Source organism: Poeciliopsis prolifica, unplaced genomic scaffold (assembly GCF_027474105.1).
Source record: "Poeciliopsis prolifica strain line A6 unplaced genomic scaffold, Auburn_PproV2 SCAFFOLD068, whole genome shotgun sequence".
NCBI lineage: Eukaryota > Metazoa > Chordata > Actinopteri > Cyprinodontiformes > Poeciliidae > Poeciliopsis > Poeciliopsis prolifica.
Window position 1 is genome coordinate 87,218 of NW_026562443.1, and position 127,925 is coordinate 215,142.

The 127,925-nt window shown below is 37.8% G+C and overlaps 4 protein-coding genes, 1 long non-coding RNA gene and 1 pseudogene across 8 annotated transcripts; 4 read left to right on the top strand and 2 right to left on the bottom strand.

Annotated features, from left to right (window-relative positions):
* The first annotated feature begins 5,561 nt into the window (after positions 1-5,561).
* ppm1f (protein phosphatase, Mg2+/Mn2+ dependent, 1F) lies at positions 5,562-23,174 on the top strand. Of its 2 annotated transcripts, XM_055020552.1 has the most exons (9): positions 5,562-5,814; positions 6,943-7,152; positions 10,976-11,106; positions 11,855-12,051; positions 12,129-12,317; positions 12,409-12,552; positions 13,036-13,129; positions 13,879-14,117; positions 22,798-23,174. In XM_055020552.1, exons 2-9 carry the CDS (start codon positions 6,986-6,988, stop codon positions 22,840-22,842), a joined length of 1,206 nt encoding a protein of 401 aa, XP_054876527.1. In that variant the 5' UTR covers positions 5,562-5,814; positions 6,943-6,985; the 3' UTR covers positions 22,843-23,174. The 2 variants fall into 2 exon arrangements, with proteins under 2 accessions (XP_054876527.1, XP_054876526.1); XM_055020551.1 differs by lacking the exon at positions 22,798-23,174 and having other exon boundaries at positions 13,879-16,955.
* LOC129351611 (C-X-C motif chemokine 11-like) lies at positions 18,481-19,938 on the bottom strand. Its single transcript, XM_055020553.1, has 4 exons — positions 19,754-19,938; positions 19,487-19,616; positions 19,307-19,384; positions 18,481-19,197 (listed from the first exon to the last, which is right to left on the bottom strand). Exons 1-4 carry the CDS (start codon positions 19,806-19,808, stop codon positions 19,140-19,142), a joined length of 321 nt encoding a protein of 106 aa, XP_054876528.1. The 5' UTR covers positions 19,809-19,938; the 3' UTR covers positions 18,481-19,139.
* A 10,378-nt stretch (positions 23,175-33,552) lies between the features above and the next one.
* Positions 33,553-35,810, top strand: LOC129351581 (phosphatidylinositol 4-phosphate 5-kinase-like protein 1; annotated as a pseudogene).
* Positions 35,811-37,475: 1,665 nt separating this feature from the next.
* Positions 37,476-77,586, bottom strand: niban2b (niban apoptosis regulator 2b). 3 transcript variants are annotated; one of them, XM_055020500.1, is made up of 14 exons: positions 77,386-77,586; positions 57,757-57,887; positions 56,398-56,526; positions 56,205-56,310; positions 55,877-56,044; positions 49,170-49,285; positions 48,287-48,391; positions 46,024-46,186; positions 44,110-44,297; positions 43,835-43,990; positions 42,795-42,908; positions 41,801-41,908; positions 41,069-41,180; positions 37,476-39,448 (listed from the first exon to the last, which is right to left on the bottom strand). In XM_055020500.1, the coding sequence occupies exons 1-14, from the start codon at positions 77,438-77,440 to the stop codon at positions 38,283-38,285; spliced, it is 2,817 nt and encodes a 938-aa protein (XP_054876475.1). In that variant the 5' UTR covers positions 77,441-77,586; the 3' UTR covers positions 37,476-38,282. The 3 variants fall into 3 exon arrangements, with proteins under 3 accessions (XP_054876475.1, XP_054876476.1, XP_054876473.1); XM_055020501.1 differs by lacking the exon at positions 77,386-77,586 and adding an exon at positions 60,700-60,946; XM_055020498.1 differs by lacking the exon at positions 77,386-77,586 and adding an exon at positions 60,468-60,673.
* A 9,905-nt stretch (positions 77,587-87,491) lies between these two features.
* stxbp1b (syntaxin binding protein 1b) lies at positions 87,492-120,103 on the top strand. The gene is made up of 20 exons (XM_055020545.1): positions 87,492-87,591; positions 98,308-98,357; positions 98,462-98,543; positions 99,023-99,099; positions 99,305-99,383; positions 102,115-102,218; positions 105,394-105,542; positions 106,400-106,484; positions 107,706-107,836; positions 109,293-109,400; positions 109,483-109,543; positions 110,681-110,746; positions 111,479-111,559; positions 111,944-112,082; positions 112,351-112,460; positions 113,677-113,778; positions 114,983-115,068; positions 115,239-115,393; positions 116,608-116,722; positions 119,392-120,103. Exons 1-19 carry the CDS (start codon positions 87,555-87,557, stop codon positions 116,706-116,708), a joined length of 1,803 nt encoding a protein of 600 aa, XP_054876520.1. The 5' UTR covers positions 87,492-87,554; the 3' UTR covers positions 116,709-116,722; positions 119,392-120,103.
* A 2,472-nt stretch (positions 120,104-122,575) lies between these two features.
* LOC129351564 (uncharacterized) lies at positions 122,576-125,137 on the top strand. Its single transcript, XR_008604750.1, has 4 exons — positions 122,576-122,686; positions 123,653-123,736; positions 124,296-124,386; positions 124,549-125,137. It is a non-coding gene; the product is annotated as an uncharacterized LOC129351564 (long non-coding RNA).
* Positions 125,138-127,925: the final 2,788 nt, after the last annotated feature.

The window sequence follows — 127,925 nt, forward strand, 5'->3', positions numbered from 1 at the left end:
CTCCATCACAGGGGAACACATGCAGGTCAGGCAACTATAAACCCTCACACCTAACGACAATTAAGGACAACCAATAAACCAAATATAATTAGCCTGGACTATGGGAGAAAGCTACAGTACCAAGAAAGAACTCTTGCAAAAGGTAAGATACAAACTCCATACAAAACGACAAACTGCTCCACTGTGCAACATCTTTCAAACTTTCAAAATAATACTATTCAGCAGGACACCATTCAAACTTGTACCCAAACATCAGTTAAACCCTCAAAAGTAATATTTCTATCATATTTTTGGGCATGACTGTAGAGTTTGTGTGTGTTTATGTGTGAATGTGTACATGTCCATTATAAATTAAATTTGAAGCTATATAGAACGGAACAATCTGATGACACATATGAACTCTTAGTAGGAGGTTGAAATACTGTATGAAGGGGACTCCACTCAATTACATGGCCTCATCAGCATATGCTGCCATAATTTTTTATTATCATAAAAGAACACCATCAAGGCTAAATGCTAATAACAGAAAAAGCACAACGATGGTGACTCATATGTCCTCACATCTTGCCCTAAGATTTGGGACACGTAAAGTCCAGCCAACTCGTTCTCATCAATACCTCGACCAACATGATCAGATTTGGAGCAATAATGACAAGACTATGGCATATAAATAGAGGAAGGTCCAGGCACAGGTTCCAAGCTGGTGCCAGGCATAAGGACAAAGCCAACAACTGATAAAGATCTGAAAGAAACAGAAGTCGGGCTTACATCATGGAAAAATTTCAGGTGAGAAATTTATCTCAGAATTGTAATTATAATGACTTCACATTAGTATCCAAAAAATAGATAAGTAAATTAAATAACATGAATTCAACTGTTCTGACTTTTAAGACAAATTGTAATTGTGACATGCGGAGGAACCTCACAGCAAATCATTCCTGTTTCATGGGTTCTGTAGCATAGAGCTGTTTTATTTCAAAAATTCTTAGTAAAATGTTCTTGGAAAACATGATGAGGAGTTGCAGCAATTACCTCTGGTTAAGAGGTATCCTCCAGAGCCTGATTGGCCCTCTCTGCCAGTCGTTTAATTAGAGCATGGAACTATCTTGGCAGCATGACATATTATAAATGAGTTTAAAATAAAACCAGCGTGATCAACTGTAAAGTAAAACATGATCTTTTGCCACAGATCAAATACTGGGGTGGTTTGCTGCTTGTTAATAGGCCATTTTGCTGATGCTGCAGGGTTACTATAGCCTAATTCAATTGTCACACGTTGAAATTTGATGTGGTTACTGTTTTCTTCCTTTGGAATTCATGCAGTCATACAGTCTTGATTGTTTTGTGTATGCAACAGCTGTGTATCTTCCTGCTGATCCTCCACCAGTGTGTGGCAATGCCACTGAACAATCAGTGTGTTGGAGAAACATTGTGCACCTACACCTTGAAAGACTACTACAACCAGATGACTAACCTTCCTGGTGATATCAATACACGCAGCCTTGCAACCTGGGTTTACCAGTGAGTGTGTTTTCATAGTGTATTGTATTTTTCTGAGTTGTGGAAGAAGTTGTAGTCCCCAGAAATTTAAAGATATTTACTGAAGCCTGAAGAATCTGAGTCCACTTGGCAACTGTTTTTTTCTGCCTCTGAAACAATAGTTTGGAACCCTTCCCAATTTGTCAGGCATTAAATATTGCTTCTGTCTTCACTAAAAGCCACAGATGACTTGATTTTACGTGAGAAATTATGATATTGCATAATTTTTAGAATTTTGCTGAGCACCTTTCACTCTAAGAAATAAAATGTTGAATTTCCTTAACCAAGTTATGTGAACTGGTTTCACTAAACCTAATTCATTCAATTTAAAGAGTATTGCAAATTTACTTTCAACATAATCATTAAATCAGAAGTGAAAAAAATTTGTTAAAAATTTGTTTAGATTCTGGTAACATTTTATGCTCCACAGTACACAGTTATTTTTTCTGAGAGAAGTGGAGCAGATAATTACTTTTGTGTTTATGTCATGTGACATCACTTTAGAATATAATGTCAACATTATAATGCATGTAAAATGTTATGAATTATCTTAATTTGACCCATAATTTTCAATTTCTCAAGCCTTAAACTATGACAATGACAGATAAGAGATAAGAGCTGATCACATCTGACACTGCCTTTATGCAAATTGAAGTTAACGAGCAAAGAGCTTTCATAGAATGAAAAAATATTTTATGCTCTCTTTGTTCTTATTCTACCAACAGGAAGAAAATTGACTTAAACCGAGAACCTCAAGTAATCTATGAGGCCAGGTGCCAGGACAGCCACTCTGGCGGGAGCTGCAACAGTGCCTTGGGACTAGAGACCATCCCCGTTACCCTTAGGATGCCTGTTCTCAGGAAAAACTCAGCTTGCTTCCCCCTACCCAGCTACTCTGTAGAATTTGAGAACATTACTGTTGCATGCATATGTGCCTTAGCCCGCACACAGGAAGAAATAGTACAGGGTTGAAGTCAGAGATCTGGAAATATTTGTTTAGTCAAAGAAGATGTGGCATCTGTGATTAGTGAGAACTATCTCTTCTAAAACATTGTGTTCATCAGTAAGACAGTAAACATTCAGTAGATATCAGCAAAGTAATTAGCTCAGTAAATGAAGTCATATTCGATTCATCTGTATCATTGTTGTATTGAACTACTTGTTTTAAAGACAGTTAGATCACAGCATAAATATACATAAAAACAACAGTATGCTCGTTAATAAAATGCTAAACAGTTGATGTGGAGTGAAATTCATATTTATTTGACAGAATTATATAGGCTATTTCAAGTGTTTGTTTTTGTTCATTTTGATTATGATGCATTAGACCTGGTGATAAGACTTGATGAAGATTCTTTATAGAGTTAATTGCGGGGTCTGTAAATGACTAATCACATTTTGGTTAAAAACAACTGTACATAAAGCATCATTTTAAATTAAAACTTTTGTTGATAAGTTCATGAATAAATAGCAATTTATTCAGAAATAAATGAGCTGGATAATGATCTCAACAATATAATTGATGTTTTGAATCTGTTATTCAGGTTATTTAATAATCAGACATGGTGCACAGTGTTATTCTCCTCACTCATCTTTGAAGTGTTTCAGAAATCCCTCCTCAATAATGTAACTTCTTTGAACAAAGAGATTATATTGAGATAATGTTTTAGATTTGAATAGCTTAAGTGATTGGGCAGCAATCTGTCTTAATTAAAGCTACTGAAAACCTAAAATTTAATGTCTGGAAAACTGCATTATTACATTATTATTACATTATAAATAACACATTTTTAAGACATGCACTAATATCTCATTCTACTACACAGTATTGGCATTCAGGACCCTTTCAGGTTTTCTTTTATATTAATAATTTTCTTATTCTTTTATTTAGAAATACAGACTTCCATCACATTTATTTATCCATGTGTCCAATATATTAATCATTTTATCAATGCACAGAGCATGTGGCTCTAAAACAAATTGGACTTACAGCAACATATAAAATCATCACTGACTTTGAAACTTTATGCTGAAACTCATGCAGCTTGAATTTGCTGCCTTTCTCCCTTTTGCTTTCTGACTCCAGAACTGTGGAGAAAGAACGGCCCGGTCGTCTTCTCCTTTACACAGGTTAAGTGTGCGAAATTCGGTTCCCCTGTGAAAATCTGTTCCCCCTGCGTCGGGAGCGCGCATTACAGCCAGAGAGGCGAAAGAGGCGGATCTGATCATTTTCACGTCGCTTCTGATCGATTTCTCGGTAAAAAACAACTAATACAACCCTGTCAATGTTGTAACACTCAGTTTAATTTGCAGCTGTTGTTTAAAAAAATTGTAAAATAAATAAATAAACGAGGTCTTCTGACGCTGTTTTGTGTTATTGTAAACACCAAGAGAATCGCTCTTTTCTCACGTAAGTCTGGCAGAAATAAAAGTCAGTCACCAAACACAGTTTTCCCAACACGTAGTGTGTATGTAAAGGTTTTTGTGAATTTGGAAACAGTTGTTCTTTATTCCCCAAGGTTATGGAGTAAGGAGAGGAAATAATGGATGATTCAGCAGCCTGAAATATTCTGTTCCCCTCCATAAAATGGGAACAAATTATTTTACCTGCAAATGCTTAACTTTGCCTATTCCTCTCATCATCAACAATAAATACTGTAATTTTGGTATCATTTGCTCTTATTTTGCCAGAGTTATGAGGGGGAACCATATATTTCTGCTGGCTAAAATATTCTGTTCCCCCTCCATAAAATGGGAACAACTGCACTTACCAGCAAGATTTTTTCTCTGCTTATTCCTCTCATCATCAACAATAAATACTGTGAATTTGGTAGAATTTGCTCCTTTTTTGCCAGAGTTATGAGGGGGGAACCATATATTTCTGCTGGCTAAAATATTCCGTTCCCCCTTCATAAAATGGGAACAAATTATTTTACCTGCAAATGCTTAACTGTGCTTATTCTTCTCATCAACAATAAATCCTGTGATTTTGGTAGCATTTGCTCCTTTTTTGCCAGAATTATGGGGGGGAACCAAATATTTTAGCTGTTTTACCTGACTGAAATTATCCGTTCCCCCTCAAAAACATGGAAACAAATGTATTTATCAACAGTAATCATCAACAGCAAACTGGCTGTTGGCAAACAGCAAGTTTGAAAACATTTCATCACTATTTGCTCCATCACCATCTCCACCTGCTGCAGCACCTCCCCCTGCTCCAGTCCCTCCGACTCCATCCCCACCTCCTGCTCCATCACCGTCTTCCTCTTATTTTAATAAAAGGAATAATTTCAGTATCATTTTGTTTTAATAATATACTGAAATTATTCCTTTTATTAAAATAAGATGAAAGCATATCAGTACAAAGACATAAAGTCTTTGTGAGACATATATGTATGATAATAAAAACTGAAATGCATGTGCATTGATATATATTTATAAGAATTGGAAATCAAATTTACATTTCTCAGCTTGAGTTTTTTTCTGGACTGGACAGGAGTCAATGGCAGAGCACTGGCACTGTCTAACTCAAAAACAGGTTACCACAAGCAACATGACAATTCTTTGTGTGCCGCAAATGTTGTCATGTAGTTTTGCTAATGTTTCTACATCATAAATTATATCATAATGGTGCTCTTAGTTGCAAGAAAGACAGAATAACCCCTTCCTGAGCTCAGAGGTTCAAACTCATGAAAAAAGGATGGATTATATCTGCTACAAAATTCCTTGCGGTCTTTCACTCTTTCAGCAAACAGTTGAAAGAATTGTTTTTGGTTTCACCTCCCAGCTATTTTACCCTGCCACTGAAAGTATTTTTTAAAAGTTTGTCTATTTGTCTTTTGCTCATGTATCCACACCAACCGCGGAGCTGGAAAAAAGTGGTACAAGACTCAACAATTGTCTTGTACCACTTCCTATAGGTAAAAATATCACAAATTTCAAAAGACAATTAAATCGAGAGGCAGTGGATAATATAGAAAATAGCGCCCCCTTCACTTCCGGAGTGCAATGGCCCCATTTCATGTGGTCTGTCCTCACCCCTTACTGTTTCCTGCAACGAAGTCCTTTTCAGACGAAGGGTCCAATGTAAAGCGGAGCTTTTCAGTTGATATGTAAACACCATGGATAGTACTTGCTCAGTTCAGATGTTGTTTTCATCATCCCTGCAGATAGTGGAAGTAGGCAGCGTGATAAATAAATCTCCTCTCGTCTTTGTGTAGCTGAAGGGCGTGTTTCTGTGCCACTATTCTACAAAGGAACTGTTTCTATCTCAGGGTAAGACGAATACACAAGTTTTTGTTTGGGTTAAAATGAGTATTTCTGCACCCATTAGCTTCTGACGACACAATTGTGGGTGAACATGATCATATGTTTAAAGAAGCATTTTAAGGTGTCCGTATCCGCTCATCGAGTTCCTCCAGCTTTCTTCTTCTCTTCAGATTCAACTATACCGTTACTTATCCATCTTTAGTTGTTCGCTTTTTGAGCCAGGCTCACCTGATAACTTCAGGACGCCCTTTGTTGTTTTCTAAGGACACTTTAAGTTTTTACAAAACTGATTTCTGCTGGGCTATTTGCGGAAGTTTGTGTTTAAATGTTAAAAACAACAACAACAACAACAACAACAACAACAAAAAGCAGCAACACGACTTCCTGTTTCTGCATACCGACTTGGTTGCGATTTATTTTTGTTGAACAATATGAACCACTTCGGTAATTGATCTGCTCCACAAAACTGCTTGAAAGTTGTGAATCAAGATGTTGTCGTATCACAGAATCTTCCCAGGAAACGGGCATTCCAGAAGATTAAGCTCTAATGGAGAGACATCAAGCTGAAATTACTTGAGCTTAGCCCTGCCGCTCTAATGAACAATGCAGGAACAACCGTCTCCTCATCCCAACTTATTTCCCATCTTTAATTTAGGAAAACCTGGGTTGGACAATTATTGTTGGAGTGTGTAACATAGATTTATTTACCAGTTTAACTAACATATATGCTGTTAGGTCATTTTAGTGAAGTTATTCATTTGTAACATCACAGTAATAACCATGTTTTTTGCTACATTACACTAAATTGGTTTTAACACAGATATTATTTGTTTTATATTTATGTTTCAGTTTATACTTAATCTATAATTAAAGCCATGTTTCTACCTCTACTTGCTTATGTAATGGTGTAATTTACTTGTAAAATAATAATATATTTTAGTAATACACATGATTAATAAATCCTTACATTTGGAGTTACTATTATCACTGAACTGAAGTATACTTTTGGCTACTTGCTAGTTTACTATCATCATATATTTAGCAATGGAAATACAACTTTTTGTTTTAGTATATGATGAATGTCTACATGTCTTCGACCTAAACATGTTCAGTAAAGTTAGTTTTCTTTGTCAGCTGTTCATCAGATTGCGGTCTGCAGAGATCCCAGGTGGCTGGAATGGAGGAGGAAGAGGCCCAGTGCTTCCTGAAGAAGCTTGCAGAGGAATTCCCTGCTGCTATGGAAGAAGATACTCCTCTGCCGGTCAGCTCCCTGAGTCAGAGAGTCTCACTGGAGGAGCTGCAAGGAGAGAGTCTGGAGCTGGGCCAGAGGCTGCTGGCTGCTCGGTATGGATATACACTTCATTCATTCTTTTGGCTTGGACCTCAATACCGGCTGTTTGTTATGCATGGGGAACATACCAACTGGGGAATTTATCTTTGCTACCTTCAACATCATATATAAACAGTTAGATAACAGTTAGTTAGATAATAGTTAGATCTGGGGTGCTCAAACTTTTTGAGACCAAGATCTACTTTTTCTCTCACCACCCGGCTTAGATCTACCTCATGACACGAAGACATAAAAATTGTAAATTAAACCCTATTGACTAATTTTCTACACAAATAAACATCAGTTATATCAGAAATGATAAAGTGATAGAAAACCTAATGCAGTTTCTTCCTCAGTGAGATTCTCACACTGGGAGTGGGTTACTGGTTTCTCAGTCAGAAGCTGGTTGCAAACCTGAGGCCAGTAGGTGTCAGTCAGTTATGGTAGATCTGAAATTTGGTTTGATGATGTCAATATGAGAAACTACAGACTGATCAGAGGAACCAAAGAGCTCTGCAGAGGTAAAGGCAAATCCTCTGAATTTGGGATATAATTAATTTAATTTCAAATAATTATTGTGGTAGAAGCCATTTGTTTGTTAAAACTTAATCAAATATATTTGTCCTATTTGATGTTTCTTGTGACGTTTACTGCAAACGAACGAGGTAATTAGTCAAGTTCGACTAAATAGATCGACTCAAAACCTTCGCGATCGACTTATTGAGCACCCCTGAGTCAGATAAACTGATAGATAATAGTTTTGAAGAAAGCCCTTTCAAGGAAGGATCTATCCAGGGTGTACCACACATCCTACATACTCATTGTGGGTAATAGGCCTCATAACCCCTTCTACTCCTCTTGAAGGATGATTTCAAGAGGACTATCCAAGTTTTTTGAACAAACCTCCCATTTTCTGAAGTATTTATCAGCTTTCATATTTACAGTACTTTGATTTCCTGACTTTGCCTCATATATCAATACTAGAGAAATCACATCCAAATATACTCTTGCTTGTAACATTCATCCGTCATGCTTATGACATTATACCACACCAAGTTATGAAGACCCTTTAAAAAAAACTTTACCTCTTAAAACTTTTAGGATGACATTTTCCATCTCTTTAAAAGCTAGCTTTCATTTTAAAAGTTTGTTAAATACCCTTCCGACATGAAGCCTACACATCCACACCCAGTTAGACAGAGAATGTTTGATTCCCGGAGTTTTTTTTATTTACCTAACTCCTTTATCCACCAGTCCTGCACGTACATGTCTGGTTGGTTGCATTTTTCACGTTCTTTAGCAGGTCTCCCTTGCACTGATCATTAATGATCCGCTGTTAACTCTGTTGGGGGAAGCCACTACAGTTCTAAAAGAAAAGCTACTCATCCTATGTAAACAGTCTGAATATAAAGTGACGTGATGTATGCTTTTCCTTTTTGCGAAAGATTCAGACTTTTCAGCAGGTAACTGGAAGGCTGAACAGAATACAACAAAGCTGGTCTGTTCTGTCCTTTTTAACTTTTAACCTATGTCTGATATTGAAATGCTGGTGGCCTTTTTGGATATTTGGGGTTTAAGGTAAAGAGAGATTGATAGATTTATTAGAAATAATAAATACATCTTTATTGTCCCACAAAGGAAAAAGTCAGGTGTTAACTTCTCTAAACTTCAGAAACATTTGCCATCAGAAGAGCTGGCACGCTTTATGTTATCAGCTTGGACAGACGGTTTATCAGTTCCTCGACTGTTAAAGGGGTCAAAGATGGAAAATATCTGGTTGTTTTCAGTTTCACCATTCGATGAACCAAAAATATTCAGAGAGCTTGCATTGTTTTTTCCCAACCAGAAGGCCCGGATGAACAAAGAGGTCAAGGAACTGTTGAGGGAGAGACCTAGTGCTCTATCCCACCATGTTTAAAGTCTTCCATCATCCAGCTTCCAAAAATGAACATTGCTCATCATGCAGTGTTCTGAGAAACAGGTTCAGAGTCATATCACTTCACGTCTGCCATCCATACCAGACCCAGACCAGTTTACATACAAAACCAACTGCTCTACAGAGGATGCTCTGCTCACCATGTGGTACACGTGGAGCTGTGTGAGGTTTCTTTTCCTGGATTTTCTGACAGATGGCTTACTCCACATAGAGTTAGCTGAAGTTCTTTTTAAATTAGTTTCAATTTCTGAATTTTATCATGTTTCATTAATGCTTTCCTTTGATGTTCTATGGGTAACCTTGGATTATCTTGTGTATAGTGCTAAGACAGTCATGATAAATAACCGTCAACTGGTCAGCTGGAGTATACAAATTGCCTTTTAATTACTACTGAACTCAGAGCAATAATTAAACCAAAACTGTACAAAAATTTATATATTTTTCAATATGAAAAAAAAATTGCTTTGTTTTCATCCCAAAACTCTTTGTGACAAGTTTTATCTTCACCGAGTTCAGATACTTGAAAACAAAAACAAACAAACAAAAAAAAAAAAAACCCACTTATTATACACCTTTTACTATTCAATTATTACATGATTAATCTAAGAACTAGTCAATAGGTCAGCCGTACAATGTATTGCTATTCAGGCTACAGAAAGGCCTGGACACTTCACATATTGATGCTAAAAGTGTTCTTTTAGTTGTGCTCCAAATGATTAAGCGTTCACTAAAGGATTGCTGTTATTGCATTTTAGGTGAGAAAATGTCTATTTTATCTTAAAAAATAATTTATTTGTTTATTTGCATCTTTTAGTGTATTTCTAATATCGCATAGATAAGGCTGAAGTGGTTAATTGATAATTCTGCAGAATGTGCCAATTGTTTTTGGATTGATAGAATAATAATTGAGTAGCCCTACTTGTGTATAAATGGTACTTCATGAATAAAGTTACCTTGTCTTGATTGCTTATTGGCTGTCCTATAAATAACTAAAACTTGCTAAATAATATCATCACCTAATTTGCATAAATTTCCATATACATAGAACCTTTATTGAATGCTGACATGAATAACAATGTGGCAGAAACAAAGTGAATAAAAGAAACTAAATATGTTTAGGAATATTTGTGGAATTTAAATAATGGGTCCCAGTGAGTTTTAGGTTTTGTTTTTATTCCATCATTCTAACCTTGTATTTTTGTCTTTGGATTGGTGAATTGAAAAAGAAACTGTGGTTGAGTGCCTTAGTTTTCATTTATTTGGTTATTGAGGATAGTTTATGAAGCCAGGTGAGATTAGTAATGAGCGGAATGATCCAGCAGAACCACCTGAGCCTGAATGTTTTCTTTGCTGGTAGGGTCTCTCACTAATGAGAAAAAGATTGGCTAACACCGAACAAGATGGTGTCTTAATGCCATTTTGTGGTAGCAGTAGCATATGTTGCCTCCATTTGTGGAAGTGAAGCCAACTTTTAAGTCTTTTTTAAAGAATAACAATTTTTCAACTGATTAGTCCTTAGTTGGAAAACAATGAGTAAAATAATTCTATAAAATTTAGAAAATGTATCACAAGCTCATGTGCTTTCTGACATTCCCACATTTTCCACTTTACCCTGTCAGGAAGAGATCATATCCTGTCTACAGAAACATCATTGTTTCGCCAGCTTCCTGCTTCCTAAACTTGGTTTTCTTTTCAAAGATATGGCATTTTGTAAAAATGCAGGAGTGATAGTTGACTTATTTCACTTTTGACTTTACCTGCTATTGATGAAACTTCTTCAGGGTCTAGATCTTTCTGGAGCAAACCTATTTCTATTCTGGGCTTTATGTCCATCTATCTGCTCAGCTGTTTGTTGCTCACGTTCAGAACTTCATCTGAATATGCATGTCTGTGTGATTCAGGGGAGCTCCTTCAGGCCTCAGGGTTCTCCTCTGCCAAGCAGCGGTCACGCAGCTTCTGAAGGACGACCTTTCTCCATTTCACTGTCCACAGGAAGCTCAAGCAAACCTGAAAGATGAGGAAAAAGTTGTCTGTAAGTTGTTTTTTTAGTTGCCTGTTATATGTTGCAAAAATAAGAATGGGGTTTTATTTTAGGACTGAAGCAATAAGTCAGAATGATTGTTATCTGGCTGTAATATAAATACTCCAAAAAATTAATGCCATTTGGTGAAGGAACAACATACTCAGGGCAGTAAGTAAGTCAAAACTACACGAAAGGTATATATGTTTCGCTTTTAAGATGAAAAACCCTAATTGCAGGTAAATATGTTCTATCCAAAACCTACCAATTGGAATTGTTTGATTTACATCGTTCGAATTGTGTAAAAAACTATCTCCTATTAAGCATCTTTTACTTTCCAATTATGAACCAGTAATTAATGACCAGATCAGTATGGAAGTTGAGCTGAGTTGAGTTGATGTTAAGCTGAGCAGAAAGGCCTGAGCTTTCACATATCAATATTGGAATAATTTTTTTTAGCTGTAGGTGCATCCCTTGCTAGAAAAGGTGACGAATTCAGTTTTTTTTTTATTTTAAGTGGGAAAATGTTTATTGTCTTATTTAAAAAAATAATTCAATTATTTGTTTTTTTGCATTTCTAATGCTGTATGAAAAGACTTGATTGGGTAAAAAAAAATCTGCAGAATGTCAATTTTTTTTATCTGATTACTTGATTAATCTACATAATAATTGATGGATTCATCAATTACTAATATATTTGTTTGCTGCAGTTCTATGCTAGTTATTCAAATATGTATTTTTGGCACTGCTCTGCTTCCAGTACTCGAGTCGGAAGCAGTCCAGCGGCTCTTCCTTAGGCATCTGATAGGTGTAGCACTCAGATGGAACCAGGAGCTCCCCTTCCCCTTCCCTCCTCCGAGCTTTCAGTGTTCTGTTCATGCCATCAAGAACACAAGGAGGAAGATGGAGGACAAGCATGTGGCACTGGCTGAATTCAACCAGCTCTTCGGCATTCAGGTAAAAACCCTGAAAAGTAAACAATGCTTTGCCAGTGTTCTCCATTATCACCCAGCCTGGCTGTGATCCTGATCTAGGATGGAGTGGAGCGGGCCTACTACGCTGTGTTCGACGGTCACGGGGGAGTGGATGCAGCCATTTACGCTGCCACTCACCTCCATGTTGTTCTGAGCAAACAGGAGACGCTGCAGAGCAACACGGACATGGCTTTTAAAACTGCCTTCAAGAACACAGACAACATGTTCAGATGCAAAGCCAAGAGAGAGGTATAGTAATGTTCTACAAGCTGTTGTTTTCGCTTCATGAACCACACTGTATGCTTCAGATGAATCTATATGTGGAGTTTTGTGTTAACAGCGTCTGCGGAGTGGGAGCACAGGGGTGGCCGTGCTGATTCATGGTCAGCAGTTGACTGTGGCTTGGCTCGGAGACTCTCAGGCAATATTGGTTAGGAAGGGACAGGTTGTTACACTCATGGACCCACACAAACCAGAGAGAGAGGTACACATTCTACTAATTCTTCTTGCTTTGTTTTCTGCTATGCCAACAACAAATGACACTGGTATAATAGAATGGAATTGAATATGCGTTTTTGTCCCCTAGGAGAAATTTATAATGGACACATAGGTGTGCAATAAATAGTTGCTGCTGCCCAAACAAACAATAACAATAACATGCAATACATATAAACAGCTAAAAATGTAGACTACACACAGATTGAAAACAACAGATCACCCAGGTTATGGCACACCTTCCACACTATTTAAAATTTTGATTCAAAAAATTTATGTATGAAAGAAAATTAAAAAAAAAAATTGGGCGGTATTATGTACTTTATTCTCATTAAGTCTCATTGAATGGCCACATTTTCTCATTATTTTTTCTGACCTGTTTGGGATCAAAGGATTAACAGTTTAAACCAGCATACAGACACATTACTGCAGGAGTTAGATGTTTATGTTATTTCTGTTCCCTGTTTTACAGGATGAAAAACAGAGAATAGAAGATCTTGGGGGTTGTATCACCTTCATGGGTTGCTGGCGAGTTAATGGCACCTATGCGGTCTCGAGAGCCATTGGTAAGACATCCTCAACCAATCAGAACGGAGAACACAGGACTGTGCCACGCTGCACAATTCAAGAAAAAGCTTTTGCTTTTGATGTGACTATATTGTTGAAAACGTGGCCTTTGCCATATTTAATATTTTTATCTAGTTTCATATTTTTATTCCTCAGGAACCTTATAACTAAAATTAAATTTTTTTTTGAGGTGATAAAAAGAACAGACATTACTCGGCTTAACATGCAGCACCAACTGCTGCTCTGCTGTGAAACTGTAGATTGTTAATCTCTGTTAACATAGTGTTAAATCCCAATGATCTGAAATTTGTCAGCTTGAGTTGTTTTAAAAGTCAAGTCAGATTTTCATTTAGAGACAAGTCTTAATATGAGACATAAACAACATACTTAATATTTAAGATGTAAACTATGTATATTTTTATAAGTATTCGTCTTTAACAATTTGGAACTTGAGCAGTTCAGACAGAAATAACTTCCCTGCATTACACTGCAACTGAAGTGTTAAAGTGGAGTGCACAGCACCTTCAAACTATTAACAATGCACTGATTCTAAAAACTTTAATAATAACCAGGAGGTAGCACTTCTGAGCTTTTCTGAGCTTGCTCCAGTTTTCATTGCAGAAGAGGCTCTGTGTGGGGAAACAAAGTAAGAAAATGAAAGCCTCCTCAGTGAAGAGGCTTTTCTGTCTGCCTGATGTGCTGTGAGTTTCCTCCAAGCTACTAATCCCAGTCATATCCCTAAATCCAGGCGACTTCGACCAGAAGCCATATGTGTCTGGGGACGCTGATTCTTCAACCATCCAGCTGTCGGGGGATGAGGACTATGTGCTGCTAGCGTGTGATGGCTTCTTTGATGCCATCAAACCTTCAGAGGTCCCAGATCTTGTTGCTAAGGCGCTCTGGGGTGCTGATGACTCTGAAACTGGAGGGAGTCTTCCACCAGAACTCGCTGAAGATGGAGTGGGACACAGAGTTGCTGAGAGACTGGTAGGTGATGCCAAGGCAGCAGGGTCCAGCGATAACATCACTGTAATGGTGGTGTTCCTGCGCCTGCCTGGCCAGCTGCTGGCTAACACATAAATCCAGCTGTGTCCAGAGGAAAGGAATCATGCAGCTCGCCTCAGGACATACTCAGACAGCCAGACTAACCCAGAATCATCACCTTTGATATATCCACAGCTGTTATCTGTGCTAGACTGGCAAATGATTTGATTTTTTTATGCAAGAAATCATGCAAATCCAATATTATGTGCACTCTAAATGGAAATTATTGTGGACATCAAAATATACACAGTGGTGTGAAATTGACAGTGTTTTACATTTACATCAACATATATATATATAAAATAATGGTAAAACAGTTTCCACCACTAATGAGACATGCATACTAGTTCAATGGTAAATATACATCAGTTAGGGGAGAAATCATCAGTAGCTTGGTTGTAAATGTGCACCATGTTAAACTAAATGTTTGTTTTGTGCACCTATTGATCCACCAAACAACACTCACATGATCTGATGAACCTGATGTAGCTCAGCTGTCCTAGCAGGAGTGTTTTGACATTTGCATCATTTACCTGAAGCTCTCCACTGGAGCTGTATGTTGTGACTCCAGCTGTCTTCTGAATTTTCCATGGGTGGAGAGCATCACCAAAAGAACACCATTGAAGCACAGAGGTGGCATCATCATACTGTGGGGTTGCTTTTCTTTAGATGGCAGATGGATTTTTGAAAGGGTAACAGATCCATTTAGCAGTCAACCTTTACCCAAAACTTTCAAGTCTCTGATGCCAAGTCCAAGGATCCATCCAGATCAACCGAAATATAAACTATCGGACACAATGTTTTGGAATTGGCTGCCAGAGTTCAGATCCTGGCTGAACTCTGGTAAGGTAAATATTTCTAAGTGAAGATGCAGCTGTACACACCCACACACACAAACTAAGACGGACAAAAGAAGAAAGTTGAGTGGTTTGTGTTAAGACAGTACCCAGTCAGAACATGTGTACACAAGGAGACCATGCGGACCCACTGCAGACAGATCAGCAGGGACCAACACAGTCCCGACTTAACTGTCAGAGTCTGACTCGCCCGCCAGGTCCTGATTTAGTCTTCAATGTCTGACTTGGTCGATAGGGGCAAATCGGGATTCGGCTGTCAGGGTCTGTCCCGACTGCCAAGTCCCAGTCTTCATGGCCTGACTCACCTGCTGGCTCCCAACTAGGCCATCAGGGTCCAACTTTTAGGGTCAAATTCATCTTCAGGGTCCGACTCGCTGCTGGGTCCCAACTTCACCTTTAGAGACCGACTCAGTCATCAGGGTTCAACTCGGCTATCTGGTCCTGACTTGGCCTAGAGGTTCCAAACTAACTGGGCCAAAGAAATCACTTTGGCCTGGTTGGTTCTGGATGCAAGTTCTGGTGGTGTTAACCAGTCCCCTGCTGGAGTCCTTCAGGTCCTGGTGATGATGTGACCAGTACCTGTTGGCAGACAAGAGTGCCAACAGATTTTAATATTTGTGCCAACATTTAATACCTTTTTATGTTACCAACATATCTGTTACATATATGTCCTCTGAATGTCCTATGCAATCTCACTGGAGGCTCTGAGCGGTCCATCTCACACATCACATTCTTTTCAGGGACTTTCCAAACAGGAAGTCCCATTTGTTCAGTCTGAGCATGTCAGAGGATGCATGAATGTGTCTGTTCATGTGATTTCACTTAAAGGAATGTGATGCCAGCAGCTAATGGTTGGCCCAAAGCTGACACGCTTAGGCTTGATCGATATTTCAGTTTGCTGCTGTTTGCAAAACTGGCAGAATTAGCAGAAACTTCCTGCTGGGACTGGCCCACACAGGCATGTTGGGCCTGCAGGCACACTCATGCAACACATATACATTTAACCTACATAACCTTCAGCTAAATTTAACAGATTTAATATATTGATTTATTTAGAGGAGGTTAAGTTACAGTTTAGAAAGTTTTATTTTATCAAGATTTTGGCATATCTGTGGCAGTGAGAGTGTTACTTTTTTAATCTGAATGCTTTTCAGACTTTATCTACTTAATCTGTTCTGTTAGTGGTGTCAGTGTAGAGGGCTATTTCTTGATGGATTTGTATGTTTTGGAGGTGGGTAAACCAAAAGTCTCATGTGCCACATAGATCAATTAGAACCTCTTTCAGATCAGAGTTTTGTAATAATCACAACTCCCCTTCCCATTCACAGATCAGCTACAGGTCAAACTGGCAGGATCATGGATCAATAAATGCTTTCAGAGCAGTCTGAACCAAAGGGGCATGGCATACTGTCACATCACCATTATGGCTATGCTGAGTATGATTGTAGGTGTAGCAGTGGTGGAGCAATATCAACGACACATCTTGTCCCATTATCTCTGTTAATCTGGTCAGGCCGAGCTGCTAAAATACAGATTGAAATTATGATCTAAAAGGGGCTACAGTTATGAGGAATGCTAAACATTTTTAGATTGCCGGCTTATGAAAGCAGACTCCAAACTTTGTTTTGAGACAAAGTATTAAATGTGTCTCTTATCTACTTAGAAAATGCTGATGTTAAACATGTTGGATTATGTACTGACTGTCATTCTGTTGGTATTATAATATTTACTCCTGTTTAATGATTCCTTTATGAAAAATGTGAATACTTTTTTAGAAATAGTTCTGAACCACATCCAGCTGGATTTAATGTCAGAATCTCATTTTACTCTCTTACACTGTGGATTAATGACATGGTTGGTTTTGCAGTTTTGTATTCACTAATGACTAAATAAAAGACTCCAAACAAGATATTCATCAGTTTTAGATCTGGCTGCTGTTCTCACTCTGTGTCACCAGAACTTCATTCTCTCTGACACTGCTCGACTGGGAGTAGAATGGTGTAAAGTTTCCTCAGAGTTAAAATAAACTCAGTTAATATATATATATATATATATATATATATATATATATATATATATATATATATATATATATATATTTTACCTTTACTAGTGGTTTTGTTCTTTTGGTGGGGATTTTAGAAAATTTCATTGTCAATCAACTTTACAATACAAGACAGGGATATCAATTCTATAGTGTAAGTTATTCAAAACTATATAAAAGATGTATGGTATATTTCCGTTGATCTAATATATCTGATAAAAACATTTTGCTCTTCCTGAGCAAAGCAGTCAGCTGATTAAGATAACGTATTCTGCTCTTATAAAAATACTAAGGGGAGTTGTAAAAAAACCCAAAACATTTCAGTCTTCTTTCTTCAACATGCAATTTAAATTTTGAAAAAATTTCAGAAGCTTGTGTCACATGGCTATTTGAAATGGTTGACATAAGTTGCTTTATTTTACTTTTTATTTTTTATCCAAAATAACACCAGGTTATTGTTTTATTATCCGGTGGTAAAAGTGTCAGAGCCATAAGAAAATTTGACACAACTGTTTTGCTTTTCACTGAGTCCATTTTACTTTCTGTTTTCGTTTATTCTCCGGCAGATGTGTTTCCAAGTAAGTATGGGGGGCAGGGGGAATGGCAGAATTGGCAAAAAGCAAATGTGTCATTGTTTATTTAGCCAAAGCTGAGTCTGAACTTCATATTGCTTTTGAAAAAGAGGGAAATTAATTCATTTTTTATTAATTAGCATTACCATTTAACTATTTTACAAATGGTGCAGGTTCCAGATGTGGCATTCAGGTGTTCTAAGACAATGTCAGGACCTCAGCAGTTACCATTAAAAAGAAACTAGTTTTTCATGAACCTGGGAAGGAGTTTGGTTACCAACCTCGATCTAAAGGAGTTTACTGATGCAGCGCCATCTACTGACAGACTGAAGCGTCCTCCCAGCAGCTTTTAGACTTTATGACCAACTACACTCAGGCTCATTAAATATTTGCATTCCTGATGTTATTTATACATTTTTTTAATACTCTTATATTTTATTGTTTTTATGTGCAATTATTCAGGTACATTTTGTACTTTTTGGAAATTATTTAGCATGAAGACTTAGAAAATGACCCACTCAGTTGGACACTTGTGTAATAACTGTATTTTTTTTTCTTATGCTGTATATTTGCCCTTATGTTGTAGTCTTTTAATTCTTATTTTTATTGTCTTGGTTGAAAATCTATGACTGGTTGCTGCTGATAAGAGGTGGGTATAGTACTCAAAGGATCTACTCAAATAAATGTAGCACTATTTCAACATACGTTTACTCAACTAAAGGTAAAACATGTCTCTCCAAGAAATTACTGTTAGTGTATAACTGATCATGCTATCTGATTCATATTTTAAAATGATGGATCCAGACAGACAGGAAAATATTTTTATTTGTACATGCTGATATTTTAGAGATTGAAATCTAAAAATAATACAAATACAAAATAAATTCAGGGATGCTTTTACAAGTCCATTTTAAACATAAAACTCAAGAAACCAATATGTACAGTAGGTAATGTGTATAACCAGTATGTGCAATGTACGTCTTGTGACATCTGCTTTTACTGCATGTTCACTGGACCTCTAATGGCTCAGCAAACAGATCATTGATCTGATTATAAGCTGCATTGCTTTGATCTCTGTGACCTACTGCCCTATGTCACTTCTTAAAAAGATAACATTTCAATTAAAGCTGCAAATAGCGTTGGAGGCCTTCGCAGCTCAGTTCTACCCCAGCTGAAAACACATTCAACATGAGTGTAAAAAGAGTTGACACAAAAAGTATGAGGTTGTTTTTATTTCCCATAGTAGAAAACTAATTTCTAAAAGTTCTAGAGTATGTAGAGTTTTATATTTATCTACAAAGTATATAAAGACTTTTTAACAAGGAATAATACAGTATACAGAAGATAAAGAAACTGGCCATCATGATCACTGGGTATTTTCTACACTTGCTGCTTTTATTATTGTGAAATAGAAAAGCAGAGTTGGAGCTCAGCACCTTCAGCTTTCAGAAACTGAGTTCTACAGTCTGAATGTCACCTGCTGTGTTGAGCGTCAAGTGGAAGAGTGAGCTGAAACCGTTGTTGTGTACACAACTCCAGTTTTTCTAGACCTGAAACAAAAAATAGACTGTTAGGATGACACAGCAGATTTCTGGAACACTCCCCATTGACTGATGTCACAGAAACTCCTCAGAGACTGAGCATTTCACTTGATCTTACCTGTTCTTCAGATTCAAGATAAGCTGTCCAATTCGTGACTTTGGATCCACACACTTTTCCTTGTTTGCCAGTGTAACACTAGAGGAAGGGAAAAAAACAACACAGAACCCACAATAGGGATGAACAGTGCAGAGTGGTTACCTGAGTTTTGTATCGCTCAGAAAGTAAAATAGAACTTACATGATCTCAGTGCGGGGGCAGAAGGTGCTTGGGTAGTAAACAACTGGCTCTGTGAGGATGCTCTGCAGTCGGACCCTGCTCAGCAAGCTGCTGGAACACTTGCATTTATTGGACCTGTTGGCTGGCTGAGCTGTGGAAGAAAGGAAGAAGCATGGTCTCGTCACATCCTGATATTCTGTCAGTCAGTATAACAAGGAACCGAAAAGTGTAACGTTTCTTTTTCCCACCACACACTTACTCCATTATTCTAAAAACAACTCAAAGTACCTCGAGCACAGAGGAGAAACAAGCAGGTCACAAATCCAATCACAGCAGACTTCATCTTGTGGATCTAGAAGCTTCAGGATCAGCTGCAGTGTCTGTCTTCAGATTGAACTGCTGATGCTCTGATGCAGCAGGCAGTCCTGTTTTATAGAGGCAGGACCACTACGAACTCGTAGTGGCCCTACAGTTTCACTTTCCTCTTTGGGTTTCACTTTCTTTGCCCCTTCCTTTTTCATTTACAAAGTCTGTTTCCAAGAACTGCACCTTCCTTTCAAACTCTGATGTGAATACCTTTTGCCTGCACAATGACACATACAATTTACCAACAAAGCAAATGCTATGTCTAAAGCCTTTAGCTCATGAATTAGTAAATCACTGAATTTAATAACACTTTACAAACCTACTGAGGTTTGAGATCAGCTTAAACTTTTTGCATCATCAGTAAAAACTGTTAAGGGAGCAGCAGCTTCAGCTACAAAGCAAATGAAAAATAAAGTTTTTCTATAGATGCTTTACTGTAATTAGTTTCCACATGGGAAGGTTTAAGTCATCCAAGACACACATAAAAAGTTATTGTCAATAAGCTGTCTGTCATGTCAGAGTACTGCAATGCTTCTGTGTAATTTTGTCCAAAGAAATTGTCCAGCTAAAAAAAGTTTGTAAACAGTGAGCTGGATATTCCAGTCACCCCAAAGTCACATTTTGTTATTTATGCAGATCACAAAACCAAACAGGACTTTCTACAGCTGATGTGACAAAAATGAACATGTGGTTGACTTCTACTTAGTTTTACAGTGAATGTAAAGGTACTCATACATAATGACAGTTTTATATTTAGAAAAATCACACCTAAAAAGAAAATAACCTTTTCAATGTTAGCGCAAATCTGGCTCCACTCTGCATTCCAAACACTAAAACATTTGTTGTCATCGCTCACTGTGACTTCTGTTGAATGTTTACAGAAATGGGATGTGAAACTAAAAGTGAACGGAGGAGGGAAAACACCATCCGCAGTGTTAATCCTGTAAGCCTGTTATTTGTCTATAAATTCCTCATTTCTAAGAAATAGAACAAGTAGTAATCAGAAATCTGGCTGGAAAAAAAAATCATTTCACAGGGGTCGCAGTGCTATTGCATGTTGCATGGGGTGGCGAAGGAAGCGGTATGGATGAATGAAAAAGAAAAAAGAAACAGTCACACAAAAGTTTTTCACTGTGAAGATGGTTTGTAGTGTGTTTTGTTGCAACCTGAAGTGTGAAATAAACTTCAGAGGAGTTTGAAAACAATATGTGTGAAGGTTTATGTCTGGTTGAATGATGTGTGTGCCCAGTTGATTTTTCTTTTCTTTTTTGGGGTGGATTTTATTGTAATTCATAGGGAGGCCCAGAAAATCTTTGGGAACCACGGGGTAACTATCCACCCAGCAGTTTTTCTTCAGGTTATGTATATGTCCCAGTTTGAGAAAAAACAAAACTGTGTTTGGAAAAAGAAGTATTTAAAATGCCCTTTAAATCTCAAATAGGAATTTCCAAGGGCACATTCACAAGCTACTGATTTGCAGATACAGCTGCTACAGCCGCCCTCAGGCAGTCTGACAGAAGCGAGGGCATTGGTACTGCTGACCAACACCAGTCCAAGTTTTATCACTACCACCATATTCAACAGATGGTCTCCTCAACTTTAGACTTTTAGCTTTTTTTTTTTGTCCCCACACTGTCATCTGTCTACCACTCTGATCCAGGTTGGTCTTTCCTTTGTCTGTCCAGAACACGTTTTTGTCCCAGAATTTTGTGGGATTCTCTTTTTTTTTTCATAAATTGTATACTGACCCTTTTGGAACTAACTAGTTTTTTTTTCCAGCTTTTGTTTGTGAAGTTCAATGAATACTTTCTGACAAATATTTTTTGTGTATTTGTTTTCTTTTTTATGATGTTTAAAACAGGTGATTTCTTTAAGTCTAATGATGGTTTCTGTGTTTTTAGCCACAAATAACTTCTATAAACATAGAAACATAGAGCATGTTGTGCTTCAGAAAACCGCAAACATTGAGACAAATATGAACAGCGCAGTAAACGTGAAAACAGCTACGAATGAACAAGTCCTAAAGTTGTGTAACTAAAAGTCATTATAATTATTAATATTAATATTAAGTGTCACTAATCTGTGGAGCCATCTGAGTTGTAAAGCCGCAGGAGGAGATCTGTGCGTTGCGCTGTGACAACAAACACAGGACCGTAATGCACAACCTGGAGGATGGGGATACGATGGGGGCTTTAAAATCTTTCTTAGAGTTTTCCATACAAGAGTGGACCACACACAAACATGCAGAAATGACTAAAGATTGTTTGTACTGTTGTAACTATTAAACAATCTCTCCTCCAGTTCAACCTTATAACTGGAGACAATTGTTGATGTTACCATTATAAAATAACTTGCAATTAAGTATTGGCTAAGATCAATGAGATCAAGGAGGCAGAGTGTTGTTGTCAGCAATTGCTGAAAGTAACTAAAACAATTACTTTTAGTCTAACTTAGTTTCTTTCCAAATCAAGTAATGAAGTAACTTGTAACAAGTAACTAAGTCTAAGAAGGCACTATCAAACTTCTCAGAAACACACAAAGACAAGAATATGAACATCATCGAGCAGCACAATAATGCATTTTCAATTTATAATGCATGCACTTTAATTTATGTATTTATCTTGACATTGTGTTAGAATAATTATGTTTTGTTATCATTCTTACATTGGTAGTTATAATAGATTTAGTATTCACATCCCTGAGAAAAGCTCTCATACTTGTTAGACTTTGGAGCTGCAGCTGTGTACAGACCTTGAAGCTGCAGCCACTTGTATCTTCAGGATACTCCTATCTGCCTCCCTCCACATTCCTTTTCTACTATCTACTTTGTAATAAAAGAGAAAGCCCTAACAAAGGGTCTTCAGAGCGCTCGGTGAACGGCTGGAAGCAGCGGTTTGCTGGGTTCTCTCCTTTTGCAAAAGCTTTCATAAAATTCACTTGCGTTGTCTGTTTGTTCTTTTATCTAGATTCACAAATACCTATCATTTTGGTGCCGTGACCCGGATCTCTAAGAGCCGTCACTGACAGGCAGAAAGGACACGCTGAAAACCGTGCACGGCCAGAGTCAATAGGACCTGGAGAGAAAGACCCGGGAAGTGAATTCTTCGCCAGGCCAGCGACCTAGGTCCGACTTGTCTGCCGGTGGCGGGTTGACGAGATCCGACCGAACAGAACGGGCCGACAGAAAGCGTAAGTGAAACAATTGATATTGCAGTTGATGTTTATCAGCTAAATTCTAGGTTGGAGTCCTTGTCAAATAATATCTTGACTAAAGTACCATAAATTCTAGGTTGGAGTCCTTGTCAAATAGTATTTTGACTAAAGTACCATAAATTCTAGGTTGGAGTCCTTGTCAAATAATATCTTGACTAAAGTACCATAAATTCTAGGTTGGAGTCCTTGTCAAATAGTATTTTGACTAAAGTACCATAAATTCTAGGTTGGAGTCCTTGTCAAATAGTATTTTGACTAAAGTACCATAAATTCTAGGTTGGAGTCCTTGTCAAATAGTATTTTGACTAAAGTACCATAAATTCTAGGTTGGAGTCCTTGTCAAATAATATATTGACTAAAGTACCAAAGGTTTAAAGGCCCAGTTGATGCGTATCAGCTAAAAGGTTGGAGTCCATGTCAAATAACATTCTGACTAAAGTCCCAGGGTGTAGATTCCCTGTTGTCTCAACTAAAATCTACGAGAGAGGTGTTTTTAGAGCCCCTCTTTTAATGAGGACTTCCCATAAGGAAGGATCCTCGCACTGATAGGAAATTGTTAGTTGCTGCGATTTTTATTGCTGTGTCATTGTTTGTTGCTGCGATCGTTATTGCTGTGTCATTGCTGCCGTGCTGTGTGTGTGTGTGTGTGTGTGTGTGTGTGTGTGTGTGTGTGTGTGTGTGTGTGTGTGTGTGTGTGTGTGTGTGTGTGTGTGCATACGAGAGCGAGTGGTGCTCATCTCTCTCTGTGAGTAAAACTTTCTGTCCTCGGAATTAGAATCCTAAGTGAAGAACCGGACTGAGGCTAGTCTCAGTCTAGAAGCCTGTTCTTCAGGGGACACTAAGCGCTGACCTCCAGCACTTACTTGAGAGAGAGCACAAAATATCAAGTCATTTCTAAAGCTAAATTGCAGAGTACTTAAATAATGGGAAATAAAAATTCTTGTAATTTCTCACTTGTTGAGGATCCCACAGGGGATGAAAAGTACATGCTGTCCAGATTTCCTGGTAGCACAGTACACATGTCAAAATGGAAGAAGAAATATAAGATAGATGGGAAATTAAAAATTGAACAATGGCAAACTTTAGTGGGAATATTAGAAAAAAGCATATCTGAAAAACAAGGAAGGAGGAGAGAAAGAAAGGAGGAAGAACTAAAATGTGCTAAGCAATGGTTAGATGCAACTAAAGAAAGGAGAGAACAAATTAGAAAAAACAAAGACAAAAGGAGTAAAAGTGAGGAAGCCACTACTTTGTTTGTAAAGCCAGAAGATAATGAGCCCATACTAGGTGCAATGCAGGCCCCTCCTCCGCGCACACAGGCAGCGCTCCCCTTGGCTCCTCCAACTCTCACTCCTGCAAAATCACCACCAGCTGAGCTGACCACAGATCCACTGTCAGTTCTCACTCCAAATACACTTTATCCATCCCTTCCTGTCTACTCACCGTAGCTATATAAGAAGGAAGGCGCAGGTCCCAGTAATCAGGGACATTCATATAATCTAAGGCAGTACAAACAGCCAAAAGTTTTGAACAGTTTTGACGGTACAGAACAATATCCAATGATCCAGGTCCCAAACCCAAATCCTAGAGATGGACAGTCACCACACATTTATGTTTTTAGACCCTGGACTTTAGAAGAGGCCAGGAAGGCTGTGGAAGGAATAACACATGTTGCAGAGAACCCCGATAAGTGGATAGAAGACATGGCTGGATTAATTCACCCATACAGACTAAATGGGGTAGAAGTAGGAGAAGCAGCCATGTCCTCATTAGGGAAAAATTGGGCAAAAGTAAGGGGAAATTATACAGGGAAAGCAACAGATGACAACATTTTTTTCCCCCTTTCTTTTCAATGTATTGATTACTTGGTAGAACAATTACAAAGAAAATGACACCAACTTTGGTGCTGTGATCCTTTGGCTGTATGTTTGGGGGGTCAGCGATCAGAGTTTTGGTACCGACCTGGACATTATCCAGCCTCTTATCTCACTTAGGCTTAAAATGAGAAGAGGGCTGCTCGCTGACTTCACACCTCAGCATTAGGATCAACAAACTTAAAGTAATTCATTGATCTCTGATGTTTTCTCAGACTAAGTTAACTTAAACTTAAATTAACTTACATTCTACATTAAACTCTAACATGGCAAAGGATAAAAGAGACTATGGGTTTAACATGTTTCATTTTTATATGTGTTCGAATAAGTAAATGACTCATAACTTTTAAATAAAATGTTGGGTAATAAGTGGCTAAAATTATATGATCTAAAGAGCAGCCCAAGAGATATAGATATGAAATATATATCTATATATATATAGATATATATTTAGAAATAAAAAAAAACAGAAAGAAAGACAAACTCTAATTGACTCCTATTTGCTTCTTTCTTTTTCCTCTGTCTGAGCCTCGCTGCGGTGCGTCTGACCTCTGACCTCAACTCAAACCTGTCTTACCATGGCCGAGATGATGTCCCTCCCCCCTCACCAGCTAATGACAGTGATAAAGAAGACAAAGAAGAGATCTGCTGATCCTAATTTTCTGACACCAGGAACTGTCATTGAGCAACTACTACATGGAGTCATGCTGGACAGTTGGTCTGAAACTACATTCCTGTGTTTGGGTGCAACTGAACTCTTACAACCTCTGCTGGTTTACTCCCTGACATCAGCCTGGAGAAGGAAGGATAATGTGCTTCAGAGACAACAAACTGAACTGTTTGACCCTTGTTTCATTTGTGGACAGCATGGACATTGAGTGAGGGACAGTCTGGGCAACTCAAAGATCCAATACAGAACCAGTTGGACTGACAGAAAACTGCAGAGAGAGAGGAGGAGAGGACCACGCTGCAGCGACGCCAGCAGCAGGAGGAGGAGGAGAAGTGAGCTCATCCAAGATAAGTGTTATACACATACACAACTGTTATACACTGCAACTGCAATGAAGACTTGCTTGCTTTATAACCCTGTTCACATATTATCTAGCCAGAAAATAAAGTCTTAACAGCTTTTGATGATAGACACATTCTCTCAGTTTGTCCCTTTTAACTCTGAGTCCTGAACAGCAGGGCCACTGCTAAGGATCCTCTTAGGGTCCATGAGCCACAGATTGGGAAACCGTGAAGGGAAAACTGCAATCGCTAAAAGATCAGCAAAGAACTAATGGAAATTATGCCACTAAATTACACCAGCTAAAAATGATCAAAGATTCTAAGCTAATAATTATTTACAAAAGTTTCTTTTTCTTTTTTTTTAGGACTATCTTGATAATACATGCTAGAGTGGATTTAAAATCAAATATCTCTGAATGTTAAAATAAATAAATAAGAAATAAATGAAATAATATTAATTTGAACAGTTATGAATCTACATTTTATTGAAATTGGTGAAGTGTTTCAGCAGCAGGAAATTCAGTTGTGGCTGGTTTCCAACACGTCTGAGATAGCTCTTAAAATGTATACATTACTTAAAAGAAGATTCTGACAACTAAAGATAAATATTAACACATTGAAATGTTGACAAATAAAAAAATTTTCTTGAAGCTTCAGAAAATTGTATAACCATTTGAGCAAAGGAAAACAATGAAAGCAGACTATAATTTTGTGGCTGAAAATCTGATTCATTTTCATGTTTCTGTTTGTGTCACATTACGTTGATGGAAATGAGTGTGATTATTGGAACAAACAGATTGCACTCAAGAACTGAGTAACTGATCAAATTATCATTTAAATCATAAAAATTACATTGTCAACTGGTCTGAAATGCAAGGTTAAATTAAATTGTTATATTTTATCTAACTAGTTACTCCAAATTGATGTTTTTGAATAAACATAATGTTTTCTAGATAACGCTTAAAACCTTTAATCCAAGGTTGATTGATTGATGATCATTAAATTCATAAAGGAATATTGAATTAGAGGATTTGAGATTTTGGCTTAATTTCAGAATGGTAATTTTCATGTAAAAGGGTAATAACATTGTTCTGCAGCAGAGCCAACTCTGGGTTGTGCCTTCTGTCAGGAGTAAAACAAAAGTGCTTCACCTTGATGAATTTGATAACATCCATATGTACGATCTTTAACAAAATGCCTCTTTGCTAACAGCTATCCTTCAAGCAATATAACTGTTAGCTAAAACTAGCAGGGTGCAAAATGAATGATGAGGAAATTTTTCAAGTCAATAACAAACCAGTTCTCCCAAAGTCTTTATCTAAAGCAGCCGCAATTGTGGCACATGGGCGATGCCATGTGTCAACAGGGGGAATAGTGGGGATTATACTACAGTATTTCACAACATATGGACTAAATTCTTATCTAAAAATTTTTGTTCTGCATACTTTGTGTTAGACACAATCCACAAGGGAACACAAGGCCAAAAAGAGGAACTTTCCCAAAACCTTCTTATCCATTTCAAACAATGCAAACAAATATTGTTTGGTAATTATTGATGCTTTTTCTAAATGGGTTGAAATAGTTCTAGCAAAGCATCCAGATGCTTTGACAGTAGCTAAAGCTTATGTAAAACTATTATTCCAATACCACAAACCATTTATACTGAAAATTAGATTAAAGAAAATGTATGGAACACCGTGGTTAAAATGTTTAGTTTTGGTAAAGTTGTACATGAGAATTACACCCACACAAGAAGGATTAACACCATTTGAAATAATTCATGGAAGACCATACAGATTACCAATATTTTCACCAGATTTACAACATGCAGATGAGGAGCAAACACTGGCAGATTACATGATCAGGACTCTGAAACAGAAGGAGGTGTCAAATGCAAATTTACTGCCCTCTGACTCTCCTCTCCCGCAGGAAACCACTCCCACCAAGCCAGGGGACTGGGTGTTCATCAAAGTCATAAAGCGGAAGAGCTGGGCCAGCCCGCGGTGGGAGGGACCATTCCAAGTGCTGATAACAACTCCAACTGCTGTAAAGATTGCTGAACGACCCAGCTGGATTCATCTCAGTCACTGTAAGTTACAGAGAGTGTTGGAAGCCTAGGTGGGAGCAGGTGGGAGTCCACCTTCACAGGGGTTTGGCTTTTTAGGGTCACTCGTCTCAACGGTGGTGAAGAAATCATCAACCCCCTGTTCTATAGAGTCCTAGGTACATTCTAACATCTCTGTAATCTGAGCAGCAATGGGATTCTCACAGGCCAGGTGGAATCTCTGCTGCGCTGTGACTGCAGCATGTTTTTTGTTCTGGAGTGGAAGCTGCCTCAGCCTCCACAAGATAAGGAGAGAAGCACAAACACTCTTCCCCCAGTCTCATCCACATGACTACAGCACTAACCTGTGGTGGCAACTAATGAACAGGACTGCTCATGAGGAACGAGGTGAACTGCTATGTGTGCACAGCTGCCCTACGCCACACAAACTCAGGCCTTCGACCAGGTAACATCACTGATGACAAACAGATGTGTCTCTATGGCCTGAGCACACACCCACGGTACAGCATCCCCATACCAAAGGGATGCAGATGGTGCAAAAAGGACTATTCTTTTTCACTTCGGACAGGAGCTGCCGCTAAAGGACTTTTTGGAGCTATGAACTGTTCACTTGCTGCTGATGTTCTTCCATTTCCACAAACTGTGATGAAAATACCAGAGACCATTTCCTTGGCAGGAGCCAAACCAGGGTCTCTCAGGAGCTGCATTTACAACAATGGAACTAGGACACTGGGAATGCTCCCATGGAACCTGTGTAACACAGTTTACACCTTCTGCGAGACAACACCGGAATACATCGACTGCATCGCCTGCAGAGGTCAGGAGCCAACCTCAGGCTGCAGCATCTGGAACAACAATCCAGACTGTCATGCTTTGCTTCAGGAAAGGAGGTTCGACATCACTCAGCAGACGAGAGGACGACAGAAGAAAGCTCATTGCAGCGCCATAGTGCCAGGAGACTATGGTTCACGGGTGATGGCTGACTGGTACTTCCTGTGTGGACATGAAGCTTACATGTTTTTGCCGAGATATTGGGGAGGACTATGTGCTTTGGTCCCCCTCACCAGCCCGATTGCATTCATCAGGAAAGCTCAACACGTTTCGGCCACCCGCTCCAAGCGTGCAGTTATACCAGAGGTCAAACGCTGGGGAGGCCTCACGACGGACACTGGAGTTCCTTGGGAGTTCAGAATTTGGGGCGGCGGAGAAAAGTTTCTGCAAAGCCTATTCCCATCAGTGGGAATAGCTGAAGTTCGAGACCACGTTGAGATCAACAGGTATGGACTACTGCGACTCATCGACAGCACACGCGAGCTAGCCAATGGCACTGTGAGAGAGCTGACTGAACTGAGAAACATGGTTCTTCAAAATCGTGTTGTACTGGACTTCCTCACAGCCTCTCAGGGAGGTGTTTGTAAAATCATTGGCCCAGCGTGCTGCACGTTCATCCCTGATGAAACAGGAACTGGTGGGATTATTTCTGACGCTCTACGCGACCTGGAGGAACTTAAACATTATGTGGAAAGTGGAACACATGGATCACATCCCTTTGATTTTCTTTCTTGGCTCACTTCCGGACCATGGTGGAACTTACTGCTGAAGCTTGGAACACCTATTCTGGGCGTTTTGCTCCTTTTTTGCCTGTTCACAAGTTGCATTATTCCCTGCCTTCGGAGCATGATGCTGAAGACGATTAACACTGCTGTGTTTGTTTGTTTTTGAGTTGTTGTTTCTTTTTCTGTGTTTTCATTCTTACATTCAACATTATTATATTATTAACACAACATTATATGCATTTGATTTTTAATGTTTCTTTTATATTTCTTTTTTCTATCCTTCTTATATTATATATTATGTATTCTACAACTCTTGTATAACATGTGTAATCCATTCTTTTTCTTTTTATACTATTTTTTTGCATAGTTATTACGTAAGAATTATAAACAGGGGAATGTTAGAATAATTATGTTTTGTTATCATTCTTACATTGGTAGTTATAATAGATTTAGTATTCACATCCCTGAGAAAAGCTCTCATACTTGTTAGACTTTGGAGCTGCAGCTGTGTACAGACCTTGAAGCTGCAGCCACTTGTATCTTCAGGATACTCCTATCTGCCTCCCTCCACATTCCTTTTCTACTATCTACTTTGTAATAAAAGAGAAAGCCCTAACAAAGGGTTCAGAGCGCTCGGTGAACGGCTGGAAGCAGCGGTTTGCTGGGTTCTCTCCTTTTGCAAAAGCTTTCATAAAATTCACTTGCGTTGTCTGTTTGTTCTTTTATCTAGATTCACAAATACCTATCACATTGAAACATATTTTGTTTTTCAAAACAATTAAATTTTTTGCTGTTTGTCTGTTGAAAATGTTTTCCCTTGAAATTACTGACAAAGCCGTAACAAAATATTGCTTTATTCATTTAATTATTAAACAATATACACTGTGTCAGGTCTTGGTTCAATAGGCTATGTGCAATCATTTCAATATAGTTTAATAAACGTTGAAGCAGGGCGGCCCTCGACCTGTAGCAAATTTGTTTTTTTGGCCGTCAGAGTATTTGCCTTTGACATCCCTGCTCTAGGCTGTTTAGTTTTTATACATTTTAATAAAATATTGTCCACCAATGTTGTCATGTTGTTCACGCTGCAAAGTATTCTGGTTAAATGACATCTAACAGTAGCTTCAGCCAGCCAAAACCGTGGTGAGTAACGTCATTAAGCCTTTTTAATTTGAACAGATATTATGCCGAGAAACGCATGCATCAATATGCGAAAGTTTAGAGCGATGCACGTTTCTGCATGCCTGCCAAGTATTGCATGCCCTGTCACGGAGCGTGCATTGCTCTAAACTCTTGCATACTGCATATTGATGAGAAAAAGGACTGAAATCTGACCGAAGAGGAAACTTTTAAAGATATTTGTAACATTATCACGTTTCTTAACCATGTGTTGCACACTCGAACATAAATGATGTCGAGACATGTAATGGTTTTATAATTTCTTTACTTTCCTTTTGCTTCTTTTTCAACAACATACAGAAAACTTATTTCCTCTTTCTCTTCTTCGACAACAGAACTTAGGACCCCAGGCTGCCCTACACAGAAACTTAGGACCCCAAGCTGCCCCACGTCCCACTTCAAATTGATCCCAAAACATTCTATCTTCATGTCATGTTGAAATAATAGAAATCAGTGGCCAGGTAATATCTGTATGGTCACTCTGCCATCTCTGCAGGTTGTGTATCTCAGACTGTAAAGTTTGACTTTTAAGTTTCTGCCCCACAATACTTTATTCAGACCCACTTGTGCTACTATATGTACAACGTATGTATCAGTCTAAGTCAGCTATCAATTCACTTAAAGCTTACAATTCTAATCCACTCTGTCCTGTGTGTCCTTGTATACCATAACCTGAACATATAACGGAACAATGTAACCTAACCCCAATATGAACTGAACATTATTTGTGCCTAACCATAAGTGTCGGTTGGCCTAGCCTATTGTTCCTAAGTGTTTTGGGTGGATTTCGTTGTCTAGAAGGATATTGTCATGAAACAGGTTCCTGCCCTCTCTCGTCTGTTTCATCAGATGACACCGCCTCGCTAGAATCTCGTTCGTTTATTTCATCAGATGAAGAGTGCTCCTCTGCCGCCATTCCTTGTTCCTCTTCATTCACTTCTCCTTCCTGCTCCCCCTCAGGTTCTGCAGCCACTTGAGTATCCTCTGCATCCCTCCTCAGCTGACCTTCAACTTGTTCAGGTTGTACTCTTGGATGGGTGATGAACCTCCAGTTGCTTTGTCATCAGAGCTACTGTCACCATTATTGTCAACACAATCTCCTTGTTTCTTTCTGCTTCTATTCTGCTGTTGCCTTTTCTTGTCCATTATGTTTTCACCTCTCTCTCTGTTTCATCAGTTAGAAAATCACAAGGTTTCTGTGCAACACTCTGATCTTCCCTGTGCCTTTCTCATGATGTACTGCATAAGCAGGACTGTCTTTATGTCCCCTTTCAATGAATATAGACCTTGTCCGCCCCGTACGACTTGAGCTTTCCTGGTCCTGGTCCTAGAAATGCATCTATAAACATATAGATGCATTTCTATTCCAGAACACCTGATTCTGTAGATTGCATGACCTCCTCTGCACTTATCAAATGCTGCAGAAGCCTAATAATCACTCACTTATTTAAATCAGGTGTGGCAGAATTGAAACGCCTAAAACATGAAAGGATTGAGAAACACTGATGTAGATTAGTTGTGCTGGTAACCAAGTAGTCCTGAGGTTCATCCTGTGTTTTTCCTTTTCTCTGTACAAGTCAATATGTATATCATACTTAACATTCTAATTTATTGAAGTAGCTGCAATGGGGTTGCTGAAGAATGAGTGTTGGAAAGAACAGGAGCTTCTTCAAGAGACAGAGGCCAATTTCAAAGTGTCAAATTACAAAGTCAAATTTTTGTTTTAGTTATGTCTATATACTGTGTAGTTTATAGTTAATAGATTGAATTATTAGATGGCACAATGTGCCATAATTTTTTAATACACTTACTAATTTTGTGCTTGGCGTCTTTGGAATATGGAGTATTCAATCAATCAATCAATCAACCAATCAATCAATCAATCAATCAATCAATCAATCAATCAATCAATCAATCAATCAATCAATCAATCAATCAAATTTTATTTGTATAGCCCATTTCAGCAGCAAGGCATTTCAAAGTGCTTTACATCATAAACTCAAAAACACAAAGCCATGCATCATGGAATAAACAATACATTGTTAAATATTACATTTCAAATACAATTCTAAACAGGTGTGTTTTTAGTTGCGATTTAAAGGAAGTCAGGGTTTCTGCTGTTTTACAGTTTTCTGGAAGTTTGTTCCAAATTTTTGGTGCATAGATGCTGAAAGCTGCTTCTCCTCTCTTGGTTCTGGTTCTGAACCAAGAGCAGACCAGAACCAGAAGACCTGAAAGGTCTGGAAGGTTGATGAAACAACAGCAGATCTTTGATGTATTGTGGTGCTAAACCGTTCATTGATTTGTAAACTAACAGTATTTTAAAATCTATTCTTTGAGCTACAGGGAGCCAGTGGAGGGACTTTAAAACTGGTGTTATGTGCTCTATCTTCCTGGTTTTAGTGAGAACGCGAGCAGCAGCGTTCTGGATCAGCTGCAGCTGTTTAATGGATTTGTTGGACAGGCCTGTGAAGACGCTGTTACAATAATCAATGCGACTAAAGATAAACGCATGGATGAGTTTCTCTAGATCTGGCTGAGACATTAGTCCTCTAATCCTGGAGATGTTCTTCAGGTGATAGAAGGCCGACTTTGTAATCGTCTTTATGTGGCTCGCAAGGTTCAAGTCAGAGTCAATCACTACTCCCAGGTTTCGGGCCTGATCACTAGTTTTTAGTTGTACTAACTGAAGCTGTGCATTGACTCTAGATCCTTCCTCTTTAAGAACAAAAATAATGACTTCAGTTTTGTTTCTGTTCAGCTGGAGAAACTTTTGGCACATCCACGCATTTATCTGTTATAAACATTTATTCAGTGATTGGATGGGTTCAGAGTCACCTGATGACACTGTAATGTAGAGCTGTGTGTCATCCACATAGTTGTGGTAGCTAATATTATTTCCTGTTATAACGTGAGCTAGTAGTGGGAGAATATAAATATTGAATAAGAGGGGTCCTAGGATTGAACCTTGGGGTACCCCACATGTGACCTTTGACCGTTTTGATGAGAAGTTTCCAATTGAAACAAAGAAATCCATGTTCTTTATGTAAGATTCAAGCCAGTCGAGCACCGAACCGGAGAGTCCAACCCAACTCTCCAGTCGATTCAGTAATATGTCTTGGTCAACAGTGTCAAAAGCTGCACAGCTAAAGGATGAAGAGGAAGAGTAGATTTGATTAAATGTTTCTGCTGTGTTTTCTGTGAAAGAATGTTTTGTGACATTATTGTCGGTGAGTGGGAATGGAAACTAGATGTATGCAAAGTTGAAATTTATTGCGGTTTTTGTAGGTCCAGAAAAATCCTGATTTGAGAGTCAAGTGAAAGCAGACACAGCTTTTCTCCACGGTGTCAGTTGCTGGGCCAGCCTCCTGCTGGCCAGTCTCCTTTGCATCAAGATGAGCTGAAGGGCAAGCGTTCTTTTGCTGACATTGTCATTCGTACCATTGATGCCACAAAGTAGGTTCTTAAAATTGTGAATCATTTAAGCATTCAAAAAATATTTCTGGAGAAATTTAATCTTCCATAGAAGACACAGAAATTGCCTCTCCAGGTTGACAATGAAAGCCCAAATACAGGAGACAATAAATTATTCTGAGAAAGAAAAAGTTACATCTGCAGTAAACTCAGTGATGTGAGCTGGCCAAAAAAGACACTGAAGGATTTCGAAGATTGGGGCAAACACAGTTTGTGGAACATGGTGGAAGTAGTATAATGGTTAGGTCTATTTTAAAGAGTCAAATACAGAACACTTGATGCTCAGTGCAAAAATAAATATGGACAAATTATTATTTGTTGAACCAATAAATTCCAAACTGTTTCTAAATCTAAAACAGTTTTACAAGAGGAAAACTCAGAAGTTTTCCTCTTGTAAAATACCAACAAAGTGAAAAAGTTACCTGCTATAAAAAAAACCTGTCAGGAATTTCCAAGCGGAATATTTTTCCTAATGTCAAAAACCTATGACACAATGAAAACTGATATGAATATTAATTCATTTGTGAAAACAAAGCCAAATAATAAAAAACAGAAGCAGACTGTTAATGGATAGTTATTGGTCTCATGTGAAAAAAATCCATGTGACTGCACTAGTTTTAAATTATATCTAGTGTCAAAATACCTGAGTTTTGACAAATCCCCTTTTCCCCAATTAAAAGAATTAACACTAAAATAACATTAATGCAGTTAATGAGCAAGTATTTTCCTGCTGTGTTGCATGTAAAGCTTGAGTGAAAGGAGAACTTCAGGAGAACCTCAGGTGTCTCAGAGCAGGGCTTAGAGCAGGGCGTCTCTATATTGATGGGGCATTGAGAAAGTTGGAGTTTCCTGACAGAGTGGAGAGTTTGTGTGTGAGAGCTCTAAAGCACATTATTATGTTTTAAAATTAAATAGTATTTACTTAATGTAAGGCTTGTTTCCAGATGGTTTATTATGACCACTTCAATACTAATTCATTGATTCCAGTGAAATCTTGACATTTTTAAAATCTGACTTAATTTTGTTGGTCAGAGCTGCCTTGGTGAGACTTATTTTGTTGTCATTCTAAACCAGCATTTCACTACAAGTCATGTTTTTCTTAGAACAATATTTTAACAAGAACCTCTCACAGCTTTTTTTTTATTTATTTTTTTGGACTTTCTGTAGGTCTCTGAGCATAGATGATGGTGCCACCCACTTAGAGCCCTGCAGTGCTCCTCTGCTACGGAGTTGGAGTGGGGAAGTACCAGACAGTGCTGGCTGTGTGCCAGGTCAGCACCAAGCAGCTGCTGAGGGTGCTGGTGAAGAGATTCTAGCCCAGGAGAAAAACAGCCCTGTGATACAAGGTGTCTCATAGAGCTGCAGAAATTTCACGAACATCATAGAAGACTATTGCCAAACTTCAAAAAAATGCAGTTCATGTGATAGATGGGGTAGAGCAGTGCTACTTTGTGGGCATAGTGGACTTTTTCACTGTGTACAGTATGAAGAAAAGACTGGAGAACCTGTGGAAGAACCTTTGCTACCCTGGCAGAACCTTTTCTACTGTCATGCCTGCAAAGTACTCCCAGAGGTTCTGCAGGTGGATGCATTAGCACACCCAGTGAATGAGATCATTCTTTAATATAATTCTTTAATATAATTGCAATTTTATCTATATTGTAATGTTGCAGACCACAGTTTTTTTTTCTAAGTTTAAACTAGTATTGATGTACATCTGGTTATTTTATGAAAGATTTAGCAACTAACATCAGAAAATGGCACATGGCTGGTGATAGGTTCATCAATTTTAAGATGAATGTCAATTACATTTTTCTTGCCATATGAATAGAAATAATTTTTAAAGGTGTGCTTTTTGTTTTTTTGGCAAACTAATAATTCAGTAATGTGTTTTTCTTTTAAGGATTTTTGATGATGAATGTGGAAACGATACAAATTGATAAAAAATAATCAGGGTTTTTCCCAGTGCATTTTAAGCCTGGTGGGCCAGTGGCCTATGTTTTTTTCTCTCTTTCTTTTCTGTATATCTGCAGTTCTAATCAAGTTCACTCCACTGGGAACTGCATGCAGCCCTCATCCTCCTGTGCCACTCCCTGATACCTATAGTAGAGTTGATTGGCTCACCAATTATCAGCTCCATCAATCCCTGATATGGCTTCCCTTCCTGGGAAAAGGCGTGGCTGATTCTTTTAGACAGCTTGCAACTTTGCTGGCAGTTGACTGCTGTACACAACATTGTCTTTTTGTGAGCTTTTGTAAATCTTTACCTTTGATAGTCCCTGTGGGGGCTTTGTATGCAAGCTTATAGTAACCACTAGAGTTTTGTTGTTCAACCGTAGGTTATTGGTCCTTTTTTGTTTGAGATTTTTGGTTTATGACTTGTAGTTTTTTTTAAGCTTTATTTTGTTAATCCAAATAATAAACCCCAAACTGATAAACTTTTAACATCTGTTTCTTTAATGCAACTTCTCCTTGCCCCTGGCTGAGCTGGATTGTAACACAGGCTTCCAGGCTAAGCAGTTTCTGTTTGCATATACTAGTGGGGTTTTTATACACTGGTAACAGTGTATAAAAGGTTAAAGAGTCTCTTTAGTGAAATTGTTGGAAGCAAAATGTCAATATAGTATGATCAATATGTCAACACAGAGAAAATGAGGCCAATTGGCCTTTTATTCTCAACTCCACAACCACTGTCCATCTTCACTGGTTAACACACCAACAACTTCAACAAATTAAGTGACAAGTCACAGATGAAACAGTTGAAAGGCAAAAAAAAAAAAAAATACATTTAATTAAATGTTTTTTTAGTTTGCCTTTCTTTTTACTTTATAGTTGGTGGTTCTGAATTAACACATAATGTAACATTGATTCAAGGTAAATCTGTTTACAATTAACTGAGCTTCACTAACATGTATGCATTTCCCATAAGAGAAGTTGAAGTATTTGTATGGCAAAACCTTTAAGGATTTCAACCACAGCTGTCTCTGGGACTTTATGTAATAGACCAACACAAAATAGACAATTATTTTGAAGTATTGTGAATTTGACTGCAAATTTCAAAATTTCCAAAATATTTTAAACTCAGAAACACAAAAGGACACAGGATGGCTGCTCTTACCACCAAGTTCATCAAGTTTTCTGGAGGAAACCCAGAATAATAGTCATATTAATCATAAAATAATATTCAGTGGAAGTAGTCTGCATCTTTTTTGATGGGGGGCAGTAAAGAACCTGTATCATTAATAGGGGCCAATAAAGGTTGAGAAACACTGTTTTAGTTTAATGGATAATGGTTTAATTTCAATAACAGCTTGACTTGATTCACACAAAATAAAATATACTCCAATCAAAAAAAAGAAGAGTAAAAAATAAATAACAGAAAATGAAGAAATCAGTAATCAATCATGAAATGATAAAAAAAAATATACATTAGTAAAAGTGACAGGTAGTTGCCTATCTATTCACTGATAGAAGCGGTTTGATTCAACTGTACTCTGGGTTTTTCTCTCTTGGTCTGAGCTCATCATCTCATTGATTTTGGAAGAACACAAACACTAGCATACATCAGTTCAACTGACTAAAAAACTACTAACTGTTGTAAAATTCTAAAAGCCACAACAGTTTGTTTAAACAGACTGAAAAGCTACATAAACGGACTCTTCAAAAAAAGGTACCTTAACAAGAGTGTTCAAACAACTGGTCTTTGTTTGTCACAACATCATCATCCACTGTGCTCATATTTGTAGTTGAAGGAAAAATAAATGTGTGGTATGTGTAGCAAAAAAGCACAGGGTCTTCCTGGTGAATGAAAAGTTGGGAAAACAGTGGTTGACTCAGACATGCTTGGTGAAAACAGGCTGCTTAGTGATTGTTGCTGTGAAAACTTGTGCAGTTACATCAGCATGGCCTTTACTGCCAATACAGAGCAGGGTTCAGTTTGAGAGCTCCATGTGGAAATTATTTTAACATTGATTTTTGCTCACAGAGTCCCGAGTTCCAGGCCCTGCGTCAGCTACGTTTTCCTCCTTTCCCAAGAGTTACTTGAAGGCCTGAGGGACAGAGGTGGAAATCACCTCTCCCTACTCCTCCACCTTTGCGATGTGGGACTGGGAGCCATTGTCATCAAGTTGGAGTATAGGGTTTTCTGGAATCGATTCTCTAGTTTCCTCAAATTGTTTTGACACTGGCACTGCCTTATCCATCTCCTCTTGGTTGAGCTGTGGCAGTTGGTGGTATTCTTTCTTTTTCTCTCCCTGTATATTAACAGAAGGCCCATCTGCAGATGGTTCAGTCTGAGGTGGGATGTCTTGGTCACATGGTTCAACTACTTTTGACTTGCCTTCCTGCGAGGCTGAACCATCGGATATTTCTGAAGGGTTCTCAGGAGTTGTGTGTGCAGCCTCAGATGCCGTTTCCTCTAACGGAGGTGAAAGTTGTAGACATTCCTCTGACTCCTGGAGGGCTTTTTCTTCTGCCACTGCTTTGCTAACCTCTTTAAGCTTAAGCTCCTCACTTAAATCTGAAGCATCGTCTACAGCATGGTCAGACAACGCAGCATTTTCTTTAAACAGATCCTTTGGGTTGGCTTTCTCGACCTCTAAAACAAAACCATTGGACAAGTCTGAAGGATTCGCTGGAGTTGTTTTTGTACCATCAGACAATATTTCCTCAGAATACGGTGAAGGTTCTTGCATCTCCTCTGACTGCTTTTTGACCACAGGCTGGAGGTTTTCTCCTCGTTCCTTCTCTACATCATCTGATGCGTCTTCTTCAGCTGAATCAACTTTCACTTGGTCTTTTTCCTTATTCAGCTCTTCTGGGTTAGCTGTTTCTTTCTTTAAGGCTGAACCATTGTCAGAATCTAGTTGGCTCTCAGTCACTTTGGGCACTGGAGATCTGGTCTGTATAGTAGCTTCACCATCTGCTTTCTCCTCCACAGCTCCATTGTTCTCCTCTAGGATCACATCAATGGTCGGTGCGTCCCTGAACAACTCACTGGAGCCTTCCACTTGGATCATTGACACCACCTGCTTTACCTTTCTTATCCTCTGGGACTCTGAGGATTCACCAACACCCTCAGAAACCTCTTCCAATTCTTCTCCTTCCTCCTGTTTTCCTCCATACTTCTCTGCCCAGTCAATGGACAGGCTTTCTCCCAACAGATGGAGACTGGGGTCACTGTTGCTAAGGACAATGCTGTCCCTGTACAGGTTGTGCCTCCTCTGGACTGCTGCTTCCTTCACAGCTAGAAAACAAAGTGACACAAGTTCAGGATGAGCATTGAGAAACTGAGCTAAATAAACATGAACAGAAAATAGATGTACATCTATTTTCTGTTCAAAATAGATGTAAATAGATGTACATCTATTTTCTGCTTTGGAAATCTCTGGGGCAACTGTGGCTCAGTAGGTAAACTAGTTATCTTGTAATCAGAAGATTACAAGCAGATGGTGAAGCTACCATACAGACCAGATCTCCAGTGCCTATTTTTGAACCATAGCTTCTGAACAACAGTGTGTATAGTTTATTTAATGAACCTTGTTATTCTTTCACATCATGAATTCTGTAAGAAGCCATGTTAAAACAGGTTCCAAAGTTTTAAGGCCTTTCACTTGATTTTTTTTTTTTACACAGATTATCAGGCTGATGCTATAGTGTAACAGGATTCTTTATAAAAGCTTTGAACCCAAGCTCTAAAATGAAGTTAATCCTTTCCACTGTACGGAGTCAACAACCTGGGCTTTCCTAGAAACTTTTATAACCAAATGGAGTTTTGTAAAAATAAAACAGACAACATGTTTTGAATAAGGTTGAGTTAAATAAGCTTTCCTGAAGATATTCTATTCCATGTTTTCAGCTGGCAGCTTGTCTCACTGGGGCCATGTACCTTGTCAATTTATCTGACAGCTCTGTCGTCAACTGAATATGCATTTACATATTCACATATATAGGAATTTATTTTAGAAGTATAAATAATTCGATTTTTCCTAAACAATGCCAATCTGAAAATTTCTTATTATTTTAGCCATTTTATTACATTTTAAATGTACTTTTTAGGAGTAGTTATACAATACTGCCCTTCTAAATTTTACTTAAGTAATATTGTTCTGAATAATAACTGTTACTTAAGTAAATTCTGTCTACACACTGTCAGCAACTTCACTAAATGAACAACAAACATGTTTCAACTGAGAATGCAGACACAAAAAGCTGCAATAAATATCACTGGAAGTACTTTACCTTTTTCTAACACACATGACAATATAATATGTTTTATATTGAAAAAATATACTTAAAAAGAAATTTAGTCACATAAAACACTTTTCTAAGTATTTATTATTCATTTGTCTTTTTTGTGATTTTAAAATTTAAAATACTAAAGTTTGCACCAACACCAACTGTTTGTCTGAAAACATTTTAAAAATTTTAATCAAATGTTCTGAGTTACTCAAGTCGCATCAAATACTTTTTACGCATTAAGTATTTTTTTTTTTTTATTAGAGGGTTACTTGTTACTTTTATTTGAGTAAAAATATGTTGAAATAGTGTTTCCCTTACTTGAGTACAATTTTTGGCTACTCTATCGACCTCTGACAGTGCTATGTATGGTGTCCTTCCATAACCAAATATGTATGACAAATCCTTTTAAAAAACAGCAAATATGACCATATAAGGAAGACTTTCCTTCCTTTCAGAGCTACCACAACTGTTTCCTGACCAGTCAGAGCCAAGATATGCCATTACAATCTGTACATGGTGTAAGCAATATAAAAACAACATAAATTTATATTTATATATAATATAAATTTATATTTATATATAATATAAATCCAAAAACAGAAAAAAAACATATTAGAAAACTGACCCATCATGATGTCCTTCATGACTGAGTGCAGAACCACTTCTTCAAAGATGTTCTCCACCAGGATAAACCGGGAAAAGTCCTCAAAGATCAGCTCCTGGAAGCGGGGAAGCTCCTGGTGTTCACAACAAGAAAAGTCAGAACGTCTGCATATCTAAGGTTACAATTACTAAACAGTGGCCATCTTTTCAAGACACACCATGCATCACCATCATCATGTCCTCCGCTCAGGTAAATGTACATTGTGTTCCAAATTATTATGCAAATTGGATTTAAGTGTCATAAAGATTACATTTTTTGTTGTGCTATTACATTTATAGATGGTATTGTGTGTCAGGGTCTTTGAATCTCTATAATGTTCAGGTGTTTTTTGATTGAAATAGTTTTTGATTTTCGTTCATGTCACCACTTAATGCTGCACATTTAAAAAATGATCAATGTTTAGAAAATCTGCTGTCCATAATAATTTAGAACAGTGCATTTGAGTTTTTTATTAAAAAAAAAAAAAAAAAAAAAAATTATATATATATATATATATATATATATATATATATATATATATATATATATATATATATATATTCTTATGGGGAGCTTTGTTTAGTAAAATTAGTTTTACACTGTAATAATTCATGACTTGAAAATTGTACAGACCATTATTTGAATAGATCATTTAGAAAAATCTGAGAAAATATCACTTGTATAATAATTTTGAACACGATGTGATAGACTTACTGAAGCATAGGATGGGTTGAGCTGCTTCAGCATGTAGGGAATGAAGATCTGGAGGAGGGCCTCGCGGAAGAAACGCTTTCTCACTGTACTGCTGTCATAGTCAAATTTCTGAAGAAACAAGAACAGAAGAAACTAGAAAATGTTAAAAGTTCCATCAGAGACATTCCTTATCAACCTCAAAGAGTGAATACTGAGTGTTTGGGGATAAGTACTATCACTTAGTATTAAGTACTAAGTGATGGTACTTAGTGATAGTACTAAGTGTACTATGTGATAGTACTTTGTATGCTTTGTATGCAAGTACAAAGTGATAGCACGTAAAAAGGGACATATCATACATAATTAACTTTTTTGACCCTTAAATAAATGTTTTGCACTTTGAGTGTCTAAGATTGGGAAACATTAAATGTACTCTTCTGATGCTGTGTAGACATCTTTATATTCTTTTTGGATTATATTTTCACTTTGTTCATTTGTCTTTATTTGCTATTTCGTTTTCTTGTCTAAGACATCTCTATATTTGCTGTGGAACTGCTAAACAAGGTCTGAAAATGTGTGCTCTTGGATAATGGCAGAAAAATTTCTCCATAAGTGGAGTCAGGACTGCAGAGAAAAAAAATAATAAATAACCTCTCAAACATCAATCTTTTATTTACCAAAAATACAAGCAATCAGAATCAGAAGAATAAACAGGTCATTATCATGAAAGCTTCTCATCTAGTATCTGTAAAGCAGAATACACAATTAATTGCTTCTTTATAAAGGTATAGGAGCACAGATCAAAATTCTACCTAAAAATCCTCAATAGCCCACAGCTGCTGTTATGTTAGTGGCTAGTAAACAAAGAACAGCTGGGTGGTTTCTTTTTAATAAAAAAATTTTCAGCTCAAACACAAGAACTGGCTTTATGAGCAATGGATGCCTGAAGAAGCATGGTTTTATCACCAGTATGCATGTGTGTGTGTATGTTTGCACGTGGGTAAGTGTGCTGTACCTTTATAACTCTGTCCTGACACCGCTGAATGGTGTTACACAAATCCTCAGTACCCTGTGATTCCAAACTTTGGTAGAGGATTTGTTCAAATGTATACACCGAATCGTCCATTTGCTGAGGATAAACATTTGCAATAAGACAGACATCTTCACTTCTGTGACTTTTTCAGAAAACAATATTTCAATATTTGTTTTGATTAAGTAAAAGGCAAAAAAGTAATTTGATACTAAAGTTTATTTGACTGTGTGGGCATAAGACTGACATGACACTGTCATAAACATGGCATAACATCAATTAATCAGATTTTATTTATACAGCACCTGTTTCAGCAATAAGGCATTTCAATGTCCTTTACATCATGTAAATGCAAAAATACAAAGTCATATAATATTGATTAATGATTATTGATTAATGTTTCATGATTAGATTTCAAAAACAAGTCTAAACAGTTGAGTATTTAGTCTGGATTTAAAGGAACTCAGTGTTTCTGAGCTATTTGTTATGAACATTATGAATGGTTATGACTGTTGTCATGAAGTGTCATTCAGTTAATAATGACACATTTAATGCAAAGTTCCATTAACACTTGTAATAAAAGTCCATCAAAATGGTCAACTTTGCTTTAAAAGTGTCATTTACTGAATGACACTTTATGACAAAAGTCAAAGACATGTTTATGATCATGTAATGTCAGTTTTATGGACACCCCATCAAATAATCCAAGGTATCCTGTAATACCTCCCAAGCTTCTCCCCAGTCTGCTGCTCACGTTAACCATGCATTACAGTAAGGTCAGTACATTAGAATATCTTCAGTTTTTAAATCAGAAATTGGAGCATGAACTCTAGACTGTTTCTTTCTCAGTTCCAGCAATTGGACTTTGGCTGTACAAAATGTGTGACGGCATTCTGAGACGCCCTGGACCCTAAGGACCCATTCTATTTACTAGAAGGGCAGGCTGCAATGTGCCAATCTGAACATTTGGTGGCAGTAATTCCTATGATGCTCCTTCAATATCAGCATAACAATCAGATTGTTACCTTTCTCATGACGATTTGTGCCCTTTGAACAAACACTGAGGGGCTGGAGACATCAAATCGCTGCTGCAGCCCCTCCAGACTCAGCTGCTCCACCTTTTCATAGCAGCTCTGCATCTTCACTGGGTGGAAGGCCAGCATGGAGATCTTCTCCATGTGCTGGGGAGAAAAGTGCAGGGGGGATCAGGTTTGTGGGACATCAGATAATTGCTGTTGTTATGACAACAGAATTTGGGATGGAACCAATAGAGGTACAAATTGTTGATTCTCCAGCTCACCTGTGCTACAGTCTCCTTTGTGCCGTTATTAAGGCTGTTCTTGCTCATGTCCACCAGCTCCCTGAAGAAAACATCACGGACCTCAAAGAAGCCTCGGCTGGTGGGCTCCATGAGGGCATCTAGAATGGAGCTGATGTAAGGCTGGATGCTCACCTTCAGTAATTTCTCAGCCTTAGGAAGAACCACAGCTGCAGAAGAGCAGGGAACATTAGAAATAGGTTTGAGCCAGTTTTAGAAAAAAAGATAAAGCAATCAGTAAGCCTTCTATTCAGCGAAAATTAACAGTCTATGGGCATGTGCAGTCTGAATACATTGGCTGAAATAAGTGATAAAGTTCCTCCATATTAAAAGTCGAATAAAGTTGTAAAGCTGCTGCTACAGCTAGTCCTACAAGCTGTTCACACACAAAAATTACAGGAGGAGGGAGAACCTAACTGAACAACGATTAGTAAGCAGCAGTGCGTCAGATATTTTGCATATGCAGCATATCATATGTTTCATACCTTCATCTTCCTGAATCTTCCTCATCCCAGATTGGTTCATTATGATCTACTTAACAGATCTCTGCAGTGAAATAAAAACAGCTGAAGCTAAAAGCCTTTCACACACAGAGTGTGAAAACTGTGGCTAATCTGCTTTTTTCTATTGAACTACAATGGCAGGGAGCTGATAGATAACTGAAGGTAAATGTTTGCAAAAGGTGACTGTAAACAATGTGTTTACAGTAAAAGTATATATAAACTTTATATATATCATACAAGTTTCAGAAAAGAAAAGTTTATAAATACTTTCACTACTTTACTAATACATCTATAAAATAAATAATCCTCTAATCTACAACAGACTTGATTTTTATTCAGAATTTGATGGTGCACTTAAAAATATTAATTAATATTAAGTTAGCAGACAAACAAGTGAGATAAAACAGTGATCACACAAAACCAATGAATAGTTTCAATATAAACATCACACTCTCAGTGTCAAAGCCACATATCATTTTAAACTGCAACAAAAAGCAATTGTATTTGTGTAGTAAAGGTTTCAGCACCAAGATAATACATAGTGTCTGACATTATAAGATTTTGCTGCTATTGTACCACTTTTTCAAACAATTTTTCCAACATTCACACCCAAACAAAATCTCAAGAGTTGTCAAGCAGCAGCCTTTTTAGAACTGTAGAAATGTTCTAAAGATCTATTATAGCCCCTTTAGTCTCAGAGGTCAATATATGGATTTAGGAGCTCCAGAGTATAGCATTACTATAGGTATGAAAAGGTCTTGTCAAGCTTATTAAGTTACTATTTATATTTTTGTAACTCTGAACAAATATTTAGAAACCATATTTTGTAAAAGTGTCATTATGTCTTGACAGTATTTAAAAAAATTCAAGCTACTCCACCTCTTCCATGAGCTGCTATGATCATCTGAGAAAATGTGCTGTTCCCAGTCAAAAACAACCAATCAGAATCAGGAGGACGGTCAATCAACCTTGTGAACACACTGTCCAATGGTGGAGAAACAACTGTTAGAGGAAACTGTTTATCTGTTTATCGGTGACCATGCATTCCTGACAGGCTCTGTAGTAATGAATCAGATATAGGTTAGGAAAGAGTAAGAGGGCATACACCCTAGTGTATGCCTGAGCAGGACATACACTAGGATAATTGACAGTGCCAAGACCCTCTTTCTGGCTCTCATTGGTTGTTTCTGTCAGAGCTGTGTATTTGTTCAGATGACAGCAAGGGCAAGGCAAAAGAGCTCAGTTTTTTTCACAGATTATCTGACTTATACGGTCACAAGATGATAGCTTTAAAAAATATGCAAAGAAAACTTGTTCAAAGTCAGTTTATTTTAAATAATCTTTTTTTAAAATAGCAGCCACAGAAACCCTTAAAGACACTAATGCTGCTGACCTTTGATCTTGTTGGTGATATGCTCCTTGGATGTGATGATCTGATCCATATCTGTTCGTATGAAAGCTTCCAGAGAGGAGCGTGCTGCTTCACATTTGTGCACTGTAGCTTCATACTGGCTCTGACACTGGCTCTGCACCATTCCGTACACAGCATCTGTGATCTGCACACAGAACACCTACAGCTGAAGGACTACACTCCTGTAACAGCGATACTGGTTTTAAATTGGCCTAAATCAGGCCAAGATCCCCTGTAATAGTAAGTTTTTCTGAACAAATGCACAAACTGCAGTTAGACAAATATACAATGACTAAAAGTTACAATCACTGGCAACTCTGGGAGATGCACCTGGAAAATGTCTAGCCAGTCAACTGAAGGCATTTATGCATCTTGATGTGGTGTTGATTTGATGTTCAGACTATGCATCAGGATGGCGGAGAAATGTAACTCAAGTAATATTGAGCATGGCAGGATTTGGTACCCACCACGATGGCCTGAGTAGTTCCAGACTTGCTAAAACTTCTGGAAGTTTCACACAAAACCATCTGTGATTTACAGAGACAAGTCAAAGAATACCAAGTGAGCACCAGCCAGATGAAAACATCTTGTTGATGTCAGATTTCTCCTCAAACTGACTTAGTCTTGTGAGCCTGACATGGTGGACGTGTCATGCTGAAAAGCTTGTTTGACCCTTTTCCTGTTGGAAGATGGTCATGATCTGTGTCCCTCTTGTTTGGAGCCCAATCATCAAAGGGAGTCATTGACAGATGTGGCCTGCTCTAATAATTCTGTTCTGCCCTTGTCCCTGCAAAATGGTTGTTTTACGGATTTTGAACGTAGTTTGAACGTGCCAGCCAAACTATTAAGCTATGGCCTCAGAGGCTCCCCTCCCATTCATGGTCAAGTCAGGATGACAGTAATACGCATCCAGGTGAAAGCTCAGACTCTGAGCCACGAGCTAGACACCTTGCTGTCCAAGGGTACTATATTGCCTGCTGACTCCCTGAGGGTATTTTATGGGTAAAAAATACTTTTGGGGGCGTGCTGTGGTGGCATAGGGAGTTAGCACAAACCACATATGGAGGCCTTAGTCCTCGACGCAGCCGTCGCAGGTTCGACTTCCGGACTGGCGACATTTGCCGCATGTCTTCCCCTCTCTCTCCATCCCCTATTTCCAGTCAGCCTGCTTTAAAAAAAAACAAAACAAACAAACAAAAAAAAAGGGCCACTAGAGCCAGCAAAAATCCTCGGAGAGGACAAAAACCAAACTTTTACACAAAGTATTTTTAGTCCCAAAAAGGCTGGCGGACTCTGCCTGATTTTGGACCTGAGAGGTCTGAATGTGTTTTTGAAGGCTGTCCCTTTCCACATGTTGAGCATCAGGGATGTGCTTCAGACAGTCTCCCGACTGGTTCACCCTGGTTGGCTTGAGGGATGCATACTTTCATGTACCGATTGGACCACATCATTGGCAGTTTCTTCTGCCCTGAAATGCTTCCGTTCACACTTCTTCCATTTGGTCTCTCTGTCCCCCTGTAGGTTCACCCAGTGTGTGGCTGTGGCCCTGTATCCTCTGAAGGCCAAGGGGTAAAAAAACAAAACAAAAAAAAAAAAAAAAAAAAAAAAAAACACTCCTGGGCCTTTTAATAAAAAAGCTGATTAAATCCACAGTTTATGTGGGAAATGCACATTATGCACATGTGGCTAAAATTTGTTCCAACTAAATATTTTTTCAAAGACCCATTCAGCTGACCATGCCCATCCTTTATGGATACAGTGATACCCACTTCCAGCAAGATAATACACCTGGTTACAAACCTCAAACAATATGAAACTGGCTTTCCTGAGCATGGCAATGAATCAACTGTCCCATAATGGCCTCCAGTCACCAGATCTCAATCCAATAGAGCACCTTTTGGGTGTGGTAGAATGAGGGATTTGTATTATGAATAAGAGACAAGACGTTCTGAGGAATGTTTCAGACATCCTAGGTTAGTTGAAACTAGGGTAAGCAGGGTCCAACCTGCTCTTGCAAGAAGTATCTTTGTAGTTTTTAAGAATCATTTCTATAAAATACAACAGATCTAATACTGATCAGGAAAACATGACAAAGGAGTAGAGCAAAAGAAAGAGTAACAGATCAAAGAGTTTAAATTTATAATATTTCTCATTTTGGAAAAATAGGAGTATAAAAGACATAAAACATAATTAAAGCTATGAGTATTGTTTGTTAAAGCCAAAGCTGAAGACAAGTGTTTCTCACCAGCATCCAGTTCCTCTGCCTCTCATGCAGTTTTCCTTTGAGGCGAGGGGAGATGAGCTCCCGCAGTTCAGGCAGGAGGGTCTCCATCACCAGGTTAGACAAGATCTGCAAGGAATCCTTTAGTTGAGAACAGTCTGGCTCCTGTAGTTGAGCCAGACTGTGCTCACCAAGATTCAGAAACTGAAGTATCATGGTAGAATAGCTGTGCACTGGCAAAAATGCTGCCACCTGCAAGAGGCCAGGGAATGAACAGACTACTGTTTCCTTATTACTTCCATTGGCTGCTTTTACTCTGACAAGCTGCTAAATTTTTTTCACCCTTTAATTCTCACCTAGCATATCAAAACAGATTGTTATGAAGCACAAAACGTTGACTTTTATTTTTTCAGTAGTTAAAACAGCAGCAGAAAAAGAAGCTAAAATATTGCAAGAGTCACAATGCAGTTTCTCTAATGTATGCAACTAGAACAATACAAAACAAATCTTCGAATTCCATTATTATTTCTGATTTTGATGTCCATCCAAAGAATATAAGAAGCTCCTCTGGAGATGCTTCAGACTCACAATATCTTAAAAAGCAGCTCACAGCCGAAAGATGTCCCAGTGTAATACTAGCACATAATTCAGCTGTCATATAAAGATAACTACTGTAGTTGAATTCTCCATTTTTAACAGTTTGATTGATGAACTGTCTAGATTTGTGTTTTAATGTGGAGAATCAACCTGTAGTTTTACCTGTGTTCAGCTATTACAATTCCAATAAACAAAAGCTTTCATATTTACCATGAGATCCAAACCAAATACTCTCAGCCCCAACTCAAAACACACATGGTGAGTCACTGGTATGTGGCAGAAATGTGGTCATACTTTCAGTAGGTTTTACCTGTGATGGTACACCACACATCATCTCCCAGGTGCCAAAGTGCCCTTGAGCCTGGCGGTAAAGTCGGACTGTGTCAGTAAAAGCTGCCGTTTGGACTTCATGTTCCTCAGACAAACCTAAAAACAGAAAATGAACAGTGTTTAGCAGCTTGGTGTGTGTGAACTCTTCTTTTGGCAGCAAGAAAGGAACTAAAAAAAATATTAGTCATTGCAGTTTTTGGCATTAGGATCGCATTGAGACATGACTGAATGTGGGAAACGTGAGAAAGCGGTATCTACAATTATTCAACCACCACAGCAAATTAGGTTCTTCTGTAAAATAAACAATATTATATATATATATATATATATATATATATATATATATATATATATATATATATATATATATATATATATATATATATATATATATATATATATATATATATATATGTTTCCAGATGTTTAACAACATCTGGAAACAAAGTTCAGGTTACATTCTGAGGATTAGAAATAGGCGATCTCTACCGCCATCTGCAAGTCGGTTCATCTCGTAGGGAACCGCTGCTGAGTCAGGCTCCAAGTTGTCTCTATGACATTACCGTTACTAATCGACTTCAACTCGACTTTTATCAAGTTGTGGTCAACCTTAAAAATATGAAGTTGTCCAACCCCTAAAGGATAATAGCCACACAGGAACACCCAGTTGAAGGAAACAAACGCACCCATTACAACACTTTCATTCTTTTGGCTGAGGCGGTACATTTTTGTTCCATCCGACCAGAGAATGATTCGCAAGCGAGCAGAGAGGTCTGCTCCAAGCAAAGACAAGTTTTGAACTTGAGGAGGAAGGTTTGAGAAAGCACAATGTCTTCACTGATTGTGACTATTTGAAAGAGAGCAGACATTTTGAGAACAAAGCATTACAAGTTTTGAGAATAAAGACGTGAAGACCTGCTTTCAAACTGAACTTTCAAATTATGGCAGAAAAATTTCCCCATGCAAAGCATCACATCTATTCTTTACAGGTTTTATATTCAACATACCACTGCTAAATAAAGCAGTCTTTTGTGGTGTCTCTAGGTTAGTAGTGGTGTACTTCTAGTACATTTTGAGGTTTGAGGAAGCTGGAGGCCTTCAGCAGTTAGCATGCAACTTACTGCAGAAAATAAAACTGCAGCCACTTCTGCCACCAAGTCTGACTGAAAACTTGTGACTAACTGCAAATCATAACCACCTGCCTGCTAAGTATCCTGCTAAACTTTTTCCATTTCCCACCATGTCGTGTAGCTACCTTTCCCACAGATTCAGTTTCTAACTGAACATTCACGACCTTTGATGTATTTTTGTGTTCCTTTCCTTGTTCATGCAAGGCAGTGATCTTTTCACTTTACATTTTTTACAATAACTCAATGAAATAATAATGGCAACAGTCCCAGCATTTCAAGTTCAAACAACTGTTGAAAACAATAAAGCTGTCAACAGGATGCATCAAGAGAAAGGAAACAATTGAAGTAATTGATTGACAAGGACAATTCAGTATTCAATTAGGAAATGACTGCGATATTAGTGTCATTTAATTATTTAAATTACTTTTTTGTCATTTGTACATTGCAAACACCTGAAAAAAGTTACATTGTTTGCAGTTGTCAAACTCCACAATCAAGAAAAAAAAAACAACAACAAAAATGGATGTCAAAGAAGCTGTGTAGCTTTATTACTCAATACAGTCGTTCAGAGCAATGATCTTAGCTCAGAGACCTAACAACTAAACTACTGACAGGACTCACAAAGTCACAACAGACTAAAGAACTGAAAACAGCACAATATCTTGATTAAGAAGTGGCATAGCTCCTTGAAAAGGCTTGTGTAGAACAAGCCCTCACTGTTCATATGATTTGATCTTTATTTACATGAACCACTGACAAAAATGAAACACAAACAAGCAGATCGAGCAGGTGTCCAGGAGAAACCTGCTTGAGACAAGTCACTTACATAAAACTAAAGAATCAGTTAAAAAAAAATAAAAAATAAAAAAATAAATAAATAAAAAAAAAATCACCCTTCAGATGTTCATCTGCCATGCTTACAGACAGGCAATTGATTGAACACTTGTCAGATATTTCAAACTAATGTTGGATTGGTTGAATTAAAGAAGACATTCACTCTCTCCTTGTTCCAGTTCTATTGGACTGTTGGAAGGGTTTTTTCAAATATGTAACTCAGGAATATTAGTTTACTGACTGGCTGATATTTGTGCTCTCTTAGATGCCATATCTCTGTAATATCCGCAGAGTGTACTACAGCCAACCAAGATTTAATCCATTAAGGTGTTCAAACAAGTTGAGCCATCCTTTAAAAGTAAGTTCTCACATCGAGGGTGGGAGTGACATGGAAGCAGTCCCACCCCTTCATTTTTATAGGAACAAAGGTCCAATACCCTATCAGGAGGAACAGAATATTGACTCTGACAATGTATTCAAACATGACTTTATAAACACAGTTTGTTGTTTAATTAATGTGTCTTATAGTTGCCTCAATGTAATAAAATGACCTTATTCTAAATGTGAAGAAAACATAAGCATCTTTTGTTAATGGTTCATACAATAAACCTCTGTGATGGTGGTTTTATTATGAAAGGAAATTATCAGCTTTGTTACACCTTCATAAGATCAGCATGTTGTAATAAAAGGTTGCAGCCAAAAAGTGGCATACTAAATTATTGGAGTGTAGTTACTGAGTGTTGTGGGTTTGTAATGACATGGTGTGTCACTGACAACCCTCTGCTAAGAATCAGTTTGGTGAGCTGAGGTGAGCCAATGGATAGAGTCTGAGCTCATGTCATCCAGCAACATGTCATGCCTAAAACACTAATGTCAACATTCCTTATGGCTTCTTTGCCAATCACCACCATAGGCATTAGGGAGTGAACTTTACAGATGTATACATTACAGAAATAATACAGCTACATAAAAAACAGCACAGTTACCAAGAACGTTGTATACACATATAGAGAGGTGTGTCAGATAAAGTGCTGCCCTCACATAGTCATTTGAATATGCGTTCCAATGAGGCTCATTTAACAGATTAAAACTAATGAAATTAGACAACCTTTAAGACAACTTTTTATCTATTTCTGTATTAAGTATGATTTTTTTTTATTGATCTGATGTATTATTCAGTTTTTATATGTCATGTTTTCATTAGTGGAAAATCATAATTATCATAAATGAAGGCTTTCAAACAACCATCTATGTGTAATCAATCTTTGTGTTTCACTACGTGATACACTTCAAGAAATTAATGAAATTTTTTAATGATATTCCAATTTATTGAGTAGGTCAGAAGACCTACTCAATAGGTCACAAGACCTGCTCAATAAATATTCTGAATATTCAGATCATTCAGAGATGATCTGAATAGGGAAAAGTAAAATGTCTTAAAAAAGTATGAGAACCCCTGAAGATTTTTCATATTTACAACCACAAACCACAAAAGGATTGTTGGAATTAATTACTGACAATTTGATAGAGCAATACAAAAAAGTGCATATGTGAAGTGGAACAAGAAATATACCTTGTTTTCAAATGTCACGGATGCAACATGGTGAGCAGTTGCAACTGCATCCACCTTCACAGCCAAAACTTTATACAACCACATTTAGGGGATGGAGGGGCAAACCTCTACCAACTAATTAGAAAAAGCATCCCCATCACATGATGCTGCCAGCACCATGTTTTTACCATGAGGATAATATGTTCATGGTGATGGAAGTATTTTGCAATTTGGTCTAAATGTTCATCTGACCATAGAAACTTTTTTGTGCTTCATATGAACGGTTCACAACAACTGCAGACAGGATGACTATGGCTTCCTTTTAATAATGTCATTCTCATGGATACTATTGTGTTTTTACACAGTAGTGCATGACTAACAGGTTGTGGAGATCTGCAGGTCTTCCAGAGTTATCTTAGGCATCTGTCTAATGTTTGTGGTTGTAACATGAGAAAAAGCAAAATAAGTTAAAGAGTCACTGTAGGAATTAGCAACCCAACCATCTGATAAAGTAAAAGGATAAAGTATGGTATTGAATTGTCAGAGTAGGCAGGGAATTTAAAAAATCTCCTCCAAGGTAATCCAATAAGTATTCTGGAGACACCCAACAAGAGACCGAGCCAGTGGAATTTGTTTGAAGCTGTACTCCCCTCTGAGCTCTTACGGTTTATCCATCATGCATTATGGGCATGTTCATGTTACAGGTTATATAACTGAAGGAAGTGTAAATTTATTTGGGCATGTTAGTAGTTCAGTGTTGAGGTGCCAGATACTGGAACATTCAAGAGAATCTGGTCCATATTGAACAGACTCCGTTGAATTGACATCATAGTTGTTGCAGATTTGTTGACTGTAAATCTTCCATTCCACCACATCCCAAAGGTGCTCTATTGGATTGATATTTGGTGACAGCGAAGGCCATTCAAGTATAGTGAACTCATTGACGTGTTCAAGAAACCAGTCTGAGATGATTGGCGCTTTATGACATGGCTATTTTCAGAAGGATAAGGTGCTATCAGAAGATGGGTACACTGTGGTCATAAAGGGATGGACATGATCAGCAACAATACTCAGGTAGACAAGTGCACATAATAAAATGGCCGGTGAGTGGATGGAGTGGGTATGGCAATAAAAAAATAAAAAAAACAGTTAAAGGAGATACAACTAGATGTTGTCAAGGGCCTGAATATAAAAACCAGCTCACATAGCATAGTACCATATGAGAGCACAATAGGCAAGGACAAGAGAACTGTTGTGGCATTTGCTATTATATTACACACTAAGGAATGAGCAATCACCTCTATCTACTCAACACAAGCAGCTGCAACGACATCAGCACATCCCATGTTTTTGTGTCAAATAAACAGAAATGAAAACCACTGTTTAAAGACGATGAGTTCACCACTGCTAGGGAAGTTGCTGTATTTCAACAGTTTGCCTCCAGCAGTAGGAGAAGTAAACAGAGCAAACATTGCTCAATAAGAGAGCCAGACAGCTCTCATGGTAGACTGACATTGGAAGGCTGTGAGCCACTCCTATCAATATGGGTTTTTAGTTTTGAACACCCACACATGTGATTAAAGTGATTTTGTTTCACTCAGTTCACTCAGTGTTTGTGTCTCATAGGACGTTTGCCTATTTGTAAAGCATTTCACTTTATAAATATGTTTACTGTAACTGACTTATTGTAAATGACAAGTTCCTGGCTGACTGAGACACTACTACTGGTTTCAGGATTCATTTCAGCTTTAATTTCTGAATCACAGAAAAGAATCCTGAATGTGGTAAACATCTCTTGACCACAGATTTGGAAAAAAGATAATATGTAGAACAAGTGGTGAAAGCAGTGAATAGACTTTTTGGAGCTACAAAGCAGTGAATATGTTGAAGGTAAATGGACTGCGCAAAGCGTTTTACATCATAAGGTACATTAACAGGAAGGAGGAACAAAAAGCACTATATAAAGCCAGTCCATTCTCTTCCATGAATGCAGAACATTTGGTAGTTTATTTTAAATGAGGTGTGTGCTATCAAAGGGAATTGTTGCTCTGCACCAATCTGAAAAGTTTCTGTCTAAAGTTGGAACAGTTGGCTACAGAAGGAAAAAAATCTCAAAAAATTTACATTTTTCCAGGGATTAGCCCACACATTGTTCAGAAACTCACAATAGAAAGGAAAAAAAAACTAAAAGCATGTTCTTGTTCATGACAAGACAGTTAGAAAAATACTGAACAAGTATATAGTACAAACCTTCTCTCAGAATATGGTCATGCAAATTAGGCTTCTAGTGCTGCATCTGATCAAACAAAAATACTTTTTAATTAGTATGCTTTGGAAAAATGAGACTAATGTAGAAATGTTTGGCCAAAGAAAATAGTGCAGCATTTGGCTAAAACAATGGTCATCTGCACAAACACACTATGCTGATTGGAGGCAGATGATCTGGGCTTGTTCTCTGTAAAAAAAGTTGAACTGTGACTATAACTGGGTCATTAATACAACAATAACCTCAAACATTTCAGTAAATCTGGAATAAAAGCCTGAAAATGAAAAGAACCAAGCTGTTGCTCTGGCCCAGTCAAAGTTTAGATATGAACTTCATTAAAATGTTGAGGTGGAAACATGAAAGTGGTGTACATAAATCACTTTCTGCAAATCTACATTAACAATGACACAATCCCATCACCTGTTTAACCTCATCAGTCTCTTGGTGATCGGAGAGACTGATAAGCTGAAGCAGAACATGATTTCTGAGGCTGTTCCTGCTGAAGCTGGTTTGCACATGTTGGGGAAGCTCTGCTCAGTTTATCAAACAATTTAAATTTTCAGTTTCTTTTTTCTTGTTTGTTTGCTAGTTAAACAGCAAATTACTGATCGGTTCTGTAGCACTCATTGGGTGAGAGGTGGGTACACTGAAAACTAGAACATTGTAGGCCTGGAAGGTAGACTACTGCAGTTTATGTGTCAAAGTATTTCTGACTCTAATTTCATCATTTAACTCATTTAAGATTTGGCACAGACAACAGTGTGCTGCTTCCACTAATTCTCTAGTTGGAAAAAAAAAACTACCTCATAATAAAATGGATTGGACAGTAATATTTGTATAACTCAGTTATCAGTTTATGTCTTTAATCCAGCGGTCTCTATTGATAGTTAACTGGCAGCTCTTACCATCGTTTGCATGTCTAATACAGTCCTGAAGGACAGCATGCCACTTCTTCTGCTCTTTCTCCGTCTCCACACAGAAGAAGTAGTGTCGGCCATAAGGATGCCACAGCATTAGAGGAAACTGGGAAGGAAACTTCAGGAAGGGAGAGCTTCCCACCTTAGCTTTCACACCTGAAATAATGTACGAGACGCAAAAAGCAACACACTGAACATTACATAGTGACATCACAACAGAACAGCACTGTGCTCCACTGTCCTCAGGGAAAATCCAACAGCTTCAGCTGACCGAGGCATCCAGGAATGGTGTCTCGGTCACCAATGCAGTACTCACCAGGCAGACTGCTGCTGATTAGGTCCATGTACTGCTCCATAGAGTTCAGCACTTTGTAACCAGCACAGTTAATGGTTCCTTTGGGAGGGAGGTGTTTATCGTGAGACTGGAAGGTGAAAAAGGCAGGAGGTGTGTTAATGCTTCGGTGAAGCCAGTCGGCATCATCTTAAGCTGTCCAGTCAGTCTTGCTTACGGCTTTGTCGTCATAGTAGCTGATATTGTAGGTGTCAGGGACAAAGAGGAAGCGATTTCTCCATTTCTTGTTCTCTTCCAAGCACTGGAAGATTGATCCAGAGAAAATGGATTTGTTCTCCAGAGGGTTCTGTGAGAAATGACATGTTTTAACTAAAAACTGAAGGAGAACCAAATAATATGCCTTCATCCAGTATTTAAAAATAAATCTACATAAAATGTAAACCAATTTTAGTTATTTATAGTTCTTTTTTCTTTACTATTAGGATAAAGTAGAATAAAATTGGGAACAGACTACACCAGTTTAATAGAGTGAACCTCAAATCTTTTTAGAATTTGTGTCTACTAATAGACTGTTTCATGACTAGGATTGAGGATCGATCGCAGATTTAGACTACATAATCACAGACAACTAAAGAAGTAAAGTTAGCTGGACATATTAGATTCTCATCAAAATGAGTGTATGTTTGAAGGAACAAACATATCAGTAGGTGTCGGTAATAGATGATACTCTCAGAATTCAGACAGATTATACACAAAGAAAATTATTGGTATGCTTCTATTAATGACCCAGGAGCCCACAATGGTAAGGCTGGGCAAATAGATCAATAACAATATATCATAATAGATACATAATCAACATCAATAGAAAAAATACATTCATTTGTATATTCCAGGGATGCCCAAAGTTGGTCCTCGAGGGCCGGAATCCTGCATGTTTTAGTTTTTAGCAGGTCAATGTTCTTCTTCGGCCTGTAATGAGCCATCATTGTTTTCAGGTGCGTTAAACCAAGGAGGGAATTAAAACATACAGGATGCCGGCCTCGGGGATCGACTTTGGGCACCTCTGGTATATTCTATAAATTTTGATCCAGAACTGCACGTCTCAAACTGCATTCCTTGAGGGCCAGAGTATCACACCTTGCCCTGCACAATTGAATTAAATTGATGTTGCAACATCAAGAAGTTGCAGCAGATCAGCCCTTAATGCCTGGAGTCTGAGACCACTACAGCTGATAACCATCTCATGACCAGCTAAAGTGGATGAGTTGCATCAACTAACTTGCTCTCTTTGGTTACCTAGCAACAAAATGTTGAGTAACTTGTGAACCATATTCAGTCATTGGCCGCTTTATTAGAAGTTTATTATGAACTCTACTGTTTGATAGGCTTATACTCTACTGCTTTTAATTGCCTTCTTTAAAAAAGACAACTTTTTTGTATTTGCTTTGCATGCACAGGAATGCAAGTTGCAATGACTAACCTTTGAGAGTGCCTTTCAGATTTGCCCTCCATGAACTGACTCAATATTTACAGAGCGTAAGATAACTGTGTGTAGGGGCGAGAGTGAGTCCCTTACCTTGCGCTGTAGTAGCTGTGGCTGTGGGCCGCCTCCTCCCTCTGTGTCAAAGCGAACTTTGTTGAAAAGAGCTACAGCATACTGTTGCTCATACCGATGCCCAAACTCAGCCATCACCACCCCAGTCCGGGCTGGAACACAATACAGAGCAGAAGTTAGACTCCCATAGCATCTGTACAGTGTATATTGTATATTGACCATTCAAACGAAAGAGCACAATAGCTTCAAGCGGACTTGACTCACCAGGAGGTATCAGAGAGGCTTTTCCTCTCTGTTTGCGAGAGGGTCTCAAACAGACATCAGCAGTGTTGAACAACAACACTGCTGATACCTTTGCACCAAACCAGTGTGAGGTAGCCTGATATTTTTATGCAGCTCTAACCCCAGTCAAAATAATTTATGTTTGAGAACAAGGATCACATTATTCTACTAAAAATCCTGCTGGTTACAGGATAGTGTAATCTCATCATTAAAGCCTAAAGAAATGTGTAAACATTCCTTATACCGAGTATACCCAACTTACTACAATTAGTCAAAATAACTCTGCTACATACTTCCACTGCCACTGACTGTAACCATTAATGATCTGACCCATACTCAGTCTGAACAAATATGGAAAAATTACAAACCAGATTATTTTGTGTGTGTCATAAGGGAAATGAAAATTCACTGTGAAATCATGTGGCCAAAAAAAATCAAGTATGCAAGAACAACATGGGTACATGGGTTTTTTTTTAATACAGGAGGATGAAAGACAAAATGAAGTGAGTACACTGATGATTACAGCTTATCAGTGATCAACCTAAAGATTATCTGCATCTTTAGGTTGAATTCAACTTTGCTTTCAGCAGCAGGTTTAAAGGTCCTGAGTAGTGCATACTGCTGTCTGCTATTTTTCATATGACAATCAATCTGCAAAAAGGGAAAAGCTAAATAAAACCCTAGTTGTACTGTTTTTTTTTCTTCTCAGCAACCACTCTAGTTTGCTGACCTCCCAGAGACAACGACACCACTGTTTTCTTTTGTTAATATTTACCCTTTGGCTAACTGGGTGGCCTTTAAAATCTTTAACTTTGTGTCTTCTGTATTTTGATCATGGACTGCCACCATAGAAACATTTCTTAATTTGTTGGATATGGAAGCAAACATTCAGTCCAGAAGACAAATCAGTAGAGCTGTTGGGAAACATTTATAATGATATTGTGGTGCATAACTATGTTCAAATATGATGTAGTACGAAAAGTAGAGATGACTGCCACTACCCACTGAGTGGAACAGCAGCTAGGCTATGGGGAGTGTCTAAATCCAGACATTGATGTTTACCAAGGAGCCACAGAGTTCATAAGTTTCCACATGCTTTCCACTTTCAACAAACACTCAGAACTTGTAAACCTTCATGGCCCCCTAAGAAATTCCTCCCAGTGACTGCACATCAAGAGATCCAATATATTCTTTTTCCCCTTCTAGCACAAGATAATCTCAACTTCACTGATAATCCTGGGAACAGAAGAGACCAAAAGTAGTGTGCATAAATCCAATTATAGATTTGAATCCACTTGTTCCTGATGAACAGGAAATGCTTTTGCAGTTATTGAAGGATCAGAAAGGTATGAAATTTCTGAAACTGTCACTTACTCGCAAATATCACAAAAGCTTGAGTCTTAATCTGTATACAGTTTGTTGTGATACCTTTAAGACAGCCACTATATTGGTACAATTTTCCTCAATCAAAAGCCATTCAAGAATTTTTTTAATTTTATTTTTTAAAATTGTTTTTCCTTTATTTAACCAGGAAAACCCTGTTGAGATCTGGATCTCATTTTCAACAGGGACCTGGGCAGAAGTTTGCAATACAAAATAAAACCAATTAATACATATTCACAAGTATAAAACAATAAAACAAGTTAAAAGCAGTGACACTGTTTCATAGACTCTTGTTGCCCATCTTTAAGAATCACTCGAAATAAGTCCAATTAAATTATTTTCAACATCTTGAGTTCTGACTGAAGTTGATTCCACACTGTAGGTTATTGACTTATCTCAGCGTAACTGCAATAAAAAAAGCAATATTCCATGTGCAAAATGTTTCATATTTATAAATTGCTAAAAATGAAGCATTACAGCTCTGCTTTGAGCAACTTAATTTACATGGATAAAAAGGTTGGGCTCTCCAATCTCTGGAGATGAGGTTGCCAAGGTGGTTACAGAGCTCCTCTGTGGTAGGGCCCCCGGGTTGGATGAGATTCACATGTGACCCTTAGAAAGCTTTGTGGGGGTTGTTCCAGGAGCATGGAACCCATATGAAAACACCCCTTTGATACAAGTTGTTAGGTATGACCGGTGCCAGCAGGTCAAACGGATAAGGACCAGTGCAGCAGTATGCATTGCCAGAAGTAAGTTGGGCCCGTTTCCAGTGAGAGTTGGACTGTGCCAAGGCTGTCGTTTGTCACCAATTCTGTTCACTACTTTTATGGGCAAAATTTCTAGGCTGTGGGGATCCATTTTGGTGGCCCTAGGATCACATCTCTGTTTTTTTGCGGATGATGTGGTCCGATTGGCTACATCAGCTCATGATCTACAGCTTTCGCTGGAGTAGTTTGCAGCTGAGAGTGAAGAAGCCAGGATGAGGACCAGTGACTATAAATCTGAGGCCATGGTCTTAATCTGGAAAAGGGTAGAGTGCCTTTTCTGGTTGGGGGAAGACGGCCTACCCGAAGTGGAGGAGTTTAAGTATCTCGGGATCTTCTTCACCAATGAGGGGAAAAATGGAGCAGGAGACTGGGAGATGGATTGGCACAGCGTCTGCAGTGAAACGGGCGCTGTATCGGTCTGTCTTGTTGAAGACATATACTCTTGTATAATTGTCAGAATAATACAGCAGTGTGTAAAACATGACTTAATAATAAAGATGGTCTTATCTAGATATATAGAGAAAACACTGGCCTCAGATTCAACCGGAGTAGTCTTAGTGTTGTGCTGAGAGGATGACAGCCATGGAGGTGTTCCTGGAATGTTCATCAGGATGCTAAGTGATGCAGACAAATTAAGCAAGGCAAACAAAGACATTAAACTAAACTAATAATGTCTACTCCGACACAATTTTGAGACTAAGTCACTGAAGTATAAAATATGCTTAGCTTATGGATGAAGAGCTCCTATATGAAAACACACTTGTCTTTTAGGAGCTGGTCCTGGAACACAAAGGAGGATTATTCTGATGGGAGCATTAGCTGACAAAAGAATCAAATGGAAGAAAGATGTGGAGGTTACATAAATCCTGAGGAAATGTCTTCACTTTTGTCATGTGGGAAAAGTCTGGAGGCTTGTTTCACTGTCCTTCACTGTTGCTTTTAGAACCGAGCCAAGCACCAATAACAACACAGTGCGTCCTCAGATTCACCTCTTCAACACTTCAGAAAAATGGTATTGGACCCTGTTGAAAAAAGGATGTTGAGCCCACCCACCCTACATAGTCAGGAACCCAGAATGAATTGGATACCAGTCAGCATTCATCCAATGCTGATTGGTAATCACTGAGATTCAAAATTAAATTCCATCTGCACTTCATGGGAAGGATGCTTCCCATCTGCCACTGCAGAGGAGGATGACCAGCTTGAGCCCATCTGCTCTGTGTTGTGGCTAGAAACACGGCTTTTACATTTGCAGCTGTGTAATTATGTGTTCCACTAAAACCATTAGTAATACCTATGTAATCAAAAATTTTTTGGCTGAACCAAGATATGAAGAATCAAATTGATAAGAATTCCAGGGAATGATCAAGCACTGCAAGATAGCATTTTCCATCTTACATTCATTTATATATGAACATTGGTATATATATATATATAAAATTTTTATATATAAATATATAAAAATTCCCTTCTCACCCACTGTGGATAGTTCTTATCCTCTGAGCTCGGGTCCTCTACCAGAGGCCTGGGAGCTTGAGGGTCCTGCAGTATCTTGGCTGTGCCAAGGACTGCACATTTCTGGACTGAGATGTCTGATGTTGTTCCTGGGATCTGTTGTAGCCATTGCTCCAGTTTGGGGGTTACTGCCCCGAGGGCCCCGATGACCACGGCACCACTGTGGTCTTCACCTTCCAGGCCCTCTCCAGTTCCTCCCTGAGGCCCTGGTATTTCTCCAGTTTCTCGTGCTCTTTTTTCCTGATGTTGCAATCACTTGGTATTGCTACATCTACCACAACGTCTTTCCTCTGTTGTTTATCCACTACGACAATGTCTGGTTGGTTCACCCTTACCATTTTGTCTGTCTGGATCTGGAAGTCCCACAGGATCTTAGCTCTGGCATTCTCTACCACCTTTGGGGGGTGTTTCACCCCTTTGATCTCGGGGTTTCCAGTCCATATTCTGCACAGATGTTTCTGTACATTATACCTGCCACTTGGTTATGTCGTTCCATGTATGCTTTCCCTGCCAGTATCTTGCACCCTGCTGTTATGTGCTGGACTGTCTCAGGGGCCTCCTTGCACAACCTACACCTTAGATCTTGTCTGGTGTGGTAGATCTGGGCCTCTATTGCTCTGGTGTTTAGGGCCTGTTCCTGGGCTGCCAGGATGAGGGCCTTTGTGCTGTCCTTGAGTCCAGTTTTTTCCAGCTATTGGTAGGATTTACTGATATCAGCCACTTCGGTTATTTGCTGGTGGTACAGCCCATGTAGGGGCTTGTCCTCCATGATGGTATCTCTGGCACCTCAACCTCCGTTCCCTGTTGGCTGAGACATTGAGCACATTGTCTGTTGAGGCTTTGTCCCTGATGTATCTATGGATCTATCAACCAAATGTCCATGCTGTAGATCCTGGTGGAGTGGATCAGTGAGTCGATGTCTCGCTCACTCTTGGCGTACAGCTTGATGTCCTCCATGTAGAGAAGGTGCCTGATGTTGGCCCCATTTTTGAGTCGGTATCCGTAACCAGTCTTGTTGATAATTTGGCTGAGGGGGTTCAGGCCTATGCAGAACAGTAAATCAAAAACAAATAAAATTTTATTTGTATAGCACATTTCAGCAGCAAGGCATTTCAAAGTGCTTTACATCATAAACACAAAAACATAAAGTCATGCATCATGGAATAAACAATACATTGTTACATATTAAATTTCAAATACAATTCTAAACAGGTGTGTTTTTAGTTGCGATTTAAAGGAAGTCAGGGTTTCCGCTGTTTTACAGTTTTCTGGTAGTTTGTTCCAAATTTTTGGTGCATAGATGCTGAAAGCTGCTTCTCCTCTCTTGGTTCTGGGGATGCAAAGCAGTCCAGAACCAGAAGATCTGAGAGGTCTGGAAGGTTGATACAACAACAGCAGATCTTTGATGTATTTTGGTGCAAAACCGTTCAGTGATTTTTAAACTAACAACAGTATTTTAAAAATCTATTCTTTGATCTACAGAGAGCCAGTGGAGGGACTTTAAAACTGGTGTTACGTGCTCTATCTTCCTGGTTTTAGTGAGAACACGGGGACAGTAGCGGGGACAGAGCATCTCCTTGGTATATCCCACATTTGATGGACACTTGTGCAAGTGGTTTGCAGTTAGCTACAAGGGTGGTTTTCCACAGCCTCATCAAGTTTGCAATGAAGGCTCTCAGAGTCCTGTTGATGTTATACATCTCTAAGCATTCAATGATCCAAGTATGTGGCATTGAGTCAGAGGCCTTCTTGTAATCAATCCAAGCCATGCACAGGTTGGTGTGTCGGGTTTTGCAGTCTCGGGCAACTGTGTGGTCTACGAAGAATTGGTGTTTGGCTCCTCTGCTATTTATACCGATACCCTTCTGTGCCGTGCTCATGTGTTTATCCATGTGTTTGCTTATCTTGGCCGCTATGATGCCTGACATGAGCTTCCAGGTTGTGGAGAGTTATTGGTCGGTAGTTGGGTGGGACTGGACCCTTTGATGGGTCCTTCTGGATTAGGATTGTCCACCCTTCAGTTAACCATTCAGGGTGAGTCCCTGAATGGTAGTAGCTGGTTCATTTGGGCTGCCAGTCGCTCATTGAGAGCAGTGAGTTTCTTTAGCCAGTAGGCATGGATCTTGTCAGGCCCTGGTGCTATCCAGTTTTTCATACCTGAGACTATTTCTTGGACATCTGTCACAGTGATGGTTACCGAGGCTTGCTCAGGGAGGTTGCTATGCTCCTCTCGTAGACAGAGCAGCCACTGTGCATTGCTGTATTGGGACGCCTCCCTTTCCCATATGCCTTTCCAGTATTGTTCCGTCTCCAGCCTTGGTGGGTCTGCTCTGTTGTTATTACTCTGCCATTTAGAGTACACCTTCGCTGGTTGAGTGGAGAAGAGCCGGTTAATCCTTTTGGCTTCATTCTCCCTTGTGTTTTTCTTTAGGCGGCTGGCCAAGGCTTGGAGCCTCTGTTTGGCAGTTTCAAGTGCTTCAGGTATGGGCATATGCCTATATTTTCTGGGTATTGGTCTTTTCATTGCACCCTTGTGGAGCTCTGATAGTTGGCTCACTTCCCTCCTTGTTACCTTGATTTTAGCCTTTAACAGTCTTTTCCATGGTGGGTATTGGGTCTCATGTCTTCGGCCAATCAGAACTCATGTTAGAGTCCTGACAAGTCATCTTTTTGCCACTACATACAAACATGGTACACTGCATGAGAAACGCAAATTGCTGTCCACAAATGAAGCATTGGCTCTAATATAAAAATAATATATTTTATTTGACGGCACCTTTCAAAACACCCGAGGACTGTTTGATTTGCGTTTTTAATGTTGTAAAGAAGTGGTTGATCATAGATTGGGAAAAAATTATAACAGGCGATACATACAAAAGGGTGAATACATTTTACCTACCTACAGCACTTTGTTTTCCCTGATTGTCCCAGGCAAGAGTTAAGGATGCACCACTTTGACCATTACAACACTTTCCATGAAGCTCTCTACATACTGTTCTTTATCTAATCTGAAAGCCACATTAAGTTTGGAAGTCTGTTGTTTCTGCAGAAAGTTATTGATTTCTCCTGCACTAGTACAGGATTTATATATGTGGACACAATTATACCACCTGAATTCAATGAATTCACATAATATAAGGAAATATACCTTTGGTAATATAGTGCATATAGCTGCTTAAAAAGCAACTGTGAATGTAAGGGAGAAAATTATTTTTATAAAGTTGAGTCATTGTTTTGTCTCAAAAAAATAAATTGTTCAGGTAAAAGTTATTATGGAAGCTCAGAAGGACGTCTAAAGTCCAGTGGTGCTTGGTTAATGTTTAGTGTTCAAGATTTTCTTTCCACAGACATAATTCTGAGAGTACATATCTGAAGACATGGTTTTGCACACCAGTGAAACTGGATCACTTTAACCACTAAATTGTGCATCTTAGACAAAAAAAAAAAAAGACACATAGCCTGGAATCAACAACCTCCTGTCTTTCTTTGGTACCCACAAACATAAGAAAGTCTGCTTTGCCCCAAAAATTCTGCAGATTGAAAATTCTTCCATTCACTTAGATCCTCATTTACAGGCTTTAAAAACAGAAAAAAAGAAGAAAAAAAAAAAAAAATCAGACCTCACTTGAAAGCCCAACCTGAACCTAAATTTCAATTTACTATGCGTCCATAGGTAACCTAGCCTTATGGAGTGTGAGCTTCAGATCATATAGCTGGGATTGCAGAATCAAGCAGGACATGTCTTACAACTCACAACCTTAGTGGCGGATTTGTGAAAGAGGATTTTCCACAGTGTGAGCTCAGTGTTGTGATCCCCGTGGATGCTGACCAAAAGCATTCACTGCTTTATGCAAACCCATCACACACCAGCATGTTACTGTATTCATCTGAAACTGCACGTCAAAATATCCATCACACGTGACTGTCACTGGAGGAACAGATGAAGTCTCTATTCAGTGTGAACTGACTGACTGACCAACTGCTGCTTCAATCTTTGCCTTGTACTGTCACACTATATGTGTAAATTTTGCTGGTATTGTTAACTTACATTAACAGTATCAGAAATAACTGGACTGCCATAAATACTATATATCCAATTATGTGAGCAAAAGGTATTCAGGCCATCTTTGTCAGTCATACATTTGGAGAAGTTTGTTATTTAATGCAGCAAATTATTTTTCAGAAAGATATTAAAATCTTCTTGGAAAATTATCAAGAACTACAAGCAGCAGATGTATCCAGATGGCACTTTGTGATTAAAGCCAGGTGGTTGAGATGAAAATAATCAACATATTTTTTTCAGTCAGAAAACAGAAACCCAAAGCAGAAAGACATTAACATTTGGTTCAATATTTGTTTATCTTTCGAAAGTAATTTCATTATTGTGACAACATCATTACTGCATGTTCTATTATTTTTAGACTGTTGGTCTTTGATGTTTTTTTCCATCTCTGCTTCTATAAAGCTCTGATTTTCTAGAGTATGCAAAGCATTACACAAATAAACTTGCCTATATATACAGTATGTAAAGACTGTGTAGAGTGCAATCTCGTGGCCATCTAAGGTTTTCTGTAGATAGTCAATAGACCTGCACAGTCCAAGATGCTGGAGTTAACCAGGAATATCTGAGAAGTTGTGATTCAACAGATCCAAGAACCACATGAAGGATGAGGCAGGGACACATTTCAAACAGCTGGGGGACTAACAAGGCAGTCATCCCTGACACATTAGTCACACAGCACCAAGTTCCTCGTGAAAACTCCATGAGAGCACTAGGAGTGAGAACGCCCCCTCCACACCACACACACTGGAAGGACCAGTGTTGAAATGAAAATTGTTCATCCCAGCTCTCAGAGTTCTTTACTTTACAACTCATCTATTCAGCTAAAGTTTCTTGTGCGTAATTTGTCTAAAGCAACTAGAGCAGCAAAACTAAAACTTTAAACTAATCTATTCAGCTTTAAAGTTTTAGTTTTGCTACTTTAGTTGCTCTAGACAAATTACGCACAAGAAACTTTAAGACTTAACCGATGTTTAACTTGACTGGTTCCAACTGGGTCACAACTGAATCCGACACAGAAACACACCAGGACAAGATCATGGAATATTTACTCTTCAGTCACATTAATACCAGAAGAAAACTGATGAGGTGAAACAGAGACATCAGTACCTATACTTTGGATTGATTACGTCAGCTGGTCATTCACTCAAAATAATTGCAATATTTGACTTCCACTTAGCCATTAAGTCTTCATGTACACCTGACGTTTCATGATGGGTTCTTCAAAGTAATACAGGCTTTTCTATGCATGAGGATGTTGAATTATTTTCCACAAAATAATTCAGCATCTTTGTATTTACAATTACAAGAGAAAGATTATCCAACCTGTTATGTTTTGGGGAAGAAAAGAGAAACTGAAGTACCTAATTAATTTCAGTTTTATTTAAATGGAGATAGTTCACAACAAAAGGTAATCAAGAGATTTTACAAGACAATGGGTTTCAGTTTGCATGTAGTTAAATAAAACCAATTTCATTACAGTCACAGTAAGATTCAAATTCAAATCTAACTACAAACCACTGAGTTCTAATATAATAGTCTTTTGAAGCCGCTTGTACACTGTAAGCTGATGACATTTGATCATGTCTACGAACAACAACAGGCTGTGCTGGTGCACTCAAAAACCTTTTTTTCTTAAGCAAGTTATCTGATGCACTTTCAGATAAGGGTTAAATCAAGTAAGAGATTAGACATATCAGTTATAATAAATGTTATTTCTTAAGCACATATAAAAAATACATTTTTTTCCCTTTAGTTACTTCATTACAAGATCATTTCTAAAATTTGACATCTTGCAGGGGGTGTTCAGGTTCTCCCCCTGAACAGTGGGGTGAAAGCTGTCAATCATATATGAGTCTGAATAACAGTGGCAAGACCCTCCTCCTGCTTCTGATTGTTGTTTCTGCTCTAGAGTGACACATTTCTGAAAATGGCAATGGAACCACAGGGAGGAGGCATAGAACTTTTTTTTTTTTTTTAATTATCCATCCTAAGTTATCCTGTCAGTATAATGACGGTATTAATAAATATTCACATAACAATTACCCACTACAGCTTCAACAGCCTCCTTATCTGCTATTATTAATGAACTGAGAAGAAAAGTTGTCACATTTGTCTTACTCCCCATTTAGAAAGGATTTAGTCAATTTATTTTAGTACCAATAGACGTAACAATGTGAGAACTCTGAGTTAAAGGTCAACAAAGACATCAGTAAAAAGTGAAAGTTTCAAACCCAGCCTTTAGGATAATCTGAGTCATGTTGATTTCTAAATTTTTCCAGGCTGACGATCGTAGTTTGGTGTGAGAAAACATATGTAAACACAACCTTACTATGACTCTTTTTATAGCTCTGTGTTGATGAGTGAATGCCAATGTCAATTGATCTAGCCGGTCATATAAATGCTTAGAACAGACCAAGCAAGAGGCAATAAAAGCCTGAATAACCTTCTAGAGATCTTGAAAAGAAAGATAAGGCTTTGCTTTTGCAATGACAGTTAGTAAAACTTGGTTTAATAACAGACATTTCTGTTTGTTTCAGTCAAGGTTTCAAAAGTATGGACCATGGGCTAGAACTGGCCGAACAAAGGGTTTAGTCCGGGGATAAATGCATTATCATTATTCAATAATGATTATTTTATCTTTTTCAATAAACACCAGGAGCACTGTGTTTTAGTCAAAGCAGACAACATGATGCAACACTATATTGGAACTAACAACAAATGGTACCACTGAGCTTCTAGTTCCGTAATAAGTGATTGGTTCAATCACTTTATCAGCTTTTTCTTTTTTTTGTTTGGCCTTGGCCACCCTGTATTTGTCAAAAAAGAGAGAAGTAGACACAGAGTGTTGGATTTTTCTAGAAAAATTTACTTCTTTGTAAATAATCAATGGAGGTGAATGGAAAACCTGTGAGCCTGTAGCCAGTTTCAGTGGTTAAGGAATACAATATTCAGCACCACTATGAAACTCAGCATGACTAAAAAAATACAGCAGCTTGCACTGAGAAAACAGAATAAATGAAATGTTACTGGGTCTGAGGAAACAACAATCACTGAGTCCAGAGGCCAGTGATTCTGTGGTGAAAAACAGCTAAGTAATTGCTAGTCAAATTACCATAGCATCAAAGCCGTACTGTGAGGGACAGTTCATCAAGAACTGCATGGTGAAGACTGCCGGAAATTGTGTGTCCTGAGAAGTGACAAGCTTTTGCCAATATTAGATTGACGAGAAATATTGTGGCAGAGAGGATATCCAACACTGCTGATCAATTCAAAAATCAGCAGAATTCTCTAAATCGAGAGCCAAAACAATGTTGTTAAGAAAAAAAATCTTAAAACATGAAGGAAGTCCGTCACAAAGATCGAACCTTCAATGTCCCTTCAATGCTACATCTGAAATTTATGGTAAAGACTGTTATTTAAGCAGTACCAAGCAATTTTGTCCACATATATTTGTTAAATATTTGCCACATATGACAAATGTATTCTTAGCTATTTCTGGCACATTATTTACATCACTGCAAAACATTAGCAATTGGGTGAAATCAGATCCAGTTGATCTGATAATTATCTTGCATACCTTATAATAAAGCAATCACTTCTCCAAACCCAAGTAATCAATTCCAGTCCATGGGCCCCCATGCTCCTTTTCTATGCCCTGTATATCTTAGATGAGTCTCTGTTCCACAACACCTGATTCAAATGACTGCATGCCCTTCTCTGCATGCCATCAAGTGCCACAGAAGTCTGTTAATCACCCATTTATTCAAGTCAGATGTGTGGAAGAAGGGAAACACCTAAAACATGCAGGGCAGTGGTTCCTGAGGACTGTGATTCAGAAACAAAGCAAAGCTTTGTAAAAAATATTTTCTCCAAATCTTTGGAAGAAAGTTTGGACTTAGGCCAGAGAACAGTTGGGTCAAGGTTGTGTTTTTTCTTCCAAAGGAGGGTACATAGTGCATGTAGATTTAATATTATCAGGAACTATAATATCACAAGTACCAGAGTTCTTTAACAACCAAAACAAACAGAACAGATAATCTCCGAGGTTAAAATAACAAAAATACCATAAACATATCTTAAAACATCCAGTGACAGCATCTCCACACAGTCCCACATTCCACAAATTATGTCTCCCATTCCTCCACCGCCCTTCCACCCTGTGTACTTGAGCCCCAGAACACAGCATTTCAGAGAGCAGTGTGGGCTGGTGCTGTGCATCTAGCCAACTCTTTGTTGTGCTGCTGCCAGCTGCCAGATTAATTGTCCCTGGGGCCTCAATGGTGCTGAGGTCATCTACAGTGCTGCCTTCCATCACTGAGGTAACCTGATCACACCAATAGGGTGTTCTCATGGAATCTATTCTTAAAATTTAAGGTTCATTCAACATTCTCAGATTATTGGGATCACAGAGATCCCCACTCTGCTAACACAGACTAATGAGACCCTCAACTTAATTTTTCCACATTTCACCCAATTTTCTCCACACTGCTTAAAAAACATTCCATTGAGATAGACCCACAATGACTCATAAATAAAGCCTGTGTTCCCACAGTGCTAATGACAGCACCAAATGTTTAGCCAAACTTCAAGGCGAAAATGGAACCAGGAACTTAAGAATGGATGTGAAATAAGTACATACCAATGGCTGGGCTCAGGTTCTGTTGTTATGATGCTGGTGAAGACTGCAATCTGGTGGTTGTGAATATTACCAGAATATTCCAAATCCCTGAACATAAATCTGGACAATGCATTATCCTGATGTTGAAGGATACTAGATTTCTACAATGTGGTGTGTGTGCCTTGTTGCACTTGAACTGCTTTGTTTTAATAAGAACAAGTCTCCTCACTCTGTACCCTCCCCCTCATCCATACTCTCTGAGTTCCCTCATGGTGCAACTTTCTTGAAAGTTGCATCATGTCCTATTTTCGGGGGTTACTTAATGGGATCATTTATAAAAGATATCTATTGGTGCAGGGTTCTCAAGAATTTCCTGTTTCCTGTCCCCTCACCCACCGACCCACCAGACTAGCTCTTTGTCTGCATGGGGCAAGCCTTTATGACTTCAAGAATTTTTTATTGTTATACTACCTTTGTTCTTTTGTGGTGCGAAATTTGGACTCAGGACCCAGATTAAGAAACTTACTACACAAAAATAAATGCATTATAATGTAATTTATGTGATGTAGGTATGTGGAGGCTTTCATGATTAGAAGCGCCCTAATCAGAAGCATAATGTTGTGTAGAGGTCCGAGGAGGAGGAAAAGCTTCTCCCCAGGGTCCTCTGTGCAATCTTAATCACCCTCTGCAGAGCCATCCTCTCAGCAGCAGTACAGATGCTGAGCCACACGTTGATGCAGGTTCAGAGAACGTTTTCCACAACACGGCGATAGAAGCTTCTCGGAGTTTCCAAGCCAAGCTCTCTGCAGCTTCCTGAGGAAGCAGAGACATTGGTGGGCCTTCCTGACCAGACGGGAGGTGGTACTCCAGGTAAAGTCAATAGATACATGCACAACCATATACCTATAGCTGGTGACCACCTCCACAGCTGCTCCTCTGATGTACCGTGGCTGAAATCCATCACTATCTCCTTGGTCTTATTCACATTGATGCAGAGATCATTTTTTCTGCACCACTGCCCCAGGTGTTCCACCTCCTCTGTGTAATTGGAATCATCATTGTTCATGGTGTGTCCAACTACTGCTGTGTTGTCTACTTTTTGCTATGGTGTTGTTACACATGTGCCTTTAGAATCCACGTTTTGTACAATGTGAAACCCATGACTAGAACAGGTTAACCACACAACATAGGTTTCTTTAAAGCAGCTGTTTGAACAACTCATATCAGATTTACATATAGCACACTAAGCTAACATCTGAAGGCAGACGCAAGAAGATGTCCAACTCATATTTAGTCCCTCCAGTTTTTACAATTCTGTGATCACAGAAATTCATGCAAAAAACAATACATTTCTGCATTTTTCTGTGCTACTGCATATGCTAATTGTGAATTTATTGCAATTTTGGGGAGGGGGGCAGGGGGGGCAAAAATGGCCAAAAATATTGGTTTGAGTTACTGCTACCTGCAAAATTATTCTTGCTTTTACTTCACAGCTGCTTCAGCTATAGTTATAGTTTGTGACCCATGTCACAACAAAAAGTCAGATTTAGCATCATAAACAAGCTGAACAAACTGAGCAAAGCAGAATCCTTAGGTTCTCCCTGAGAGTGGGGGATAATTATCTTGCATACCTTATAATGAAGTACTTTTGGAAGGTCTTTAATATGGAAAAAATTATTTTTTTCACAATCAATTTTGATTCCAAAAAAGAATTGCAAAATTGTGGAAGAATCAATATCCAGCTGCATAGAATCCAAGCTGATAAAAATGTTATTCAGAACAACCCGATTCCTTCCAATCACACTCTTATCAGATTCATGTACATATAGTCAATGGCTTCACAATATCAGGCAAATTAACATTTTTTTCCTGACCTTGAAGCAATTCTTCTGTCTCACTGGGGGCTGAATGACATTAGGAAAACATAACAATGCATTTTTATTGTTGGCATGATGTGTTAATGAAATATTAAACCCTGCCAGGGATTGAGGATGTGTGAATGCAAAACCAAACTCTGATGTGGACCTAAAAACTAAACTGTTCAGCCTATGAACCTAAGTTTTGGTTCTGTGAATTCTGCTGTGATTCAAATGCATACGTGAATGCCAAGTGGCCCCCAGACTGCTCTAAAAGCAGGAAGTGGACTACTTCGCAGGGCCTTCTGGGTCAATTAACCCAAATAATGCAAGCGTTTAGTGCTAGAGGAAGAAATAACGTGTGGTCTTTTACCAAGCCAAAGAGAAAACTACTCAAATCTGATGCTACTCCAATTTTGTGTCTTATGTCTTCTTCAGAAGTTTTTGTCTCATTTCCTTCAGTGGTTCTTGGTGCAGCACCACTTCAGACAAGGGATGAACAAATTTTTCAGTTGGTTTGGATTGTTTAACAGTGCAGTGTGAAAATAAACCACACCAGCTGAAAATGTAACAAATGTTCAAATTTTGGTCCTCTTCAAACCAGGTCTTCCAGACCATGAGGTGAAAACACTGTCATCATAATTCTCAACTTATCCTTCCATCTACTGCTCACATTCGGTGCAGATCACAAAACCACCTGCAAACATTACATTCCCGAGGACTTCCGCTTGCAAATAAGAAAGGGCACGGCACCAGAAAAGGAGAAGAGCAAGAACAAATGTCTCATGGTAGAACTCAAACCTAAATAGAAATTAAGAAACTATCCTAATCTGTATAAGTATAAATCATAAACAGTTTTAATTAGAGCATAAAACAAATTCTAAAATAAAACATTACCTATTTAGTAAGACAGGCTGTGTTACTCTTATTCACACACATTAGTTTTATTTAGAGGAACTGCTCCAATCATAATATCCAAGCAGAAATTTAATCAACAATACATGATACAGATTGAATTTAAACTGTAGTTTTTTTTAATTGATCAAATTCAATTAGCAGCTCTTTTTGATGTGATGTTCATATGAAAAGATTCTGGGAGCCAGCAGACATCCATAGTTTAAACTGTTCTTCCCAAATCACAGAAGACTGGTAGCACAATGAAACCCTTAAAAATGCTTTGTTTAAGTATATATTGAGGCCTCTGACTTTAACACATGCTTGCTCATCATGTCCGTTACCAAACGGAAATGAGAGGTCAGTCACATGACCTGGGTCATGTCCAACCTACCACACACCCTCTCTTCCCCTCTCCCACTGCAGTTGACCTCGCCCTTCTGCATAGGAGGGAAGTTGAGTACAACTGCTGATTGCTCAAACAGGCAAATCTCCTCCAGGACTCCCACGTCTGTTCTTATCAGTAAGAACAGCGTTCCCTGCAGTGAGATGACAGACAAGCGTGGCTCATCTATCAGCAGAGTAGGAAGAGACTTTGTAAAATATGGAAGGAAATTACTTTAGTTTTTAAGCAAATTATTCAACCAACAGATTCTTAAATCTGAAACCAGTGCACCACACCCTATTACCAACTTCAGCAAATAGACCAAACTTGATTCCTGTGCCAAATATTTGCCTGCTGTAATTATGTTTACTGCTTGCAATAAACCCTGAGTATAATTTATTATTTCTGATCAAAATTTGCATCCACCAGAGAGGATAGTAACTTTAAAGTTTATGATTAAAGCAAAACATTCCTCTATTAACCATTCAGTGTTCTGAATGGTCTAAATACAGACTATTTATTTCAACAATTCAAGATATGTCATAACGTACAACAATAAGATAAGAGCTCGCATGATAAATGAACAAATTTATTGACTGAGAAATATGTCCACAGTTTTGTATTTGCCTGTAACATGTACTTGATGCATTGTGGGAACTATTTTCCTGACACATATTATGTTGTGGAGGACTCATTTCTCCTCGTCCCCACAAGGAAAAATGCTGTTTTTGGGTCAGGGGTCAGATTTAGGACTATGGTGTGAATTGAGTTTTGGGTCAGGTTTAGTTATGTGATGGCTAGGTTTGGGATTACAATTAATCTGTAGAAATGAATGAAAAGTCCCTGCAAGAACAGAGAGACGAACGTGTGTGCATGCGCGTGTGTGCATTTGTATGTGTGCGTATGTATGCATGTGGTGTGTGTGCTTAATGATAAATCCAGGGTGGCACTCGGCTCATCTCAGCTGCAGAGACTATGTGGCGCAGGCTGTGCAACTCAAGGCCAGGAAGTTTCCATCCAATCCATATACACACATGCTCACGCAAACTTTTTCATGCATTCCTCAGATTCCACATCTGATGGATTTTTGGGGGTCTCACTCAAAACAGGACACTAAAGGCAGACATGATATTTGGCTTGTAACATGGCATCTGCAGTTCACATCTCTGAGAGAAGTAGACAGCTCTAACAGATCCAGTTCATGCCTTAAATAGGTGCAGTGCAGAAAAGGGGAAGTCATTGTGGCAAAGAAAAATAATACTTAAAAGCATCAGCAAGTCACCAGCCCACAGTTACAAAGCCTGGAAGTCTGAGCAGAAAGAATAACATTTCTGCTGGTTTTAGTGTCCTACTGCAGATAGGTTGCTGTTGTTCTCTCTGAACTGGACATGTATCTGATCACTTCTTTTCTTGAAAGGTACTGCTCACAAGGAAAGCTTTGCTCAGTTAGAAATGAAAGGCATTGTCACGTGCCCCATCTGTTTATAGCTGCCCCTTTCTGTTGCATAAAGACATGTTATGCAATTAGTTGTAATATATTTCACAAAATTTAACCAAAACAATATCACTATTAGTTATGGTCCTCATTTCAACTGCTCCCTACAGTGGGAGGGGTGTGCCCATTATCCATTCAGGTTTCACAATTGATGTGTTGATGTGAGTCATAATATCCTATGAATCAATTTGTTTAATCATATGTGGATTGTTGATCCAATGTTTGTCCATTTTCTGGCAAATACATGTTTTTGGGATGGGAAGAAAATGAACTGTTTGGGTTCTGGGGAGTATTAGACAAGAGTTTACTGGGAAACTTTGAATGCAGCCATATTATGGTGGAGGAGTTTTTTTATTTATTTATTTTTTTTAACCAAATCAGTTACAGAGCTCATCTGGTGCAAGTGAATGCTTGTCGATCAGCAATTTTTCTGTTTTTATATTTCATAAGCTCTGAATTTTCAGTAAGCTTAATCAAGGTAGCACATTGCATGTGTCACAGCCACATGTTTGTGACTGGTTAAAATGAGATCCAGTTGATTAAAACTTCAACAAAGTTCACACCTCCAGAAAACAATCATTTCTCAAGTTGAGGGTCCAGACCTTCTTTTCGAAGCAAAGCATAGAACAAGGAGTTGGTTCTTATCAAGCTAATCTGGAAGCAGTGCCTCATATAAACGAATGGCCAAAGAAAATACTATGGACAGAATATTTAAGGGTTATTTATCAGTCCAGTTAAAAAAAAGTAAAAGTGGGAAAACTGAAATTCACATGAACAGCATAACTTGGTCTTATGTTTACATGGTTTATTTTAGGGATGTTCATTACAACATGTGGAGCTACAGTTACATTCCTCACTTTGCACTACATAAAATGATACAAAATTGTAGCAGTGAGATGGCTGACAGGTTGTAAAAAAAAAAATCTCCTCAGATGCCTTGGTTGAATGTGTTTTCCAGAATTTCCAAACTTTTGTTCAGATGAGCTGGACAAACAGAGCTGCTCCATTTAGGTTCCATCTTTTCAACTGCAGGGAGCCTAGTACCAGTCACTGTTAGGTATAGCTAATATCAATAAGCTCATAGCTGATTGTATATGTCCACTTCCATATGCGCTCTGGAGGCTCCTCTACTGTGCTGTAAAGCTGACTTCACCAGGACACATTCCAGCAGGCAACATGAGGAGCTGAGATGCATATCTTCATGATTCATTTTAGTTTCAAGGTAAATCAAGGAAAATGTTCAAGCACCCATCTGTCCTTGCCACAGAGAAAACAATGGTTACCAGGATTTAAACGGTGACAGACTGGCCATGAAAGCATGATTCCTTTCCCCTGACTGCAGCCCTTTCTGTGAAGTTAACCTTGTTAATAAGTTGTGATAAACTCAACAGAGAGGGCAGGGCTGGCTCTTCCATAACAAAAGGCCACTTTCTGCATGTCTGCAACTCAAACACTGAAACTTTAATACTCCACAGTATATCCATCCATCCATACATTGTCTGCCGCTTACCCGGGGTCAGATCGCGGGGGTAGCAATTTAAGAAGGGAGGCTTCCCTCTCCCCAGCTTTCTGGGGAGAGGGAAGTCATCTCCCCAAAAAGTTTTTTTTTTTTTTTTAATCACTGACTCTTAGTTGATTAGCTTTTCCAGATAAAATCCACAGAAACCTGAAAATGATTATTCAAACCTTTTAAAGGGAAACTTTTGCTCAGTTATACATAAGATTTCAGTGCTCTTCCCTTGATCAATATAATTAAGATGTATTGATAAGCAACTGGGACATAATGCATCTTAAAAACCAAAATGATAAACCAACAGAGAGAATGCCTGACTAACACTACTGACAATGGCCAAAAAATATTTTTGGAGTAATGGGACACACACAAAACTAAGCATAAGAGGCAGCAAAAAGAGAATGAAACTTAACCAGTTTGTAACTTACAAACTGGTTAAGTTGTTAAGCCCCCTGATGGGGCCAGGGGGCTTAACAATCTAAAAAAAAGGGCAGAAAAAGAGAAATGAACACAATGTCTGTTGTGTTTATTTCAAAGTTCAGTGGGATGAATAGTTGTGAAAAAAAATGTTTTATGCAGTTTTTAAAAGGATTAGGGGTACACCATAGGTCTTCGAACTGGTCTGTCTCCACCTCCCGGTTTCTTCCACACTTCAGACCTGGTTGGTATAGCGACCCAGCACTTTAGTGGGACTCTTCAAAAGAATCAAACAGGCTGCCCCTCTCTGATAAATACTCCAAGTATTAGTCAGAGAGGGGCAGAAATGTTAGTACATTTCTGTCTGGCAACTGAACCAGAGGAGGATCTCTGTGAACCGCTGAGGCGTAAAAGCGCACATGGATCAAAACGCACCGGGCAGTCTGGTAACGCGCTCCTCACCTGAGATAATCTCTCGCTTGGCTTCATCCAGATGACTGGAAACAACGTCCCCCATGGCAGAAGAGAGTCCAAGTCTCGATCAGACTCCACAGCAGGACTCCAAGAACACTTTGGAACAAAAACGCCTTTTCTCCACGTAACCCACGCAGCTTACAACAGCTCTGGGTGGCACGGCGAAGAGACGGAAAATGACTTCCAGACTCCTTTCCAACACTTTTTTTCTTCCTGAAGAAACACACCCTTTAGCAAAAGGAGGAGGGATATGGCAGCTCCCACCCTCCTGTCTGCTTTGGTGCGTTCAAATTATGTAGGGAAACAACGCTTCTCATCCGTGTGTGAAGAGTTAACATCCGTATCTTCTTATCGGTGAAATTTTGAAAAAAACATAATGACAAACACGTCAGAAAAATATATTAAAAAGAGATGCTCATCAGAAGACACTTTTTTAACATTAAAATTTTGTTCAAATAAATGTACAGCTTCAGTGGCGTATCTAGTCCAGTTTAAGGGGTGCTTTAGAAAATATTTATTTATTTGAAGATTATTTTGTAGTTCAGTACAAAATTGTGTATACAGTACAGACCAAAAGTTTGGACACAACCTTCTCATTCAATGGGTTTCCTTTATTTTCATGACTATTTGTAAGGCAAGAAAGCCCATTTATTAATCTAACAGGGCACACCTGTGAAGTGAAAACCATTTCAGGTGACTACCTCTTGAAGCTCATCAAGAGAATGCAGAGTGTGTGCAAAGCAGTAATCACAGCAAAAGGTTGCGACTTTGAAGAAACTACAATATAAGGCGTATTTTCAGTTGTTCTACACTTTGTTTAGTACATATTTCCTCATGTGTTAATTCATAGTTTGATGCCTTCAGTGTGAATCTACAATGTCAATAGTCATAAAAATAAAGGAAACTCATTGAATGAAAAGGTGTGTCCAAACTGTTGGTCTGTACTGTATATGCAAAAATTAGGATAAATAATGGCTTAGTCTGATCCTGGTTCTTATTGCTCTTTTTTGAAGTTTGATTTGTGACTATTGTGCTGTTTTGTAATTAATTACCCAAATCTATCTGGAGTCACTTAAATAAGATAAAACTAAAGAACAGTGCATAATTTTAGGCTGTTTCTGTGTCTGTGAACAGAAAGGTGTTTGGTACTGAAACTGATAGAACCACTTCATAAACTGTGAACTGAAATAGTAAAACTCCGACTCATAATGTCTACTTTTCCATAGATGGACAAACATTCTTATTTAAAGAAAAAAGGTCACTAGCTACATCACATTCAAATAAAAATAACGGTAATGCATATTCTATGTATGATTTTCAAATAAAGTTCAGGTTAATGACTAGCTTTCATGAGTCATTTACCTGAACTTCTACCTTGAAAATAAATTGGTTTTAGTAAAATGTCCTTCAACTGATTGGAAATGCATAGTTTAGAGGAGGTTTTCTTTTAATTTCTGGGGCAGCAGACCCCACTAGGACTGTGTCACTCCATAGCAGCATGTCTCATTAAAGTTAGCAGATATGATGCAGGTATGATGTACTCTTGAGATTCTGTTTCAAACTGAGTACCGTATTTTTCGGACTATGTCGCAGTTTTTTTTCATAGTTTGGCCAGGGGTGCAACTTATACTCCGGAGCGACTTATGTGTGGAAATTAACACATTAAATCATATATGTTATTTTCACACTAAACCACAAGAGGGCGCTCTAGGCCTGTGTTAGTCTATCTTCTGTCACGTGTCATGCAACTTTAGCATACCGTACAATTCTTCAGCCTGTTATTGCCTCTATTTTTATTTCCTTTCAAGATGACATGTCTGTTCTTGCTGTTGGATTTTATCAAATAAATTCCCCTCAAAAATGTGACTTATAGTCCAGAAAATACTGAACATACACCTCTGCAAAAATTAAGGTTGTCCAATTTTACTCTTTATAAGTATATGTTTGAGTAAAATGAACATTTCTCTTTTATTCTATGAATTACTGACATGTCTCTTAATTTTGTTTGTGAATGTATGTAAATAAACAGTTAGATTTACAAAATACACAAATGAATATCTTGTCATGGATCTTAGCCCTGCTGGGGGCTATAAGCAACCCTAAAGGTCAAATTCTAGAATCACCCCTGTACAGCTGTATCATTTATTTTACTTAATGAATGATTGAATTAAACAGCCTTATATTTTCCAATAATTTATAATCATAAATCTTAATTAACAAAATTGTTTATTTTGATTCTAGAAAAAAAGCGAACTTGCGTTTTTTAGAAATGTGAATGTGACGTAAGACCAATAAAAAGTTAGAAAAGTACAGCACGACTAGCCCAAGGCAAAGTTAACCGGCTGATAAGTTTGCTTAAATTGAATTATTTTTAATAATTATTTCTATGTGATTATATGAACAAAAACACAAAATTTAAAAATAAAGTTGTGATTTTTATAATAACATAAACTTGATAATGTATGTAGAAATGATTCTTTATATGGACAAAAAGAGAGAAGAAATAGCTCTTGGGGACCCCCTGGCAGCCCCCAAGAGCTATTACGCTTCACCGGTAATAGGAGCTGCAGTTCAATTTCCTGGATGAAAATGATGTTCAACACAACACCTGCTTAATGGTAGAAAAAGGTACTTTTAATCTGACAAATGAGCCTTATCAGAACACAATCTTTTCAGGTTCCACTCGAGAATTTCAGAATGATCAAACTAATGCCTTGACCTTTACTGAGCCATTGTCACACCTCAAATCTTCTCTTTGTCATTTAGCTGGAGATTTGCTGCTGTGTTTATCAAAAGTTGTAAAATGACAGCTTGTCACCCAGGTCATGCTGAACAGTGGGGGTTTCTGATTTGAGTGACATGGTAACACATGATAACGCAGCCTTAGGGCGTGTTGACGCTGCAATCTTTAAAGGAATACCGGGTGGTGACGAAGGAAAAGCACAGCGTTCAGCTTCATTTGGCCCAAGTGCAGTGCTCACCAGAGCAACCTGTGGCCTTTTATTGACAGATTGCACCCAGCTGTGTAAATCTCCGCCCACAACAGGAAGTCAACAAGAACATCAACAATAAAATTCAAACACCCCCACTTGTTCTTATGTTGACATAATACATTTCATTGCTTTACAATTACATACCAAAAACAAAACATGCAAATTTATCCATTCTCCTTTTAGTTATAGGCTTTGTTAAAATATCAGCCACCATTTTTGTTGTTGGACTGTAAGACAGAGTTATTTTTCCATCACTGAGTGCTGACCGAATAAAGTGATATTGAATATCAATGTGTTTGCATCTTTGGCGATAGGCCAGTCTTTTAGAAAGAGCAATTGCACCTTGGTTGTCCTCAAAAATGGTCACAAGCGCATATTCGTATCCAAAGTCCATTCCATTCATTAGATTCACAAGATAAATACTTTCCTGTGCAGCAGCAACCAAAGCAATGTATATCATTTCACATGTAGACAAAGAAACTGTGGATTGCTTTTTAGACTTCCAGGAAATAATGGGTCCAGTTTCAGATAGACTAAAACCATAACCAGTCATAGTTTGTCTTTCTGGTCTCCTGCCCAGTCTGCATCACAGTATGCCACAAGTTTAAGATTTAGATCATTTTTCTTGAAGCATAATTCCTGGTTTAGTGTACATTTCAAATACCTCAATACATGCTTTGCTGCAACCCAATGTTGATTTTTTGGTTCAGACAAGTATTGTGACAACTTACTGATAATAAAACTCAAGTCTGGCCTAGTGATCATCATTACATAGATCAAACTCCCCACTGCTTCACGATACTTTTCATGATCAGCAGGTTGACCTTCACTGTTGAACTTCATTTTATTTTCACATGGGATTGACCTTGTTTGCAGTTAGTCATGCCAAACTTCTCCAATATTTTCATGATGCATCTTTTGTGGTACATTTTTACTTGACCGTGGTTCTGTGTAAAATCAATTCCTAGAAAATGTTTAAGTTTTCCTAGATCTTTAATTTTAAACTTAGCAGCCAACATTTTCTTCACATTTTTGAGTATTTGATCATTACTAGCTGCAATAACAAGGTCATCAACCTAAATAATCAAGATCACTCTCTCATGTTCATTTTTTTTTACTGTAAACACAATAGTCAGCAGGGTTCTGCACAAAGTCATTTTCAATAAGGAAATCATGTGACATTTTATTCCAATTTCGTCCTGACTGTTTCAGACCATAAAGTGACTTATTAAGCTTACAGACTAATTTTTACCACCTCAAATCTTTCAGGTTGTTCTAAAAATATCTCACAATCGATAGGGGTGTGTAAATATGCTGCTTTGACATACATTTGGTGTAATTCTAAATCACATTGAGCAGCAAGCTGCATTAGAACACACACAGATGTCATATCAGTAGTTGGAGAAAAAGTCTCATAATCAATACCAGCAACCTACCTATAGCCTTTCGCTACATATCTAGCCTTACAAAAGTGTCTCAAAAGAATTTTCTTTAATAGTAAATACCCATCTGCCCCCCACTGCTAGCTTATCCTCAGGTAATGAAGTTAGGGTGCAAGTATTATTCTCTATCAAAGAATCCATTTCATCCTTCATAGATTTAGCCTAGGGGTGTCAAACTCCAGTCCTCGAGGGCCACTGTCCTGCAGTTTTTCGATGTGCCACAGGTACAAAACACAGGAATGAAATGGCTTAATTACCTCCTCCTTGTGTAGATAAGTTCTCCATGGCTTTGCTAATGACCTAATTATTCTATTCAGGTGTGGTGCAGAAGAGGCATATATAAAAGTTGCAGGACACCAGCCCTCGAGGACTGGATGTTGACACCCCTGCTTTAGCCCATAATTGTGATTGTGGTGAGCTCATAGCTTCTTCCACTGTCTCAGGCACATCACGTGCAATCCTAAAATAATAGTCAATGTTCATGTGTGCTTGGTCATCCTCACATTTCATTTCATAATCATGACCTGTGTAATACTTGGGAGGTCTCCTGTCTCTCTTAGAATAACGTGCACAAAGGTTGCCTCCTCTTTGATCTAAGTTCCCGTCTATATCACACGACTCAGTTTTAACCTCCTGTGAGATAACTGCTCTCAAATCTGGTTTTGATTGCTCACTTTTAACTTTCTTCTTGAGTAGAATATACTCATTTATATCATCATCAGTCTGGGTGTCACATTCAATGGTACTTTTTGTGGTAAACTTTACCAGCCTATTCTTAAATACTCTTCCTGTATCTGGATAAAAGACAAGATATGCAGAACTATTTTTGTCATAAGCAACAAAAATTCCTTTTTCACAATGTGGATCCAACTTTCTCTTGTCATATTTATATGCATAACAATCAGATCCAAAGTTCTCATTTTTGAAAGGTCAGGTTTCTTTCCAGTTAACATGTAATGTTGAGTTTGCTCAACACGTGTTGTAAGATCTATTATGGATAATAGCAGCCGTCTGAACTGCAGATGTCCATAAATCTTTTGGCAGATTTCTCTCAATTAACATGCATCTTGCCATTTCAAAGATAGTTCTCCATGTTCTCTCAGCTGTCTCATTCTGATGGAGAGAATAAGGGAATGAAGTTTTATGCCTAATGGCATTTTGACTAAACAATGTTTGGATCTAAACAATATATTGGATCTTATACATTTGATTTTTCCATGAGGTGCCACACCTACAATAAACTTCTCTGTCCCTTTAACAGCATCACTCTTAGCTTTCAGAAAATGGGTAAAAATAGCACCTGAATAATCATCTGTAAAGGCTAAGGTATATCTAAACCCATCTTTAGCAATAGCGACTTTAGCAGTCTCTATTGGTCCAGCCAGATCTGTATGTACACTGTATGTATGCACCTTTAGCTTTTTCATCAGGATTTCCATTTCTGGTCTGAGCAAATTTACCTTTTATGCATACTTCACATTTCAGATCAGGTCTCTCGGTTTTACCCCTAATTTTCATTCCATCTGCAACACTTTCTAACTTTGACATATCATCATAGTTACAGTGACCTAAAATTTTATGCCATGTTTGAATGTCATAGCAGCCATTCCATCCATCAACGTCATCTGCAACAGTATTTAAATAAAACAATATATCATACACATCAATATCAAAAGCCGTACCATTTTTATGGATGAGCCGGTTCTGTCCATCTTTGAAGATGACTGTCGCTCCTCAGTTGCGGTTAAAGCCGCAGCTGCCTGACGAGCGACAGTCTATAGCAACTTTAGGCAGTTGCTTTAACCGCAACTGCCTAAAGATGTCCTGAGAAAATAACGGCACGTATAAAGTGTCCTTTAACATCATCTCCACAATTCGACCATTGCTGTCTCTCAAATGAACTCTGGCGGTGCCCTTCTAAAGTGCGATGCCACTGGTCCGAATGCTGTCAGCCAACTTCAAAATATGGCTCTGAGGCTTATAAGTCAAGTCGAAATTCTTGAATTTTGCAGAGTCTGTCACAATGTGCTTTGTTGCACCCGAGTCGACCATGAGGCCCTTCACCTTCGTGCCATGGATCTGGGCATCAGCGATCTGCTTCACCTTGAAAGCGAATGTATGGTCCTCCTTGTCCATTGCTTGCTTGATCTTGTCTCTCCTTTTCCGCCGACAATTTGCGTCCTTATGCGTGGTGCTCTTGCAAAAACTACACCACTGTTTCAGTTCTCTGCGCTCTCCCGAGGTTGAAGGATAATCCAGGACTTTGTGGTCTCTCTGGCCACAGTTGTAACAGGTGAGTTTTATACTCCAATTGTCTCTTCCTTTAACTTTCATCACGCTATCTTCTGCTGAGCCAGCAACACACAACTTCTCTGTGCTTTCAGAGCTTCTCAGCTTCGTTTTAAATTGGGAAAAAGTTAACTCTTCATCACTCTGTGTAACATAAACAGAGAATGGTTTAAACTCGTCAGGCAGGCCTTTTAAAATCATTGCTGTCAGCAGGCCATCACTTAAAACTTCTCCTGCATTTCGCAGCGCTGTAATTTCAGTTTCTACTCGGATAATATAGTCAGTGATGTTCTCATTGACACCTTTCTGAAGAAACGTCAGCTCCGTATACATACTTATCACTCGTGGCTTACCCAAAACAGCATAGTGATCTCTGAGGATCTTTAAGACTCTTCTGACATCATCCTCAGCATCTCTCATGACAAGGGAAAGACTCTTATCGTCCAAGACTTGAATTCATTCTTCATATGCCTTTTCATTTTTGGTGGCGTCTTCTTCCGCGTCATTGGAAGAAACCTGCTCACCAGAGAAACCTGTGGCCTTTTATTAACAGATTGTGCCCACCTGTGTAAATCTCCGCCCACAACAGGAAGTCAACAAGAACATTAACAATAACATTCAACAGTGCGGCATCATGTGAGGGGTCTTGGTCTGCGAGTACCTGGTCCCTGCTCTCTCAACTACAGGATCTTAAATGCTAACTGTGCCTGATCAAAAATACCCATTAACCCCACCACTCCTCCACACTCCTGGACCACAACTTTATGGAGGGGACCCAGAAGGGTGGTTCACCCAGGGCTCCAAACATCCTATGAACGAGGAACATGGATAAACATTTAACATACATAAAGGATTCATCTGTTGTCATGAGATGAGAAGATCAGTGGGAAATAAACAGATCAGAACAGCTCACAGCTCTAATACAAATATTCTCAGAAAAGGTTTAAATGTTTCCAGATGTTTACATGCAGTGTTTTTCTTCCCATATCACCTGTTTGATCATCTGAATTATTTATGTTAGACATCTGGAACGCTTTAGAATGCTTTAAAAGCTGCATTCTGTAGTCACACACAGTTCAGTGGTGGCTGCTCAGAATACTGTAATAGCAAGCAAATGTTTCAGGTTTGATGGGTTTTTTTTCACAAAACATCAGTGGAGAACAATTAACTGGAGCTCAGTTCCTCATGTTAAATCTTGATTTGATGACATCGTCAGGTAGCTGATTAGAGCTGCTGGACCTCCATGAAAATCTTGCAGTTTTCTCTTCATCAGCTCAGAGCAGCAACACCATCACCTCTCAGCATACAAATTATGAATGACAGGGCTTGGTCCTGGCATTGGTTTGACATCCTCTGAAAAGTACTAATGAAGTCATATTCAATAAAATAGAGCTCCGATGAACCTTGTCTGTCTGATTAAAGATCTCTTTTGAAATAACAATCTTGAAGCAGGTACTAAACACTTTTTTATACAACACACTTTCCTGCATTATGCTTTTTTTTATCATTGGTTTTATCATGAAATATTCTAATCTTAAACATAATCTATTCATTAGTTGTGAAAAGAAAATTATCATTATTGACAGAAATAAAGACTTGAAAACATCAGATACATGTTTTAACTTAATGAATTGAGTTACTGAAATAAATGAACTTTTCAATGATATTCTAATCCATTTAGAGTGTCTATCTGCACTTTGTTGGTCCTTTGATGCCCTTTGATGGACAGAAATGGCTCTCTGTCAGCTTTTTAGAATCTTCAATGACAAAAAGCCCATGTATATTTTCTCTGGCATAAAATAAGGTACTTAAAATATGTATTCCTATATTTTATTGCTCTTTTATTCAATGTATTTTTTGGTCTAACAATGGTGATACTGAATTATACATTTAGAATTTACCCATTAGTCTCCAGGAGACTGCACAATGGGTTAAGAGTGTAAGTAGCAGCTGGCAAGACTTTGGGAATATCTTTTGGATTGTTTCAGACAGTTTTTTTATGGCCCCAGATCCCAAAAAAAGCTAATTGCTAATCCAGTAAAGAGAAAGGGAACAGGTCCTGTTTTGGTTCATTTCAATTCCTGTTAATTTTCAGGTTCAGGAGATGCTTGAATAAAATCAGTTAAAAAAATAAAATCATAATAAAATAAAATAAATATATGAAATCATAATAAAATCAGTTAATAAAAGGATGCTTGAATAAAATCCGTTTTAAATGATTGTTTTTTATACCTCATCTTGTGTTATGAGCAACATGTAGCTCTTAACAGAAACACCTCCAACAGAAGGTCCCGGGCTCAAGATGATGGTGGGTTGTGCTTGGAAAATCTATGATCACTGAGGCTCCCTGTTTAGTCATCTAGTATGGCTTTTGTTTTTTGTACCCTCATGTTCATTCAACACCAGCCAGAGATAAAACATCTTTGGTCTTTTATCTTGTAGAGATGATGTGACAGAGCGATTTACGCCTGTCCATCTCTGGGACTGTTCCACTAAACAAAGCAAGACTTTGAGCAGCAGCTGGATGGAGACTTTTCAGGGACCTAAGCAAATTTTAATTTGAGGCCCCCATATGAACATGTCAACACCAGATTCTTCACTGTGTGTGTGTGTAGCATAGTTATAATTTATAATAATAATACACTTAGATAGCACTTTTTAGGACATTCAAAGACACTTTACAAGGGGGAAAATAACTTGTGTCATACCAGTATTGTGCCAATGCCAGTACTATTGGTATTGGTTTTAACCTGACAGAAACTAAAAAAAAAAAAAAAAAAAAAAATGAATGCAGAGAAGTATTTAAGTGTCCCTTATTATTTTCATAATTTGAAAGTAACATCAAACAATCATTACAGTTAACATGTTTAACAATCTTAAGTACTCAGAAACAGCAGCAGCCAACAGAACGAAGAGATTAACCTAATATTTGTGTACTGCCCTAAAAATAAAATAGAAATTGGTTTTTCTTTGTATAATAGATTTAGTTTAGTTATTTACTTTAAAAAATATATGTTTGTGGGTTTTTTTTGTCATTATTATTTTTTATCATGCTTGACGTTCTTGGGGGCCTTTCAGCAGCCACTTAACTCGCGCTGTCTGTCTGATTCTAATACTTTTGCAAGATAACATCTTGGCAGGCAGTTATATTAGTCGTTTACCAATTAACCTCAGATAAAAAGCTAAAGTGATAAACCACACAAAATGACACTTAAAAGCATCCATCATGTTAAACCTTATTTTCAACCTTTTAGAAAAGCATTTCTTTAGGTGTGATAAGAAATTATTTTCTGATTCAGTCCAGTCTAGCATGCTATTGAATGACAATATAATCGTTGGCCCGGCTTTTAATTTGGAACGGAAGCCTGTTGTGTCCAGATAAGCGCTGCAGCAGTCGGAGCTGTTCGCAAGTGCAGAGCGGACAGGACGCATCATGGCACCGCTTGGACTGAAAGCCATTGTTGGAGAAAGTAAGAACAATTTTATTATCTTCATTTTTAGAAATACATGTCGGCCATGTGACAAAGAACAACTGAGTTTTGTCTCTGACGTTAAGTACAGTCAGTGTGTCCCACTGTGAGTGGATGTTGTGAGGAGCGCCGGGAGACAGTCTAGAAGTGTGCGGATAATTATCGATAAAACGTCATCTGTTGACATATGTTTTTGTGTTCCCTGAGCTGTTTTTGCCCCTGATGCCCTTAATGCCTATTTCAGCCAGTTTCTTCGGGTTCACGGAACTGTAGCATACACGGAACCCTTATTCTGGTGTTTGTTGGAAAAATAGGCGCATGGATACTTTGGTGGATGTAAATCCTGCCTCTCTAATCTTTATCTGTGGGATTAACTGTTGTGACAGCATTTCAGAGGAAGAGAACAGTGGAAGGAAGATCAAATTCAGTCAAACCCCAAAACAGATTAAAAAGTCTGTCTCATTATTACTCAAATCCATTTCACTTTGTTTTAAAATAAAACCCCACAGATGGGTTAGTGTTCATTCACTCTTTGATTCAGTCTTGAATCAATGAAAAAGTAGTGACACAATATTAAACATTTGGATTTTTCTATAAATCAGTTACGAGATAAAACACATCCTTTAAATTCTAATGCAAATTAGTTTCAGTTTATTGTATGTAGTGTGCAACAAACTGAAGTAGCATTTTTTTTGGATCTATAACACATAAATATATAGGTACAAAATTGTATTTAATTGAAAATAGTAAGTTGACTTCAATCAGTTTGTTACGTCCACCAGGCTTTTTTGGTGGAGTAATATTAAAATAAATCACACAAGAATTTTCTGACTTCAAGATATTGAGAATTTATTAAATTACGTTAAAGAAAACCTTAAATGGAATACCTGAAATGAGAAACCAAATTCGATTAATGAAAATCCATAAATAACCAAAAACAAGCAAAAGCCAAAACAAGCCTAACAAAAAACAACTATAAGATACAAACTAAACCAAATGGGGTTCTGAGGAGAGAAAGTTTCCTGTGTCCTGCATGCATCGAAGCTTCAAAGCAGCAAAGGACCAATTAACTACTACACTTGCAGAAGGCCTGTGTCCAGAACCCAGCAAGAAAAAAGGACAGAGATCTACTTGAGCTGCAACAAGTTTTAATCACTCACTTTTAGTAAGTTTACTTGGCATTTGTGGTTGTAAAATCTGTCCAACTCACTCCACTCGAGTTGGAATAATTAAGAAAAAGTACTTTTTTAATAATTGTGTTTGTTTCAGTGCTTTGCCTCAATACTGCATGCATGCTTTATTTGATTTTTTTATTTTTTGGAGTAATTTATTTGATCTGACACCTGATAAAGATATAATGGTGGAGTTTCTGTGAACAGGACCACATTCACACAGCAGAACATCAGAACAAGCCTCCATGTATCATTTTATCTTAAGCTGGGTTACAGTCAACTTACAATGTTTGTTTTTTTTTGCTCTGTTATTTTTGGGGCCTGGGATAAGGGGTGCTGAAGGGGGGCATTAATACAGTTAGAAAACAAGTGCAATTCATTGCGTTCATACCCCCACCCAAAAAACAAGACTGAATTCATCTTCACTGTATACACCAGAACAGTTTAAAGCAATTCCACTCATATCTACTGTTTACACACTAGCCCTGTAGATGGAAAGTAAAAATAGAAAAATGTGTAAAAATAAGAAGTCTGACTTTCACTGGTGTGTTTATATGATTAAAACATCTTTATTCATTCAGTGAAGTAAGAAGCCAGAAACCTGTACTCAAGTCAGAGTAGTACTTCAAAACAATATCACTCAAGTGGAAGTAAAAAGTACACTGCAGTAAAAATTCCCCAGAAGTACATTTGGAATGTTATGTGTTTGTTTCCATCTTTCTACTGTGACTTGTCGATGTGCATCTGGGCAAAACACTTATCCCTAAGTTGGTACTGACTTATAGATTTATTAATTTGTGGACACTAATGAGCATAACTGAGTGAATGTGTCAGTAAGTGTAAAAATATGGTCAAAAGTGTCACATAAATTCAGTCCAATTAGCATTTAAATGTAATTGAGTAAATGTGAGTATATATCCCAACTTTGCTGAGAACTTTAATGCTATTCACACCCTCAATCTTTAAAGATATTTAAGGACAATTTATTATAATCATTTTTTCTGCTGGTTATACTATATTTGGTTGAGTATTTGTGGGTTGAATTTTATGGCTACAGAAATGAACATTGAACTAGTTCATGTTTATGAATTGTCAAATTAAGTTCATACCTTTAAAAATGAACTCAGTGGCATTTATTTATTCTTTTCTCTGATGTATTATTCATATAAATATAGTATTGTATATGCACCACAGTTAGCTGAAAAGCACAGATTTCCGCTCAACCAAGTCTACAGATAGAAGGATCCACCTTGTAATTTAACAAAAAAATATGATGTAAGATATATTTTGCAAAAGCCTGTTAATGGAAAAGGTAATGTAATTAATCATAAACATAACTAAGTTAAGCTAAATATATTAACCTGTCAGTTTGGTTGGACAAATAAGATGATTTGAAAAACATTTGAAGAAAAATTAGGAATATATTTTCTTACACGAAGAGTTTATAAATCTTTCAGATTTATGAAAGAAATTATTTTGTCATCCAGGTTTCTCTGTCGTTGAAATATGTTGCTTTTCACACTCGTCTGAGGTGGTATTCATGTCCAGAAAATACAGACAAATTTCCAGTTTTATGTTTTCATAGATAAAGTATAGGTTTCAGAGATCTCATAACTGGGCTTTAAAGAATCTATGTTCAATATAACATAGTTCAGTTCATGCTTGATCAGTTTAGATTTTGATTACCAGTAATAGAGGGTAAATGTAAAGTACAGGCTTCATGAGACAGACATTCCAATCTAATAAGGTTTCAAGTCAGATGACACAGTTTGCAGAAAACCCATCACAGATTTAGCTGGTGTATGTGTGGGGGCATGGCTGAACATTCAAATCAAGAAAAGCATCTTCAGTGTGAATATTAAAGCATGTATGCATAAGGTGCGCACTAAAAGAGCTTTTTAAAATATAAAAGCAGTGAGTCACAGACCTGAAAAATTCATAAATATGTGAACCTAAAAGTTTCCTCCTGGGAGTTCCTGGGCTCTCTCCGTGGACCTTATTGAAAATCATAAAAGTTGAACTAATCAGAACTAAAATAATCACCTTAGAATAAAATCTTACTTTTGCTTGTATGCCCAATAGTCCTGCACATCATGTTATGCATTCATATCACATGTGATACATAGATATGCTGGGACAGTCATTACATTTTAGTAAAGCCGAAGTTACTGCATTTTTATATTCATAGTGTCTCCCTATTGGATGACTAGTGTCCTGTGTTTTTTTGTGTGTGCGTAAACTAGAGCCAGTCTGTTTACAAGTGACGGCACCCACTAATACAGAAAGAGAACAGAAATAGAGGCAGGGAGTGGTAAGAGGATTGGGAGCAGATTAGTGGAGCGATTGCAGCAGATCCCTCCTACCGAGTCTCTTCATTCTCTATTTGACAGATTGGACTTACACAGTGTTGGAAACGCTTGCATTGACTACAGTTGGAGAAAGACTTTCAGTGTCTGTGTCAGCACTGAGGTGTGAGAGTCGTTGCTTAGCACAGTTAAAGACTGCCACAGTTAGGATTGCTTATTCAGTTTCTGCTTTGGAGGTCCGGCTGTCGAAGAATTCAAAGTTTTGTTGGCCAAACACTGTAAATGTAAACATGGTATAAAATCAAAAATTTAACTTGACAGCAAGTTCTCATCAAATTACTATCAACCCTCACTTTCAGTAAGTTATTTTGGAGTTTGTGGTTGAAAAGTCTCTCTAACTTACTAACCCACTTAAGCTGGTGATTTGATAATTGTGGGTTTTTTTTCTGTGTTGGAAAGTACTTTGACTCAATGATGCATGCATCCAAGTACAAATCCTTGACTTGAGTTTTTTTTTTTCTTTTTTGGAGCCAGTAATTTATCTCATTTGACTCATGATAGAGAGACTAATCCCATCGTTTCTATGAACAGGAGCACATTCACCCAGGGGAACATTAGAGCAAGTCAATGTATCAATTCATCTTAAGCTAAGCTGTTAGCACTATGCTAACTTTAGTTGCTTACAGTAACAAGCTCAGATGTTAGCAAGTCTGTGCTTGTTAAAGACAGGACAACCACTGTGTGTTGACCTATGCTTAGTTGACTGATATCACCAGTCAACTAATTTAATGTTTTTTCCTGCCCATTAATACAATTATTTGCATTTTTTTTTACATGCAGACATCCCAAACCTTTGTATTGTGTTTCTGATACACCTGTAAATCTGACACACACACACTCCTACCACTTCCTCCACTGACTCAACACTCACTTCCTTCACCAGAAGAAGATGTTTTGATTTTTAACAAAACATTTATTTACAATAAATAAACAATTTTACAATATTCCTCTGACATTCATTTTAAGAAACACATTATAATAAAATATTGTTAAAAAATAATTCATTATTCTCTGAAATGATGCACAAAGCTTCGTTAGATCCCCATAATTCTACAAACCCCTGCACATTCCCAGTGGCCCTGTGGAAAGCAAACTCCAACCTCAGCCTCGCCTTGATGTTTACCTTGCACAGAGCCACAGCATCAACTTGAGGTCCAGTCTGCATCTTGTCTTTACGAGTTATGTATATTGCTAGTTTCGCCTCGGCTAATAAATAATTTAAAAGCCGTGACTTAAAACTAGTCGCTTTACTGTGCCTTACACCGTTAATAAATAATGCACTGGTAAAACTCATTTTAAAAAGGCTAAAAACGGTTGATAAAAAACTAAAAAAGACAGTTAAACGTGTGCAATCTATAAAAACATGAAAAACACTCTCAGACGATTTGCAAAATGGACACTCATTGATAAACCCAGAACTAATCACTGATAAAAACGCGTTAGTGGCTATAGCACCGTGGAGTATTCTCCACTGGAGGTCGCCAATCCTTTTCTTGTTCGGCGATTTCTATAGTGTCCTCCAGTGGATTAGTTCTCCTTTCAGTTTTTCAGTCCATACACTGATGTCCCTCTTTCGGAGTGTTCTCTTATTTACGATTTTCACACAATTCTTGTATAATGTCTTTGAAGTCACTTTGAGTCTATGGTCTATGGTCTTTAGCAGAGGACCACTGTCCTCTTCAAAGTCTGGGCTCAGAAGAACTTTCGGAAAGGGGTCTGTTTCCTTTGGCAGACATTTCCCTTCCTCGTATGCATGCAACAGCCTCTTTTCCTCTCCAGTCAGTCTTATTTTTATTTTTAACAGGACACGTTCCATCATTCTTTTGGACTTTACTTTCATTGCGGCAGCAACCTCCTGGGCATCGCTAAAGTCCGCTCCAGTCGCTCGGATCAGCCTCTTTAAGGTTACTATTCCGGCTCCAGACAGCGCTTCCGCTAGTCCCAGGAAAGTGTCCTCTCCAACATCCAGCCTTGCTCCGTACACCAGAGATTCTTCTAGAAGCCAATGCAGAGAATCAGCCGTTTCCACTCTGCACAATTTAAAAAGATCCCGATTTAAAAACGCTCTGACAAAATTGCGGAAATCCCCTTAACCTTAAAAGACTAAAATTTGTTAAAAACAAAGCAGCATCTAACCCCAAGGAATTCACGCGTCTCAGAATGCAGCTGGCTACATCCTTCCACACAGGAGATCCTATCAGGTCCTTTTGTAGGAATTGTATCCTAAACACCACAACTCTACTAGCCAGGTGGACAAGGCCCTGGCCCCCCTCTTCTCTAGGTAAAAACAATACCGACTGTAGCACCCAGTGACGATTATTCCAGAAAAAATTTACCATTTCCGTTTGAATTTTTGCCAACAGTCCTGATGGTAGGTCTAAAACAATGAGCTTGTGCCATAGCTGCGATGCGACCAGATTATTGAGCACCAACACTCTTCCTCTGTACGACATTTTTCCATCCAACCATTTTCATTTTGCGAGCTTATTTGTTATTTTTTGCTCTAGGTTTTCCCAGTTTTTTTCCACAACCTTTTTCTCGCCTAAATACACTCCTAAATATTTTAGGCCGTCTTTCCTCCAGTTCATTTCTTTGGGGAGAGCAGGGAGTCCGTCGGGCCACTCGCCAACGGCCAGGGCTTCGCACTTTCCCCAGTTTACTTTGGCAGCAGACAGCAAGGAGAACTTTCTTATGATCTCTGTTAAAATACTGACATCTCTTTGATCCTTAATAAAAACCACGAGATCGTCAGCGCAGGCAGATAAAACTATTTTGTCTTTAAAACCAGGTAAAACCAAGCCATGAATCTCTGATCGCATTTTCTTTAAGAGGGGTTTCAGGGAGAGTGCGTAGAGCATCCCCGAAAGCGCGCAGCCCTGTCGGACGCCTCTACACACTCTAAAAGGAGCACACAGGCTACCATTGATCTTCAGCACACTCTCAATGTCACTGTACAATACCTGGATCTTGGCAATAAGATCCTCACTGAACCCAAACCTCCTCATTACTTTCCAGAGGAAGTCGTGTTCAACGCGGTCAAAAGCCTTTTCTTGATCTAATGCAATCAAGCCCGTCTGTAAACCCAATGAACCGGAGACTTCCAAAATGTCCCGAATTAGATAGACATTATCTACCATGGACCTGCCGGGGACGCAGTAGGTCTGATCCCGGTGGATGACCTGCTCCATGGCTTTTCCTAATCTCGTGGTCAGGGTCTTTGAGAGGATTTTGTAATCCGTGCAGAGGATGGACATGGGGCGCCAGTTCTTGATCTCCTGTATGTTGCCCTACTTGGGCAGCAGAGCAATGACTGCCCTGCGACAGGATAAGGGGAGCGAACCGGTGGCCAGACTCCTGTTATACACTTCAAGCATGTCTTGGGCCAGAAGATCCCAGTAGGCCTTGAAAAACTCCACTGTGAGCCCATCAACTCCTGGGGACTTCTGGCCCTGCATGCTCTGGAGGGCTGTGTGGAGCTCTTGTATGCCCAGCAGGCGCTCCAGATCGGTATTGATCTCCGTAGAGACCTGAGGTAGTTCTTCGCTGAACTCCTCCATCATTCTCTTATTCTCTTCATATTCGCCCTGGAACAGAGAACGATAAAACTCCACAGCCCTCCTCCTTATCTGCCCCGGTTTGCTCAAATGTTGCCCCGTGTCCGATAATAGGGAGTGGATCATCTTCCTCTGACCCTGTTAACTCTCTAGGCCAAAGAAAAAGCTACAGGGAGCATCCATCTCTGTGATATCCTGCATCTGGGACCTGACCAACGCGCCTTGAACTTTACTCTCCAGCAGGTTGGCTAAAGTTAGCCTTTTAGATTTGAGAGCTTCAAAATACTCTCGATTTCCTGTGGTGTCACTAAGCCGCTCCAAATCCACTATACTCATCTCCAGATCTCTGATAGATCCGACAATGTCACGAGTAACATTAACAGTGTGCTGTTGACTCAGCAGTTTAATTTGGACCTTTCCATAATCCCACCACTGTTTGACTGAACTAAAATCAGCCTTTGTTTCTCTAAAACCGGTCCAAAAATAAGTTAAAATCTCTTTAAAACTTTGATCGTAGGTTAATGCAGAATTAAAATGCCAATACGCACTTCTCGGTAAAATGTTTCTAATAAAAACAGTCCCTAAAAGTAATGAATGGTCTGTGAAGGCCACAGGTATGATCTGACATGTTTTAAACACATTAAAATGATGCTTAAAACAATAAAAACGATCTAAACGAGCTAAAGAGATTTTACCTTCCTTGATGTGGGACCATGTAAACTGCCTGGAGCATGCGTGCATCCTCCTCCATACATCCACCAGACCGTGAGACGCAACCAGCTGCTTCAAGACGCGTTGGGCCATCGGATGAGGCTCTGTGTGATTTCAATCTAAAAACTCATTCTCTGTGCAATTAAAATCACCGCCTATAAAAACATAATCCTCAGTCCCGCAATCTCCCAACCGTTTCCCAATTTTTTCATAAAAACGCTTCTTCTCTGCATTGGCTATCGGAGCATAGATGTTGATTAAAACCATATTAAAAAGCTCAAATTTTGTCTTTATTAAAAGACATCGCCCTTGTACGACGTGCTCAGTTTCTATGCTAAGTGGGGTAAAAGCTTTAGAAAAAACAAATCCTACCCCTGCATTCTTTGAGGTACCGTGACTCAAAACTATTTCACCCCTCCATTCCTTGACCCAGTCTGATTCCGTCGTTTGATCACTGTGTTTATTGTATAAACAAAACATCAATTCTTTTCTGGTTAATCATATGATAAACTAATGCCTTTTCTCAGCCTCCCTTGCCCCGTTAAGATTTAAAGATGCAATCTTAAACAAATTCATTATGAGTAAAAGGTTAAAAACTAAATACAAAAAACAATCCATGAGTGATTTTAAAAAACAAAACTATTACCGGTATGCATCATTAAAACTGTTTTCTAACTTTCGTCATTATTTTCTTTAACCTGTAAACTTCTGTGTCTGTGAACCCTGACACTTCTTTTTGTTTAACATAATATCTTGCTGAAGAAAAAAATATTCTTAAGTCAGGAAAAAAACTATTTTTAAACCCCTCATTCTTTTCGTTTCTTTCATGAACGTTCTAAAAGTTTCTACTGGGTATCTTGGTTCTGTATTACCTTGTGACACCGAGATCCCGCTGGTGTCAGAGAACCAACTCTCTTCATCACTACTCTCAGACATTTCTTTTCTCTCTCCAGTTATTTTGCTAGCCTGCCTACCGGCCTGTTCTACAGTCACCATGTTTTTTCTTTTGCTCCGTCTCCTTGCCGGAGTGCACACTTCCAAGTCCATTTCCTCCTCTGCTTCACCCTTTTCCTTTTCTGCTCCACTTGCTGTAACTGATTTTTCACTATTTTTTTCTGTCATCTTTTCATCCACCTGTCCCTCTCCTCTCTCTCCCTTCTCTCCATACATTAGATTTTCCATATTCTCATTCACTCCTTCCTCCTGCCCTCCCTGTACATCCCTACTCTCCCCTTCTACATTCTCACCTCCACCACTAGTCAACCCATCACCACAAACCACCGTGCTCTCATTCTCTCTCACACACACACTCCTACTGCCTCCCTCCACTGACTCAGCACTCACTTCCTCCACCACTTCCCCATCTGCCCTCTCTTCCCTTGCTGCCGTTGAAACCGCATCAGCGGGCTCTTCCCCGTCACCCCAGCATCAGCACTTTCTTTATCTCCAGCAGCCTCGCTGCTCGTTTCTCTCTCTCCTGCAGCAGTAGTAGGCTTCTGCTTCTCGGAACCTGGATTAGCTTGTTCCGTCTTTTCAGGGCACATTTTAATTACATGTCCCTCTTTCCCGCAACCGAAGCACCTCATTTGTCCCGATCTTGCAAATAACACATAATCAAAATCATCAATCCTAACGTTTAGTCTTATGTTCAATTCCTTTTTTTTCTTATTCAATATCATAAACAGTTGTCTCCTGTGGGAGACAACATGTTTCAGCAAGGGTAATTTACAACCAGACAGAATCTTTTTAATCGGTGACACAACTTTTCCGTGTCTCTTACCAAAAAATCATCACTTATAAAAGGAGGAACGTTAGATAAACACACCCTAGTGCTCGGTAAAGTGAGAGGTGACACCTGTAAAAATAAACCATTAACTGATACACCCTTCTCCACCACTTGTTGTGCGTGCTCCACTTTCTCAACAAACAAAACCACTGCCCTATTCATTCGTGCTGCTGACCTGATGTTCCAGTGCCCAATTAACTCACACACCGACAAACAAACTTCCTCCACGCTGCACGGAGAGCCGGCACCCACCTTGATGCCGTTCTTCCGTGTCAGCGTGGAGAAAAGCCCACCACCGACAACACCCACCATTGTTGCCGTCAGACGCCGGCAAGCCAGGCACGCCCGACGGCCACACCCCAAACAAACGAACAAAAAAACCCTTAAAACGTGACAAAACTAAACACAAGAAAAACAATTAAACAAGTAAACTAAACAACCAGTGGGGAAAAAAACAGTAAGAAAAAGCCAAAAGATAAAGAAAACCACTCGCTCTCGCACTCTCTTCCTCCGCTCTTCCACTCACGTCCTCCCCTCACCGGAAGAAGAAGAAGAGGAAGATTTGGAAAGACTCACACCTGTCTAGATTGTCTGTAGAGATCAGAGACAGGATGGTTTTGAGAAACAAATCTGGAAAAAGATCCAGAAACATTTTGTTGAGCATGCAATGGCTGTGGGCAGGAAGGATCTCTGGACTGAAGACATTCTGTTCTATGACAGTCTCAGGGCTGTCCATAATTTTCTTGGATTTATGAAGAGTCCTGTTTTGCACAATCATTTCCTGAGGTTCTAGTGAACTGGTCTTCATTATGAACTTCTGGACCTGCACCTGTCTCTGAAACTTTTCACCTCATCCAACCTTCTTTGATCACACTACAATCAGCCTTACAGCCAGAACCATACGAGGCATTTATGATAAACTTGACACAAGCACAAGGTTTCATGAAATGGCTCTGAATATGTTTTGATACATTTTTTATTTATTTATAATCTTGTCTTGAAGCTCTGCATTTGACCATAAAAAGCTGTGAAAATGTTTTTAATTTTTTTGCAAATGATGTTGATTAATGTGGGTTCAACATTAAACTCTTACTGCTGTTTTCACCTTTTGTCTCTTGACTTTACAGAGATAATGAACAATGTGATTAAGAAGGCAAGAGAAAAAGGAAAATGGAAGGTATTTGTGCTGCTCTGATCACCTTTTTCGTCAAATACTATTCTTCAGTCTGACCTCAAGTGAAACGCGAATCTTCCTCTGTGCCATGTGGAACTATGCTGTAGGTGCTGGTGGTGGACAAGCTGAGCATGAGGATGATTTCATCCTGCTGTAAGATGACAGATATCATGTCAGAGGGAATCACCAGTAAGCTCCGTCTGATTCTATATCAGCTGTGAAATCAATTCTGCTTCATTTAAACTATTCAAAGCTTTATTCAGTTCACACTTTTTTGACAATGATACTATGTAATGAGTGTTGTTTCTTAGTAATTTGGGACTTTAATGATTTAGTTTTTCATGAACAGTTTTTTTCTGTGTGGAATTTGCATACAACAAATAACTTAAAAGATCTTTAAAAACAATAATTGGATGCCAGGATATAAAGTTATCTTTGCTTATCGCCTATCCCCACAGGATGGGCTTTTACTGCCCCTCTTTGACTTGACTATGATGATCAATAAACCATTATTTCAGTGCTTTATGCTGAACCATAAGGCCTGCTTGCAGATTGTAGTATATTACTGTATCATAATAAATGTTGGATAGAATAGTTTAAATAAGATCAATACATACAGTTATAGATTTGAGTGACAAGGCTTAACCTTTACTGACTGTGCTCTTCAGTTGTGGAAGACATAAACAAGCGGCGGGAGCCTCTGCCCAGCATGGAGGCCATCTACTTAATCACACCATCAGATGAGGTAAATAATTCAGGATTAGTTAATTATTGAAAGTCTAATCTTTATGTTTATCAAAGATTAGAAGATACCTGTCAACTTACTGTTTGAGTTCATACAAGTATGTTTATATGAAATCCAACTAACTTCTTTTTATATCGATGAGCTGCCTGTTCCCAGAACAGTTTGGACAGTTTGGAAGGTGTCACATAATTTTGTGTTGTTTTAGTCTGTTGAGGGTCTGATTGAAGACTTCAGAGACCCTCAGGCTCCGAGGTACCGAGCAGCTCACGTCTTCTTCACTGACAGTGAGTTGATTTAACCTTCTCAAAATACAAATTGTTTCCGTTTCATCTGGTGTGGTAAATGTTTGGCTGAGAGTCTTTAGTTATAACTATAGTTCTTGTATATTATGTTGTTGAAGGACTGTAAAAAAAGATACATTTTGATACATCCTAAAGCTTCATTGTGGCACATGAGCAGGAGCACACAATCAAACACAGAAGCCTACATTCAGGAGGGATATTTGTGACCGGTGAACTTCTGCGTTGTGTGTGTGGTGATCAGACAAACCACAAAGCATCAAGTCTGGGTTTGGAGGCAGTCTCCATTTATAGATCTGTCAATCGGGAGATATTAGCATTAGCAACATAGAATGTGTTCCAGTTCTCCAGCCCAATCTATACAACATAACAATGTTATAAAGGCGTAATAACTCAAATGAAAATATTCAAACAAATATAATAACACAGATGGAAAAATAAACATTTGAAGAATATGAATGAAAGGGTTCCAATGGACCACAAAACTTGCCTCTCCCCAGTGGAACGAATGACAAAAGGGAAGAGGAAATGAATAATTTAACATTTATAACAGTCCTGGAGGACCCTGAACAAGAGAAGAAGAAAGTAAGGTGGAGCTGGAGGACCAAACCCCCCATAACAGAGACAGAAGAACACAAGAACAGCCAGATGCAAACTGACAAATACATTAAAGAAAATATTTTTGTGTAAATATATAACTATTAATATAGACCTAGTTACATATTGGAAAAAAAAATGTATTTGATCTCCATTGCAACATCAAGTGAAAAAAAATGTATTTGGAATTAAGAGAGAAATATAGAAATGAGTTGATTAAAATATATAAAAAATTGTCATCCTCTTTCACTTATACTGCCCACTGTGTGGAGACATTAACACACTCGACCCCAGAACAGAACCCGCCTTCTTTATCAGACTGTTGAGCTTTTTTAGGTGTAGAGATGACGCTCTCAACAACAGACTTACAGAAAATCTGCAGCATTTTGCTGCAAACCTTGAAGGATCTTAGCTTCTTCAAGAAGTCCAGTCTGCTCTGTCCTTCTTATAAATGATTTCAAAGTTGTGAGTGGAGTCCAGTCTGTTGTCCAGGCGAACACAGAGGCATTTACCTTCCTTGACCACCTCCACTTTTTCTCCCATGATGGAAGTAGGGTTTGATCTAACCCTGCTTTTTCTGAAATCAACAATCATCTCCTTAGTTGTTTTTTATTTTTTTTACATTCAAGATGAGTTTCCATACCATGCCACAAAGCAGTCCACCAGTTCTCTGTACTCAACCTCTTGTCCATTTCTGATACACCTGACAACTACAAAGTCATCTGAGTTTTTTTCAGAAGGTCAAAGCGACATAGCACGCAGCTACAGAGCTACATAGCACATAGCTACATAGCATGGTGAAATAGAGTTTAATCATTGTAACTACAGTTTTTCACCTTCCGCCTTGTGCTGAATGTCTGACGTGTACAACTAATATGGCTTGATTTGATTACTATACATTTGTTTCTTTATCAGTTATTTCTCTAATAACCTTATCACTGCAATGGTCTATTAAAGGCCTTCCTGTCTCTAATAGCCCATTCAGTAACAGAGTCTGTATTTTCTAACACATAATGTTAAAATAACAATAATACCTTACTAAAAACCACAACGAATTAGTCGTATTTTAATGCAAGGTCATAAAATTAAAATGGACCAACACAGACTGATAAGGAAATTGAGTCATGGACAAAACTAATTGATTTCCAATTGGTGTGATCATTAACTGAACAAAAAAGAATCTAGTCTTAACTAAGCCTGGCTGGTTGCCTGGTCTGGTGCAAGCGAGCTTCACACAATAAATCTCCATGGTAACCTATGTGTTACCGCTTTGGTGAAACTAAATTGAGGATCAATTAAGGAGGATATCTGGAAAATTGCAGTTTAATCCACTGTCCTGGTTTTGTGAAACAGCCCTGTGGATGACACTATCTGTTGTTAATTGATTTTGCTGATAAAACAAATTATTGATAAAAGAAAATTGATCAAATAAAATATTGGTAAATTCTGCATAACAGCAGTATTAATATCAGATATCCAGCTTGGCCAAATTTTTCATATTTGAGCATCCCCAGCAATTTTCTGTAATTTAGAAAATTAACCTATAAGAATAAAAGCTGACATTTTAAGTTAACCTGGACAAAAATTACAAAAAAAATCTAAAATAATATTAAATTCAATAATAAACAGCAAATTAAGAATAAAGAAAAAACATTTGTGAAGTAAAAAAATGTTTATTCTCCAGTCAATTTAAGGATGCTTATTGATCCACTGAAAAACGATAAAAACCTGGACATTGTCATAAATCAGTGAAATACCTTCAGATCAAATTTGAAATTTAGACATTATTCTGCTAGCACTTAGATTTCATCAAAAACTCATTGGCAGAAGTGGGAGCATTGCACAACACAAATAATCACCCGACCGGAACACGGTGCACTAAATAATAAAGCATAATTTAACAAAGCTTCAAGGCAGATAATTTGCCTGGAGGAATTTTAATGATTGAGATATTCAAATCATTCGAGGAATCATTGCAACCCTAATTTATTTGCGTACATTCTCTTTTTATATTCTAATACAAATATAACTTAATTAGATATCAAGAAAATAAATCAATAAAGCAAATCTTTCTCAAAATGTAGGCGAGAATAACTGATTGAAATGTGATACTTTGCAGCGATCCCAGACTCCCTGTTTGGATTACTGACCAAATCCCGCGCCTCCAAAGCCATGAAGGCTTTGACTGAGATCCACATAGCCTTCCTGCCCTATGAGTCTCAGGTAAGACAAAGGCAAGACTGGGATGTGCAATGGCAGGTGAAAATTCATCCACATTATCATTAATGATCATTAATGATACAGGATGCTATGAGAATAGGACTTGCAGAACAGTTCAGGTTCTACAAGTACATATGTTTAGTACATATTTTGGAGCTCTAATTATGTGCACAGTTGTGCTGGAGATGATGTGTAACATGCTATCTGTTTTGTTTTGGGAACATTCTTTCAAATTAGGCTTATTGTCATGCAGAATTTTAATATAATGTATCAGTAAAAGATAGTGACTGTGGAAATGATTGGTTGTCAGAAGATAAAATTAGAATAGTTATTGCCCTGCTGAGTCAGAGTGATTGTCTGATGTGTTGTTAAATTTAGTTTGACTTGCCCTAACATACTACCGTGCGTTACGGATGTGTTGAGGAGGAGTAAAAATTACACTGTAAAACCCAATTTCCCTTTTTCTTACTTAAAAGATGTTATTTATACTCATTTCAGCTAAACAGTAAGAGTAACTTATAAATTGAGTTGAATAGATTCAAAACTAACAGTTTGATTTTCTGACTCATTTGCAATAAGTACACATATGCTTATCATTTATTTTGAGTATTGTTGCTTTGAACTGTTCAAGTTGTGACCCCTGTGATGAATGACAGTTTTCCCTGGACTTGTCAGCCATTAGAGGAAAGTTTCAACAAAATATTTTAGCAACTTCAGTGTGAAAATTACAAGGTAAGCATTTTTTCTTTGTTTACATAGAACTTGAATGTGATTTCATTGAACTATTTTGCTAATATGCAGAAAAATGGGCCGTGCTAGCCCAGCTGCCAACTGGCATTGCTTAAAGTCAGCCTTGTATAAATTTAAAATATAGCGATTGGCGGCTTATTTGGGGAAATAGTAATTCAAAGCTACATAGCACACAGCATCATGATAAAATAGAGTTTAATCATTGTAACTACAGTTTTTCACCCAGCATATGATGGAATATTTTTTTCATGTTTTTTGCTAATTCGCCTCAGCTCTACTTCTAATTTTACTGGACTACCTACCAGTCAGCATGTATGTGTATCCTCCTCAGCTGATTGGACTTTACACAAAGAAAACTGGAAGAGCTGATGAAAATATGGACAATCTTTATACAAAATAGGTACTCAAAACACTTTCACAGTATTGTTAGCATTATATTTCCAAATTTCATGTTTTTTTTTTTTTATATTCTTTAAGGACAAAACCCACATACATGCAAAAAGAGGAGCATCCCTGGCTGACATTCTTGATTCCCTTACGTAGAAATCTTAAGGAATTTTCAACATATATAAGATATGTTACACTAATTTGCCCATCAGAATTAAAAAAAATTGTGATGGGCTGGTTTCTTGACCCTTTTTTAAAAATTATTTCTTTTAATCCAAAGGGAAATAAGCCAAGATACATTTTTTGTTGTTGTTGCAACACTATAGCTTTTTGACAGTTTGAAGGGGGTGAATTTCTCAAAATTCCATCAGAATTTTAAGAAATTCTGATGGAATGAAGTTTAACAAACAAAATGTAGTTTTATTTAAACCTTTACATCTTGATATGGATATTATTGCTCAATAATTTTGCACTTTGTGCAGTATTTTAGGATATAAAGGAGTCCTATGAAGATGCAGTTGTTCTCGTGGCTGATGAAGAAGAGGATCCTGCAGGAGTTCCTTTCTCACCACACCAGATGTTTGTTGTGCTTGAGGATCTAGTTGGAAAGATTTTTGTTCTATGTTGTGCATCTGAGGAATCCCGGAAAGTGTTGTAGATTTTTTGAGTTCATTCATTTGGTGTTGCATTATTACTTTTGGTATGAATAAATGTTGAATCATTGAGTTCAGCTGTATTTGCATTTGCTGTGGTGTACATCAATATATCAGAACATTGTGAACAAATATAATAATAATATATTATAATCAAAATGCATCTTCTGTGATTGTTATGACTAATGATAAATAAAATAATTTCCTTTTAAAAGATTGAAATTATTCTGACTTTGTACAGTATTCTAATTTATTGATGTACACCTAAATCAATGTTTCAAAAAGCACTTAGCAATTTGAATAAAAGTACAAATAAATAAGTGGCTTTAAGTTGTCAGCTGTAAAAGACCAATGTTTGATATTTGATAATGGCTTTTGTAGTCATAATTTATGTTTGAAGCTACAGTTTTGAGTTAATAAAAACTGAATGGAAAAAAAAATCTGAGTTTGTTGTATTAATACAACTCATACAGTTTTGTGCAATTGGTTTCTCCACTTGGATCGAAGTTATTTAAATAAGAACCTCTCAAGTTAATTTCTTAATTTTAGTATGGACATATAATCAATTTAAATAAGTATGAATAAATGGGGCATCTCAGTTCAACATACATACTAAATAAAATGAGTTAAAGAAATGTATTTGAGTTGCCTTATCATTGCTTTGAGTTCCTTAGACTCTTATTATTAAATGTAGAATATTCTACCCTTTTCAAATGCAGAGGTGTTTGTAAGAATGAAACAATATCAGACATCAAGTTTTTATTGAAATTAAATTAAACATAAATATCCACAAATATAGATCCCTGAAAACTCTTTATTTTGCAATAATGCAGAGGACTGCATAGGTCACTGTGCACCTGAAATTATAGGATATTCTTAATATACACTATTACTGTAGACATGCAACTTCAATCCCACATAATATTCCTACCAATACATTATGTGCTAACCCGTGCTAAACCGTGTATTTAGCACAGTTTAATAAAAAATAAGTGTTATTAAATATTATAATATTGTTTAAAGTATCATATAGACAAAATAACCCATAAAACAATGTATTTTCTCCTGATTCACATTTTTGATGCCAAGCAATGACTTTCTTGTTTACAGTAAAGACATTGCAGACAGAAAACTAAAACCATTTACAAATATGTTGACAAGCTGCCTGTCATGTACACTTAAAACATGAAGTAATACAGCAGCACCTTAATGAAAAGCCAGATATAAAATAAGTAAGTTAAAGCTTACCATAATCTTTGACGAAATAAAACAGATGAAATGAAACTTCCACAGGTTGGATGTCTGGATAAAAAATTGCTGAATAAGCTTCATCAGGGTGCGCAACAGTAGTGCTTACTGCCTCTGTAAACTTTATGATCTTTGTTCAGGTCTTCTCTCTAGATAAAGTGGATGCCTTTCAAGACTTCTACAGCCCCTTCAAAGCTGATGTGAAGAATAACATGTTGGAGCGTTGTGCTGAACAGATAGCCACCCTGTGTGCAACGCTTAAAGAATATCCTGGAGTCCGTTACAGAGGGTGAGAGCAAAGCATTTCAGCTTTCTGTCTTTGTTTCTCCTTGCATTGATATGATGGAAGTAACTAGTTCAGCTCTGAGACAAGATCCTTTGGAGGTGAGAGAAAAAGAGCAAATAAAAATGACATCCATTTTAGTCCTGACCATTTAGATTTTGAATGTTAACCAAATAAATACAACATAATACAATTTGTATGGATTCTTTCTTTCCCACTGTCCTTTAAGGTGATTTGATTTTAATAAAATCAGTTGAATTATCAGTCACCATATAATAAAGCTTCTATTAATGTTCTTTGGTTTCTACACTGAATTATAAATTTAAATGGAGGCCCCGGTTGTTTGTTTTGTTTTAAAGTTGGAACTATGTAATCAGATACAAAAAAGACTTTTAAAAAGACTTACAGGAATAAGTAACAAACTTTGTAATTACTGCCTGTTTTTTTCCTGTAAGCGTGAACTTACCTTCCAGTGAAGGCTGTTTTTTTGTACCATATTCTATTTTGGCCCAATAGTGTTAATCCTGGCTGATGTGGTTTGATGTGATGCGATGTGATATTTTTGAGTTTAGATTTGAACAATTTTTATTAAATTGGGGAAAAAAAAGCAGTGACAAAAAATTGCACATGTGTCTCACATGCCTTATACTTACAGTTTCAAATCCATTGACATTGAAAAGGTTACTCAAATGTTGGTAATTGGTGAAAAAAACAACTTCAGACATCATGATGACTCAAACAATTAGGATTAAAAGGTGAACCAGTGAAAAAATAAAGGTAATTAAAGTGTCTCTTTTAGAAAGTTATGGTTAGAACTAACTAAGGATTTGAGCTGATCTCTATTTATCTATGCTTTGTGTCAGGGAGTACAAAGACTGTGCAGTTCTTGCCCAGATGCTTCAGGAGAAACTCGACGGATACAAGGCTGATGACCCCACTATGGGAGAGGTATGGTATGGAAATACATCGCCACTGAGAGCAACCACACTAAGATGATTAACATTATAAAAGTGGGATTTTTCTAATAGTTTTTAGCTGTTCGTTTTTTGTTTTTCTTTGTAGGATGTAATGAATATAGAATAGAATAGAATAGAATAGAATAGAATAGAATAGAATAGAATAGAATAGAAAAGAATAGAAAAGAATTCAACTTTATTGTCATTGACATACAACTTCAAGACTTTTATAAAAACCATTAGGTGTTCATATGTATTTGTTTTGGATTTTGTTTAGTCCAACGCTTTACTAGCATTAAAGTTAAAGGCACTAAAGTGACCTATACTTTTTGGAGACATGTTCTTTAGAAAAATGCAGAGAAACCATGAGTTCATGATTTGCAGTCACAGGTTTGAGTCCCGGCCCCTTGACTTTTGCCACCTGTCTTCTCCCTCTCTCACACCCACTTTCCTGTCAATCTGCTATGACATAAAGGCCAATAAAGCCAAAACATCCTAAAAAATACAACAACAAAAAAAATCCCCAAAAAACAAACAAAAGAAAAGCCTTAATTTTACTATTAATTTATTGTTTGTATTGTCAGTGTTGGAAGTGTCATGTTGGAACAATCTACCACTTGTTTAACAGTGGTAAACAAGTGTTTACAAGTGTAACAAGGATGTTGTTAGATGGAAAGCCTTAACTTGACCACTCCAAATATTCTTCTTGTTACGGCTGAATAGTTCTACCCAGAGAATCCAGAAAGTTAACTTCTAACATCATGTTCTCAAAACCAGAAACATGCAGACTGAGAAAGACATGCTTTCTAAAAAGGTTGTATCTTTCTTGGTTGCGTACTCTTGGTTCATGTGGACATTAAACTCAATTCATTGTCAACATCAAATGCTGTTCCTGTTAAAATGTTTATGCCAACACTATTTAGTAATCAACACATAAACTGACTTGTTCTGAAAATAGACATTCCTTAACATGTTATGTTTTGACACGTTAAATTTGCCTCAGATGATTAGCTATATCCAGCAGATAATCATCAGATAATTTGTACCAGCCCATTTTGGAGATTTACTGCCTTTACTGGGCGCACTGGATCTTCTCACCCTTACTGTTGTCACTCTTTGGCAACTGCCTACTATTTTTTCTTTAAATCTGCTGTAGTATTTCTTGATCATATGCAGTTAATAGGCATTCACTTATGTTTATGCTCTGATTTAGGGACCGGACAAGTGTCGCACTCAGCTGTTGATTCTGGATCGTGGCTTTGACCCTGTATCCCCTCTCTTGCATGAGCTAACACTGCAGGCCATGGCCTACGACTTGCTGGGAATTGAAAATGACGTCTACAGGTACACATGCTACACAAGGCCTTTTAATCAACAATTTTGTCTAGCACTTTTAGTATATGTTTGGTTATGCACATTCACAAAAGTATTTTTTACTTACAGTGTTTTTGATATTAATTTCAGCTTGCTTTAAAAAAGAGAGAAAATATTAAATTCTCAGAATATTCACTGCTCATAAAGGATAATTTTTGGTTTTTGGCAGTTACTGACACGTAGCTCTGCCGTGAGCTTTGAGATTGACGCAATCAGCAGGAGTTTTTTTGTCAGATTGGGAAACTGTAGGTACCATCTGCAGCAATTCACAGCTAGCTCAGAAACAACCAATAGGCCTAAGCACCTTCAACCCCACCTGTGTACACGCCAAAGGAAAATTAAATGTTCTACAGTTTCCTCTGTAGAGACATTCTTCTTTTTCTGACTTGTGTGGCAAACAGACCTAAAGACTTCGTTCATTTCCTTCACGACCATTGACAGACTACAACCTTACATAGGCAAACTACATTTCTAAAACAGTGCAGAACATTGACGTCATTGTTCCCATTTGCTTCATCTGTTTGCTGATTGGTCCAGTTCAAATTCAACTGGAGAAATCGAGTTCAATGAAAGAAATCCCATATGAAGCACTGAAGGGAGATGGAAATTGAGCAGAATTGAGCATCAACATAATGACAGGCTAGGCAGCCAATCATTGTAAGCTATGATATGAAGGATACTCTCTCTGAATACAAGACAAATGGATACAACCATCATGTAACTAACAACCAACACTTTGGAGGAATCTTGCTGAGACCATTTGGAATCTTTTTCATAAAGATTAGAGTGTTTCTGAAGTGATAAAATGGGTTCAGTCCAGCAGCAAGGTGTAATTAAAATGTTTGACAACATTACTATTAGTCTCTGGTTCTGGTCCATAGTTCCACGATCCTTGAGAGATATTATACTGATTTTTTCATTGTTTTCCTGCTTCATTTAAAGGATTAGGCCCAGCTTGAACACCAACCCATTCTTTTTTAGATTTCTTAAAGCAGGGACTTGTTGAAAACATGCAGGACACTGTTCATTGGGTTCTCAAACTGGTTTTACCTGCTCTATCTGACCACTAAAATACAACATTAGGCATACTGATGTAAATCTAAAACACAAATGTTAAGTTGAATTTTAACATCCATTACATTAGCTACATTAGCTACAGTAATTTCTGATATTACCTGAGGGAGTCTTCCCAGGGGATCAATAAAGTACGAGTCTAAGTCTAAGTCTAAGTAATAGCTGCAGCTATTGATGTAGCTACAGCTACATTAATTTTGTACATTACTGTACAATATTACAGTAATGTAAAGTAATGTAATATTACTGTACATTAGCTACAGTAATTTTACTGTAGCTAATGTGAGAAAGCTAATGAATAACTCTCTGGTGCACAAAAGCTGCATCTAATCCTGCTTCCACTCTCACTCAGTTATGAGACCAGTGGGATGGGAGAAACCCGAATAAAGGAGGTGGTTCTGGACGAGGATGATGACCTGTGGCTGACTCTGAGACACAAACACATAGCTGAGGTGTCAACGTGAGTGCTTTCTGTTGCAGGACTCAGAAGAGCTTCTCTTGCCTTTTTTGCTAACTCTTCCTTATCGTGTCACTCTGAGCAGGGCTGTAACTCGCTCTCTGAAAGAATTCTCTGCCAGCAAGAAGATGAACACAGGAGAAAAGGTAGAGGCCAGGCTGTGTTCTGTTTCACTGTTTTATACACAAACACATGAAGACACAAGGAAAAGGTGGCAGTGCTGTTCTGTGACAGAGCATTAGCCTGTGCTTTGTTTGTTAATGAAGTAGATGATCTGAGAAAAAAAAAAGAAAGTTGAAAGTGAATAAAAATCAATACTTTTGGAGCTATATACTCTGGACTAAACCGACCAAAGCTACAATGTTGTACCGTAATGCAAAGTGCCTAGTTTTGAGCTCCATGTTTTGACAAACACCTTCCAGAATCTGTTAAGCATAGTAGTGGAGAGCTTGTTCAGCATTCACTTTGAAGTCATTGAATTAACCATTACCATCTCTATGTATTAAAATAGTTCATTCAAATGTTAGATTCTCTAAAGTAAGACATGCAACTGGACAGTAATTAGAATGAAATCCGTTAAATCTGTTCATACAGAAAAATTCCAAGTTTATTATGTACATTCTGAATTTATCCGAGTTATTAAACAATGCAGTCAACCTCAGTCCTTTAACAGGAAGAAACTTCCAGCAGAATCACAACATGAACAGTGTGAACAGCCTTCTGCTAGGACCAACTGAGGTGTTTCAGAAGACTGAGCAGACACCCACAAACAAAACAACAACATGGTAGCACTGATCTAGGAGAACTTTCTATGTTAAAGTTAAAGGTTAAAGGCAACAGTAGCTCCTTCAATAGCTTCATCCAGGAGAGATACACAGCTCAGCATTTAAGCTCTGAGCCTCTTTAGTCATAAGGATGAAAGAAAGTGCATACAGTTAGTCACAGTAAAATCCATGATTGCAAACCATGATACAGGGATCAAAGTGAAAAATGCATTTATTCCTTTTCGACAACCTGCTTCTTTGTTAACACTTTAACAATGCAACCAACAAAATAAGTTTGAAATGGTATGGTATTCCTACCCAGACAAAACTCAGTGTTTTTATGAAGCAAAAGAAATTGTGATTTTTGTTGTTAAAACATGACAAAAAAACTATAAAAATAACCACTGTATGCTAGCAGAACATGAATGGTTTGGGCACACATAAAATTAGGGATATTGTGAAATAAACATTAATTCTTTTCTGTTTCACTGGGTTACAAAATAAGTTCTGTGCTTTCAGACCACAATGAAGGAGCTGTCTCAGATGCTAAAGAAGATGCCTCAGTATCAGAAAGAGCTCAGCAAGGTCAGAACCCAAGTCCTGTGTCTGTCCGTCTGTCATTATACTTTGTTTATTTTTGGGCCATTATATTGACAATGGAAATAATGCTGGTAGCAAAAACTCAAGAAGGTTAGAGCAGTTATTAGTTGTAGAGAACTATTACTTTTTCACATAATCCAATTGTATGTACTATAAATAATTAAATAATGATCGAAAACGGCATTTTGTATTTACTCAGATATTTTTTTATATATTTTACTTTTTGGCTTGATAAACTGAAAATGTAGACAAAAAAAAACCTGAAGAGATCAGTAATGATATTTCATAGTACTGTGGGATACTGACTGCTGTCTGCTGATGAATTATACGATGAAAACTGTTCCCTTATAGTCCAAAAAAAAGCTAAAAAAATAATTTACACTTTTCCATGTGTCAGGTTGACTGAGCACTTTAATTAATTGCATGTTCTGTGGCTCTTTGTTGCCCATTTAAAATGTGTGGGAAAATTCTCATTCATTCAACAAGTGTGGTCAGAGATGTTTGATTTACCACACAAGCTATTTGTTACTCTTTGTATAATCACATAACGTTGCCGTATTATCTAACTCTATGGCATGATCGGCAATCATTAACATCTTTCTAGCAAAAAGTCCTTGGCAACATTAATATTAGTGCTACTAAGAGAAGACAACTTGATGTTTCATTAGTCATTGTTACTTATGCCAAATTTGTTAAAAGCACCTTTCCTTTCTTTAGTATTCAACCCATCTTCACCTTGCAGAGGACTGTATGAACCGCTACCAGGGTGCTGTGGACAAACTCTGTCGTGTGGAGCAGGTATAACACACAAACACACACACATGTAAGGAGCAAGAGTTCCGATTTTTTTAGATGTTACTACATCTAACAAGTTGGGTGTGGAGGAAGAACCTTTGTCCCTCTATATCAGGGTGGAGTATTGTGGCGAAGGGGTGCAATGTATTTTAGAACATTGTTCCAGGTGCCCTAATTCAATAATGAATGAATCACTTCACATTCAGATATCAAGATCAGATTGGAAGTATAAAAATTGGATAGAAGCATCTCAACAAAGAACCTCAAAAAGAAACTTTGCTCCCCCACCAGAACCAATAACTGGTCCGTGCATTTAACGCACACTTAATTTAACTGAAAAATATTAATTTTTTGAAGTGTAATCATTTGTCATTTACTGATTTGCAGGATTTGGCAATGGGTACAGATGCAGAGGGTGAGAAGATCAAGGATCCCATGAGGCTCATTGTTCCCATCCTCCTGGATGCCAATGTCAACGTGTCCGACAAGATCCGCATCATCCTGCTCTACATCTTCATGAAGAATGGTCAGGCAGCATTAGTGCCTCCAGTTCTTTTTTTATGACTTTGTACATGATGTGTTGTCTTCTCTGTAATGTAATCTGAGTTATTGTTTCTGTGTTTTGTACTAAGATTGTATCATTGCATTACATATATATGCATATATTTTGTTTGCATTTTGTTTTGCTGATTTGAAGTTAATCTCACTTATCCTGCTGTTTGCATGAATTGAAAATGTGACTGTGCATGCTTGCATGCATGTGTGCTGCATGTGTATCTGAATGTCTGTGTCAGGAGTGACTGAGGAGAACCTGTGTAAGCTCCTGCAGCATGCTAACATCCCACCTGAGGACAGCGACATTATTTCCAACATGGCCCACCTGGGCGTTCCCATTGTCTCTGAGGTGAGCTGTTCTGGTCAGGGAGTCAGCTATGAACCTTCAGTTTCATTATGTTAAACATAAAGTCTGTTCAGTTCACTCATATGGTTAAATTCAGTTTTTATTCCAAAAGTTTCAATCTAAGGGAACTCAAATCAACTGCATAGCAGGGATGGGTGACATAGACTTAATATTTTATCACAAAATTTTGTGGTACTAATTTAATAATTTTAATGACAAAACAAGCTATTTATTACTTCTTTTTTGATAATTGTGTGACAGCCCATGACAAAATTTTGGCAAGTATAGTTTTAAATTTACATCTGCAAACCTATTTTATGAGGCTTTGTTTGTTACCTGCGTGGTAGCCCATCATCAGGGCAGGGCTCTATGTGACAGCAGAGGAGAGGAGTGACGGGGCGAGGGGGAGAGGACGCTTTTGTCAGACAAAATTACTAAAATGTGGGACACTGATAAAATAGGTTTTAAAACCCAGAAATGCTACTGTGGGACATATAGTATACACTGTAAAGACAAAACAAAACATTTCAAAAAGGACACTTTTTTTTCCAAAGAGGAAAAATGGCAGGTGCTCTAGCATGACCTTGTGTCTATCTGCACATGTCCTTATTCCTGACATATGGAATATAATGTAGCAAAGTCAAAGCAGCAACCTTGTTGTATAACTAACCTTAAGCCGTCTCTAATTCTACATTCAGTCAACTAATGTTCCACTCTACTCATATGTATATTAAATGATTTATGTTTGAAGTGGAATAATGCTGATCTACAGGCATAACATAACCTCTGTACTCAGACAGAGCTGAGAACCATTACTCTCCATATCCATATTGCAAATGAATCACACATGCAAAAAAACGGGCTTAATTAGTACTTACAATTCCGACTCCTGACTTGCGATGGGAGTAGTTCTGAGTGTGATGGTTTTATAACTGAATGTGGGGTTGTGACATAGACATTGACCAAGCTGTACAGTTTACCAACAGGAAACTTTAACTGCAGTACCCACCCTTTATCCCAAAGGGGGCAGCACTAAGATGGTTTTAGTTCAAATGTTGCAGAATAAGTTTACTTGAAAATGTCACACAGTGTTCAGTAGCAAAATATAGTACACATAGCACCCAGTTTGTGATGGATATATGCAAAAAAAGTAAATTTTGTGCTCTATAACTCATTTTTTCTATCCAGTTGAAAAGTTTTACTGGTGTGTTTGTTGCAGGGAACCACAAAAAAGCCCAAGAAACCTGATCGTAAGGAACGGGTCAGTGAGCAAACATACCAGCTCTCCAGATGGACACCACTCATCAAAGATCTTATTGAGGTACTGGTGCAACAATGATGATGATGATAATAATAATAATAATAATAATAATAATAATAATAATAATAATAATAATAATAATAATAATAATAATAAATAAATAAAGATAATAATAATAAGTACATCTGCAAGGAGAATTGTACAACCCTCGAAGTCAGCACCACCCCGTCATCATCTCTTGCGCCAATCCTGCAGCTGTTCGCTAGATGTCGCATTTGGCAAATCTTCCAAATAGCCTCGAGTCCAGTTCAATGCGAGGCCAGGAGTATGTCTTAAAAGTTTTGCTGAAACTGGGCCTTCATGAAAAGAGTTATTGTTACTTGCTGTTCTGTGTGGAAGGATTGGTGAGCACTTCCTATGGGATAAGACACAAGATTGAAAATTTGTCATTTAGCCACGCCCACATGGTTAAGCCACCAGCCAGTGTGGAGAAGATTCATTTAGCTGATATTAACAGCCAGTGTTAGTCAGTTGACACAGGTGTAAACCTATTTGAATCAAAGAGTAATCAAGAGGAAACAGTCTGACAAGAAGACTGTCAATGTTAGCTATGACAAACATTTTGGTGAACACACAAACGATTTATAAACTTATCCTTCAAATTTTTTTATGAAGCTTAACACATCCAGCTTAAATCTGTTCTTGTTTTTGGAGCTTTTGATGACATCTGAATAAGTCAATGAACATCATCAGTAGTCCTGCAACGGCCGAGGAGCATCCTGTTCCCTGCACAATGGAAGTGTTCTATGTGGTGAAAAAATGCAGAAGTCCTGAAAAGGAAGTCCATGGCATATAGGCAATTGACTCATGACATGTGACTTCGCCATGCCCACATCCTCCACTGATGTCTTCTCTCACTGTCATGTTGATAAGGTCACATCAGATAGGGACAGATCAATGTAAAACATGACACTTCCTGTTCTCAGTGAGCGTGGCTTCAATGATTTAACCATTGAGTATTGTGAGTATTGTATGTGAGTATTGTAAGGGTTCAGATGGGATCAATCACTGAAGGTTTGTTGTCTCAGTGAGTTTGAGGCCTGGCCACGTACCATCACCATGCATAATAATTCTCTGTTTTGATAAGTTTTAGTAGGCTAAGAAGAATAAACACTATGAATACAATACTTTACAGCACTGTCGCTGCTCGGGCCTAATAATTCAGAATGACAGAGCAGAATGCGTTTTGCTCATGTTTCTACAGGACGCAATTGAGGACAAACTTGACCCAAAACAGTACCCATACATCTCTCAGCGACAAGTTTCTGCCAAGGCCAGTGCTCCGTCAAGGTGCATATTTTTTTTTAAATACAAGTATTACATGATGCAATAAATGTACATATATGACGCTGTATTAATGACTGATATTATTTCTGTAGGAATAATGTAGATGTTCCTGAACTACAAATTCTGTGATGTTCAGAATTGCACTACAAAGGCTGTTTTTTTTCATCATCCAGTGCTCGCTATGGTAACTGGCACAAGAACCGAGGCCCCACAGAGATGAAGACCGGTCCCAGGATCATAGTCTTCATAATTGGAGGCATGGCATACAGTGAAATGCGCTGTGTGTATGAGGTCACACAGGCTAATGGCAAATGGGAGGCTCTGATTGGTAAGTTTACTGCAGCAGTCTTTAAGGGAAAACTAGTGTTTTCCCTTAAAGTAAGGGAAAACTATTGTTTTCCCTTAAAGAAAACACCAGTTTTCTTTTAACTGATGTTTTCCTTTAAGGAAAACATATAGGTCATACAAATAAAGACAGCATCTTGTCACAAGAATTTGTGGAATATCAGAGTTGAACATTCACAAATGTGGAACCAATCACCCTGATGTTTTCCTTTAAGGAAAACAAATCTAACTCTCAGATGTAGAAACTCAGAAGATTTACTGTGTGTCAAAAAGCTTGTAGTTTATGACAGAAAGATTCCATTGCATACAAAAAAGGACCTGTTTCAGTTTTATGTGTTACACTTCAATAGTTTGTTGAGTCGTTAATAATGTTAATAGTATTAGAAGCAACACACATTTAGGTTACTTTTAAATAATATTTTTGCAAAATTTTGTCAGTCATTAATACTGACTCACTGATACACGGTATATGAAGGTGTTTAGTACTGGATTCAGTGGGACTAAACTGTGTTTGTATTGCAGACACTTGACAGAGTGAGAGTGTCTGTATGTTGATCACACTCTGAGGATCTGTATGTTATTGGGACTTGTTGTGAGTAACCGAGAGTCTGATGTATGAAGCAGAAAGTAACAGCTGAGCCTGGTTAGTAGTGAGGCACAATATATCAGCATCTGTATTGTTGATATCAGTCATATTTTCTAAGATATCCAATAAATAAAACTGAGCTGATATTAACAGCCAGTGTTTATTGTCATCTTGTTGATATTTGTTTCCAGGGTAAAAGGTTGGTCATGTAGTTTTTGTTTGGTCATGTGACAGGCAGCACAGGATTAAGAGCAGTTTCAGTAAAGCAGTGGTGAAGTCAGCGGTGTGGTTGCTTTTTTTTTCAAGGTGTCAAAAGGGTAGTGATATATATATTTGTCAGTGTCAGTCATCGGCCATATCAGCAATATTAGAATTGGATATTGACATTGGCCTACATGTTCATAATGGTGAATCTCTACTATCTAATTATTTATGTTTTAAAATGCCATCACTTACCCACGTCCTGTCTTCTTTTTTTTCTTGTTTTTTCAGCTTAGTAAATCTTGAGTTAATTATTTTGGTCATGAGCAGTTTTATCTCTGCCTATGCCTAACAAGCTTTGCTGAAGGATTCCATTTTAACTGAGTGTTCAGGATTTTCTCCTCCTGTAGGCTCCACCCACATCCTCACACCCCCTAGATACCTAAAGGATCTGCAGCACCCAGACTTCCTGGATCCCAACGCCCTACCAGAGGAGTCACCGGCACAATAAAAACACATTCTCAAGTAAATATTTAAATGTTATGTTCCCTTGTGTTAGCTACTGGCTGTCTGACAACCCTCAGCACTGTTCCCTTCACTTTGATGGGAACAAAGTGAAGGGAACAGTAGATGTTCCTGAACTACAAATTCTGTGATGTTCAGTATTGCACTACAAAGGCTGTTTTTTTTGTAGTGCAATACTGAACATTGCACTACAATGTAGTAGCCAACATCAACTGTTGATGTTGGCTATGTTTTCTCAAGGTCTTTCCAACATTGACCCCATCAGATTCATGGCTCAGTAACCACTGGTGATTCAGCTGGTGATTCCTATACTTTTATAAAGAACGTATAGGTCATACAAATAAAGACAGCATCTTGTCACAAGAATTTGTGGAATATCAGAGTTGGAACATTCACAAATGTGGAACCAATCACCCTAAGAAAAAGGCCTCACCACAAACACAGAAATGTTACACTTTTCAAAATTTATGAAGATCTGAATGAAGTTAAAGAAAGAACCTGTGAAAAATGTTTTTAGTATTTTAAATTTTTGAAAGGAATTTCTGATAAAAAAGTATGAACATGCTTGTGAGTTGTACAATCTGGTAACTGTTTCAGCCAGGTTACTGAACTCATTTAACATCAAGCATGTTAAATGAGCATCAAGCAAGTTTTCCATTAACAAGATGTATCATTTGCAGCAAGTCAAAAACCAAATGTTAATTCTGTAAAAGTGCAACATATTTAAGAAAATAGCAGATCAATTTATTTCAGGTCACCTTAGCAATACGGCCAACTTATTAGCTTTAAACAATTTTTTGATGAAAAGCAAATAATTGTTCTGTGACCAGCTATGCTGTTGTTTATTCTCTGAAAAAGCTGCAACCTTACAGATTAAATTTTATCAAAAGAATTATAGCTTCACACTCCAAAGATTTCCTAAGAACAACAGTTCCACATCTGTTCTTTTTGCAGGGACTGTGCTCTTAGCCAACATTGTGGTACTGTTTTCTACAGCACAGATAAACAGAAAATCTCTTATTTCACCTATCCATTTAACTCAACCTACTTTAATTTTTGTGATTATTTCTTGATATAATGGAAATGTTATTTTTTCTATTTATGGATAGCCTGATTAATAGCACAATTTGTCCTGAAGTTATTACCAGAATAAACAGCATCAAATATACTGTTAACATTTGATGTCATGCTGAAAGAGTTTTGATATGGAATTATAAACTCTATCATGCTCTCTGACCTGTTGTAAGAGTATATATAATACATTTAAGTCATTTCATACATCATATGAAGCAAATGGGTTGTGCTCTTGTCTCCAAATATTTATCACTCATCAAACTATGAATTTTCCTACACTCCTGGAGGGTTGGAGGTATCTGTCAGTAGGGTATCCATTTCTCTGATTTGGTTTTGCTCCCTTGCTGATGAGTTTTCTCCAAATTGTAACTTTTATTATTATATTACTATCTATTATTTCCTTTATTTTAAAGCAGAACCAGCATGTGTTGCTTTCTGAACAGCTGGAACAACATTAGCGCAAAGGAAGCGATAATGTCCTTTGCATCTGGGTACTTCCATTCCCCATTGGCATCACTTAGCACCGGCACCTGCAACACTCTGACACTAACTGGTTTCCAGTCCTTAGCCAAATCTGATTCTTACCACAACACAATCGCTACATCCTATAGCATGAGGTCATAACTCAGCTGTCGAACCATCACAACGTCGCTCTTGGTCAAACTCAGTTGTTATATCTTCATTCTGTTTCTAATCTCTGTCTCAAACATGCATTCTACTCCCATTAACTTAATATATTAATGTTAGTGACTTTATGTAAAATTTCATTGAGCTTCATTTTATTGCTGCAAGATTTATTCCACACTTAAAAATGAAAATAGTGTGGTGCTGTGGTGGTGCATGTTTGAAGCCCAACCCATATATGGAGGCTGTAGTCCTCAACACAGACGTCACAGATTCGAGTTCTGGCTTGAATTACTCACGTTCCTTTCAATTCACTGTCAAATAAAGGTCACTAGAGTCAATAGTACCTTTTAAAAAAGAGAAATATGGAAGATTATTCATGGTGTAATAGTCCTAATAGGTTTATAGGAACGACAGGATGTGTTTAGTTTTATTGTTAGTTATAATTAACATAAAGAGGTAGAGGTAAAACCAGCAAGCATGTTAAGGGGTAAGTGGGAATGAGTCAACTCTGCAGAATAAACAGAACCTTAAAGAGCAGCTCAGACTTTGGTGCTGGATTCTAAAAGATGTTTTTGAAACACTGAAAATTCTAGAAATCCAGTTCTTTCTTGGTCAGACACGTTATGACATCGAACTTTCATTCTTAAAATGTTATCTTCTTAAATTAATGGCCTAAATTGTAAAATGGAAAATCACTTTTGGCAACAAATGACTATTTTGGGAAGGTGACAATTTGCAAGTTTGAAACTGATCAGCATGGAGCTGCTAACAGAAAAAGGCTAAAGCTTGTGTGATTTTGCTCAGGTCTCTTATTCACACAGACATTTTGATTCATACTGTTTTCCTCTCCAATTTCAGTCAGCATCTTAAACAAAATGCATTTGAAGACCATTGGATTTCTGTTTATCTGAGTTTCCAGATAAACAGAAGATGCTGAAAAGTAACACTGTATTTTCCTGTTTTTTCAGGATCAACAGAAATCCTCACCCCATCTTCCCTTCTTAAAACCCTGAAAGATTTGGGGAAGGGAGAGCAGCCCAGTTAACGTGTTCCTTCATCAACCCCCATAAGTTAAAGCTTTGTGCATCCAGTGATAACCCCTGTTAAGTCACTGTAAAGTGACTCTGTTATTTAAATGATATGATTGTTGGATTTGCTGTGCTGAATTTTGCTGCAGTTTATGCAGCAAAATTAAGCTGTGTTGAGTTTTACTGCTGTTTGTTTGACATATAGAGAATTTATGATGATTGAATAAACTTGTGATTTAGTTTAGATAATAAGATGGCATACAGAGAATAACATATTATTCATTCAGAGATTCATTTGTAACAAAACAGTTGTGTGTTTCTTAGAAGCAAACAGGCTATAAATATGCAGAATTATGATATTTCATGTGTGATGATGTGTTGGACCACAAGTGACAACAGAAAGCCATGCTAATAATGGTTTAGTTCTAGCGCCATGTTCTTCTTAGTCAGTGGTGTTTGTAGTTTTTAGTTACCTTTTAGCTCCAAATGTTTGCTCCTAATGCTGCTGTTGAGTTGTATTGCATTGTAACATTTTATTTCAAATCTATTTTTAGAGGAGACTGGTTTCCTGACAAACAATAACAGCAATGTTGCCGTTAATGTTTTGACATCTGCAGTTGTGAAGGAGCTAATAAATTTGTTTAAATTAAAATCTAGTTTGGTTTTTGTGAACCTCCAAGCATTAACTCCTCTGATTTCAACTGTAATTTTAGTTTCAAAGTGTGGAATTAGAGCCAAGGATGATTCCTGTTTTCTTTTCAGAAGAACGCCTCTCATTACTTGCCATATTATCATAATATGGGTAAGTAATAAGTTATGGTTATCATAATATTATAAATGAATGTTAAATCAGAAACTAAAGTGGTTATAGACGTGACTTTGAAAACGAACATGTAAAATGTAATTGCAATCAAAGATCACTGATGTTTTGTTGGAGGTAAAATTTAGGGAAAAGAGGAACTAAAAGGAGAGCAGAGATGACTAACAACTCAGAGTTTACTGATTTGGAAATAGATTGCTGAGCAACTCAAACTACTGAAATAGATTGTGCAGGTAGAGGGTGTGGGGTGGCCTTGGAGCAACCCCAGGACATGAACACAGACATCATAGAGACATAATGTCTCTATAACAATGATGAATCTGAGATCTTCTACTCTAGCAGATAGATACTGTTGAGCCACTGTAATATGATGCTGTTATTTAAATGATAGGTTTGTTGTATTTGCTGTGTTGAGTTTTACTGCTTGTTTGCAGAATAGAGGGAATTTATGAGGATTGAAAAAATTACATGATTTAGTTTAGATAATAAGTTGGCAGGCAGAGAATAATATATTATTTATTCAAATTTTCATTTGTAACAAGCAGTTATGTGTTTCTTAGAAGCAAGCATGCTATTACTATGCAGAATCATGATATTTCATGTGCGATGATGTGTTGGACCACATGTGACAACAGAAAGCCACTCTAATAATGCTATGGATGAGACCTGTATCACTTTTTCATGAGTTTAGCCTGTTGCTAACTTTCCGTTTTAGTTGTGATGCTGTTGTTTCCAAAGGACAATTTTATGTTTAACTGTTAGTGCAAGGGCAACTGAGGTCAATCAAAAGAAAGAAAATTAATTATGATGGAGCTTATAAATTCTATCTTATTAGCAGCTCCCTGAGTAGAGACAAAAGGTTTAATGTAAATAAAGTTTCGGATGTTGTGTAATTTAAACTGGGCATTTGTTTAATTATATTCAAAATGAAAGTTCATTTATCTTGTAAAGTTAGGTTAAAATGACTCAGTAAAATAAGGCAACTAATATGGCTTGATTTAATTACATTTAACTTTATCAGTGTAACATAGTTAATAATTAAAAAAGTTACATCAGTCTAATCCAATCAACACTGAAAAGGCCTTTCTGACAAACTAGAACAAAGGACTTAAGAAATCGAACAGTAGAATCTGTATGGGTCATTTAAAATTAATTTTAAATTACCCATTTGAATGAATGTATTTTCTAGCATTATAATATTAAAATAATAACAGTACTTGACTGAATGCCAGAATGAAGTTGTTGTACTTTAATGCAGGGTGATCACACCAACACTGTAAAAAAGGAACCTCAGGGGTTATCACATTAACAAAAGAATATCATGTACTGTTAACTAAATAATTGCATGTTTGAGCCAAAAACATGATACAATCATGTTGCATAAACAAGATATTCCACAACTTCAACGTTTATAAAATTGAATCATGTTGAGCGAACATGATTCATTATAGTCAGACCGATCCTATGCTGAAGACCACGAGTGAGATCACGCGATATCACGCAAGTTCACGCAAGATTACGGGAAATCACGGGATATCACGCGAGAATACGCGAGACAATCGGTTTTTTCTCGCAAATGGAATAAAATGTATTCAAGGTGAGATAACGTGATTCAATTACGTCAGCTAGATCTTCCGCCAAAAAAAAAAAGAACGTCGGGGCGTATTACATTAACAAAAAAATATCATGTACCTTTCACACAATATGTTGGGTTTGAAGCGAAAACGTGATAAAATCATGTTGATAAACAAGATATTCCACGACTTCACATTTATAAAATTGAATTATGTTGAGCTAACATGATTCATTATAGTTAGACTGATATTGTGCTGACGACAACGAGTGAGATCACTGGATATCACGCGAGAACACGCGAGACAATCGGTTTTTTCTCTCAACTGAACTAACGTGATTGAATGACGTTATCTCAACTTGAATACATCTAATTCCTCAAGCTCCCAGGCCTCTACCAGAGGCCTGGGAGCTTGAGGGTCCTGCGCAGTATCTTGGCTGTGCCAAGATATATATATATATATATATATATATATATATATATATATATATATATATATATATATATATATATATATATATATATATATATTTTTTTTTTTTTATTAGATTAACTTTGACAAATATTGATATTGAATAAAATAAAAAAACATATATATATATATATATATATGTTTTTTTTATTTTATTCAATATCAATATTTGTCAAAGTTAATCTAATAAAAAAAAAACACAGTGACGTCAGTTCCAAAGCGCTATTGTGTCAGACTCATCTCCCGCTGAAGGATCCAGCGACATCAAGAGATTACGGAAAATCACGCGAGATAACTGGCTCGCACCTTGTTGGGTTTTTTCAAGGGCAGAGGGGAGATTCCTGGCGTGCATCTACTTAATTTGAAGAAGGTAAGAGTCAAACTATTTTCATCTAAATCCATATAAAAATATGTAACTTAAAATTTCTCTACCATTTGCACCATTTTCTACTTGTTCCATACTTGTGTCACATTATTTCATGTTCTGTAGATTAAGTCGGTTAGGTTAAGGCAGATAGCTTTTTGTTTACATTTATCGCCGCACCATGTTAGGTACATTCTGTACGAAAAAACTCTGCAGAGCCATATGTAGTGTAAGGGTCACAAAGCTGCTGCCAGAGACACAAATGGACCCCGGAAATGTCACAGTTTTGCTCCTCCTGAGCTCCCTGGAGGTTTAGTGGTTTTTAACACACGGATCTAACATCAGTCTATTTCTAACTATTTTAATTCTATTTCAGTAATGTTACTATGGAGGTAAATGTAGATACACACACACACACTTTGGTACCTTTCTATCATCATCGAGATTCTTAATTAATTATGGTAATAAAAAGTCCTACATTTCAGTCGGTGAAACCTGCAGAAAGCATTGCTTTCTGAGCTTTGTTAAATGTTCCTAAAATACCTGTTAGTTATGGATTTCTAGTATATTTTGTCAGGCTAAAACTCTCAATGGATTATCCATTATTACAGACTTGAGCTTTCTATTTTTTTCTTTAAAATACATATTCCTCTGCTGTAAAGATGTTGGGGTTTTTTGGACTCTTCTTTGTTGTCCCCAAATAATTGTAGCTCAGAAACAATATTGAAGTTCATTGGTTTAATTTTGAAATGTTGATGTTTTTTGTGTTGATTGTTTTGTGCTCATTTTGACCTTTGTTACTATTGCTTTCTTCCATGTTCAATTCACCATTGTTCTGCACATATGTGCTTGCATACAAGTGTCCAGTGGTTATATTCATGAGGCATTCAAGGGACTTGTACTAAAAGATACAACTCAGTTCAGTATGAATTGCATATTTTAATGGCTGAAAATATATCTGATCTCTTTCAGAACATCACCTGTCTGTAATCCACCTGCGTAAGTACTGGTCAAGGGGCTCATCGGCTATCAAGTTATAGATTTCAGTGGCTAATAGTAAGTTTTGCCAGATCTAAAGTGACTGAATGTAGTGTTAGAGAGCTTATAAAGCTAGAGTTCAGCTAAACATTTATTTGGCCAGTCTGTTTTATTTGTCTTTATTTGCGTGGGGATGTGGAAATGTAAGGAGTGTAGTCTCTCTCTGTCTCGTAGATATGACCTGTTAAAACATTTTACACTTAAACACCGGCATATGCGACGTTATCCATGCCCACACATAGACTGTCCATGTACTTGTAAGACATGGAATGCTTTGCATATTCATTTAAGTAGAAGGATATAGACTGTGTTGACCATTCTGTACTTTTCACATATTTCTTTGGTGATATATTCATCTAACAGCTTCAGTTTAGATGTTTAAATGAGATGTTAAACTCCATTTTAGTCATGGCATAATGAAGGGATACTAACAATTTTAAATATCTTTCAAATAGACTGCAAGCCACTGATCACTTTTGTTGTCACTTCCTTTGAATGTAGCTATGTTTTCAAGTGTGTGAACCTATACTGCTGGAGTTTTGAGATTGTTCTCATTGTTTTTGATCTGCATATTTAGGAAGACACTGCTGCGGTCAGACGAGAGTGCATCCTCAAAGGTCTGTGTGTACCTAAATGAAGATCCAGAGAAGCTGGTGAGGGAGTACATGGTATGTTAAATTCTCTTTGTGTTACAATAGAACTCCTAAGAGTTGTTAAAATACTTTCACCAACTAAGGTCCATGAGTGACTCAATCAATGTCAGTCTTAATTTATTTATTTAATTACATGTGAATTGTCTCTCCCCCAATACCCTTCCCTAACTCCCTTAGGACGTTGATGAATGCGCAGAAATGGCCAAAGCCGAGGCTGTCCTCGGAATCGTCATTTGAGCAGAGGGTGCAGAGGCTGCCGATGCACATCTGGATGTTGGGATTGTCCTGGAGGAGGTGGAAGTTATGAACAGCTTGGGCAGTGTATCTTCTGCAATAGTGATGCTGCTGGGACTAATCTATGCACTAAACTTGAGCTACCCTCAAGTTTTAGTGCGTTCAGCACTCAACTTGCTCAGTAACTCAAGCATACCTTTGAAGTAATACAGAAAATAATAATGAAATTGGATGGAAAGAACTTATCAAAGAAAGCACAAGTTCTCAATATGAAACTCGCCCGCTAAGTTGAGTAAAGTTTCATATGGAAAATGAGTGTTTAAAGTCTGCAGTAGAAAAGATTTATATTGTTACAGTTTCTAAGTTGAGCAACTATACTGACATGTTTTATGTTGTAAAGAATTGGCTGGGAAATGAAACTGTAACCTTTATGTAGTTGTTTTTTTATTTCAATGTCCAACTCAGCTGTGTTTTGTGCTGTGTAAAAAAACGATGTATAACAATTCTGAAAATACAATTGTGTTGTACCTTTTCTAATTGTTGACTGTTCTTCCTACACTTTCACCTAGTGCTATCTTAAAATGCTTGATTAACGCTTGAAAATATGTCTTTGAATTAACGTCATGAAATAATGGAAAGGATTTCCACACGATTAACTAGCTGTCTTTTAGCATGAAGCATATTTGTTGAGCTAACTTGCTTTTAGTGAGTTGGACCTACTGAATCAGGTAGTGTGAAGGTACCACTGTAAAATAAGGTGGTTTCAACTAGATTTACATTCATCTTAATGAAGTTACATCAATGATTTGGTCCTAAACATTGCAGATTAGTTGGGCGGGCTGTATTGCACTACACTGGGTCATGCTATAGTAACTGAGTTAAAGGAACCTTTAAAACATATGTTGAGCCAACACATTTCATTTGAATTTGAATAACCTTAATGAATGGAGTTGAGCCAACTCATTTGATTTACAATCATCCATTGCCTTACCATAATTCTGGTTAAGCCAACATATTTGGTTTAAATTAGAACAACCTTAATGAATTATGTTTTGCCAACTCATTTTATTTATATAAGAATAACCACAATATATTACGTTGAGCCAACATGTTTGATTTAGAATCACCCATTGAATCACCATTGTAACAAGTGGAGCCAACACATTTGCTTTACATTGGAATAATCTTAATAAATTAGGTTGACCTAACACATTTGCTTTAAATAGGAGTAACACAAGTACATGGTGCTGAAATAAAGCAAAGTAATCAGGTGGAAATCCTTTCCATAATTTTTTTATGTTCATCCAATGACTTATTTTTTTCAGTGAACCTGTGAGCTGCTGCACTCCTCTTCTTCCTTTGGAAACTGAAAGTGGGTTAAAACAGATTTATCATTTTTATCCCATATATCTCTTTGTTCTATACTTAGTTCAGTCCTTCACAGTGTGGGTCCAAACAGTTAAGTTTGAATAGTTTAACATCACCTCACATAATTTTTTTGTCTTGTAGGTCATAAACCTTTTTATTCTCATCTGGACAGAGCACTTTTTATTGCTGTCTCCTGCAAATTTTAAAAAGAACACCTTCAGTCTTTCTGAACTATGTCTTCTTGTGTTTCTTTCACAAATATAATATACTGTGATACAATAACTCTCTGTTACTGAGATGCTGCTGTGGCTGTCACTACATTGTATTAGGATTTAAATATCCATAGAAATCCTTCTGTGTTCAGAAGGTGAACTCGGTTTTGATCACTACTGTATAAACATGAAGGTGTAGTTGCCTATGAAACCAGAGGAGAGAGCCCTTGCCAAAAGGATGTAAACTACTGAAACCATCTGATAATTGAGTCTCTTTCATTCCAAGAGCTTTGAGGCATGTGAACTATGGCTTAATAAAGCACTATTTATAGACTTATTTCCTTCTACAGCTGCATGGATGATTTAAATCAGTATGATGAAAATGTGAAAAAGGAGCTTTTGAATGCCCCAGTGCTGAAGCCAAAGGATAGAAGATGTCACTGATTATTCTACCTTTCTGTGTGATCTCAGATCTGAATAATGCTTAAATGACATCTCAAACCTCTTCTGCAGTCTGTGTGGTGCAGCTGATTCATTATGAGTGTGCTCAAGGCCACAAGAAGAAAAGAAGTAGAAGATGTTATGAGTCATTTCAATGCTATGGAAACCAATAGTTTCCAGCCTCATTCACCACTGCTGGGCAGCCCATTGCACAGCTAAGCGCTGTAAGCCATTGTGTCAAGTATATTATATCTTTAACAGGGTCTTTCATTTTTCTCTGTGCTTCTTAAATGAGCTATGTTCAGAGAAAACAGTTTGAACACTGTTGAATTTTTCCAGAGGGCTAATTCACAAAAGTAGGATTTCAAAATCCAGGCTAAGAGATAAAGCCAGGCTTGACTAACACCTGGGGCAATTCTAGAATTTTATTACCTTTAGGGGTGCTAAGACACCAGCAGGGCTAAGACCCATCTAACTGCTTATTTACATACATCCACAAACAAAATTAAGAGACATGTCAGTAATTCATAGAATAAAAGAGCAATGTTCATTTTACTCAAACATATACTTATAAATAGTAAAACCAGACAACCTTAATTTTTCCGGAAGTGTATGTACCGTATTTTCCGGACTATAAGTCGCTCCGGACTATAAGTCGCACCAGCCATAAAATGCATAATAAAGAAGAAAAATGCATAGGCCTATATAAGACGCACCGGAGTATGTCACATTTTTGAGGGCAATTTATTTGATAGAATCCAAGAACACCAAGAACAGACATGTAATCTTGAAAGGCAATAAAAATAGAGGCAACAACAGACAAAAGAATTGTATGGTATGCTAAAGTTACATGACACATGAACAACAAACTGAGAACGTGCCTAGAATGTTAAAATATAATTTTAAGAGTTATTCAGATAACTATAGCATAAATAACATGCTAACAAGTTTACCAAGCCATCCGTGTCACTCCAAATCACTAAATCGAATGAAATATCCGTCTTCGTTGTTGCTTTTAAACAACTGTACTAACAGAAGACAGAATAACACAGGCCTAGAGCGCCCTCTTGTGGTGTAGTGTGAAAATAACATGTGATATGATTTAAAGATGTGTTAATTTCCACACATAAGTCGCTCCGGAGTATAAGTTGCACCCCCGGCCAAACTATGAAAAAAAACTGTGACTTATGGTCCGAAAAAAATACGGTACTCAGTTTGAAACAGAATCTCAAGAGTACATCATACTTGCATCATATCTGCTAACTTTAATGAGACATGCTGCTATGGAGTGACACAGTC

Coding starts and splice junctions, on each gene's coding strand:
- ppm1f (XM_055020551.1), top strand. CDS start 6,986: ATGGAGGAGGAAGAGGCCCAGTGCTTCCTGAAGAAGCTTGCAGAGGAA. Junction 7,153..10,975: donor CAGAGGCTGCTGGCTGCTCG/GTATGGATATAC, acceptor TGTGTGATTCAG/GGGAGCTCCTTCAGGCCTCA. Junction 12,318..12,408: donor GATGCAAAGCCAAGAGAGAG/GTATAGTAATGT, acceptor TTGTGTTAACAG/CGTCTGCGGAGTGGGAGCAC.
- LOC129351611 (XM_055020553.1), bottom strand. CDS start 19,808: ATGAAGTCTGCTGTGATTGGATTTGTGACCTGCTTGTTTCTCCTCTGT. Junction 19,617..19,753: donor GTTTCTCCTCTGTGCTCGAG/GTACTTTGAGTT, acceptor TTTCTTCCACAG/CTCAGCCAGCCAACAGGTCC. Junction 19,385..19,486: donor TGCCCCCGCACTGAGATCAT/GTAAGTTCTATT, acceptor CCCTTCCTCTAG/TGTTACACTGGCAAACAAGG.
- niban2b (XM_055020498.1), bottom strand. CDS start 60,603: ATGTCTTCAACAAGACAGACCGATACAGCGCCCGTTTCACTGCAGACG. Junction 49,286..55,876: donor TATTAGACATGCAAACGATG/GTAAGAGCTGCC, acceptor TTCTGTTTTTAG/GTTTGTCTGAGGAACATGAA. Junction 39,449..41,068: donor CATGAAGGACATCATGATGG/GTCAGTTTTCTA, acceptor TTTGTTTTCTAG/CTGTGAAGGAAGCAGCAGTC.
- stxbp1b (XM_055020545.1), top strand. CDS start 87,555: ATGGCACCGCTTGGACTGAAAGCCATTGTTGGAGAAA. Junction 109,401..109,482: donor CACATAGCTGAGGTGTCAAC/GTGAGTGCTTTC, acceptor CACTCTGAGCAG/GGCTGTAACTCGCTCTCTGA. Junction 115,394..116,607: donor CAAATGGGAGGCTCTGATTG/GTAAGTTTACTG, acceptor CTCCTCCTGTAG/GCTCCACCCACATCCTCACA.